General features: G+C 49.1%; 10 protein-coding genes, 2 long non-coding RNA genes, 2 other non-coding genes and 2 pseudogenes across 26 annotated transcripts; 8 read left to right on the top strand and 8 right to left on the bottom strand.

The window, feature by feature from the left end:
* The first annotated feature begins 3551 nt into the window (after window positions 1–3551).
* Window positions 3552–6763, top strand: NCR3 (natural cytotoxicity triggering receptor 3). Its single transcript, XM_045795689.2, has 4 exons — window positions 3552–4262; window positions 5458–5802; window positions 5939–6046; window positions 6163–6763. Exons 1-4 carry the CDS (start codon window positions 4220–4222, stop codon window positions 6213–6215), a joined length of 549 nt encoding a protein of 182 aa, XP_045651645.1. The 5' UTR covers window positions 3552–4219; the 3' UTR covers window positions 6216–6763.
* Window positions 6749–8311, bottom strand: LST1 (leukocyte specific transcript 1). 4 transcript variants are annotated; one of them, XM_045795691.2, is made up of 4 exons: window positions 8195–8311; window positions 7710–7811; window positions 7433–7455; window positions 6749–6961 (listed from the first exon to the last, which is right to left on the bottom strand). In XM_045795691.2, exons 1-4 carry the CDS (start codon window positions 8205–8207, stop codon window positions 6827–6829), a joined length of 273 nt encoding a protein of 90 aa, XP_045651647.2. In that variant the 5' UTR covers window positions 8208–8311; the 3' UTR covers window positions 6749–6826. The 4 variants fall into 4 exon arrangements, with proteins under 4 accessions (XP_045651647.2, XP_045651646.1, XP_087714085.1 ...); XM_045795690.2 differs by having other exon boundaries at window positions 6749–6905; XM_087857959.1 differs by having other exon boundaries at window positions 7710–7813; window positions 8200–8289.
* A 1756-nt stretch (window positions 8312–10067) lies between these two features.
* Window positions 10068–13233, bottom strand: LOC123791017 (uncharacterized). Of its 3 annotated transcripts, XR_006779260.2 has the most exons (4): window positions 13093–13233; window positions 12593–12714; window positions 12114–12398; window positions 10072–10864 (listed from the first exon to the last, which is right to left on the bottom strand). It is a non-coding gene; the product is annotated as an uncharacterized LOC123791017 (long non-coding RNA). The 3 variants fall into 3 exon arrangements; XR_006779261.2 differs by having other exon boundaries at window positions 10068–10846; window positions 12114–12714; XR_006779262.2 differs by having other exon boundaries at window positions 10069–10864; window positions 12114–12714.
* On the top strand, window positions 11482–13776 carry LTB (lymphotoxin beta). The gene is made up of 4 exons (XM_045795694.2): window positions 11482–12059; window positions 12469–12520; window positions 12704–12778; window positions 13171–13776. Exons 1-4 carry the CDS (start codon window positions 11895–11897, stop codon window positions 13623–13625), a joined length of 747 nt encoding a protein of 248 aa, XP_045651650.1. The 5' UTR covers window positions 11482–11894; the 3' UTR covers window positions 13626–13776.
* Window positions 13777–15735: 1959 nt separating this feature from the next.
* On the bottom strand, window positions 15736–18369 carry TNF (tumor necrosis factor). The gene is made up of 4 exons (XM_045795743.2): window positions 18012–18369; window positions 17471–17516; window positions 17231–17278; window positions 15736–16934 (listed from the first exon to the last, which is right to left on the bottom strand). The coding sequence occupies exons 1-4, from the start codon at window positions 18195–18197 to the stop codon at window positions 16513–16515; spliced, it is 702 nt and encodes a 233-aa protein (XP_045651699.1). The 5' UTR covers window positions 18198–18369; the 3' UTR covers window positions 15736–16512.
* Window positions 18370–20053: 1684 nt separating this feature from the next.
* LTA (lymphotoxin alpha) lies at window positions 20054–21265 on the bottom strand. The gene is made up of 3 exons (XM_045795744.2): window positions 21170–21265; window positions 20980–21085; window positions 20054–20745 (listed from the first exon to the last, which is right to left on the bottom strand). Exons 1-3 carry the CDS (start codon window positions 21263–21265, stop codon window positions 20333–20335), a joined length of 615 nt encoding a protein of 204 aa, XP_045651700.1. The 3' UTR covers window positions 20054–20332.
* A 12790-nt stretch (window positions 21266–34055) lies between these two features.
* On the bottom strand, window positions 34056–42943 carry NFKBIL1 (NFKB inhibitor like 1). 2 transcript variants are annotated; one of them, XM_045795696.2, is made up of 4 exons: window positions 42752–42943; window positions 42089–42365; window positions 35045–35266; window positions 34056–34865 (listed from the first exon to the last, which is right to left on the bottom strand). In XM_045795696.2, exons 1-4 carry the CDS (start codon window positions 42806–42808, stop codon window positions 34279–34281), a joined length of 1143 nt encoding a protein of 380 aa, XP_045651652.1. In that variant the 5' UTR covers window positions 42809–42943; the 3' UTR covers window positions 34056–34278. The 2 variants fall into 2 exon arrangements, with proteins under 2 accessions (XP_045651652.1, XP_045651653.1); XM_045795697.2 differs by lacking the exon at window positions 42752–42943 and adding an exon at window positions 42478–42729.
* ATP6V1G2 (ATPase H+ transporting V1 subunit G2) lies at window positions 36061–46016 on the top strand. 3 transcript variants are annotated; one of them, XM_045795700.2, is made up of 3 exons: window positions 36061–36169; window positions 44279–44379; window positions 44883–46016. In XM_045795700.2, the coding sequence occupies exons 1-3, from the start codon at window positions 36073–36075 to the stop codon at window positions 45054–45056; spliced, it is 372 nt and encodes a 123-aa protein (XP_045651656.2). In that variant the 5' UTR covers window positions 36061–36072; the 3' UTR covers window positions 45057–46016. The 3 variants fall into 3 exon arrangements, with proteins under 3 accessions (XP_045651656.2, XP_045651655.2, XP_045651657.2); XM_045795699.2 differs by lacking the exon at window positions 36061–36169 and adding an exon at window positions 43135–43804; XM_045795701.2 differs by lacking the exon at window positions 36061–36169 and adding an exon at window positions 43847–44008.
* A 1604-nt stretch (window positions 46017–47620) lies between these two features.
* On the top strand, window positions 47621–59582 carry DDX39B (DExD-box helicase 39B). Its single transcript, XM_045795704.2, has 11 exons — window positions 47621–47773; window positions 49007–49352; window positions 50379–50506; window positions 50799–50891; window positions 53855–54038; window positions 55108–55226; window positions 57491–57622; window positions 58365–58474; window positions 58573–58717; window positions 58886–59033; window positions 59364–59582. Exons 2-11 carry the CDS (start codon window positions 49142–49144, stop codon window positions 59378–59380), a joined length of 1287 nt encoding a protein of 428 aa, XP_045651660.1. The 5' UTR covers window positions 47621–47773; window positions 49007–49141; the 3' UTR covers window positions 59381–59582.
* LOC123791083 (small nucleolar RNA SNORD83) lies at window positions 48525–48601 on the top strand. Its single transcript, XR_006779276.1, has one exon. It is a non-coding gene; the product is annotated as a small nucleolar RNA SNORD83 (small nucleolar RNA).
* LOC123791084 (small nucleolar RNA SNORD83) lies at window positions 54089–54165 on the top strand. Its single transcript, XR_006779277.1, has one exon. It is a non-coding gene; the product is annotated as a small nucleolar RNA SNORD83 (small nucleolar RNA).
* An 8-nt stretch (window positions 59583–59590) lies between the features above and the next one.
* MCCD1 (mitochondrial coiled-coil domain 1) lies at window positions 59591–60856 on the bottom strand. The gene is made up of 2 exons (XM_045795706.2): window positions 60613–60856; window positions 59591–60094 (listed from the first exon to the last, which is right to left on the bottom strand). Exons 1-2 carry the CDS (start codon window positions 60778–60780, stop codon window positions 59909–59911), a joined length of 354 nt encoding a protein of 117 aa, XP_045651662.1. The 5' UTR covers window positions 60781–60856; the 3' UTR covers window positions 59591–59908.
* A 25656-nt stretch (window positions 60857–86512) lies between these two features.
* LOC123791023 (patr class I histocompatibility antigen, A-2 alpha chain-like) lies at window positions 86513–91943 on the top strand (annotated as a pseudogene). Its single transcript, XR_015722540.1, has 4 exons — window positions 86513–86710; window positions 86967–87236; window positions 87435–87710; window positions 91566–91943. The product of XR_015722540.1 is annotated as a patr class I histocompatibility antigen, A-2 alpha chain-like (transcript).
* Window positions 91944–100071: 8128 nt separating this feature from the next.
* Window positions 100072–101269, bottom strand: LOC123791063 (twinfilin-1 pseudogene; annotated as a pseudogene).
* Window positions 101270–111246: 9977 nt separating this feature from the next.
* LOC123791025 (DLA class I histocompatibility antigen, A9/A9 alpha chain-like) lies at window positions 111247–114757 on the bottom strand. The gene is made up of 8 exons (XM_045795709.2): window positions 114598–114757; window positions 114047–114316; window positions 113574–113849; window positions 112696–112971; window positions 112461–112574; window positions 111987–112019; window positions 111802–111849; window positions 111247–111673 (listed from the first exon to the last, which is right to left on the bottom strand). Exons 1-8 carry the CDS (start codon window positions 114668–114670, stop codon window positions 111669–111671), a joined length of 1095 nt encoding a protein of 364 aa, XP_045651665.2. The 5' UTR covers window positions 114671–114757; the 3' UTR covers window positions 111247–111668.
* Window positions 114758–114858: 101 nt separating this feature from the next.
* LOC123791028 (uncharacterized) lies at window positions 114859–121622 on the top strand. 4 transcript variants are annotated; one of them, XR_006779265.2, is made up of 3 exons: window positions 114859–115029; window positions 120714–120910; window positions 121026–121622. It is a non-coding gene; the product is annotated as an uncharacterized LOC123791028 (long non-coding RNA). The 4 variants fall into 4 exon arrangements; XR_015722547.1 differs by adding an exon at window positions 118413–118770 and having other exon boundaries at window positions 120714–121622; XR_015722546.1 differs by adding an exon at window positions 118413–119291 and having other exon boundaries at window positions 120714–121622.
* Window positions 121623–121896: the final 274 nt, after the last annotated feature.

The following is a 121896-nucleotide window of genomic DNA, read 5'->3' as shown; positions in this document are numbered from 1 at the left end:
AATATAAATCCCAGGTTTTTGCCTTAACTGATGGGTGGATTGTGCTTCCATGCACTGAGATGGGGACTAGGAGGCTGAAGCTGATGATTTTGAAATGCCTGTGGAACACTCTGGAGGAGATGTCTAGAGGACAGCCAGATAGTCCAGACTTGGACCCCAAGAAAGAGGCCTCAGGTGAAGGTGTAGATGGACATGGAGATATAGACTGCAGTCTGGACAGAGAATAAGCAGTAGTTAAAACTGGCTACAACACGATTGCCTAGGTAAGCCCATGGTAGATGTTCGCATTTGTTGAATGAAAGTGAGAGAGAAAGAACCCAAAAGTCTGCCAACAGCCGAATCATGTGAAAGCACATGTACAGGGTACAGGAGTCTGGAGGGACTCAGGCCCAGTTGCTTTTATTTCTCTGGGAAAGGGGCGGTAAGGTTCCAAAGTGGAGCAACTTCCGTGGTGACATGGCCTAAGGTTTAGGCCATGTGGAAGCAAGGTGATGGTTGAAGTAGACCAGGTAAAGCAACTGTGAAATCAGTGTATTGAACAATCATTTATTGGGGCACTTGGGTGGCTCAGTCGGTTGAGCATCTGACTCTTGATTTCGGCTCAGACCATGATCTCAGGGTCGTGGGATCGAGTCCTGAGCTGGGCTCTGTGCTCAGCACGGAGTCTGCTGAAGATTCTCTCCCTCTGCCCCTCCCCACCCCTCGCACACACTCTCTCTCTAAAAAAAAAAAAGAAAGAAAGAAAGAAAGAAAGAAAGAAAGAAAGAAAGAAAGAAAGAAAGAAAGAAAGAAAAAAGAAAAATCATTTGTAAGGTGTGTACGAGAACGTTCATGCAACCCACTTGTACATCAGCCGGTGAGTGGATAAACTGTGGTACCTCCATTTTATGGAATACCACTCAGCAAAAAAAAAAAAAAAAAGAAAAAAAGGAACAAGCTACTGATACACACAACAAGAGATGAGTCTCACAGACGTTACACAGAATGAAAGAAGCCGGATACAAGACTGTATACTATGTGATTACAAGTTCAAGAGTAGAGGTATAATACAGGGTATGCATTTATAGGCTATAAATCAGTGGTTGCTTCTGGGAGGGGAAAGGGACTGACCAAAAAGAGGCATGGGGGAATTTTCTAGAGTGATAGAAATGATCTGTATCTCACTTGTAGTGTTGTTTACAGGGGTGTGTAGATTTGCCAGAGAACATTGAACTGTGTATTTAAGATCTGTGCACTTAAAGACTTTTTAAAAAAAAAAGATCTGCATCTTGCTGTATATAATTATATTTCAGTGTTTAAAAATATCATTTATGCAGACATGAAGTCTCCCAGAGAGATGGCAGATGTTGAACTACAGAGGAAGCTGGAGAGTTAGCCGCCTGCTCTTGGTGAGTGTGAGGGAGATTAGACCGTGACGGCAAGGGGGCGGAAGGTGGTGAGGTCCGATGCGTGAGCCTCAGAGGAGAAGCTGTGGTTAGAGACTGAAAGTGGAACGTGGGGGCCCCTAATTCGTTGAAAATGTTTATAAGGACTTGGCCAGAGGAGAAGTCACCCACATCTCACCACTAACAACACAGGAGGAAACCCCTGATAAGATGGGACCACTGGGCTGGGATTCCAGAGTTCCTTCTGGGCCTTCTTCGCCTCTTTTCCTGCTCTGAGCTCTGACCACCCTCAAGGCATCCCACGGTGAGGTGTTGAAGAAGTTAGACCAGAGGGGTACCTGGCCCGCTCAGTGGTGGAGCAGGTGAGTCTTGATCTCGGGGTTGTGAGTTCAAGCCCCATGTTGGGTGTAAAGATTAATTAAAAATAAAATCTTTAAAAAAATAAAAAGTTGGTTTCAAAATAAATAAATAAAGAAGTTAGACCCAAGACGGGTGCACAGTCACTTCACAACTTCTTTATTTGTTGCCCTTCCTCTTGAGTCCCCGGTAAAAATTTCTTTTGAAAAAGTCCATCCTTGGGCTGATTAGTGCAGCAGTTCCCATCCTGCAGGTTAAAGTTCCCCAGAGTCTCAGAGCTATTGAAAACGGTCCCTGAACCTACAGATATGCCAGGATTTATTCTAGATGGACTTTTTTTTTAAGGTTTTATTTATTTATTTGACAGAGAGAAAGAGCACAAGCAGGGAGAGCAACAGGCAGAGGGAGAGGGAAGAGCAGGCTCACTGAGCAGGCAGCCTGATGCGGGGCTCGATCCCAGGACCCGGGGATCATGACCTGAGACGAAGGCAGACTCTTAACGACTGACCCACCCAAGCACCCCTCTTCTAGATGGACTTAAAAAAATCCAAGTACAATCTTTGGAATCCACAACATTTTTGGATATTGGAAATCTTAGGTAGAGACAAGAGATGGAGAGAGCAAGGAATCCCTGAGTTCAGGCACAGCTCTAACAATTGCCATCCTGGCCCCGGACTGGGGAGGCACTGGGGGCTAACACACACTGAACATCCAGTACAGTGAAGTCTGGAAATTGACAGATGTTGTTCTCATCTCACAGATGTGTGAGTAGTGGAACCAGGACTCCAACTTAGGCTGACTTCACTGCTGAGACACATTGTCCTGGGGCGTGGAGCAGCGTCCTGTGTGTGTACTGTGAGAGTAAAGAGCTTTATCTTCAGGCCAGTTCAGCCCTACACCCCACTCCACTGGTGATGATCTCTACTCCCTCCTCAAACTTTGGGCTTCTCATAGTTGAGTAGAAGAGACAGTTACCTCCACATTGACTCTTTGGGATGGACATGGGCTGTTGATCGGACGATGCGAGGTGAGGGACTAGGCAGAGGCTGGAATGAAGGCCCATTCGGGGAAAAACCACCCATCGGGGTCTCAGGTCGCCCTGTGCTGCGTTGACCACCAGGGGGCAGCCCTTGCCTCGCCATGGCACGTCCGTTCCACACCCTCGGGTCAGAGGATGGAGGCCGGCTGAGTCAGTCCTCCCCAGATGATGCGGTGCGTGTGCTTGTGTAGGTGGTTCGGAGAGGTTAAATAATTTGTTCAAGATCTCACAACTAGTTTGTGAAGGAGCTGGCATTCTTAACCATGACATTGCTGCTTGTCCAAAGCAAAACTTTAGATCACTGCAGTGAAGAATGGGAATTTCACACTGTGAGACAGAGCTAGAAACAGGGACACACAGGGAAAAAGATGCAGTAATATAAAAGGAGCCAGAGAGAACTGTGCGGTGAGGGCTGGCCGCATGCCTCCCCTGGCATTGTTCGTGTAATCCTCCCCTTCTGTGTGCTGTGCTGTCTCGTGCAGGTGTGGCGCATGTACAGGAATGGGGGGCGTATTCTTGTACCAATCCCTGTATAGCCGTGGAGTCACGAACTCAAAGTCTTTCCTTTGTGTCCGTAAGAATATTTTTCATGGAAGGGGCACTTGGTAGTTTCTCAAGAAATGCTAGCTAAACAGTGAATAAAATAATAGATGAGTGGGTTTACCAGTGGGCGACAAGTACTTGCAGAACACAATGAGTAGAGCAGACCTCAGCGAGAGGTATATTCCTTTAATGGAGATCTGAATATGAATGAGTCCAGACCCCTCCAGCCGTTGCTTTCGCTCGGCCAAACCACCCAAGTCAAAGCGATCTAAGTAAAATAGGTCGATTGCTATGCAAATGAGCTTCCAAACAAAGTCCCTAGCAACCGCCTGCTACCACCACCAGTCAGCTTGCTTCTCCTAATCCCCTCCATGACAGAATTTCTAGAGCAGTCCTGGGGGCGGGCCAGCCTAAAGGCAAGGCAACAGATGGGGTGGGCCTGGGCACTGCTGAGCCAAGAGAGGGGGGAGTCGGTTAGCTCTGGGCCCAGGAGGGCTCCTGGAGGCTAATTCTGGGTAAAGGGTTAGTCTTCTTGAACCTCAGGAGGTAGGGGAACCACATCCTGGTCTCACCCACCCGCCCTAGTGTGAGCTGTCATCTCAGCCCTACCCTCCCCCTCAAAAAACTTGGGCCACTTGACCATGTGTTGTCCCCGCCTCCTAATGACCCAGATACTGCCGTTAGCAGCATCCTCTCTCCTCAGGGAGGCATGCATGGGGTGCCTGAGGTCCCAGACAGCTGAGGTTCTCGATAAGTGATGTGTGAGTCCTGTGTGCCATAGGAAGCTCCGCACCTGCCTCTGGTGACCAAAGGCCTGGCCACAAGCAGTAGGTTGTTCTTTCTCCACCCAGACCTTACTTCTCAGGTCCCCTTGCCAACTGGAACAGCCTCTGACATGACCCGGATGCTGTTGCTCATCTTTACCATGGTCCATCCAGGTGAGAGGGCTTTCTCCCAGAACCCTGAGGGGTTGGGAAGAGTGAGGATGGGAGAGGCTGACATTGAAGCCTGAGGGGAGTGGCCAGGAAAGGAGAGTGGGCGCGGGTGGGGTCCTCTGGAAGCGAAAGCAACGTGGAAACCCCCAGTTCACAGTTCCCTCCATTTCTCCATGTTGCCCACTGGGAGGGTCACACCCCAACTTCCATCTCAGCGGTCCTTTCTTCTCAGCCACATCCCAGGAAGATAAAGTTGAAGAACCAGGGTAAAGGGCTTGAAGGGAGGAAGAGGTGAATTTTTTTGAACGGGTCATTTTTAATTTGATGAGCTTAATAAGCCTATTAAACAAGGCTTATTATCTCGGGTCTAGATGTAATTAGGAGTTTGAGAGACCTAATTAACTCAAATGGAAGCTTCTTAGTGAAACTGATTTTAACTAACCGAGAGACGTTAACTATCAGCCCTATCCATGAACTAAATGCAGTGCAGACTCCAGACCTGCAGCTTTAGCCTCAGCTGGGAACCTGGGGCAAATTCGCAGGCCCTACGCTAAACCCGCTGAGTAAAAAACTTGGGGGGGGGGGTCGGGCCCGGGAATCTGTTTTAATAGACACTCGGGTGATTCTGATGTGCTCTCAAGCTTGAGAACCACTGAAATGGAAGCACGGCGGGTAAATTTCACGAACTGGAGAATCTGATAGGAGATTTTACTAATTGCTTTAATTCATCAATTTGGTTGAGTTAAAGAAGGATTTCAATCAATTATTGCTATGTCTTCACCTTCATTAGTTAATGCTCTTTAACAGAAAACAAAGTAGCAAGGGTGGTGTACTGTGTGAAAATAATACCTGGAATAATAGACTTAATTATTAGGTACGAGGCAGCCACACTCATTAGCTCCAATTTCAATGGGACAGGTTAAGTTTCAGCAAGACACTACTAGTGAATGTAGCTGGAGAATGATGGGATGGGGTGAGGATGAGAGTTGGTATAGGAAAGGATTTGAAAAACTATTTAATAAGCAATGTTAAGAAATGAGGCTGGTGGAGAGGAAGGGGTTTCATGAGGTAGCAAAATGCTTGTTCCTCTGGGTTCTCCGTGGTGGGGGAGCTGGGATATTCTACTGCGAGCTCTCTTCTCCTTTCTCTATATTGTAACTGGGGAGGTGTTTCTCTGGCTCTTCTCTCTGCCTGCCAGGATCCTGTGCTCTCTGGGTGTTCCAGCCCCCTGAGATTCGTACCCAGGAGGGCACCTCTGCCTTCTTGCCCTGCTCCTTCAATGCCAGCCGAGGGAAATTGGCCATTGGCTCTGTCACGTGGTACCGGGACAAGGTGGCCCCAGGGAAGGAAGTGAGGAATGGGACCCCAGAGTTCAGGGGCCGCCTGGCCCCTCTTTCCTCTTCCCGTTTCCTCTGTGACCATCAGGCTGAGCTGCACATCTGGGACACCCAAGACTATGATGCTGGAGTCTACGTGTGCAGGGTGGAGGTGCTGGGCCTAGGTGTTGGGACAGGGAATGGGACTCTGCTGTTGGTAGAGAAAGGTGAGATGGGAGGCCCCACTCTTCCTGGAAGCTGGGAGTCTTTCCCTGAGGCCCCCTGCTCTCTGTCCCTCCCTGGGCCTGGGCCTGCTTCTTCCTTAGGCCCCCTTCCCCCCTTCCTTCTGCCACCCCCATGCAGGACCTCCTCGGCTAGGGGCCAGCACAGTCCTCCTCCTTCGGGCTGGACTCTATGCCTTCAGCTTTATCTGTGTGGCCATGGGCAGCACCGTCTATTACCAAGGCAAATGTAAGGAAGGGGGCCAGGGCAGCGGTGGAAGAGAGCTGGAGGAGGGGGAGACAGAGGGCAGCAAGAGGAGGGCTGCGGCGCCCAGCAACGAGCAACTCCTGTCGTCTCTCCTGCAGGCCACCGTCACCTGGAACACGCTGCCACTTCTCAGACGGCCTCTGATGAGTGATTCCAGACCCCAGGCATCCAACTCTCTTCAAGAGACCCCAATAAATCCTCCTCTGCCCTGCTGCTAATGCCTACTTAAGAGTCTCATGTACTTCCTTTTCCATTCTCCAGGTACTCCCAGTATGCCCATCTCCGGGGTCCCCCGACTCTTAACTCTCCCTTCTACCAAGCCGGGCCTGGAAGGGTCCAAGAAGCGAGCTTCCCAGTAACTGCGCCTGGAGTCCCCTCCCATCACCATCCCAGGGCTCAGCACCTCCACCTGTCTGGGGTGCAGGAGGACGAGGTGGATTCTGCTGAGAAATGGGGAGCATCACATCTGATGAGCCCTCCGTGTCAACTCCCCATTCCAGCCAGGCCCGTGTGTGTACTCTTTCTGGCCTTCAGGGGAGCTTGGGTTCCTCAACACCCTTCTTCACCTGAGAAATCACTACTCGACCCCAGAACGGGTGGGAAGATAAGTCGCTTAAGTTTTGACGGTGGCCCTGTTGAATGGGACAGAGTTGAGTTGGACTGAGAAGCTTGAGACATGGAAGGTGGTGAGACACGGTTTTTACTGGGTAGACCACAGGGTCCGCCTGGGTTCAGGGGGGCAACTGGGGGAGCGCCAGTGGCTTAGTTCTTGGCAATGCAGGCATAGTCGGTGCTGGGGTCCTCGTTGGCACCTTCCCTGCGGCTGAGGTAGGGCCTCTCGCTGCAGGGCAGGGGCAACAGAGATGCGTAGTGTTGCTCTTGCTCCGAGAGCTGGGCCTGGGGCCGGGGAGAAGGTGCTATTGGGAGGTCTCCAGGGGGTCCCCCTCCCCCGGTCCTTCCTGCGCACTGCTGCCCACCCCCCTGTACCTCACCGCCTTCTCAGCGCCCCCTGCCCTCTGTCTCCACCGGCCTGAGCCCCTGCACTCTTCTCTCGTTGCCTCTTCTCCCTGGGTCTCTGTTGCTCTTACTCTCCCTCTCTTTCTCTTACCCTGTGTCTCTCGAGCTCTCCGTTTCTCTCTCTCTGTCTCTCTAGTTTCTTCCTCTCTTTCTCCTGTCTTATTCCTTTTTCCTTTCTCTACACCATTTCTCTCAGCTCTTCTCATTCTTACTTCTCTCTTTCTGCCTCTTTTTTCTCCTCCTCTCCAGCTCTCTCATGCCCCAGCTTTCCCTTGCTTCTCTTGCCTCCACCCGCCTCAGCCCTCAGCCTCCTCTTGCCCCCATCACCTGTTTCCCAGCCCCCAGACTCACCCAGCTCCTCTCCAGCCTCCTCACTGGAAGAAAAGAATCAGTTCAGCAGACCCTGTCCTCGCACTGCCCCCACCCCAGAGTGGGTTTCCTCCCTTGCTGACATCTCTGTGGTTCCCACGGCACCCGGCCAAAGCCGCGGCCTCTCTGTTCGGACACTCTCCTCTCTCGCACCTTCCTCTCCCAGGGAGGGTGGGAACTGATGGGGACTTCCGGGAAAGCAGTAGGAAAGGGTGTGGGTGTGGTGACCCGGGGCATTGCTGTGGGCGATGGGGCTCACCTTTCCGATGGAGCCGACACAGACAGGCTGACACAATGACCACAGCCAGGAGCAGGAGCCCCCCCAGCCCCAAGCTCCCGCCATATAGGTAAGGGCATAGACCTGCAGGGAAAAGGGGTAGGTATCAGGGACCCATTTCCCCTTCGGCTTACCCCATCCTCCTGGTTGGCCATAGGCATCACAAGCCTGCTCTCCAGCAGTTTTAGAGGCAGAAAAACATACTCAGCTTCCTCACCCCAGATCAGGTTACCTGACCTCCTACGAGAGGTGCCCATCTCTCACCAGTTACTCACTCATACCCACGACCTCTCACCCCTCAGGGTCTTCCCACCGCCATCCCTGCTGTCTCTGGGTCTCCCCAGGAGGTCCCTTGCCCACCCACACCAGCTGTCCCCTGGCCATCTACTCAAGAATGCACATATACTGCTTTCTATCCTCTGTTCCCTGTACACCCCCCACCCTCCCTGTGCAGAGGGTTACCTTACCTCTACTTTCCATTCCTTACAAGCTGCCATTAGGTCGAGCACTGAAGACTGACCTGGAGGTCAGGAAACCTAGCCCTGCTCTGCGAGGCTAACTGGCCTGAGCCAAGTCACGTGCCTCCAGTTCCTCATCTGTAAAGTGCGGGGCCCTGTGTTACAACCGTTCCAGAGCTGAGGAGCCCCACTGATGTGCCAACTCTGCCCCGGGCACATTCCCTTCGTCATCGCTAATCCCCACAATGGAGGGTACTATGGTGCCCGTTTCCCTGGTGAGGACCCTGAGACTCAAGTCCAGACTCTTACAAGGAGGTCCAGCCTAGAAGTGGCAGAGCTGGCCTTGAACCCCAGAGCTCCTGAGCATACCCCCTTTCCTCTGCCCTAGGCTTTCTAGGTGGTTCATAGGGGCCTCTCCAGCACTGGGTAGTTCTAGGTTCTGGTGAGGGGCTGACGGAGGAGGAGGAACCAGGGTTTCCAGTGTGTGTGTGGACCAGTGAAACACAGGGAGGGTGGTGTCCAGTGCTACCTGGCAGCCGGGGCCCCTCCCTCAGCCCAGAGCCACTCTGGGAAGCAGGGCCCTGCTTGGCTGGTGTGGGGAGCTACTTCCCACGGACAGATACTGCTGGGGCCGAAGTGGGGCATGGAGGAGTTTCTGGGCCCCATAACTTCCCTTCAGGCACTTCCTGCCCTGCAACCACTGGTTCCTGTTTGAGGGCAACGAGGGGTGTCACCGACTTCACGCCACCAGAGCCAGCTGCACTGACCAGGGTCTGGAAACTGGGACCCTCCTGGGCTCAAGAGGAATGCTTGGGGTGTGTGTGTGGGTGGGTGGGGGAGCAGAAACACAGGCCGAGAGGAGGACCTGCGGTCGCCATGAGGGGAAGTGGGGGCAGAGTGGATTGTATTTAATTCTTTGGGGAGCAGAGACAGAGGCTGAACAGCAGATGCCTCCAAGGCTCAGGGAACCCCAAAACCATTCTCTCTCCATCATCTCAGCTTCCCCTCACTGTGGGGTGTGACTGCCCCTCCCCACCCCGTTTTCCCCACCAGGGTTCTTGCTCTCTCCCAGCTTATCCAGAGCCCGTGGCCTGCGGACAGACAGACTCCAGACTGCCTGGAGCTGCCTGGGTGGAGAGGTGTTGCCACTTCAAACATTCTTGCCCCTCCTCTGGCTTTAACGTCTCCCCCAGTCTGGATGCTTCCCTAGCTTTGTCAGGAGAGGAAGTTAGGCTTTGAAGGTTAGGGTTACACCATCTTTCGTCTCAGACTCGTAGGACTGTGAGGAAGCCTATAACCCTCAGCTCCAGCCACCCTATTGATGGTGCAAGCAGTCGGTGAATGCGCACCTCCTCGAGTACCTTCCCTGCCTGACTTCTCCCCAACTGCCCTTCGCCCTGCATCCGCCGAGAGCTCACGACCCCAGTGCGTATGTGTAGACACACACCCAGGCCCCCGCGTCAGACTGGGGGCTCTGGTAGATTTGGGGTAACTTGCCTGCTGTTCTGGGGCCGTACCTAGCAGGGCACGTGACTGATTAACCAGCAGAGTCAGCGGCGGCTAGACTAGATAGATGCACAGGAGTACATGAGTACTGCTGATGGTCCAGGACAGAAAGCTGGTGACAAGTTGGTGTTGGGAAAGGAAGTGAGGGCAATTTAGGTGGACTTCCTGTAGGAGGCAGCATTCTGATGTTGAGCACAAAAGTAAGGACAGTGATCTGAGAACTTCTGGATGGAGACCTGGATGATGGCCTCTTAGTGGCACCGAGATAGGGAGTTGGGTGCTGGAGGACTGCACATCCAGTCCTTAAGGAGGATGACGACTGGGGGGCTCATGTGGAGGCAGGAGGTAAGGAGGATAATCTGTGCCTTGGTCCATGTGCATTTGCATTTCCTTCTTCAAATTCAGAAACTTTCTGGCATTTCTTTCCTCTCTCCCCGTCCACAATGTTCCCCATGTTGGACAGCAGGACAATATTCACGTTTTTTTTTCTTCACACATTTTATTATTAAAATATTCGAGCAGAACAAAATTGAAATAATTTTACAGTGAACATATCCCTACCACCTACATTCTAAAATGGACAGTTTTCTGTATTTGCTTTATCACGTACCTATCAATCTATCTCATTTTTTGGATACCTTTCAAAGTTGCAAACAGCAGTACACATTTTACCCCTAAACCTCTTACCATGCTTATCGGTGACTCGAGTCCAGCTTTTGTTTCCCCATTTCTTTTTTGGGGGGCTGAGGAAGGCAAGATTTACATACATTAAAATGCACAAATCTGAAGTCAGCACTCAGGGGTTTTTTTTTGTTTTGTTTTTTTAAACTGTCTTGTGGTCAAGGCTCTGGAGCCAGACTGCCTGGGTTCAAATCCTGACTCTGCCACTACTGTGTGGCCTTCTATAAGTTCCTTAACTTCTCTGTGCCTCCGTTTCTTCTTAGAGTTTTGTCGGGATTAAAAGAATTATTATATATAAAGTGTGTAGATCAGGGGCGCCTGGGTGGCTCAGTCGCTAAGCATCCGCCTTCCTTCGGCTCAGGTCATGATCCCAGGGTCCTGGGATTGAGTCCCACATTAGACTCCTTGCTCGGCGGGGAGCCTGCTTCTCCCTCTCCCTCTGCCTACCGCTCTCGCTGCTTGTGCTTGCTCTCTCTGTTAAATAAATAAAATCTTAAAAAACAAAATTAAAAAAAAAGTGTGTCGATTGGTGGCAAGTACTTGCTAAGTGCTATTTGTATAATAGCTATATATTATTATTATTATTATTATTATTACCTAATTGCAGAGATGTCACCAAGAAGGGGACGTGATCTGAGACCACCTCCAACTTCCTTGGACCTGGTCTTTCCTCCCACTGCACTGTCTACCATACCATTCGTTGCTGCTCTGTTTTGCTTCCTCATTCATTCATTTTTCCTTCATTTGTTCATAAACATGTAGTCAGCACCTGCTAAATGGATGGGGCTCACTCTAGACAGCAAGCTCTTTGAGGGTTGGGGCCGTGCCCTATTGCTCTCCCATCTACACTCTGTGCAGCAAGGGACGTAATGTAATGCTCATTTCCATCCCTCCTCAGTGAGTCAATAGTCAGTGGGGAGGCCGAGGCCCCTTTCAGCTGCTATTTCTGTGGATTGGCTTAACTCTGCTTCTCACCAAGCTCTGGGGGTTAGGGGTGAGCGAGGGAATGGAAGGAGGAGATTGGTCTAGTGCGGGCATAAGTTCTTCTAAGGGACTCGGATATCCATCCCTCAAGACCTCAGTTTTTGTCCTCCTATCCCAGCCCTTGACCTCAGGGAAGAGGACACAGCCCTCCTTCCGGCACCCACCACTGGGGTATAGAAGAATGCAGACCGCCCTGGAAATCTGGAGTGCGGTGCTCTCCTCGCAAAGCCGTGCTGCCTGACTTTCTGTAAGCTACCTTCCCTACCTAGGCCTCAGTTTCCCTCCCTGCTGAACCAGAAGATCTCTAAGGCCCCCTCCAGCTCTACCCTGCAAGCCTGTCTCCTCACCCCAACTCCTTCCCCAGTTCAGAGAACCCGGGCATCCAGCTGCCCCACCCCAGCTCTGGGTAAACAGGAAGCTGGGTGAGGGGAGCAGGGGTGTGTGGAAAGTCCCAGCCAGGTGTGTAGGTCTATGGGGAGGGGGTGGCCCCACCCCTGAGGTATGAAAGCCCCCCTGCCCTGGCTCTGGCTCAGTCTCAATGGGGGCACTGGGGCTAGAGGGCCGGGGTAGGAGGCCCCAGGGGAAGGGCTGCCTCCTGCTGGCTGTGGCAGGAGCCACTTCCCTGGTGACCCTGCTGCTGGCTGTGCCTGTCACTGTCCTGGCTGTGCTGGCCTTGGGGCCCCAGGACCGGGGAGGAGGACTGGTGAGTAGCTGCAATAAGCCCTGGAGGGGCTGGACAGTGCTGAGGCTCACTTACCTCTAGCTATGCCTGGGGCTCTCTGGTCTCATCCTGCTCAGTCTGTCCCCGGTGGGGATGCTTTGTCTGCCTCTTCTGGTCATCTTTCCAAGTTCCTGTGATGCTGTTGTGTCCTGAGAGCTCCAAGCTCCTTCGTATTCTCTGGCTGTCTCCTCTCCTCTTCCCCAAGACATACTCAGGCCTCCGTCTCTGCCCAAGCACATATGCCTTGCTTGCTCTCCCTCCCAGGGAGATGTGTGTTGGGGATGGGACTGGTAGGAAAAACCACAGGCCTGGAGCTTGGGTCTACGTTGGGAGGGGTGGGGTTGGCATCAGCTAACATTGAACTCTGGGCACTGTGACCCCACCCACCCAGGTAACAGGGACCGCTGACCCGGGGACCCAGGCCCAGGCCCAGCAGCGATTGGGTAAGAGCAGACCATCTCCTCCCCCCACCCTTCAGCCCTTCAGGGATGCCCAGCTCCATCCATCTGCATCACCTCATGCACTCTTCCTCCCCGGAAACCTGCCCTGGCGCCCTGTCTTCTTGGGGGGGGCCAAGCATGGAAGGCTGCCCTAGCCCGCAATCGTGGACTCTTCCCCCCTTCCAGGGTCACAGGAGCTGCCAGAGGAGAAGGAGGCAGAAACAGATTTCAGTTCCAGGCTCCCAGCCGCCCACCTCATAGGTAACTGCTGCCCACAGTTAGAGTCCCTTTGCTCCTTTATTGCAGGGCTCGGTTTCCGACCTGCCTCACCACCCCTGGTCCCTAAAGTGCCCACCTTCCGCTCCTCCCGCATTCCATCTTCTTGCTTTCCTCCTGGAGCTGTCAAAACCCCGCCTGGATCTCTCCCCCCGCCCCACCGCGCTCCGCACCCCACACTCGGGTGCCCTTGGTCCCCTCCCCCAAATCACTGCAGAGGTGGCGCCGCACGCCCTCGCCCCGCTCCCCGGCTCGGTTCCTGCAGGGGGTTAAAAGCCCTCTGTCTCCCTCCTGCTCACCCTCCCAGAAGTCCCGGGCCTGGGGCCTTCCTCCAGGATCGGGGTCCCGAGCGCCGACAGGCCCCCGTTTCTCCACAGGCGCTTGGACGAAGGGGCAGGGGCTCGGCTGGGAGGCGAAGAAAGAAGAGGCGTTTCTGAGGAGCGGGACGCAGTTCTCGGGCGCCGAGGGGCTGGCGCTCCCACAGGACGGCCTCTATTACCTCTACTGTCACGTCGGCTACCGGGGCCGGGCGCCCCCTGCCGGCGGGGGCCCGCTGGACCCCTCGGTCACGCTGCGCAGCCGGCTGTACCGGGCGGGGGGCGCCTATGGGCCGGGGACCCCCGAGCTGCTGCTCGAGGGCGCTGAGACCGTCACCCCGGTCTCGGACCCGGCCCGGACGCGCGAGTACGGGCCCCTGTGGTACACGAGTGTGGGCTTCGGCGGCCTGGTGCAGCTCCGGAGGGGCGAGAGGGTGTACGTCAACATCAGTCACCCCGATATGGTGGACTACAGGAGAGGGAAGACCTTCTTTGGGGCGGTGATGGTGGGGTGAGGGCGGGGGAAGCCACTGCCTGGTAGGGACGCGTGACTCAGCCCAGATATTGGGGACCCAGACTCCAGGACCCCGTGGCGGTGGGGAAAATGCAGGACACTGTCTGGAAACTGATCGCGAGCCTGAAGAAAATAAAGAATGTAAAGCGTTAGTGCTGCCGGGCGCGGGTGCCCAGGTCTCACCTGTCTTGACTCAGCGTGGGTACGCAGGGGGCAGTTACATAGTCTCTTCTGGTTGCTCGAGACAATTCACATCACTTCCTATGGCCTCTGCCCCCTGAGAAGGCCATCTGCTGGTTTCCCACCCACCTGTCTCTGAATGAACTTGCCCCCACATTAGCCCAGTGGGAAAGTGGAAGAAGGGGATCTCCTCAAACCCCAAAGCATTTCCAAGCTTCCTTCTCAGATCCTCGGAGTCCTCACTGACTCCACCTGCATTCTTTTCTCTTGGGTTCCTTCCATCAGTGAGAAGGATCCTGACTGGGGAAGGCCAGCCCTGCTCCGAGAAATCAGGCTGGGGAGGAGGAACGAAGCCGAGGGCCTAGCGCTTCCTCCCTGCGGCCTGCCTGGCTGCCTGCAGGCCCTTTTAGCCACTACCCCACAGTCAACTGTCCGCCAAGGAAAAACCCACAGCTCATTGGGTGTGAGGGAGGAGGCCGAGGGATAGGGCCTGGGACACCAGTGCCATGCTGGGGAGGAGAGGGAGGAAGAAAATCTGGGGCCATCGGCCCTGTCCAGGGTGAAATGGAAAGTCCTCACCCTTGTTCACACCTCAGGTCCGCTTTCCATACGTCGGCAAGTGTGGGGGCCCCAGGGTGAGTAACAGCAGCCCCCTCACCCCAAGCACCCCATGACCGACTTTCAGCTCCAGGCTGAGGGAGGCAGAGAGGGACCCAAGGCCCTATCTAGGTCACCCCAGTGGGTCATCCCATCCCTGCGGCATACCACACAAGTTTCCCCTGCCCAGCAGCCTGGCAGGAAGGAAAGCCCAATTTCCGAACCCAGTGGGGACTCCATATTTGTGTGTGACTCTGTGTCCAGAAGAACTTTCCTGAGGAGAGAGGGTGCTTTTCTCTTTCCAGCCCATCACCTCATGACCCTCCCCTCATCATTCACCAAGAACATCTGTGAGAGCTGGCCTGTGAGTCCTTCACCCGCATCCCATTCCTGTTTTTAAATTTTCTTTCGTCTCTTCAATTCCACTCACTGAGAGATGGAAGCAGATAGAACGGCTGGCGCCTGGACAAAGAAGAAAGTCAGAATTCACTGAATGCTTACTATGCCAAGGGCTATGCTGGGTGCTCTCACGTAGCTTAGGCCTGCTATTCTCGATGGGCCGCGTATGCGGAAGGTGTTCCTGTCTTCATGGGGAGATGAGGCCCAGTAACTGATTCAGGGTGTAGAGTTAGGGCTGCTGGGGGAGCCTGGGATCAGGCGATTTGGAGCCCTGATGCCGGAAGGTCTGGAAGTCCTTGGCTGTGATTCAGGCGCGTGAGAATGTGGCCCTTTCCAGACTCTGCAGGCTGCAACAGCAGGAAATCTCACCTGAGCGCTTAAGGTGCAGGACTTCCCCGTCGGAATTCCCGGAGTCGGAAATTCCCACGCCCCGAGGGAGAGGTGATTAGGCTCAGGCTCCAGTCTCCGGGGGGAGGGGCCTATGTGCCGGGCCTTTGTTACAGGCAGGGTCTCCCGAGCGCCCGCAGGCTCCTGAACCGCACGGTGTTAGGAATCTTTTTTTTTTTTTTTTAACTTTTATTTATATTTATTTTATGGGTTCAGGGGTCTTTTTTTTTTTCTCTAAGATTTATTCATCTCTTTGAGAGAGAGAGAGAGAACGGTGGACGTGCTTGTGAGCAGAGGGAGGGGCAGAGAGAGAGAGAGGGAGAGAAGCAGACTCCCTGCTGAGACGCGGGGCTCCATCCCCCCAGCCTGAGGTCGTACCTGAGCCAAAATCAAGAACTGGACGCCCAACCCACTGAGCCACCCAGGTGGCCCAGGTTCAGGGATCTTAAGGCTTGCAGAGAGAGGACTTCGGGGAGTGGCCTTCCACCCCCAAGGAGAGGAAGATGCAGAAGTAATTCCAAGAAAGAGACCGTGTTTCTTTTCTAAGCACATTTTATTTCTCGCCACTGACCAGTAGGGCGGTTACAGACACAACTCCCCTGGGGAGCAGAGGTTCAGCGCTGTAGCGACAGTCAGTCACCAAATCAGCATTATTTAGATAACTCGATCAGATAAATATTTTTGAAAAACATAAGCAAAAGGAGGCACAGAGGCCAGGAGGCCCGGTGGGAACAGCCTCGAGTTCAGCTCCGTTTTCACAGAAAACATGTCTGAGCCAAGGCAGCCCCTACATTCGGTCTCCCAGGACACCCCAACCTCCCAAATAAATACATCCATCAGTAAATAAATAAATAATAAATAAATAATAAATAATCACAAGTGCAAACATAAATAGAGAGAGCTGGCCCCATGTAGGAGGGACTGCGCTTTCCTTCTCAGGAAGAGTCTGGAAACATTCGAAGAAAGGGAGGCCTGAGGTCCGTTCATGTCAGGTTCTAGGTGAGATCTTCTCAAGGGATGTTCTGAAGTGTTCCAGCCAGAACTAAAGGTTCCCTGACCCCCACATTCCAAGTGTTTCAAGTTGTATTCGGCGATCCAAACCTGAGGTCTCCAGCGAGTGCTGGAAGCCCCAGTTTACATTCTTGGTGGTGGCCAGTGCTCCATTGTCTGGGTCGCACATCCCTGGATCTTAGGTTTCTAAGTGTTGTTGCTTGGGGCCCAGCCCTGAGCCCCTAATTCTCTTTCTAAGCCAGAAGGGGATGAGGGGGTCAGAGAGAGTGGATAATAAAGGGGTTGAGGTGGGTAAGGATGAACGTCCCGCCCCCTCACAGGGCAATGATTCCAAAGTAGACCTGCCCAGACTCGGCAAAGTCGAGGTAGTCAGGCAGGTTGATCTCAGCGCTGAGTCGATCACCCTTCTCCAGTTGGAAGACCCCTCCCAGGTAGATGGGCTCGTACCAGGGCTTGGCCTCAGTCCCCTCTGGGGTCTCCCTTTGGCAAGGGCTCTTGATGGCAGAGAGGAGGTTGACCTTGGTCTGGTAAGAGACAGCGAAGCGGCTGATGGTGTGGGTGAGGAGCACATGGGTGGAAGGGCATCCTTGGCCCTTGAAGAGGACCTGGGAGTAGATGAGGTACAGCCCGTCTGATGGCACTATTAGCTGGTTGTCTGTCAGCTCCACACCATTGGCCAGGAGGGCATTGGCACGCCGGCTCAGCCACTGGAGTTGCCCCTCAGCTTCGGGGTTTGCTGGAGGGAAGGAGAGAAGGAGGGAGGGGTGAGTCAGTGTGACCCTGTCAGTTCCACTCTCCACATCCTGGCCCTCAAGTTCTGCCCACCCCCCACATCCGGTTCCTGTCCCCTCTGTCTGTCTTCCCACATCCCATCTGGCCATGAGGTGCTGAGTATCCCCCTCAAGGCCAGTGAGTCCTTCTTATACCATCTCCAAGGTCTGTCTACCCTCAGCCTGAGTACAGCCCCCAAATCATGTGCCTCCACATCCTATCTGCTTCACCATCCCCCAGCTGAATCCTCAGAGCTCTTACCTACAACATGAGCTACAGGCTTGTCACTTGGAGTTCGAGAAGATGATTCTGAGGAGGAAAGAAGAAAGAAAAGGTGAGACCCTTAAGCTTCCCAGAAAAGATCCCCCTACTTTGACCTCCATGCCTCCTCCCCTCAAACCAAAACCCTGAATTTCCCCCACTGCTGCTATCCCAGGACCAACCCCCACCCCCTCCCCCACCCAAGCCCAGAATCAGGAGAGGGGCTTTGGAGACACTTACTGACTGTCTGGGCCAGAGGGTTGATTAGTTGGAGTCCATCTGGGAGCTGTTGGAGAGAAGAAGGAGGTTTAGCAACAGAGCAAGTCACCCCTAAATGAGAAACAGCCAGGCTGCGTTATGTAGCTCGTACCCTAGTTTTCTCTCACCATTCTTCCATTCCACAATACTTTCACTGAGTGTCCTCCACGAACCAGACACCCTATCTTCATCTTTCCTTATCTCTTTCCTCACATCTCCCCTTATCTCTCTCTCATATTGTCTACATCTCTCTGTCTCACCATCTTTATTCCTATCACTTGTTCTGTTCCCATCTCTCTCCCCCACGTCTCTCTTTACGGAAGTCTGCAGGCTCATTCATTCATTCAAGAAGCATTCAGTGAGCACCTTCTGTGAGCTCCTCCCTCTCTCTCTTCCCCCATCTCTCTCCATGTCTCTTTCTGCCTCCCCGTTTTCTCTCTCACCGGTCCCCATCAGCACACCTCTGCCCCCACCCTGTCTCTCTCTGGGTGGGAGAATGAGCCGAGTCTGGTGAGGCACTCACCTCTTCCCTCTGGGGGCCGATCACGCCGAAGTGCAGCAGGCAGAAGAGCGTGGTGGCTCCTGCGACGAGGAGGAAGGAGAAGAGGCTGAGGCACAAGCACCTTCTGGAGCCCTGGGGGCCCCCTGCCTTCTTGGGGAGTGCCTCCTCGGCCAGCTCCACGTCCCGGATCATGCTTTCAGTGCTCATGGCGTTCTTGGCAGAGGGGCTCAAGTCCAGCTGGGAGATGGTAGAGCCCTGGGGCAGTGTGTATTAGAGGGAGAGAATTGCCTGGCTGCTTGTCCCAGGGGGGTGTGTCGTCTGAGAGGTTATTTCCAGGGGGGTCTGGAGTTGCTTCTCTCTCTCCTGGCTGGTGCCCTGGTGTCCTCGCTGAGGGAGCTTCTGCTGGCTGGGTGTGCAAACAGCTGCATTTATATGCCCGTGGGGCGAGAAGAGGGCGGGGAAAGGCTCTCGTTCAACCAGCGGAAAACTTCCTTGGTGGAGAAACCCATGAGCTCATCTGGAGGAAGCGGTAGTGGGCCCTACACCTTCTGTCTCGGTTTCTTCTCCATCGCGGGGGTGGGGGTTTGGAAAGTTGGGGACACCCAGGCATCAAGGATACTTCCTACCCCACTTGGATTCTGAGGGAGGTTGGCTGGGCCAGTCACTGCAGTGTATGTAGGACCCTGGAGGCTGCACCCCAGTTTCCCTCTGCCCCCAATTTCCATTTCCTCCTTTTTTTTTTTTTTTTTGAGGTTCAGGTCTGTGGCCTGTTTTCCTCTGATTTCCAGACTGGACTTAAGTGGGTGTAGAGCTAGACATGGGAGGGGCTTCAGAAAGCCAAGCATTTGATGGGGAGAAAACTTGGGGGGAAAGCTATGCTGGGTCCTGAGACATGTGTTTGGGTCCCTGGGGAAAAAGGAGCTTGAGAGAAGGGAGCTTGAGGTGGGGGATGTAGATGGGGTCTCTGAAAGGGCTGGGGAGGGGTTGGTAAATGGCAGGGACACTCCTGGGACAACCCCAGTGGGAGCGAAAGCAACCCTGGGAATTCACGAACCCCGTGAAGGCAGACCTTCTCCTTTCATTCTGACCAGGGACTCAGCAGTACTGGTTTCAGTCTTGGCTTCCAAGGGAATCTGAGGGCCTGATTTTTGCATGAAACCCCCATCCATTGGAGCCCCTGTGTGTGGCCATGTATCCCAAAGAACTCCAGCACCCTCCAGATTTCTGGAGATAGCCCTAGCTCTCAGAGCTCCTCTGCATGACCATGTCTTCTGAAATGTCTCCTGTATTCCTTGTCCCCCCAGCCTTGGGGGTCTCCCACTCCATTCTTCCAGAGGGTCCCGATGTCCACCCCCATAGTCCTGAACACCCTTTGGTGTGGTCACTTCTCCCCAGAGGACTCCTGTAACCCTCATTCCTCAGAGCCTCTACACATGGCCATATCTGCCAGTAGTCCCCTGACCTCTATTCCTCCAGACCTTGGACCCCCACTTTTCCTTTTTCTTCCCAGCTTATCCTGTGGCTTCCCTGCTGCAGTCTGGCTGCCTCACCCTGTGATTCCACCACATTTCCCCAGAGCTCCTAAGGCCCCTTCATCTCCTTGTAGTCCACAGTTCCTGTCTCTTCTGAGGCCCCTGTCCTCCTTCCTTTTCTTCGGGACCTGGGAAATTCTCCCCTCCCAGACAGACAGACATAGTCAGACAGCATTTCAGAGAAAAGAGGTTTATTGGGCTTCATTGAAAGTGCAGATGTCTCCTCATGGGATGTTCAGTCAAGCAGTGGCTGGATCTGAAGAATCTTTTGCTTCCCTCTGGAGTTCCCCGGTGTCTCAGCCACGCTTGTCTCCTCTTCAATGGTGTTATCCTTATGCCGATGTTCCCTCTCTCTCATCATCCCTTGGGCGTATTTCTCTCTCTCTCTTCTGGTGGCCCTCTATTATTCCCTTCCCTCCATCCTCCATAAATAAATAATTTAATTTTTTCCCTTCATAAATAATTCCCCCTCCCATGCCCCCCGTCATCCACCCAAGCTCCTCCTGGAGTCTGCCCCCTCCATGTCCAGGGCTAGGTCATCCTTGACTGGCAGGACAGATGAAGAGCTCTGGGCAGGAATTTCTAGGCAGACTTGAAATCCTCAGCCTAGCATTGGGGTTTGCTGAAGGGAAGTATGGTCCCCTGGGGTGCCTAGAATTCCTTCTTTGGAAGCTCCAGGTAACACGAGCAGGGGAGACTTGAGGCTATTGGAAGGGTCAAAAGAGAGGTTTAGTGACCCTTGAAGTGGTTGGAATGGAGGCTAAATGGCGAGAAGTTCTTAAAACAAATTATTTTTCTTTCTGGATTTTTCTACAGAGCAAAGGCTCCAAAGAAGACACTACTGGGGCTGAGGAGTAGGTGGGAGACACCATCCGTGTGAGTGGAGAGCTGATCTCCCTGGGTGAGCAGGAACACCGCTCCCTGGTACACAGAGCGCACCCAAGGTCCCTGTGGCCCTGGGCACACAGACTTCTGAGCACTGAGGAGAGGCACGTGGAAGGGGTACTGGGAGGAGAAGAGCTGGACCTCATGGGCCAGGTAGAGAGGGGTGGGGGTGGCCTTGGGGAAGCAGCCTTCTCCAGAGAAGACCACCTGGGAGTAGACAAAGTAGAGGCCACTGGTGGGAACCAGGAGGGAATTGTTGCTCAAAGAGAAGCCATGTCGGAGGAAGGCACGATCCGTGTTTGCTCTCCAGCGCAGTGAGCTCTGGGTGCTGGGGTCTCCTAGGAAGAGCCAGAGGGGATGCGAGAGGTCAAGAACCTGGGGGTCAGCAGTCTTAATCCCTGAGGAAGTAGGTGCTGGGCCGAGGTCCTGGGGAATGGCTGGGAGCCCAGATGGCAGTGGGATACCTCTGTTCTGGGAGGTGGGGGAAGCTGGGTCCCTTGAAGGCAGGCCCTTGAATGGGGTGTAGGAGGAGAGCTGGGGGCGACATGTCCGGGGGGCCAGGTGATGTTTACCAATAAGATGAGCAGCTGGTTTGAGGGTGCCTGGTGCGAAGTGCTTCTGAGGGTGCTGGTAGGCAGTCCGGGCAGCTGAGGGTGAGACGCCGACCCCAGGAAGCCCCTACGGGACAAGAGATTGGAGGGTGGCTCTAGGGCCCAAAGTTTGGCGGGCCACCCCGCAGACCCCATTCTCCTGCTGCCTCACCTGGGCCTCAGGCGGCAGGGCCAGCAGCAGCCCCAGGAGGAGGAGGGGGGGGGCGCTGCACACCCTCAGGAGGTAGAGCCGTCCAGGAGGTGTCATGGGGAGAGCCTGCAGGGAGAGAGACGGTGAGCGGGGCGGGGCGCGGGCTGCACGACGGCCTCTGCCGGGCAGACAGCCAAGGGAGAGCCAGGGCAACAGAGGAGAGAAGGGGACCAGATGCAGGCAGGAAAACCCCCGCGGGAGCAGGGGGGCACGAGAAGGGAACAGAGAGGGATCGTGGCAGAAACAGAGAACGTGTGACAGAGACAGAGAGAAAAAAGACTGACTGATGAAGAGTCGGAGCGAGGGGAACAAAGCACACGGAACCCACCGAGGCCCAGCCCAGGCAGGAGGCACCGGAGGCGCCGGGGCGCAGGCGGAGGGGCAGAGCACCCAGGGGAGTCTGCCGCCCGGGCGGCCCAAGGAGATGGGGCGGGAGAGTCTCACCTGCTATGCGGGGCCCCTGGGCCTGGACGCCTGGGTCCCTTTATAGAGGAAGCGGCGGCGGCAGCGTGGCAGCGTGGCAGGCGGCGGGCGGGTTCTAGGCCCCGGGCTGGGCCCGGGGAAGCCCCCAGGGCTTAGAAGATGCTGCCGTTTCAGTCGAAGGCAGGAAAGGCTGAGGCCTAGGAGTGAACCACAGGCTGGGGGCTCAGATGACTGAGTTCTGGGAAAGGGAGCGGGGTCAGGAGAACTGTGGGCTGGGGGGCCAGGGAGCGGGGTCAGGCTTAGGAGTTCCAGAGAAGGGACAGTCAATTCGGGGAGGAGGGGGAGCAGCTGGGGCGTGGGCTGGAGGCCCGGTTCCCTGAAGAGCTATTATACATAACACCTCTGCACCCTTGGGTGATTACAGGCTACTCTCGGCGCCCATTTCCTCCTCTGCTACCCCCGTCCTTGTCCCAAATGGTTCAAGTCACACGCGTCCCAGTATGTGTACTTTCCTGATCGTCTGGCAGGTTTTCTACCAAGAAGTTGCATTATATACCCCTTTGCCCGGGATGTTCTGGTTTATGCCTGCTGTCCTGGTGAAAATGTTCATGGATCTCCCTTTTGCTCTCACAAGTGTCCTGGTTTGGAAGAGAAATGTCACGGCTCTCCTACCGAGAGATGTTGCCATGCGCTCATGCATGATGAGGTCCCACCTCACTCCTGGAGGATGTCCTCCACCTTGCCCCACCTTAGGCGGCCTCTACAGATCGGATTTATATTTTTTAATATTTTATTTATTTATTTATTTATTCGAGAGAGAGAGCATGAGCAGGGAGGAGGGGCAGAGGGAGAGGGAGGAGTAGACTTCCGACTGAGCAGGGAGACCAGCTTGGGGGCTTGATCCCAGGACTCTGGGATCATGACCTGAGCCAAAGGCGGACGCTTCACCGACTGAGCCACCCAGGCGTCCCAGATCAGATTTATATAAATTTATTTTTTGAAAAGATTTTTATTTATTTATTTCAGATAGAGAGCCAGCAAGAGAGAGCACGAGCATGAGCGGGGAGGAGGGGAAGAGGGAGAGGGAGAAGCAGACTCCCTGTTGAGCAGGGAGCCTGATGTGGGACTTGATCCCAGGACCCTGGGATCATGACCTGAGCCAAAGGCAGACGCTTCACCAACTGAGACACCCAGGTGCCCCAGATCAGATTTATATAACCCCAAACAAACACACACTCTGGGATTGAGGAGTGTAGCAACTTCCAAAGTTCTCTATAGGGAAGGCTTTGGAATTCCACACTGGATGGGGCTTGAGGGTGGTGAGCTAGGGTAGGGTGGGGACAACCAAAGGACTTGTCCAGAAGCTGCATTTGCAGAGCCAGGGATACTATTCAAGATTTCTCCCTTTTAACTGGGGTACAGTAAGGCATACGTTTTTTTATGTTTCCGGCCTGATGAGTTTTTCCATCTGTTTATAGCCATGTACCCACCACCCAGTTCAACATATTTTCAGGTCCCCAGAAGTTTCTCTCATGCCCCTCTCCCAGTTGACACCCTCCAAAGATAACCAACCGCTTTCTTTTTTTTTTTTAATTTTATTTATTTATTTGACAGAGATAGAGACAGCCAGTGAGAGAGGGAACACAAGCAGGGGGGGGGAGTGGGAGAGGAAGAAGCAGGCTCATAGCGGAGGAACCTGATGTGGGGCTCTATCCTATAACGCCGGGATCACGCCCTGAGCCGAAGGCAGACGCTTAACCGCTGTGCCACCCAGGCGCCCCAACCAACCACTTTCTGACGTCTATCACCATAGATAAGTTGTTCCTGCTTTTGAATGTCATAAAAATGAAGCCACACAGAATGTACTTGTTGGGTTTGGCTTCTTCCCCTCAACATGATGTTTCTGAGATTCATCCATATGGTTGCATTTATCAGTATGGGTTTTATTTTTCATTATGATGTAATAATTTTTGTGTGAATATACTCTAACTTTTAATTTACCCATTCTTCTGTTGATGGACATTTGGTTTGTTTCTAGTTTTTGGCTACTATGAAAGATGTTGATATGAACATTCTTATACATGAGCCAGTTTTCACTTAATTTGTAAGTAAAAAAAAAGCAAGGTTTCTAAAGACGATTTTATCCATGTTTCAGAAGATTGAGAAAATAATAACTGGCTATCTCAAATATCATGATTATTTTTATTGATGTTAATATGCTTTCATTTTGAGGGTTTTGAATGGCTAAAGCCCCCCCCCCCCCGGCATTGGGCATATTGCTGTTCTCTCAACGTTCCTGAGTGGTCTTGGTGTCCTGTGGCACATAAACATTCAGGGTGTGTATGAGCCATTTCTCCTGCTTTCCTCCCCCTTCTTGAGGCCCTTTGCCTTTCATGCCTTCCTAGTTCGATAATACTATTATTTCTTTTCATTTTCCTTCCACCTCTTTAGCTTTCTCTCTATTTCACAAACTTTTATTGAGCACCTTGTACAGGCATTGAGAAGTCCGTATGACTTCTGGGAGCTCAAAAACCAGTGTGGAAGATAAGAAAATTAGCAGATAATTACAATAAAGTGTGACTGTGGGCTTATGGCAGTCCATAGAAAAGCCTTGGGCTTGACCTTGGCCTGGGGAGGGGTGTCAGACATTAAGTGTTGAGATAGAGTCCGAGCAGTGTGGGAGGGAGAGGGAGAGAGAGTCTTAAGCAGGCTCCATGCCCAGAGTAGAGCCCAATGTGGGGCTTGATCTCAGAACCCTGAAATCATGACCTGAGCCCAAATCAAGAGTCAGGTGCTTAACCGACTGAGCCACCCAGGCAGCCCTTCACTAGCACTTTAGAATCACTTGGCGTTCTACCAAGATGACCTTGAAAAACTTGATTTGGGTAAACTCAATTGTCTCATTCTCGGAGCTTTCTCCTGGGTTGCCACACATTGCAGGAGAGTCATGTCACCAGAAGAGGCCTTCTGCTCATCCTGGCCATCTAACATGAGAGGTATTTCTCAATCTTTCTTTCTTGATTCCCTGTTATACTCCTGCAGGTGATGTTCTAAATCTCTGTGCCTCTTACACCTCAACTTTACCTCTTTACTCTCAGTTGGTGAAGCTGTCGTCTATCTCATTGAGCTTAAGACCATCCAAGCTGATCTCTTCACTTCCTTCTTTTTTCTTCATTTTACTTACATTTCATCTTTTTTTAAATTTTAATTTTAATTTTATTTTATCTTTTTTTAAAGATTTTATTTATTTATTTGACAGAGACAGAGATAGCCAGCGAGAGAGGGAACACAAGCAGGGGGAGTGGGAGAGGAAGAAGCAGGCTCCCAGCAGAGGAGCCCGATATGGGGCTCGATCCAGGACGCTGTGATCACGCCCTGAGCCGAAGGCAGACGCTTAACGACTGAGCCACCCAGGCGCCCCTCATTTTTTTTTTTAAAGAAATTTGAATACAACTTGTATTTTATTAATTTTTTAAAAAGATTTTACTTATTTATTTGAGGGAGAGGGTGAGAGAGAGAGAGAGCGAGGACAAGCAGGGGCAGTGGCAGGCAGAGGGAGAGGGAGAAGCCCCACTGGGCAGGGAGCCCAATGTGGGGCTTGATTCCAGAATCCCAGGATCATGACCTGAGCGCCACCATTCTGAAGGGTTTAAAACCAAGAAAAAAAGTTTAGATTTCATTCTAATTATGATGGGGAGTCACCAAAATTTTTAAGTGAGAGAGGTACTCATGCAGATTGGTACATCAGAAAAATGAGTCTGGAAGCTGCATGAAGAACGGATTGGGGTACGGGAGTTGAGGGGCTGGAGAGAAAAGCAGAAGGTGGAGACCAGTTAGGAAAGTTGTGCAATAACCCAGCAAGGAGATGACAAGAGCTTACATTTACACTGAGGCAGCAGCAGGAGGATAGAAAGGATGATAGAGTTTCTAGGCAAAATCTACAGGTGTGGGGGCTGAGTAGATATGATGGAGGAAGAGTAGCCACAGATGCCCCTTTTAAATATCTTGGTCTAGTGGCACCTGGGTGGCTCAGTCAGTTAAGCATCCAACTCTTGGTTTCGGCTCAGGTCATGATCTCAGGGTTGTGATATTGAGCCCCAAGCCCCACGTTGAGCTCTATGCTCAGTGGGGAGTCTGCTTGAGATTCTCTCTCTCCCTCTCTCTCTGTCCCTCCCTCAAGCTCTTGCATGTGCTCTCTCTCTCTAATTAATAAATAAATATTTTTTAAAGATTTAGTTTATTTATTTGAGATAGAGAGTGAGAGAGAGAGAGATCACGAGCAGGGGGAGGGGTAGAGGGAGAAGCAGACTCCCCGCCAAGCAGGGAGCCCAATGTGGGGCTTGATCCTAGGACCCTGGGATCATGACCTGAACAGAAGGCAGATGCTTAACTGACTGAACCACCGAGGCGCCCCTAAATAAATAAATCTTAAAAAAAAAAAATCTTGGTCTATAGCTTGTCTTCTTATTCTTTTAACCTACTGTCTTTTATGTCACTGTTGGTTTCCCTCTTGGTCCCTGATTCTTTCCTTTTCTCTGTGTCTCTCTTTCTCTGGGGTTCCTTTTCCTTCCTGTTGTCTCTTTCTGCCTCTCTAATGGTAGGAGCTGATTGACTAAGAGACCTCAGTTATATTAAAATATAAAACAGTGTTGCAATTGACGATGAGAAATCGAGGAAGGGAGAAACTTAGGTCAGAGAGGAAGACATTGAGGGACAAAAAGGGGAAGGTGAGAAAGAGTGATGGGGAGACATGAGAGAGAGGAAGGGCGGGCAAGAACTGGGCTGAGGCTCAGTGTCACAGGCGTTTGTGATGTGCTGGAGGACACTTCTTGAGATGGGCCAATCTTGGTTTCAATCTCAGTTTCGGAGGTTGTGTGAAATTCAGTTTCTTTCTTGGAGAGGCCAGCAGTTGGTTTGGGGCTTTCCCCGGGTGGGAGGGGTAATGACTAGAGTCTTGTGTCCCAAACTCAGGGAAATACAGTCTCTATAGTGGGGTCTATGGAGAAACTAGTGAAATCTCTGAGGCCTCTAAATGAGGTTGAAATGACATTAGCTTCAAACTTGAACTTAGCCTCAAAACCTATATTGGGATTTAATACTAACTTTTACCCTAACCAAAATTTTAACCTCAACCCAAATCGCAACTTGAACTACTCAACCCTAGCCTCAAATCTAAACACATTCCAATAAGTAAACCTGAAAATAAACTTATCCTCTAACCCAATCTTGTTTCCTACAGCTAATTTTGAAATCAACTCATCCCCACGCCCAACCCTATAGTTAAACCTGACTCTAAAGGTAAGTCCAGTCTAAGCCACAAACCTAAAGACGAGCTTTCTCCTGTTTTATCCCATTATTCACCCATCTCTTCGCTTAAGAAGATTTTTTTTGTTTGCCCCCATTTAAGAAGTTTTTATTGAGTGCCTACTATGTGCTGGGCACTGTTCTAGGCAATAGGAATATAGAGGCAAATAAATCAGACATCCTAGTAAGGCAAGGCAGAAAGGAAATAAACAGAAGAAGTAAGTAGTGCTATGAGGAAACAATACAGGGCACGTGAGGAGTGGCAGAGAACTACTTTAGACACAGTGGTCAGGAAGTACTCTCTAAGTGGCATTTAAGCTGAGACCCAAATGACAAGTAAGAGTGACCAGGTGAAGGTTTGGGGGAGAAGCATTCCAGGCAAAGGGAACAGTTACTGCAAAGGCTAGAAGTAGAAATGAGCTGGGGGTGTTGAGGAAGAGAAAGGAAGCTGGTGTGGCTGGAACAGAGAGAGAGCGGGAGTGGGGTGGGGGATGAGGTCAGAGAGAGGAGGCAGGAGCCAGATCACGCAGGACCATTCAAAGAGAAATAAAGCATCTGGCTTTTATTCAACCACGGGAAGCCTTTGGAGGGTGTCAGTGTGTGTGTGTGTGTGTGTGTGTGTGTGTGTGTGTGTATAAGGGGGGAAGGGAGGAGAAGGGTGTGAGGAGGAGGAGGAGGACAGAGAGGAATGAGGCAGAGGTGATTGGATTTATATTTTTAAAAGATCCTGTGTCTAGGGCACCTGGGTGGCTCAGTCAGTTAAGCATCTGTCTTCGGCTCAGGTCATGATCCCAGGGTCCTGGGATCGAGTCCGCATCGGGCTCTCTGCTCACTGGGGAGCCTGCTCCTCCCTCTGCCCACCGCTCCCCTGCTCATGCTCTCTTTCTCTCGCTCACTCTCTCTCTCAAATAAATAAATAAAATCTTAAAAAAAAAAAGATCTTGTCTAGGCTGAATTGTAGGAGGAAAGAATGAAAGCAGGGACATCAGTTAGGAGGCAATGGCAGTGATAGCAGGAGAGAAGACATGGCAGCCGTGAAAATGGAGAGAAGTACACAAATGTGGGATATATTTCAGGGGTAGAATGGACAGGATGTGATGATAGATTGAATGGATTTTGGGGGGGCGTTGGAAGATAGGGAGACTGGGAGGGATGTGGATTCTGATGAGGTGGGAGAACCAAAAGGTCAATTTTGAATATGTTAAGTCTAAATCCTTCGGGCAGACATCCAAGTGGAGATAACACCTGGCAGTGGATAGGAGACTGGCTTTCAGAAGCAAGGTCAGAGCTAGAGAGACAACGTTGGGAGTCATAAGCATGAAGATGGCATCGAAAGCCGTGGAACTGGAAGACATGCTTTGTCTCGAGCGTCCCCCTAAGACCTCCTTCCAGGTATTTATGTTTTTTTCTGGCATAATAAATGCTATGTACCTTCCATTCTAAATTCCAGAAGCAGCAACCTCCTGTTTCCAGAGGCAAAACCCTCCAGGCTTTTTCTTCTTCTCCTGAACTCTCACTGGGATCTAACCTCCATGGATTAGACTCCTTTACCTCACAGGACACTTCTACCAATCCATTTCACAATATGCTGTGGAACTCCTCATATATTCAAATTCTTTGTCTCATTTTTGAAAGAGTCTTCCTCTGGCACTACGAAACCCGGATTTACCCTAATGTTTCTCCTTTTCTCTTTGGTGAAGGCTGCTATTCCTTTTACCCAATCATGAGGGTCAGGGGGCAGAGAAGAGACCACTATTCAGCACCATTGGTACCCTCCTTTTCTTCTCTTGAAGCCCGTGCCTTTTGCAATTGCCATGCTCTTCCTATCTGCCCAGCAATCTTCTCCACCAACATCTTTATCACACTTTTTTTTTATAAAGATTTTATTTATTTATTTGACAGAGACAGAGACAGCCAGCGAGAGAGGGAACACAAGCAGGGGGAGTGGGAGAGGAAGAAGCAGGCTCATAGCAGAGGAGCCTGATGTGGGGCTCGATCCCATAACGCTGGGATCACGCCCTGAGCTGAAGGCTGACGCTTAACCGCTGTGCCACCCAGGCGCCCCTCTTTATCACACTCTTAAGAACTTTATATCTAGCTCAGTTTTTCTTCATATCTCATCCCCACCAACATCTTTAGAGACTTCAAAACCACACAGAATGGTCTCACACTGTCCTCTCAGTGCTTCAACTTTCTCGGTTACAATAGCTTCACAGCCCCTTCCCCTGCTCCCCTTCAGGCACCCCGAGCAAGGTCCGATGTCAGACCTTGGCACCACTTGGAAGGTCTACAGCTTTGCGATCTTGAACTCTGAATTTCCCTCTCACAATCACCACTCACTTTTCACACCCCCCACTCTTCCCTCCCATCAAATTAGTTCTCCATTCTCACCAAGATTTCCAACCCCTCTTCTTTTCTTGTTTTCCTTGTCCATCTGGTTTAACTTGCACTGCATAGTCAAAAATTTCAACTACTTTCACTAACGCTTTATTTATTTTATTTATTTGAGAGAGAGCATGAGCCAGGGGCAGGGACAAAGGGAGACTGAGAATCTTAAGCAGGCTCCACGCCCAGAGCAGAGCGCAATGTGGGGCTTGATCTCAGAACCCTGAAATCATGACCTGAGCCCAAATCAAGAGTCAGGTGCTTAACCGACTGAGCCACCCAGGCAGCCCTTCACTAGCACTTTAGAATCACTTGGCGTTCTACCAAGATGACCTTGAAAAACTTGATTTGGGTAAACTCAATTGTCTCATTCTTGGGGCTTTCTCCTGGGTTGCCACACATTGTGGGAGTCATGTCGCCAGAAGAGACCTTCTGCTCATCCTGGCCATCTAACCTGAGAGGTATTTCTCAATCTTTTTTTCTTGATTCCCTGTTATACTCCTGCAGGTGATGTTCTAAATCTCTGTGCCTCTTACACCTCAGGTTTACCTCTTTTACTCTCAGTTGGTGAAGCTGTCGTCTATCTCATTGAGCTTAAGGCCATCCAAGCTGATCTCTTCACTTCCTTCTTTTTCCTTCATTTTATTTACATTTTGTCTTTTTTAAAAAAGAAATTTGAATACAACTTGTATTTTATTTTTTAAAAAAGATTTTATTTATTTGAGAGAGAGAGAGTAAGAGAGAGAGAGTGAGCACAAGCAGGGGGAGCGGCAGGCAGAGGGAGAGGGAGAAGCAGACTCCGCACTGAGCAGGGAGCCCAACGCAGGGCTAGATCCAGGACCCCGAGGTCATGACCGGATCCAAAGGCAGATGCTTAACCAGCTGAGCCACCCAGGTGGCTCATCTTTCTTTTCTTTTGACTCCGAGGACTCTTACTCCTGCCCAAGGCTGGTCCTCTGTGCTCCATATTCCACTTCCTGTGTCTTTATTATATTCCTTCCCCCCTCATATATTCAGTATCTTTCTCTCTCTGTGCGCCTTGCTTTCACTTTACAAACATATTCAATTTTATTTCTTGAAAATAAAAAAATCCTTCCCTGGACTCTGTTTTCCCCTCTGCCATTTCATCTCTCACCTTCCTTTTCTGTGTGATGTCTCAAGAGACTAGCCTCTTTAACTACCCACTTTTTTTGGGAACTGGTAACATTTTCCTCATCTGTAAAATTTGTGGGTTGAACTAGAGATGATTCTTAATTTTCTTCCATATTCACCATTCTATGACTTTATACCTACCACCTCCCTTTCCTCACCTCCCACTCATTCCTCAACCTATGTAAAGTGATTCTGTCCCTCTGGTAAGTGGAAACTTGTTTTCTCAAAATTTGTAATTGTCTAGTTCCTGAACCCAAAGATCTTTCAACCTTACCCTACTAGACCTCTTTGAAGCATTAGATGTGGCTGCCCTGTCTCTGCTTGGCACACCCCTCCCTTGCCCTACTTCTCCGACCGCTTCCCCACCTCCCTCCCTTATTGATTCCTCTTGCTTCGACCATCTTTCAGGGGCTTTTCTGGTCACCCTCGCTCGGGGATCCTGTGCAGAGGCTCAATCTCCATTAGGAAGGGAATGATGCCCAATCTACCCCTCGAACTCACACTTTTCTCTTGAGCTCGGGACCTGCTTGCCGGAAATCTCCACCTGACTGTTATGTTAGCACGTCAAACTCAGCAGGCCTTCTTTGAACACTTTATTACTCCAAACAGGTGCACCTCCCGTTATTACCTGTAGTTGTTACTTATGTATGGTTTATCTCATTAGACTGCAAGTTCTACGAGGGCAGTGACTTTATATTTCATTTAAACCTTTTGTCTAGCAGAGTGCCCTGCCCCTATCAGGTGCTTAGTCAAAATGTATTGCTTCAATGTCTGAAGCTGAATTCCTTATCTTTCCCCTCAGCTGGGTGTCTCCTTCTACGCTTAGGGCATCATGTTTCTAATCCCCTAGGCTCAAAATTCAGAGTCATCTAAAATTCCTCTTCTTCTAAGATTCCTCCCACTGCCCCATCAGTTGTCTTGTGCTAATGACTTTTCCTCTCAAAGTTTTTAAGATCTGTTCCCTCCTTTAATGCTATTTGGAGTTACTCGGACCTAAGTGAAAGCACACAAGTTTTGGAGTAAGATGCGCTTAGCGCTGATCTACTTTTTACCTGTGTGACCTTAAGCAAGTTCAGTATGTTTATGAGCCCCGGTCTCCTCTTTATAATGGAGATCCACCCCCCCCCCCCTTCTGAACAGTTGTTGGCAGGATTTCTCCTGTTAGGAAAGGGCTTGACATGGCAGGTTCTCTGTGGCCCCTGCAGCGCTCTCCTGTTCTCTCCCCCTCTTCTGCACGGCCACCACTAGCGCCGAGGCACACAGGGTGAGGTCCCAGACCCTTTGCCTTGGCCTCCTGCAGGCCTCTCTTCAACACCTGTGCTTCAGCTACCTCAGGACATTCATCTTTTCCTCAGTATACTGTTTTCTGAGTCCTGGTCTCCGCTGAAACCATCTCATTTGTCTACGGAGCCTTTCCATCCACCTCCACCCACAGAAGTTCTGCCCATTCATCAGCACCAGTCAAATGCCCTCTCCTGGCTCAGCGCCCCCCTTCTCTGTACCCACTATGTCTTACTCTCTAACATTTACTCAGCAACGTGCCCTGAACGACAACTAGGCATGGGTCTTGGCTCCCCTGCTAGGCTGCTTTGGATTTACCTTTGGGCTACTTGTTGCTCACCCAAACTATACTGAATAGAGTCCTTCCCAGATCCTTTCCCCAACTTAACTCAAACCAGCCCCAAGCCCAATCCCCCAACTGACCCTCTTTGATCTCACTAGTCTTGTTCCCTAATCCTGTTTTTCTAACTGAACCCCAACGCATCATCCTTCACCGAGAACGGATTCCTCGTTCCAGCTCTAGAGAGCAGATACACACATTCACACCTCCCCAGTGTTTCACGGTAGGCACTGAGTCATCCCTTGGGGATCCCTGGGCCCCCCACCCTGCCCCCAGCACGGTGGACAGGATGCCTGCTGCCTGGCCCTGGGGGGTCAGAGGAAGCCAGGGCCTCTAGGGCTCAGTATTTTTATCAGCCTAGGAAACAAGAGACACAGAAGCGGAAACCCTGTGGTCAGAGAAAGTGAACAGCCCTCATCTCAGGGGAACCCCCAAAAGGGCTGGGGGCCAGACACCAGGGAGGGACGTTGAAAAGAGGGAGCTTTGGGGGCCAGGTATCAGGGCTTATTTTGCTTTGGTTTTATGTAACTCTTGCAGAGGGGAAATGATGTGCTCCAAAACCAGAGAAAAATCTCCTGGATGGAGGAACGAATTTGGACGCCAAGGGTTTCTATTGCTTACCTCTCAACCCCCAGCTTAGGGATCCTAACCCCAACTCCCCCCAACTCCAACCTGGGCTCTTTGCATGCCACTTCCGAAATCTCCGGCCTGTGAGAGGAACCGGACGCCTGGGTTGCTCACAGCTCGCAGGCTCTTCTCTGAATCACAGCAGCTTCCTCTCACAGGATCTTTCTCCGCAGCCCTTCCTCCTCCGGACCCTGAACAGCTGCCTGGTCCCTGGGAGGCCTTGGGTCTCTTGGCTCTCTGTCTCCTCCCAGGGTCTCATGCCCACCCTGTTCCCTGCTTCTGTGGGCTTCCCTCCCTATCCTCTACTGCCCTCAGGATTCTCTTGAGTAGACCAGGGCTCCAAACCTAAAAAATTCATTTCTGATTCTTAAGACTCTCTGATGTAGACACATGTAGACTGCACAGGCCAGTGCATACCTGTAACTCTCTTTTCTTTTCGTGGAGTTCCCTGTTGTGTCCTGGGGATGGCAGGGGGGTTTGGTACTGTCTACAACTTCTTCTCCTAGTTCTGGGGAACTTGAGTGGAGACTGAGAACGGAACAGTGAAAGGGACGGCGCCAGACCCTCTCCCTCCGCCCCTCAGGGCCTTTTCCTCAACTTCCGGAAAAGATGTCTATCTGGAAGGCCAAGTCTAGACTGCCCAGAGATGAAGCCCAGTGTGGGATGGGGGCAGAAGCTGGAGAGGACCGGGGCCCGGAGGAGGAGACATAGGACTGAGGAGCTAGAGGGGAGATAGCCTTGGGTGTGGATCCCTGGTTGCCCAAGAACAGACAACCCAGGTTACATAATTTGGCTCTTTCCACCTCCTTCCCCTGCGCCTAATTTTAGCAACCGAAATTCCACTCCCCCACAGGGCTCTTCCTCTGTCCATTCTGCTTCTATCCCGTCCTCCCACAACCTCCTCATGGCCCCCAGCTCCAGCTGCCCCCAACTCAGATCATTCAGTGACTCAGCAAAGGGAAAGCCCTGTGTTGGGGGAGGGGTGTTAAGTGGGGAGGAGGATGTGGTTCTGGCTGGGGAACTGGGGAGAGGAGGGAAACTGGTTTTGTTCCCTTTTTCGTCTCTGTTCACATCTATTTCTCCAGTCACTGACAGCACAGTGGAGGAGCCCAGCGCAGGGAGTGCAGTGAGACTGGTGGGCAAAGCGGGTCTTCTCAGGGCTGCCTGGGTGGGGGGGCAAGCAGGGCCTTCCTGGCTCCAGCTGAGAGCCCGTCTTGGTGTGTGCGTGCGTGCTGCAGGTGTGTAGGAGCTGCGGGTTTTGGCAGGCGGGGTGGGAAAGATGTCACGTATGATGAAAACCACAGCAACGGAAAAAGGCAGAGGAGACAGCGGGAGTGAGATGTGGAACCAGGTCTTATTAGGAACTGGAGGAGTCAAGGAGCAGTGGTGGTGGCCCATATCCTCCCCACTCCCACTTGTTACAAGTTTCGCTCCCACCCCATATCCTTCCCCCTGGAGCATCAGCCTCTTCCTCGTCACCCCCATCCCTGACCTTCCCCTCACTACTGCCTTGCCTCTAAGGCTGCATTCCCTGCAGTTTCTCACTCCTTCCCTGGGGTCACTTGAGGGCCTCTGCGTGGCGATTCAGGGCTTGAGAAAGCGCCGTCACGGCCCCCATCACGCGGCCCAGCTCCCAGGTCTCAATCTGGCTTCGGAATCGCTGCAGGAAGCGGTCAGGGTGCCAGCGGACCTGCTGGACCCTCAAGTACCTCCTCAGGGCCCCCTGCTCCTCCAAGGGGGGACCCCTGGCCACCAGGGCTGCGGCCATGGCCTCCGGGTCCCCTCCCCCAGGGCAGGGCCAGGGCACATCGCCAAAGCGCCAGAGGCTGCCCCTCCCCGCTCCTCTTGGGTGCTCTGCCCTGGGCCCAGCCCTGGCTGGCTCCGGCCCTCGGTCCCCACGAGCCTCCTGCGCCCTCTTGGCTCGGCTCTCACGCAGTTCTTCCTCCTTGGCCCGGGCTCGCTCTCGGAAGAGCCGCTGCTCCTCCTCCTGCCGTTGCCAGCTGTGACTGGAGCCCTCAGCCCGTGGGGGTCGGCAGGCTCCCTCTGCCTCATGCTGCTGCTGGTGCTTCTGGGCATGTTCCTGGGCCAGGCGATCTGACCAGGCTGAGAAGGACTCGGGCTCCTGGGTCTCATGGGAAGCATCATCTGTTTGGGAGGGCAGGATGGGGGTGGCCAGGGAAATGCTGTGAGAAGGGGATAGGCAAGAGGGGAGGGCAGTATAGACGAAGGGGGTACAGGAGGCCAGCGGAAGCATTCATGCAGTGGGTACAGGAAAAGAGGTCAAGGGGAAGAAGGGCAGCTATGGATGGGAACGGATTCCTCACCTTCAAATCTCCCAATGACCTCCTGCCACTCATCCTCCAGCTCTCCCTGCAGCTTCTGCCTCCATTCCCGCTCCTTAGAGGCCTCGTCTTCTTCCTCCTCTTCAGCAGAATCCCAGGGGGGTCCCCAGCCCAGAATTTGCCCAGGGGTCTCCCCATCCTTATTCTTTATTCCCATAGCAGAAGGGCAGCGACTCAGCAGTGGCAGGAAGAAGTCCGTGTAGGCTGTTGGTGGGAGAGCAGTGAGCAGAAATTAGCTGGGACTCCCACTCCTTGGCACGGCTACCATCTTGATTCCCGCTGGTCACTCACTCCCTTGGACTTAGAGCAATGAAAAGGGTTGCCCACACAGAAGCCTCCTGGGTATGAGGAAATCAACGTCACTGACAAATATTTACTGATAGTTTACCACATGCGTGAGAAGCATGGTAGTTTAAAATGTTCTGATCTGTGTCCCCACAAACTATTTTAGTGTCCTAGGAGTTCTACTATGTTAAATGACATTTTGCAGCCTGCCTCCAGCCACCCTGGGCAATGTCAAAAACCTCTATGTATTTCATTTTTGGTTTGAAAACATTGTCACTTTATAACTCTTGGTGTGTTTCTGACCCAAAGTATACTTCAGACTGGTAAAATACCTGAACATTTTACTCTGCACCATTATAAATAAACAAATAAATAACAGGAACCTTTTCACATCGCTTTTCAATAAACTGAGTAAAATAAATGTTTTCAGGGAGGGGAATTTCTCTCAGGCAACCTCATACAGGGCATACCGGGAAGGGGGTGGGGAGGTAGAGGGTCCAGACCAGCAATGAGTTTAAGCCATAGAAATGTTCCCAGCAGCAAAGCAAGCTCTTTCCAAATTGACTACTGACCTAGGACAGGAGAAAGGGGCTGAGATAGAGGGTTCCACCCAGGGACTGGCTCACAGGAGACTGGGGGTAAACAGAAGAGGGACTAATGTTTCTGAACTCCCCTTTGCCTAAGCCCTGACCTCACTGCATCCACTCTAGCATCAGCTGGAGGCCATGCTGCCCAACTTACTGCCAACCCAGCACTCTACCCCTCGCCAAGCCCACCCACTATGGCCACCAAGCATCTCTTTCACTCCTGGGACAGAGGAAGGTGAGTGAGGCACCCTCTCTTCCTGTGGACCTATTTTCTCTCTGTAGGGCAGGAGAAAATGGGCCGCCAGTTCTTACATCTTTACTTTGTGGTGCTGCCAAGTACTGGCCACCTGGCAAAAGGATGGGACAAGGGAGGGGTTGTCCTGTCACTGCCAGGAAGGTAGGAAGACATAATGGGCCCACCTTGGCTAGAAGGCCCATCGCCCCCCCCCCCCATCGTCTCTGTGTACACTTGAGTGCTGCCCAGCTCAAACCACATCAGGATGAGAGGAGGAGGGGGCACTTCTCTTTATCACTGATGTGACCTGCCACTGGCCCTCCCCACCTGTCCCACTCAGCGAATACCTAGTCCTGTCTTTCAACTGCTTATTCCCCACCAAGGTTCACAGCAGGTACGAGGGTGGGTGGGTGTTCAGGCTTGCATAGGAGGTTTTTAAATTCATGGGCTTTAAGGTGTAAGGCCTCTGACTATAAAACATAGTAAGTAAAATATGGTACAGAATATTCAATAGCCACTAAAAATGATGTTTGTGTGTGGAAAAAGCTGGCTACGAAACTACACATAGGATCCAATCATAATGGTGTAAAGAAGAGGCCAAATCCTATGGTTGAAAAAAAAGAGACTAGGGGCGCCTGGGTGGCGCAGTCGTTAAGCGTCTGCCTTCGGCTCAGGGTGTGATCCCAGCGTTCTGGGATCGAGCCCCACATCAGGCTCTTCCGCTATGAGCCTGCTTCTTCCTCTCCCCCTCCCCCTGCTTGTGTTCCCTCTCTCGCTGGCTGTCTCTCTCTGTCAAATAAATAAATAAAATCTTTAAAAAAAAAGAGAGGAAAAAAAAAAGACTAGAAGGAAATATGTAAAAATCCTAGTCTCTGGGTGGTAGGACTATGGGTGGCTGTCCTCCAATCTTATTTGGTTAATATTTTATTTTATTTAAAAAAAAAGATTTTATTGATCTATCTGACAGAGAGAGAGACAGCGAGAGAGGGAACACAAGCAGGGGGAGTGGGAGAGGGAGAAGCAGGTTTCCCACTGAGCAGGGAGCCTGATGCAGGGCTTGATCCCAGGACCCTGAGATCATGACCTGAGGCGAAGGCAGTCACTTAACGACTGAGCCACCCAGGCGCCCCTCATTAATATTTTAATGTGAAAGGGACATAACTAATCTGAAAATTTTTTTTCTTGTTAAAGAACAAAGAATACATTTAATCACTGAACAGTTTGCTATGGTCCCTTCCAGTCCTGTCTGGCTGTGTATTAAATGCATACACAGGATGACTTTTTTTCAGAGACATGTAATCATGATATATGTTTTGTCCAGTAACTTGCTTTTTTCACCCCGCGTCTTTTGTACTTTTCCACAGGAGCGTACATAGTCTACCTCATTCTTTTTTATGACTGTGTAGCGTTCCACTATGTGTATGAAACAAACATCTCCCCACGCCCAGTCAACAGACTGTTTCCAAAAATGTTCGGCCTCCTACATATGCCTTTGTAGGCTCCTTACAGTATTTCTGTGGGGTAGATTCTCAGAAGTGGAATTTCTGAGTCAAAGAACATGTGCGATTTTACCGAACTGCTCTCAAGTTTGTGCCAACATACACTCCTACAGAGAATGTAAGAGCGCCTTGTCGTCCTTTACCAAGACCGAATATCACCAACCAACCTTTTTAACTCTGCTCATCTGATAGAGGAAAAAAATGCTTTCATTAATGACATTTTCTTTGTTTTATATGTGTTTTTTTTTTTGCCTTTTCTTTTTTTTAAGGTTTTATTTATTTATTTATTTTAAAGGTTTTATTTATTTATTTGACAGAGAGAGACAGCGAGAGAGGGAATGCAAGCAAGGGGAGTGTGAGAGGGAGAAGCAGGCTTCCCACTGAGCAGGGAGCCTGACGCGGGGCTCGATCCCAGGACCCTGGGACCATGACCTGAGCCGAAGGCAGACGCTTAATGGCTGAGCCACCCAGGCGCCCCTTAAGTTTTTATTTTTAAGTAATCTCTACTCACGACCCTGAGGTCAAGAGTCACAAGCTCTGCTGGCTGAGCCACCCAGGCACCCCTGGCTCTTTCTTTCTTTTGTGAATGACCTATTCATACTGTCTACTTTTCTCCTGGAAATTATATATGGAGACACAAGAACTCTTTATATATTATAGATATCAACCCCTTGTGTCAAGGATTTATAAATATTTTCTCCCATCTTTGAAAAGTTTTTATGTAGTTAAATCTATATCAATACTTTCTTTTATAGCTTTTGGCTTTATTTCATCCTTAGAAAGGCTTTCTCCACTCAAAGATTATAAAAATACCCTCATGTTTTTTCCTACTATTTTTAAATTTATCTAAAAAAATGTAGGGGTGCCTGGGTGGCTCAGTCGGTTAAGTGTCTACCTTACGTGGTCCCAGGGTCGAGCCCTGTGTCAGGCTCCCCACTCAAAGCAGGCTCCCCCCTGCTTCTCCCTCTCCCTCTGCCAGCTGTTCCCCCTGCTAATGCTCTCTCTCTCAGATAAATAAAATCTTAAAAAAAAATTGTAAAAAGTATAGTACAATAAGCACCCCTATTCCTCCCACAAAGTATGTTACTGTTCTATAATTTTTGCAACATTATTTTGTCTCAAAGAAATAAACTATCATAGATAAAGCTAAAGCTTTCTTTGATGTTGCCTTCCAAATTTGATTCCCCTCCCCAGAGGAAACTCCTCCCATGAATTTGGTATGCACCCTTTCTGTCATGTTTAGGCATTTAAGCAGAGGTAATTTACTTTTGAGTCAGGTGTGAGGTAGGACTCTTCCCCAGATGAACCAAATGCTTCAATATTGTTTATTAAATAGCTCACTGCCCTCTGGTGATTTGAAATGCCACTTTTATCATCAGTTTAGCAGTACAGATCAAATTCCCAGTGTTCTTTAATTAGTATGTTGTACTTTTTATATTAGGAAAAATCTGTATGACAAAAACTTGAAGTAAACATGTACTTTGTCTTAGTGACAGAAGCACTGTTCTTCCCCTCTCCATAATGAGACATGATTTCTATCTTAAAGGGATGTTCACACTAACTGGCATGACACATTTTTTAAAAACACCAATACTGGAAGCTTATATTGAGTGATGACCGACTGAGGCACAGAGGAAGAAAAGGTAAAAGTGGGCGGGGGGTCAGACAGGGCTTCAAGGAGGAGGTGGGGCTTATGTTGGGCTGGGAAGGGAGGATAACTTAGCAAAGTGAAAATCAGGGGGATGGGAAGGCAGTCTTGTGAAGGCAGTAAGAGACAGGCAGTCTTGTGAAAAACACCTTTGGGGTCACTGAAGACAGAGCTATGAAGCTGGAGCTACAGGTTTGTGGTTGTGCTATGGTAGGAAAGGCTGGAAAGGCAAATGGAACATAAACGAGACGGCTCAGCTGTCTGCAAAACAGGGCCACAGCTTACTCTTACTGTGCAGTTCAAAGTGAGTAGTGGATGGCGGATGTCTGCTCCTGTGCTGGCACAGAGCAGAAGCGCAGTGAATGTTACACAACGACAACAACAACACCCCAAACCAGGCTGGCTTTGGACTTTCTTCTTTTTGCAAAGACTGTGAGAAGATGACCTGTTGTTTCTTAGTGTTCACTAATTCTTGTGTGTAGAGAATGGTTATTGTCTGACTAAGGTATGTTTGTATGGCGGCCTTTGACAGTTAAGAGCCCTTCCCCATGAGGTGATGGGTCCCAAAAGGAAGTGACCATAAGCCATTCACTGGCATCTCATTGGTTGTGACCACATACCCCAGTCAATCCAGCACGAACTGCCTCAGCCCTCGTATCTAACTTGGGAATGGGGGACAACTTCCCCTTCCTCAGGGGATCCTGGGTCATTTCATCTGTTCAAAGAAAATATTTGCATTTTAAGACCTAATGGTCTCTAAGGCAGCTCGAAGCTGAATGAGATGGGCCATTCTACCGAAGAGCCAGAAGGCCACCTGGTGGCAGCGTTGTCAGGGGAACAGGAGGATATAAGGCCTGAGAGGATACCAGGGCTTGGGAAGGACCTGAGGGCAGGCCCTTCTAGGAAGACAACAACCTGTTGACTATGAGATTTCAGGAAGTTCCTGAATCTTCTGGACCCTAATTTCCTCATCTGTAATAGGATAATAGTATGGATCTCATATGCTTCTTAAATGTCAATATAATAAAAAAAATCCTACTATACTATGAGAGGTTTTTATTACTCAAAAACCCATAATTGGGTAACAGAAGAATAAAAATAACAATACTTTTCATCTGGTGGGTGCCAGACCTGTACCAAGTGCTTGCCTCATTTACTTGTCACAACTTCCATTTCAGAGAGGCAAGTTAAAAAATAAGAAATAATAATTAAAAAAAGAGAGGCAAATTAGGCTCATGGAAGTTAAGTTGCATGTCCCTGGTACACAGCCTGTAGGTGGTAGAGCTTGAACCTGGAGGAGGTCTGAGATCTGCCGCAGGGTTCGCTGCTCTCTTGCCATGTGTAATGTCAGCTGTCAAATTAGATGCCTATGTTTTGCAAACCTCCTCTTTTTAAGTTTTTTTTTTTTTTAAATCTGAATATGCCAGCCCATTTCACTATATTAAGGGGAATTAAAGAAAAGGGTCTTTATTTTTTCCCCTACATGGGGGAAGTTTTTGGGGTGAGAGGGGTTTCTGTTGGGGAGCTGGAAGATGGTAATAGCAGCAATCAAACTGAGTTAAGGTTGTACATCCCAACCCAGGAATTTTCCGCTAGTGTTCTTACTCTAGAAGAAAAATTTCTAGCAGGGGAGAATCACTAGAGGGTTTTAGTTTCCGAAGCGTTATTATCTCTACGGAGCTGCCCTCACTGTCCATAGGTCCCCATCTGAAACCCTCGGTGTCAGAGGTTTTTCAGAACTCAGATGTTTTTGGGATTTGGCAGGGCTGATCTGAAGGTACATACACTGTATGTTAAGTAGCTGGGGAGGGCTTGGGCAGCTCCAGTAACCAAACACATGAATGTTTCTGCAGGGAAACGTATGAACATTGACATCTGTAGGATAAAAACGATTCACAGATAGTCTCGCTTTAGTTCAGGTTGAGGTTTTCTCACCAAACGAGTCTGGTGAAAAAGGTTTGGCTCTTAGTGTTTTTGAGTTGCAGAGCTGCGGGTAAGGGCGTATGGATATGTTGGTAACAGGAACACTACTGGCCAACATCTACTGTGTGCTAATCGCATGCCAGGTGCTCTAATTACATATTGTGTCGGTTGATGCTCAAAATATATGTGACAGCAAGGGTGCTTTGAACATGGGTGCTATCACTGTATAATTCTATAATGTATCACATAGGATAACACAGTCGTTAAGAGTACAGACGGTCTAGCTAGGCCGCCTGGGGTCTAATCCCTGCTCTACCACTTTGTAGCTGGGTGACTTTGGCAAGTTAACTTCTCCGTGCTCTTTCCTCATCTGAGAAATAGGGGATGATATTAGTACTTACTGTTGTGAGGATTAAATGGGCTGTTTTGTGAGCAGTGCCGGGACACAGCAAGAGTTGTTCTTATTTAATTTTGTACGAGGGCACTAAGTCTCCAGGAAGTTTAGTAAATTGCCCGAGAATACACAGCTGTTAAGTGGGATTTGAACCCAGGCAATCAAACTGCAGAACCCACCCTCTATCTTACTTTTCACACTGCAGGCAAACAACCAGTCAAGAGACAAAGTAGCTACTAATCTAGAAAGATGGGAAATTTGAAGTCGCTGTTTTGAGAATATTGGGTTCTTCAGACAATGGTAGCTCAGTAATGTAAAGTCACAAATGACTGCCACATGCCAACGTGGTCAACTACCTTCCCAGGTATAACTAGCTTATTTTTCAATTGTTGGCCTTCATCTCATTCCTGGTCAGTTAGTGGCTCACGACCTTGTTCCCCACCAGGCAAACTCACCATCAGGGCCCTGGCGGGCAGCAGCGTGCAGCGCCGTGTCCCCATGGCGGTCCTGGTGGGCAGGGTCAGCCCCAAGCCGAAGCAGCAGGCACAGGGCGGGGGCATCGTGGCGGGCACAGGCCCGGTGCAGTGGTGGGGGTTGCCCAGCGTCTACGTCAAGGCCTGGGTGTCGCTGGAGGAGGGCCTGGGCCCGGACCAGGCGTCCTGCAGACAAGTAACGACGGAAGCGACGCTCTCGGCGTTGGCGGCGGGCAGCGGAGGCCATGGAAGTCTTGGGCTGAGGAAGAAGGACAAAAAGGCAGCGGTCAGGGCCCCAGCCTTGCCCGGTCCCTCCCCCCCCATCCCTGACATTCCCTCTTGTTCCTCCCTTCGGTCCCCCTTCTTCTTACATCTTCAGCAAGAGATGAGGCCTCTCCTCTCATCCCTTAGCCAGATGATAGGTTTGAAAAAAATTTTGAAGGGGGCTTGGGTCACAGATTTTTTCATGTAAAATTTGAGAAAAGGATAAATAATTGCTTTGAGGCTCATTAGCCCAGATAATTTTTAATAAGAGACTCTGAACAAGACAAATAAAGCATGATGGGGAAAATTTTTATCAGCAGCAATCTGAATTTAAGTCACAGATAATTTCAAATAATGATTTAGAAATGGAATATGATGTACCCGGCAGACAGATGTGGAGGCTTCTCCCTCTGGGACCTGGGGGGAGGGGTTACTCATCAGACCTGCCCCCCGCCCCCCTAAGTACCCCCAGAGCTGTAGGCCCGAGGCCTGTGTTTAAGACGCTCCGAGGAAGGGAGGCGGGAAGGGCGGAGACACTCTAGGCTGGCGGAAATGGCGCAAGCCGAGACGCAGGTAAAGGGCGGAAATGAACGCGTTGCCGGATGTCATCTCTTTCCGAGGGGGCGGGGTGTGTGTGGGTGTGTGTGTGTTTCATCAGTCTGGCCTCGGGCGGGGGGACTTGAAAACTTAGGATAAAGGGCCCGCCTGAAACCGGAAGACTGGACGATAAACGAGGAAAAGGAGCCGAGCATGGGAGGGTAAAAACGGAGATCTAGAGATTTATCCTCTCCTCTCCCAACCGGGAAGAGAGAGGAGATGGTCCAGAGATAGAAGATGAGAAGAGAGAGAACACAGGGGAGATAAAGAGGATTAAAAATCATAGTGAAAATGGAAAACCAAAACTAAAACCACAACGAGGCCGAGAACAGGGCCAGTTCAAAAGACATGTGTGAAAGACCTCAAGAAACAACTGTAGGAGAAGGCAAATAAATGAATGCAGAAATTTAGACCTGGGAAAAATAAAAAGAGGGAGATGGAAACGGGAGGGAAAGAAAAAAAAGGGGGAAGAGAAGTAGGAAGAATTCAGAGAAACCTAGCATCCTCTTCTCCCAATACAGGACACATGTTGACTTCCTTACCTTCTCACACCATTTTCAACCCCTCTATGCCTCCTTCTCACTCCTCTCTGCCCCTGCCCCCACTCTTGCACCTGCTATGGTGGTAGCAGGCAGCTTTGGGCCTGGTCTCTGCTGCTCCCACGTGGTCCTTCTGGGTACTGCCAGTGTAGATGTGAGAGAAGAGACCAGCCATCAATGGGAGGATCAGTTTGGGGGAGACACCTGGTGCAGGAGGCTGTGCGGAAAAGGGGAGCACTAAGACCCAGGGGTAGTGGAGGACTGCAGCAAGGAGCTGGTGGAAGAGGAGAAGTAGGCGGTGTGTGTGTGTGTGTGTGTGTGTGTGTGTGTGTGTGTGTGTGTGTTGGGGGTGGGGTGGTGGGGGGAGAGCCATCTGGTACCTTGGTAGCATCGGAAACAGCATCAGCCATAACGATAGAAATGGCCAGCCAGTCCCAGGGTATCCAGCAGCTCTTGCAAGCTGAGAAGCGGGCAGCTGAGAAGGTGGCAGATGCCAGAAAGAGTGAGTCTCCTCTTCTCTCCCTTAAGAGTCTAGAAAGAAAATTGGGGTGGGGGGACAGCAAACATTTGAGTCCCTGGGAAAATCCAAGGCTGGTGGGGAGAAAGCTGGGGCTGGGATGGCTGATTAGGAGGGAAGAAATGGGTGGGTGTTAGAATCTAACACCTGGTTGGCTGAGAGAAGGCAGAAAAACTTTCTGGAAAGGAATGACCATTACTATCACATTTTGTGAGGGAGTCTACCCCCAACCCCTGTCCTTTCTTCTGCTTCCAGGGAAGGCCCGGCGTCTGAAGCAGGCAAAGGAGGAGGCACAGATGGAGGTGGAGCAGTACCGTAGAGAGCGAGAGCAGGAATTCCAGAGCAAGCAGCAGGCGGTGAGTTGTGGGAGAGTTGAGATGGGACCCTAGGGTGCAAGTTGGTGGGTGTATCTGATAAGGTGCGGACAGGGTGACTATGAATATAAGGTGATAAAGGGCTGAAGGGGACCCTCAGCAGGGACCACATTACGGATAAAGATGTGTGATAAGGAAGAGAATCTGAGAGTTTGAAAGACTTGTACAGGTTGTGAGGGGATTGCCACTGTCTACATGGAGTATGATGTCATTTGGGGTGGAAGGCAGAGCTTTATGGTTATGTGTAGTGAGGTAGTGGGGATTTTACAGTCTGTTTTAGGATGAAGTTGCATGTCAAGTCTCAAAGGAAAGGGAATTGTATTGCTTTCTTTGGTGTCTGGATATTTCCATGGAATGGGGGTTGTTTGGCAAGGGCTTTTCATCCTGGCCTTGCTCCAGGATCTTTCTCTCTACCTGCCTGGACACTTCTTTCTCTATTTCTGCTTTTGCCTTTCTCTCTTCCGTCCCTTTCCCAATCCCCCCAGGCCATGGGCTCCCAGGGGAACCTGTCGGCTGAGGTGGAACAGGCTACAAGACGCCAAGTGCAGGGCATGCAGAGCTCCCAGCAGAGAAACCGAGAACGTGTCCTGGCCCAACTTCTTGGCATGGTCTGCGACGTCAGGCCCCAGGTCCACCCCAACTACCGGATTGCTGTCTAGGATCCACCGTAGGGCATGCCTGTTCCCTTCCAGTTCCCTTCCTCAAAGAAATCCCCTAATCAAAATTACCTCCCCCCATCTTCGCTGCTTCTTTCCCACTTGCTGTCCATTCCCTGGAAATTCTAGGGGCAAGATCCAATAATTCTGTGAAATTTAAAAGTTATCCTGCTCAGATATGAATCTCCTTATTGTTCTTTCACCTTCACCGGGACCTTATAAACTCCCAAGTCACCCTCACCCAACCCCTCTTTGAAATTTGTAGCATGGAGAAGTAGGGATGTGGAAAACACTTTGGTTTCAGAGCCTGGCAGGCTTTGGTCCCTTTCCCAACCCTGCCACATGCTGGGTCAGGACAAACTATTTAACCTGTAGTCCAATGTCCTCATCTACAGGACTGAAATGATGATGACGATGACGATGATGATGATACCTACGTTATAGAGTTGCTGCAGTGATTCGGAATCACTCTGTAAAGAGCCTAGCGTGGTTTCTGGTATGTAGTAGCTGTGATTCCATAAATGGCAGCTTTATGGTATTATTACCACTCCCTACCCACCTGCCAAAACCTAAACACAGCTGTTTCCTCACATTTGTCAACAGTTCTCTAATTCTACTCATTCTGTGAACCTAGTAATTCTCTGAAGAATTGGTTCTTCCCACCTCTCTTTCCCCAGAGGTTTATGATACCTGAAAAATAATGAAGACCTCATTTAGCCTCTCTACTGTGATTCCAGGAAGATGTTAAATTTCTTAGTCTTTTTGTCTCTAAGTTGGTCTTTCTCTTTATTGGATTCCCCTTTTTCCGATTTCCCCCAAAGACCCCTCAGATGCTCACTGCTTCCTGAGATATAAAATGATGCTATGTTCCCTTGTATGCATGGCTTTCCTTTCTACATCCTCAACACCTTTCCCTTTGTAACAATGAAAAAGTGTCAATAAAAAAAACTATGGGCAAATCAACTGGTGTGTGGAAGCAGCTTCCTTTTGCTTCATCATTTCTCATTTTCAGTCACTCTCTTGTTCCTTATTTACGTATTCCCCAAACACCCAAAAGGGCTGTTCTTTGAAACTTGTTGGAAAAACAGAAGGAATTAGTGTGTTATTATTTCTCTAAAGTGAGGAAGTTATTATTTCTCTAAAGTGAGAAACATATGGTTACTCGTTGGGAACCTGAGAACTATAGACGGCAACTATAGAGAAAAGCTATAGTGTGGGGACAAGCACTCTTTGTCCCTTATCTTGCTTTCTTTTTCATTCATTTTTTAAAAAGATTATTTATTTGAGAGAGAGAGCAGAGTGAGCTTGAACTTGCATGGGGGGAGGGGCAGAAAGAGAAGCAGGCTCTCCAGTGAGGAGGGAGCCCGAAGAGGCACTTGATCCCAAGACCTTGGGATCATGACCTGAGCTGGAGGCAGATGCTTAACAGACTGAGCTACCCAGGTGCCCCAAAGTTTAGGATACTTAGGGTCGGAAAAACAGCCCTTCTATGAACACCATCCTTGGATCACTGTTATTTCTGTTGGCCACAGAAAGCGGTGCCTACTTCACCAAACCAAAGACTTAAACCAATGAGGTAATCCACAGTGTGTTGTTAGACAGACTCTTTAAGCAGGGAGGCAGGATACAATAGAGAAATAAAAGTATTTGTATCCAGGCTCTGTCACTTTATTATTTTTGTTACTTTGGACATGTTGTTTTGTTTGCTTGTTCTAGAATGAGAATGATACCTATTCCTTGGTGTTAAACGGTTAACTGTGGTAACAGGTAAAGAGCCAAACGTTTGCTGTCATTTTTGTTGACATCACATCTGACTTCTGAGGCATATCAAAGACTGGGGTATCAAAGGTTTCATTCAGGAAAAAATTCAAGCTTAACAATGGGGCTGCTTGCTGGAAGCGGCGCTAAGGACATTCTGGTCGAATTAATATTTATGGGATGCCGTGTAACCCTCAAGCTCTACCATTTATCTTTAACACTTGAGGCAGAATCCAGACCTACCATTTATCTTTAACACTTGAGGCAGAATCTAGACCCCCGTCCCCCACTCAGTGGATTCAGAACACTTCCTGCCTCGAATTTCCTGACCATCAGCCTCAGGGTCCTTGGGGCATCAACCACACCGGCCAACATTATTTCGGGCAAATGCCGCCCACCGTCTCCACCGCTGGGGAGAGGGTAGGGAGAAGACCCGTGTACGCGCCCCAGGTTCATTCCTTCCCTTCAGCAGGGGTCAGACTAGCTCCAGCGCTGACGCACCCGGGTCACCTTGACTACTGGGCCAAGGACCCCGTGGGAACTCTCAGCCCCCGCCATCCTGTTCCACCGAGTGAGGCGCCCACGGACGGGTGCCCAGAGAGAAGACCTGCTCGGCAAGAACCTAAAGAAAGAGGTGAGGGACGTGGAGTAGACGAGGACAAGAGAAAAAAGATGACAGTGGGAGATGATGCTAGTTTCCTTTATGCCTTTTGTTACCTGCAGTAGAGGAGGAGTTAGAAGTGGCTTAAAAACAAAAAATTCACACAGGCATTTTCTAAAGGCAACCCCAGCGCGCGCGGAGCTATTGAATCTGGAAGGATCTTCTTCCGGTCTCTTGCGCCTGCGCGCTGGCAGGCGAGAGGGCGGGAGGCCCGGGTAAGAGGGAAGCTGAGAACCGGAAGTGAAGGCAGATTCCCTCCTTCGTCGCTGTTGCCGCCGCCATATGCGCTCGCCTTGCTCAGGTAAGCTTTGGCCTTCGGTATCATCCGCCTCCATCTGCGTTTCTTTGCGGTCATCCTGTCCCATGGACTCCTGATACCCTTTCCACAGGCTATAGTCTGGTCCCTGGGGCCTAGTTGGGTCATTATTTCTATTGCTTGCATTCCTTTTCAGAGTTCTGAGGCTTTCGGGGCGGGGGGGGGGAGAGGTAGGGATGCTAGGGGGCCCAATCCAAGATGGTGGCCCCGGCGCCATTGTGTTCCTTTTGCTCCCTGCGCCTTCGCTACGCTCCTCGTTTATCGGAGGCCCTAGCGATGGTGAGAGGCGGCGCTAGGCGTCCTCCAGTCCTGGGCATTTGCGGAGGGCGGGGCTCTTTTCACCTTCCCTGTCCTCTCTGGGTCCTCTTAATGGCCCAAGGTGGGACTAGGAGGAGGAGCTGGCTTCTGGGCCTAGTTGGACTTTTCTCATCTGGACTTACCAACTTTTATTTGGAACAATCTCCAAATGTTTATGCATGATGTCATTGTGTGATTAGCGGAAGGGAGTCTCACGCGAGGAGTAATGCAAGGGTGATGTGAGACCCTTTGCTAAAGTTTCTGTTAAAGCTGGAGCGAGTGTATCTCTCAAATAAACCTTCTTTTCCTTATTGTATGGGGAAGAGATGAATACTTTTCTGACCCAGCCATTTCTCTTACACCCCCCACCCCCCATCAATTACACAGGGATTTCTTAAGCATCAGAAGGAGATTACTGAGGAGTGGGAGGTGGATGGCAGCCACATGATGTTTTATTTTGAGAAGTGAGCGCTTTGCACAGTGATGACCTTAATCTATCACCCTTGACTGATGGCTGCTTGTTAGGGAGATTTAGGGAAAGCATAGCGTTACTTTGAGGATTTTTCAGGCCTCGTCTTTAGCTCATCTCCATTCTCCAGTTCCTTGTCATATTTTGCTTTTTGTTTTCTTCATTATTGTTAACTTACAGGTCAGGAATTCGTATGCTGGGTCTTCCCTTCCTACTTTCTGGTTTATGCTACCCTGATCCTAATCGTATTGGGAATTTGTGTCTTAACCATATCACCTGGGACCCCTGTGTTATGTTTGTTCTTGCTTTTATGTTTTGTGATCCTGTTAGTTTTTTTTCCAGGTAAAGGTGTTATAGTTTAGGGAAGTAGGGAAGAGTGTGGAAATGGAAAAGAGGTGGTGAAAGCTCTGCTCGTGACTAATAAGTTTTTCATCTGTTTTTTTTTTTCCTAGCTCTTCTATCACACACTAGGGTGTGTTTTTTTTTTTTTTTAACTTGTTCAAGCCCCCACTCTCCTTCCTTGTTTTCACTTATTCTGCGTGAACCCATCCGGAGACCCCTCCCCTTCTCCCCCTGTCGGCCCAGTTATGGCAGAGAATGATGTGGACAATGAGCTCTTGGACTATGAAGAAGATGAGGTGGAGACAGCAGCTGGGGGAGATGGGGCTGAGGCCCCTGCCAAGAAGGATGTCAAGGGCTCCTATGTCTCCATCCACAGCTCTGGCTTTCGTGACTTCCTGCTGAAGCCAGAGTTGCTCCGGGCCATTGTTGACTGTGGCTTTGAGCATCCATCAGAAGGTAAATTTCTGCCTGGCATAGAGTATTCATTAGGCTTTCTAAGGATACAAGAAACATGTGTGTTAAACAGTCCGTCAGGTGATACATACTTATTTAGGCTAGATCAGGCAATAAAGGGTCAAAAACTGTTGTAGCAGTAGGAGAGATTTATACAGATTGGTTTTTCCTACATGATAACATGAAAAAGCTAGTGACTTGAAAAGCAACTTAGAGGTCTGCCATTTGTTCTTGTGACTGGTTTTTGTTCTTGTTTATTCTTACTTTTGTCATTTAGGTTTCTAATTTTGAATTTCCGGAGAGGAGCCCATTGGACCTTTAGTCCCTCTCTGTTGAGCCAGGCCAGCTCTGGTCTCTCGAAACCTTAATGGCTGATCTAAAGTGGGTGGCTTCTGGGTCAGCTACCAAGCCCTTCAGAGTTGCAGGGTTACATGACCTAAAGCGTGGCAAGCTAAGTAGGAGAAATGACCTGGGCAGTCATTCACATGTCATGGATCGTTACAGATTAAGGAAAATAGGGACAGAGTCAGGAGCACCAAAGGTGAGCTGTTGGTAGTGCAAGAGGGTTTTTATTTTTTTAATTTTAATTTTTTTTTAAAGATTTTATTTATCTGACAGAGAGACAGCCAGCGAGAGAGGGAACACAAGCAGGGGGAGTGGGAGAGGAAGAAGCAGGCTCCCAGTGGAGCAGGGAGCCTGATGGGGGGCTCGATCCCAGGACCCTGGGATCACGCCCTGAGCCTAAGGCAGACGCCCAACGACTGAGCCACCCAGGCGCTTCTGCAAGAGGGTTTTTATAGCAGGATGGAGGAGTGGGCACTGGAGTCAGAGGGTAAAGCAAGAAGGAACTAGGAGGGTTGTCTTTTGGGATGAATTCGATTGAGGGAGTAGAGAGGTAGAAAGGATCTGGAAATTGATAACCACTTATGAATTGAATGGTGAGAAATGGGTTTGGCATGGTTGAAAAAAGGTGGTGGAGTTATCTGGAGACTGAAGTCTAATTCATCTTTTCTCTCCCTCCACTTCTAGTCCAGCATGAGTGCATCCCTCAGGCCATTCTGGGAATGGATGTCCTATGCCAAGCCAAGTCAGGCATGGGGAAGACAGCAGTGTTTGTGCTGGCCACACTGCAACAGCTGGAGCCAGTTACTGGACAGGTACACTTGGGGGAGTGCTGTGGAAGACAGTTTGGTTAGAAATATTTGAGAAGGGTGTTTGTCTTAGCTCTGTGATGCATTCGGAGCCATGAGTGTTTGTTGCTAAGATGACCTCTGTCACCTTTGATGGCCATGGGGGATATTACGTAGTAATCGTGGGGTTAATGGTTTAGATCTCAGAGTTGAAGTCACTTATGATCTGCCAGATGTGCTTTTGTGACAGTTTGCTTCCCCAGAGGGGATAGTAATGGGATATACCGTTTGTCTCCATCTACTCCCCCCCGCCCCCCAGGTGTCTGTGCTGGTGATGTGTCACACTCGGGAGTTAGCTTTTCAGATCAGCAAGGAGTATGAGCGCTTCTCTAAATACATGCCCAACGTCAAGGTAAGCCAGGGTGAAGAGACCTGGGAGGGTGAGGGTGTGTGGGGCGTTGAAGGCATTGAAGACTTGTAGACCAGCAGTCTTCGTGTCCACAGTTGTTAAATTACCTTTATATGAAGGTCATTTACACGTAATAGCTGCTAAGTTTGTGCAAACTTTGGTGTGCAAGAGATTTACATTATAAGGTTCATTTGAATACATATTGTAACTTTGGAGATGTTTGCTCTATTCTAATTTTGGAGAAGCTTTAGTTTGCCTTGGTTTTTAACACACTGTGTTCATAAAGCTGTGCAGCAGGAGACTGCGTGAATGGTCTGTGGAGGATGCTTCCCACAATACCGCACTTTTATTTACTAGTTTATACTGACTTTGAGTGATTTCACTGTGCTGTGTTTGACAGTTTGAGAATTTTAGGGTGTGTGGCAAAAGAAGGCTGGAAGCTCCAAAATATCTCTAGTGTGGTGTGTGAATTTTGAGGATTCTTTAAAACGGCAGAAAATTGGAAGGTGTTTGGCGCCACAACAGAATAGGCTTGCGTTTTTCCATATATAACCTTGATTTTTGGAGTGGAAATCATTTGGAAGCCTGATGGAAATGCAGATTATGTGGGTAGCACCCCAGACCTACTGAGTATGAATATGCAGTCTAACAGGATCTCCAGGTAGCACTGATGTGTATAACTTCCTACCCTCCTGCCTAGGATGTGGTGAAGAACAGTACTTTCGTTTAGATTATTGCGCTTTTCTCCTGTTACTCATTGCTTTATGTGTTGAGTTGTAGCCTTAAGCTATTTTCTTAAGAGATTTTATTTATTTATTTGAGAGAGCGAGCACGCATGAGCTGGGGTAGGGCAGAGGGAGAGGGAGAAGCAGACTCCCCTCTGAGCAGGGAGCCCCACTTGGGGCTCCATCCCAGGACCCCAAGATCATGACCTGAGCAGAGGTCAGATGCTTAACTGACTAAGCTAACCTAAAGTAGTCTTCAACTGAAATTGAAAGTAGTCTTAAAAACCGAAGTGGTAATAGCAGTATCTGTGTGGGGTAAACATGCTGGAGTAATTTAGAAGGCTTCATAATGAAAAGATTTGTGTTCTCCTATCTCTAATCGCACTTCACAGAAGGTAATCATTAGTTAACCTGTTTTTCCTTTTTTCCCTAATGGTTCTGTGGCGTCAAATATTAGGCACTGTTCTCTCATTTTATCAAATTCCAGGTGTTTTGATTTCTTTCCATGAAAGATCAGTTGGTTTACGTTATTTTGTTATATGAAAATTAATTTTAATTCTTTAAAAATAATTTAAATGCCACATATGCGTGTGTTTGTGTTTTGCGTCTCTCGTTTCTTAACGACGTCAGTGTCACTGGCATTTCCTTTCTGTCCTTCCATCGAGTGGTCTTGCTGCTGGTTGATTCTGAAAAGTTGAAAACCAGAAACAGTTGCCTTTGTTACGATTATTGAAACATTTATTGTTGGGCTCATTAGTGAGTGAGGATTGCACTTCCTCCTCTGTAGGGCCAATTCACCAGTTTATGCTGCTCAAAGGGGAATTTTTTTTAAAGTTTGTATATTTTTTAGTAATCTCTACACCCAGGTTGGGGCTCAAACCCACAATCTCAAGATCAAGAGTTGCATGCTCTTCCAGCTGAGTCAGCCAGGTGCCCCAAACAGAATATTCTTGGTGTTAAGATCAAATACAAACTGTCGTGACGTTTTCTTTTGTTTAAAATTGTGTTAAAGTGACTTGTTTGAGGTTGGGCTGGTTCTACAGAGTATCCTACCTCTGGATTTGTCTGGTTACTCCCTTAACGGTGGTGTTTTAAGGTTTTTTTTTCCCCCCCGTATTTCCTTTAACTGAAATATATATTTGAAACCTCAACTAATTGAAGTTAGACATTTTTGGCAAGAATTCTTGAGTTGATATGCTGTGTATCTCCTGTTCTGTTACAAACTTGGTTGTCCCATAATTAGTGATTTTAGTTTTATTGTGACAGTCTGATCCTGTGACTGATCTTCCTCTCTTTGAAACTAGAAAGCAGTTTCTGGTATCATTTGATATTGTACTAAGGCTTAGATCCTCAACAAATTATTTCCCTAATGTTTTTAGTATGGAATAATATGTTTATCTTGAATCACTAATTTCATAGGGTTTGTTCAAAAAGACGTTTAAAGATCTGAGTTCGGAGGCACCTGGGTGGCTCAGTCAGTTGAGCATCTGACTCTTGATCTTGGTTCAGGTCTTGATTTCTGGGTCGTGAGTTCACACCCTGCATTGGACTCCACAATGGGCATGGAGCCTACTGTAAGAAAGAAAGAAAGAAAGAGAGAGAGAGAGAAAGAAAGAAAGAAAGAAAAAGAAGGGAGGGAAGGAGGAAAAGAGAGAGGGAGAGAGAAAGAAAGAAAGAAAGGAAAAGAGAGAGGGAGAGAGAAAGAAAGAAAAAAGAAAGAAGGAAAGAAAGAAGGAAAGAAAGAAAGAAAAGAAAGAAAAAAATCAGAGTTTAGCTAGGAAAACTTGATATTCCATGAGCGTTTTGTGGTGCTTTGCACTCTGGTGATTTCTTGCTGTCCTTTTGTTTGTTTGTTTATAACTGCACCCAACATGGGGCTCAGACTCACAACACTGAGATCCAGAGTCACGGGCTCTGCTGATGGAGCCAGCCAGGCACCCCTTGCTATCCTCATTCTTAGAATGAGGTCTGGCCATAGCACCAGGGGAAGGAAGATGATTAAGTCAGAAGAAAATGCTAGTCCTGACTGTCCTGATTAGCCACATAACTTTGGGCAAGTCACTTTTGTTTCTTAGCTTCAGCGTTTGGGGAACATAATAATTTTAGATTGGGTGACCTTTGATGTTACTTCTAACTTTGAAACGTTCTAAGAATTCGTTCAGATGAAATTGAAAGGATGGGAACTGTGGGGAGATTGGACTCTTTCCTTGTGAGACACTGTTTTCTCCCGGGTTACTACAGGTCGCGGTGTTTTTTGGTGGTCTGTCTATCAAGAAGGATGAAGAGGTGCTGAAGAAGAACTGCCCGCATATTGTTGTGGGGACCCCTGGCCGCATCCTCGCCCTGGCTCGGAATAAGAGCCTCAATCTCAAACACATTAAACACTTTATCTTGGATGAATGTGATAAGATGCTTGAACAGCTCGGTGAGTGGTGGTGCTGGCAGGGGCTAGTGACCTGGGAGTTGCCCTTCGGAGCCAAATGATGTTTATTTGATACAGGAGCACTTCAGTGCCAGGACGACTCTTAATCTATCACCCATGACTGATGGCTCTGGCTCCCCTCTTGGTTTTATTAGGCTTTTTGAGTGACCTTGGTGATCGGGGGGAATGGTGTTTTGTTCTTCCTTTCTGTGATGGAGGGTTCCTTTTCTATGAGAGGAGTGACTTTGCAGATCTTAGACATCAGTCACACCACTGTTCTTTCCTGTATAGCTTTTTATGCTGGGTGTCCGGGGAGGTAATAAACTGAAGGAGGAAGACCATTTACTCTCTGGCGTCCTCCGCGTAGCACATATCAGAATTTATAGCTGAATAGACCTGAGGATTAATGTGGAGAGTTTATGGGATTTTCTGTAATCCAGTATGCCACAAGAAAGGAAAACTGTAAGAACTCATATTTAATAAATGAGAGAGTGGGGATGGACATAGTCCCAGGGATAAGTCGTTCCAAATGATCTTCGGCTATTATAGATGATGAGCCATAGGTGGGCTTCAGGTAGGGAGATCTCAGTTACCTGGCGGATAGAAAGTGTGATCCAGAGGAAGCAGGGAATGGACTCTGGCAGCTAGATGTAATTAGGTGTGCAGTATTTGTGGGCAGCTGGGGCGTGGGGAGAAGGTAGGGAGAAGGGCCTTGTAAAGCATTTCTCAAGGGTTTTAGGCTTGCAAGCCTCTGCAGTGGGCTTCATCTCCATATTATAATTGTGAGATTTGGGATTTTGTCGTCATCTTGCCTAGTGAAAACACAAAGCTGGAATCTGTATCCCAAGTCTTTATTTCAAATTCCATTGTGTTACTTCCATTGTGTTAACTGCAGTGGATGTGGTCTTCTGGTGGTTCGAGTGAATAGAGTACCTGAGACCAATCTTGATCTGTGAAATGAATCTTGCTTACCTATCTCCAGCAATCTTGACCTCATTGGGGAGGCAGTCTCCGCTCTCTGTCTATGACATATGCTTCTTTTCTCCTATGATTCTTTTCCTTTTTCTTGTAGACATGCGTCGGGATGTCCAGGAAATTTTTCGCATGACCCCCCATGAGAAGCAGGTCATGATGTTCAGTGCTACCTTGAGCAAAGAGATCCGTCCTGTCTGCCGCAAGTTCATGCAAGACGTAAATACCCTTCTACCTTCTCTCCCTCCACTCCCCGCCCACTGCCTCCTCCCCTTCCGCGCCCTCTTCCTCCAGACTCCCTTGTCCTTCAAATGCCAAGAAGGGGGCACGTGCCCATCTGGGAGTGATGACTCCTTGAAGAGACACACAGAGGCAGAGACAGCTAGTGTTAGGGTCTGCGCGGGCGCCAGGGAAACTCCGGAAGACTTGGTCGGGTTAACTTGAGAGCGGGTAGTGTTCGACCTTTTTTTTTTTCCATCACAGCATTTTTGAACCTCTTCTTCCTTTTTGGGGGAGGGCAAAATTTTCTGCCCTACCACCCACTCATCGTCTCCTACATACCCCTTTACAGCCACGCACCCTCAAGGTGGCATCGAGCAGACAGTTGGAGCCTTCTGCTCCCCAAAACTCATAACCTCCCGGTGGTAGGAGAGCAAGAGAGGGACAGACAGATGGCAGGGCATGTCCAAAAGAAGAGCAAACAGCACAAATGAATCCGCTCCCTCCCCACCTCCAGGGGTGGGGGCCTTTGGCACCTCAGTCCCCGATCCCTTACTCCTTCCCATCCATACCTCCTCGCACCCATCCGGAATCTCGGTTGATGTGAGCCGGCAGCGGAGAAGCACCGTGGAGCGGCGGGGGAAATGCGGACGGCACCCAGCGGTGGATGGCGGCAGCGGAGGCCGCGGGGAAACCTGACCAGGAAGCTGAGGACCAAACCAGCCTCTTTTTCCGTTCCCGGTTTTTTTCCTGAATCCAAGGCGTGCCGTGCTCCCCATCCCCCCCATATGTGTTGGGGGGAGGGGTGTCCTGAAAGGGGGGGTAGATTTTTTTTTTCTTTTTTAAAACAATTTTTTAATATTCAAAGGAGAGGGATGTGGGAAAGGTAAAGTGAGGACCTCCACTTGGATGTAACCAGGTGGGTGTTAGGGTTTGGGGCTAGACGGGGCCTGTTGTATGAACAGTGCAGTGTGTTCTCTCCCCATCCTGTACTGCTCCTTCCCATGGGGTGTTAACTAGCTATATTTGGGGCTAGGATTAGATTTGAAGAGGCCATGGAACTTCTTGAAAAGCCTGCCTTTGCTAGCCTACTTTCTGGGATCGGGCTTCTGGTTTTCTCCTGGGCCACACATCCTTTCCTGAAATCTTGGACCCTGGGTGTTCATGCTAATTATGTCCCCAGGTTAGTGAAGAGTGCTAGGAAATTTGGACTCAGGAGTTGAGTCTTGTGTCCATTTATATATTTTATGCTACCTTCCTCCCCTTCAAGGGTTTTGTGTGTGTGCGTGTGTGTGGTAGTGGTGTGTTTTTGTTTTTTTTAAGATGAACGTGTATCTGCTGCTCTGAATTTGTTCCTCACACCATTTACTGGTACCATCCCTGTAACACTAGAGTTGGTTTGACTCTTATTTCAGAGACCAGTGCCATCTAAACTGTCCCTTGTGGTCTGAGGGCAAGTTGTTACTCATCTTGAGTAACTTTTGCTTCTCTTCTGTGGCATTTTTGAGACCGTCCATTGTAGCATTCTGATCTTAACAGATATCCACCCTCCTGATGTGGGTCTGATTCTCTTAGTAGTTTTGTGTTGTTTTTTAGAGATTGATTGACTGATTTGAGAGAGCGCGCGCATAATCAGGTGGAGGGGCAGAGGGCGAGGGAGAGACAGACTCCCCCTGAAGAAGGAGCCTGATATGGGGCTTTATCCAAGGACCCTGAGATCATCACCTGAGCCGAAGGGAGACCCACTGAGCCACCCAGGCACCCCCTGACACTCTCAGTTGAGAGAATACTCAAATGGAGCAATCCCTGTCTTCCCGCCTGTATTTTTACAACCAGCTCTGGTGGAGTTACTCTGACCTTGGGTCACCCTGTCCTACCAATTCCCAGGCGTATGGATCACATTCTCCCTTTGGGGATCATCTCCCACTGTTTTCTTTCCTCTGCCACCTCCCTTTGAGGTAATGGCATCTTGCCATTGGGTGGTCTCACTGTTCCTTTTCCTCCCTGCAAAGTTCCCTTCCTGTGACAGTTTGAGGTTGGGCAGTCTTAAAACTCATCTGATAGGAAAGAAATTAGAGCTAATGTGGAAGAGCCCATATTAAGATGGGGGTATTTTTGGGTGTGTGGTGGGGTTTTCAGTCTTCTCTTCTCCCCATCCCCCCATGGGGTGTATTGGAGATCAAGTTCCTCCACCCCCCCAGGTTTAACCCCCCCACTCTGCCCTCCTCCCGTTCCCCACCCCCTACTCCCCCCTCCCCCCCCAGCCAATGGAGATCTTCGTGGATGATGAGACGAAGCTGACGCTGCACGGGTTGCAGCAGTACTACGTGAAACTGAAGGACAACGAGAAGAACCGGAAGCTCTTTGACCTTCTCGATGTCCTTGAGTTCAATCAGGTCAGTTGTTCAAGGTCCAGTAGGGGGACGACCACGTCTCCAACTGTAGCAGAAACCTGGTTAAGTACCCTTTTATTGAGGATAGTACATACGTGATGTGAGAAGAATGGTGGAGAAATTTTCTTTAAATGAGATCCTTTTAAATGAGAATTTAAATATAAGTGAGAGCTGCATTTCTGTTCTGTGGCTGTCACAGCCAGGTATTCAGTAAAGAAAAAGCTCAATAAAGAAAATCCTTGAGGGGATTTCATAAGCTTGTGGAAGTTCCAAAATATCTTGGGTTGGTTAGGTTCTTTAAATTTGTTTCTTCTCGTGCTATTTACCGAGAAGAAATGTTCCATCACCTTACCTGTTGTGTGGTTTATTTGCACCAAAAACTTTCTAAAATTAAGGTAGGTTGCTTATGTTTATTTCTGATGAGCAGAAAATACTGGTCGCGATCTTTCCAGACTTCAGTTTTACTTTTTATCACTTTCTCATTTTTACTGTTAGCCTCGTTCTTGTCTCCCAGCATACCTGGTAGTTTTGGTTTCTGTGCTCTGCGCCTTCTCTGCGGCATGTCTGCTCGGGAAGAACCAGAGCTGAGTAAGAAAGGCTAAGTTGTATTTAGAACAGAAGAGGAATATGTGATGGCGATTTGAAGGAATTTGTTAAGAAGAGTGTAGTTACTGAGAACTCTTCTCGCACATGATCTCTCACACATCCCACATGGACCCACATCACCTAACTGTCACACACCCAGGTGGTGATCTTTGTGAAGTCTGTGCAGCGTTGCATTGCCCTGGCCCAGCTCCTGGTGGAGCAGAACTTCCCAGCCATTGCCATCCACCGAGGGATGCCCCAGGAGGAGAGGTGAGTCAGAGATGGAAGGATGTTCTGTGTTCTTGGGAAGGAAAAGAGACCGTTGAGAGAAGGGACTCAACATTTTTCTAATTTCCTTTCTCACAAAGGCTTTCTCGGTATCAGCAGTTTAAAGATTTTCAACGACGAATTCTTGTGGCTACCAACCTATTTGGCCGAGGCATGGATATTGAGCGGGTGAACATTGCCTTCAACTATGACATGCCTGAGGATTCCGACACCTACCTGCATCGGGTAAGCTCCACACCCACACGGGTATCCCAGTGTTCCCTCCTGCTCCCTGATTTTCTGTGTCTTCATACCCGACATTCTCACCCCTCCTTTTGGGTGTCTTCCTACTTGGGAATCTTCCCAGTGCTACCCTCTCTCTCTCTCTCTCTCTCTCTCTCTCTCTCTCTCCAGGTGGCCCGAGCAGGTCGGTTTGGCACTAAGGGCTTGGCCATCACGTTTGTGTCAGATGAAAATGATGCCAAGATCCTCAACGATGTGCAGGATCGCTTTGAAGTCAATATTAGTGAGCTGCCCGATGAGATAGACATTTCCTCCTACAGTGAGTATGGATCTCAGGAAACTGGCTCCTCAACTCTTCAGAGTCTCCTTGTTCCCTAGTGTGTTTGTCTTAAATCTCATTATGTACGTAAGGTTTTCTGGTGCCTAACAGGCACTTGAGGAGTTCGTGTCCCCTGATCTTGATGCCCCTGTTGGGATGTTTAGTTGACCTGTAGGTTTCTTTCTCTTGACGAACTTTATCTTTCCCCACCCCCAGCCTATCCTCTGCACCCACAGACTGCAGACCTTTGCACGCATGGGGGCGGGTGGTGGTTCTGCCAGCCCTGCCTTTTCCGTGTCTTGTCCTAATTGTGCCATGTTTTCTCTCCAGTTGAACAGACGCGGTAGAGGACTCACCCACCCATTTTGGAATGTGACAGTCTGTCCCTCTTCAGGAGATGACAGCAGGCATGGGGTGAAGGAGACACTACTGCCACCTGCCCCTGACATCCCCCACCCCCACCCCATGGCGTCCCCCTTTTGCATCACCACCACTCCTAAACCCCTATTTCCTGAATTGTCTGAATTTTTTTAACAAAACTAAAAAACACATGTGTCTGTAGTGTCTGTAAGTGCTTCATCCCTTTATTGAATTTGGGGTGAGGTTAGGCCACGATTGAGTGTATATTCCTATAAGGACTGTGTGCCCTGCCGTGATGTCCAGGTCAATGCGGAGGGGTCAGGGGGGAGGGCGATGTGACCAAGAATGCAGAGGCCATGGCTCCTTGCTACTTCCAATTTCTGCCCTTTGTGGAGGTGTCTTCCCTTTTCCCTAGTGGCCTGGGAGGGGTTGGGATTTTTCTGGCCCAGAGGCCCAGTGTGGGTGGTGTGTAGCGTTTCCAGTGTTGGAAGGTAACGTGGGAACTGGTGGAAAGCTTAGGCATCTCCTAGGCTCTCTCGGTGTCTCCTCATCTGTTCCTTCAGCTTCTGGATCTTGAGCACCAGGGCCTGGGCTTCCCAAGCCCCTTCTTGCCCTTCCAGTAGGGCCTGGTACAGCTCCAGCTGCTGCTCCAGCAACTCCTCGGCTTGGGCCAGCTCAGCTGTGGGGCGGGGCCTGGGACCCTGAGTGAGGCGGGCAGAGGGGAGGGAGCATCAGCCTGGGCTGGGGGGGGGGGGCTGAGGCCCGCTGGAGGTCAGTTCTGCCTCTCACCTTTCAACTCCATTATATTAAGGTCATCTGTACCGTGAAGCCAAGGTAGCTTCTGGTCTTAGGCATAAGCCTCTGGGGGGCAGTTTGCTGCTCAGGGGTTATAACTGGACTTGTACAAGGAAGGATATGGAGAGGAGATGACTGGCTCTCCCTCCCCCCACTAAGAAATAATTAACTGTTAAGTGAGGGGAAATTCCTGTCCAAGGACTTCATGGACTCTGCAGTGAGGGAGGGCTGTGGGGAGAGGGAGCCCTGAGGTCTAGAGAGGGGTGGGGGTGGGGAAGGTGCTGGGGATCTGGGAGTTGGAACTAGGCCAAGAGCTCTGGGGGTGGGGGTGGTATCTACTTGGAGCAGGTCCGTGACACAAGATTGAAGGGATTCCTTCACCCTCTTCCCCCCACCCTCTGCCCCAACTCGTGGTGCCACTTACCCTTGGAGATGACCTTATCTTCCCGCTGCATGTGGAGCTGGTCTGCTCTTCTGTGCTTGCCTTCGGGCTCTGGGAGCAGCACCTCCAGGAGCCCTGGGGAGCCAGGGGCCAGGAAGGCAGGAGGAAGCGACGGCAGCAGCATGAGAGCCAGGGCAGAGGGAGTACCATGGCTGGTGTAGCAGGGAACGGTCTGAACTGCCCAACAGCCACCAGGAACTGGCTCCTTCTCTCCAGGCCTTGGCCTCGCTTCAGTAACTGGCCCTGCCCAGGGCACTGCCCCTACCTTTACCTCCCTCCCAACCTGGCCCCAGACAGAGTCTTCCTTATGTGAAAAAATTCCTGCCAGTTGAGGCAGAACTTGCTTTATTTATTTTAAAAGATTTTATTTATTTATTGAAGTGAGCAGAGGGGAGAGGGAGAACCAGGCTCCCCGCTGAGCAGGGATCCTGGGATCATGACCTGAGCTGAAGTCAGATGCTTAACCAACTGAGGCACCCAGGCACCCCAGGCAGAACTTGCTTTAGGACACTGGTGCCCAGCCTAAGTCTTGTCTTTTTCTTAGCACTATGCCTTCTCATTTGTCTCAAATATGCAAGGTACAAGTTACATTGCTGGTGTGCAGGAAACTGGCTCAGAAGGGTTTCATTCAGGACTCGGTCCGCAGCTGGTTTGTGAAAAAGCCTGGAGGATTCATGCCCAGCTGACTTGAAAGTTCATAGCTGTTGACCTGGCTCAAGTATTGATCACCCCTTTATTTCCACTTTTTCCTTCTTGGTGGCCCAGAATGACATTCCTTCTTGTCTGCATTGCATGTTGTAGGGTTTTGCGTTCTCTGGTAGTTGAGGGCAGTGTTGTGTCATTGTACCCTTGGCTCCTGAAAAGACTGTGACACTGGTAACAGGTTTCAAGCTTTGTTGAACTCACGAGCCCTCACTTTAATCTGTAGTAGAACAAAAGCTCTGTTCACTCACGGTGTGTGTGTGTTGTGAACCTCCTGTGTGGGCGTTGGCCTTGCCACAGCATGTTCTGAACCGTCCTGTGGCTGGAGCACCGCTGCATCCCTGTGGGTGGAGGTGGCTCAGAAGGGAGTGAGTGGTCCCAGTTTTGATCATCTGGGAGAAAGGTAGCCCCTCAGACAGAAAAAAGTATCTCAGAAAACAAGATGGCTGGAGAGCGGGCAGTTGCTAACCGGCTCACTATCTTTGTGACATCATGCTGAATGTGGAGGGAAGAGGGCCTCTGCCATAGCATGGGGATCCAGGAACCAGGGAGGGTGATCTCCCTGGAGGTCAGTGGCTCTCAAACTTGGCGGGGGTGCTGCTGAAGCACCTTTAGATGGGGCGAAACACCCCACATTCCCCATTAGCTGACATGTTCTCACTTTTCAGTGGAAAAAGAACCAAGAACTTCAGTAGGATTTTGGGGGAAGAGAAGCTTTCTCATGTTTCTTAGCGATAGGGTATGCATGATTTATATGTGATTTGCAGTATATGCATGGCTTAAAGTCTTAATTATTGGAACATAAGAGGCCCAAACTAATGTTGTTACGGTTGTGGGGAACGATCCAGTATAAGGTTAAACAGTTTACAGGCAACTAATATTGAAGCTAAACTCACCACATCGATGAATTAAAATCAAGATTTGTAGCCGTTAAGAAAATACAGCAAATGACACTTCTGTAAGGCAATCTAAATGAGGCACTAATGAAGTATCCTTCCCGAAAACTAGGCATTTCTACCATCTGAGTTTCTGTTGTAGGTTATGAACTCCAAAACGGACTAGCCTCCCAATAATTCACAGTAGGTAGTCCTAAAGCACAAGTTAAAGTAGTCTGTGGATTGAGGTTTGGTTCGTCTGTGAGAATTGATACAAAGGGAAGGCTGCTGTTTGAGTCAGTTCTAATGCACTGGATGAGGTTTGGATCTCATAATCACGGAAGTGAAGGAGTGAAGATAAACATATAAGCCAGACACTTAACTTCATGTTACTGTATGTTTTTGTTATTCCTAGGTATTTTGTGTCTTTTAAAAAGAATTTTTTTTATTCATTTGAGAGAGAGCACATGTGAGAGAGCATGAGGTGAGGGGAGGGGCAGAAGGAGGGGGAGGGGCAGAGGGAGAAGGAGAAGCTGACTCCCTGATGCAAGGCTCATCCCAGGACCCTGAGATCATGACCTGAGCTGAAGACAGACACTTAACTGACTGAGCCACCCAGGCACCCCTCTCACAGTGTCTTACTAGAGTCTCCCGCCTCCTTTAAGAAAAGGGTTTATGTCTAATAGACACTTAATCAAATGAGAGTTGGGCCTGGTTTCTTCAGGAGAAGCCTGGTTTTCAGCCAGAGACAAACAGGATTATGGGAAACACCATCCACAAGGTCAAAGGGCTGCAGAGCTTCCTGAGGCCAATATGCTGATCCTGCATCCAACCCAGTGGGTTGGCAGGACTGAGGTGACTGACATAAATTACTGTACCTTCATATGACACTCTTGTGGAGCTGGGTCCTTAGAAATACTGAAGTCCACTGAACCTGCCGGGCAATTTTTGTTCTTGTTGTAGGTGACCCTTACGGTAACCTTTCAAGAGAGCTTTCTCATTTCACTTTTTTTTTCCATGTGGATGTCCACTTGTTCCAGCACTGTTTGTTGAAAGACTACCTTTTCTCCATTATATGGCCTTTGCTTCCATGTAAAAAATCAGCTGACTATATTTATGTGGGTCTATTTCTGGGTTTTCTATTCTGTTCTATTAGTCTACTTGTTTTTTCACCAGTACTGTATACACTGTTTTTAATTTTTTTTTCATTTTATTTATTCATTTGAGAGAGAGACAGTGACAGTGACATCGAGCACGAGCGAGCACAAGCTGGTAGAAGAGGGAGAAGCAGGCTCCCCACTGAGCAGGGAGCCCAACACGGGGCTCAATTCCAGGACCCTGGGATCATCACCTGAGCCAAAGGCAGACACTTAACTGACTTAGCCACCCAGGTGCCCTACACTGTCTTGATTACTATAGCTTTATAATGAGTCTTGAAGTCATGTAGTATCAATCCTCTAGCTCTGTGTCCTTATGGTAGACTGGCTATTCTGGCTCTTTTGCCTCTCCATATAAACTTTAGAATCACCTTGTCAATATCTACAAAATAACTTGCTGAGATTTTGAATGGGATTGAGTTAAATTTAAAGATCAAGTTGGGAAGAACTGATGTCTTGACAATATCAGGTCTTCCTATCCATGAATATAGAATATCTTCTCATTTATTTAGTTCTTTGATTTCGTTGTTTTTTTTAAATTTTTGATTTTTATTTAAATTCAATTAATTAACATATAGCTTATTATTAGTTTCAGAGGTAGAGGTCAGTGATTCATCAGTCTTACATAATACCCAGTGCTCATAACATCAAGTGCCCTCCTTAATGTCCATCCCCCAGTGGCCCCATCCCTTCACCCCTTCCCCTCCAGCAACCCTTAGTTTGTTTCCTGTGATTAAGAGTCTCTTACGGTTTGTCTCCCTCTCTGATTTCATCTTGTTTTATTTTTCCTCTTCCCTATGATCCTGTTCCACAAATGAATGAAATTATATGATAATTATCTTTCTCTGATCGACTTATTTCACTTAGCACAATATCCTCTAGTTCCATCCATGTCATTGCAAATGGCAAGATTTCATTTTTTTGGTGGCTGAGAAATATTCCATTGTGTGTGTGTGTGTGTGTGTGTGTATACATACACACCACATCTTTTTTTTTTTTTTTAAGATTTTATTTATTTATTCGACAGAGATAGAGACAGCCAGCGAGAGAGGGAACACAAGCAGGGGGAGTGGGAGAGGAAGAAGCAGGCTCATAGTGGAGGAGCCTGATGTGGGGCTCGATCCCAGAACACCGGGATCACGCCCTGAGCCGAAGGCAGACGCTTAACCACTGTGCCACCCAGGCGCCCCCACACCACATCTTCTTTATCCATTCCTCTGTTGATGGACATCTCTGCTCTTTCCACGGTTTGGCTGTTGTGGACATTGCTGCTATAAACATTGGGGTGCAGGTGCCCCTCCGCATCACTACATTTGTATTTTTGGGGCAAATACCTAGTAGTACAACTGCTGGGTTGTAGGGTAGCTCTATTTTCAATTTTTTGAGGAACCTCCATACTGTTTTCCAGAGTGGCTGTACCAGCTTGCACTCCTACCAACAGTGTAAGAGAGTTCCCCTTTCTTCACATCCTAGTCAACATCTGTTGTTTCCTGACTTGTTAATTTTAGCCATTCTGACTGGTGTGAGGTGGTATCTTATTGTGGTTTTGATTTGTATTTCCCTGATGCCAAGTGATGTTGCATTTTTTTATGTGTCTGTTGACCATTTCTATATTTTCCTCGGAGAAATATTTGTTCATGTCTTCTGCCCATTTCTTAATTGGTTTTTGTTCTTTGGGTGTTGAGTTTGGTAAGTTCTTTATAGATCTTGGATACTAGCCCTTTATCTGATAAGACATTTGCAAATATCTTCTGCCAATTTGTCAGTTGTCTTTTGGTTTTGTCGACTGCTTCCTTTGCTGTGCAAAAGTTTTTTGCCTTTGGTTCCCTTGCCTTTGGAGATGTGTCTAGTAAGAAGTTACTGCAGCTGAGGTCACAGAGGTTGCTGGCTGTGTTGTCCTCTAGGATTTTGATGGATTCCTGTCTCACATTTGGGTCCTTCATCCATTTTGTGTCTATTTTTGTGTATGGTGTAAGGAAATGGTCCAGTTTCATTTTTCTGCGTGTGGCTCTCCAATTTTCCCAACACCATTTGTTGAGGAGACTGTCTTTTTTCCATTGGATATTCTTTCCTGCTTTGTTGAAGATTAGTTGACCATAGAGTTAAGGGTCCATTTCTGGGTTCTCAATTCTATTCCATTGATCTATGTGTCTGTTTTTGTGCCAGTACCATACTGTCTTGATGATTACAGCCTTGTAATAGAGCTTGAAGTCTGGAATTGTGGTGCCACAGCTTTGTTTTTCTTTTTCGACATTCCTTAAGCTATTCAGGTTCTTTTCTGGTTCCATACAAGTTTTAGGAGTATTTGTTCCATTTCTGTGAAAAAAGTTAATGGTATTTTGATAGGGATTGCATTGAATATATGGATTGTTCTAAGTAACATAGACATCTAACAATATTTGTTCTTCCAATCCATGAGCATGGAACATTTTTCCATTTCTTTGTGTCTTCCTCAATCTCTTTCATGAGTGTTCTATAGTTTTCTGAGTACAGATCCTTTGCCTCTTTGGTTCGGTTCTTTGATTTCTTTCATCAGAGTTTTGTCAACTTCCACTTGTTCATTGCTAGTATGCAGATGGTCCCTGACTTACTATGGTTTGATTTCCAATTTTTTTACTTTAACACATTCAGTAGAAAGCATAATTCAAATTTTGAATTTTGATCTTTTCCCAGGCTAGTGATGTAGTAAATACTCTCTTGTGATTCCGGGCAGCAACAGTGAGCCACAGCTCTCAGACGTGTAATTGTGAGGGTAAACAACCAATACACTTACAACCATTCTGTACCCATACAACTATCCTGTTTTTTGCTTTCAGTATAGTATTCAAGAAGTTACATATTTTATTTAACACTTTTTAAAAAGTTTTTATTTACGTAAGTAATCTCTACACCCAACATGGGGTTCAAACTCATGACCCTGAGATCAAGAGTCACATGCTCTTCTGACTGAGCCCCTCAAACTTTATTATGCCCCTCAACACTTTATTATAAATTTGTCCCAGTGTGAGATAATTTTGCCCAAGTGTAGGCTAATGGAAGTGTTCTGAGTATGCTTAAGGTAGGCTAGACTTAGCTATTGTGTTTGGTAGGTTACGTGTGTTAAATGAATTTTTTATCAAAACCACAATGAGGGGATGCCTGAGTGGCTCAGTTGGTTAAGCGTCTGCCTTTGGCTCAGGTCATGATCCCAGGATCCTGGGATTGAGTCCCTGCACCCTGCATTGGGCTCCTTGCTCAACAGGGAGCCTGCTTCTCCCTCTGCCTGCTCTGCCTGCTGCTCCCCCTGCCTGTGTGCTCTCTCTCTCTCTCTTTCTGACAAATAAATAAATAAAATCTTAAAAAACCCCACAATGAGATACCACCTCACACCAGTCAGAATGGCTAAAATTAGTAAGTCAGGGAACAGCATATGTTGGAGAGGATGTAGAGAGAGGGCACTGTTGGTGGGAATGCAAGCTGGTACAGCCACTCTGGAAAACAGTATGGAGGTTCCTCAAAAAATTGAAAATAGAGCTACCCTAGACCCAGGCAGTTGCACGACTAGGTATCTGCCCCAAAGGTACAAATGTAGTGATCCGGAGGGGCACCTGCACCCCAATGTTTATAGCAGCAATGTCCACAACAGCCAAACCGTGGAAAGAGCAGAGATGTCCATCAACAGAGGAATGGATAAAGAAGATGTGGTATATATATACAATGGGATATTAGCCGTCAAAAAAATGAAATCTTGCCATTTGTAATACGTGGATGGAACTAGAGGGTATTGCGCTAACTGAAATAAGTCCGTCAGAGAAAGATAATTATCATATGATTTCACTCATATGTGGAACTTTAGAAACAAAACAGGATCATAGAGGAAGAGAAGAATAAATAAAACAAGGCGAAGTCAGAGAGGGAGACAAACCGTAAGAGACTCTTAATCATAGGAAACAAACAGGGTTGCTGGAGGGGAGGGGGGTACAGGGATGGGGTCACTGGGGGACGGACATTGAAAAAAAGACTTAAAAAAAAAAGCCAAAAAAAAAGGCATTTTTGACTTAACAGTATTTTCAAATTATGGGCTTACTGAGACATAATCCTGTTGTAAGCTGAGGATCTACAGAGGAAAGTGATTGGCTTATATATTAACCTCATATCCTACAACCTTGCTATAATCGCTTGTTGTTAGTTCCAGGAATTTTTATTGTTGTTGATTCTTTGGATTTTCTGCATAGAGGATCATGCCATCTTTTTTTTTTTTTTAAGGTTTTATTTATTTATATGGCAGAGAGAGAGACAGCCAGTGAGAGAAGGAACACAAGCAGGGGGAGTGGGAGAGGAAGAAGTAGGCTCTCCCAGCAGAGGAGCCCAATGTGGGGCTCGATCCCAGGACCCCAGGATCACACCCCAAGCCGAAGGCAGACGCTTAATGACTGAGCCACCCAGGCGCCCCGAGGATCATGCCATCTGTCAACAAACCCAGTTTTATTTCTCCCTTCCCAATCTGTATACCATTTATTTCCTTTCCTGCCTTACTGCATTAGCTTGGACTTCTAGTAGGATGTCGAAAAGTGGTGAGAGGGGACATCCTTGCCTTGATCCTGATCTTAGCAAGAAAGCTTCTAGCTTCTCACTGTCAAGTATGATGTTAGATGTGGGCTTTTTTGTAGATGTTCTTTATCAAGTTGAAGTTCTCTGTTCCTTGTTCACTAAGAGGAGATTACTCCTCGTTCACTAAGATTTTTTTTAAATCATGAATGGGTGTTGGGATTTTGTCAAATACTTTCTCTGCATCTATTGATATGATCATGTGGTTTTTCCTTTCTAGCCTGTTGATATGATGGGTTATGTTAATTGATTTAAAAATGTTGGACTAGCCTTGTGTGCCTGGGATAAATCCCACTTAGTTGCAGTGTATTGTTCTTTTGTACATTGTGGATTTGATTTGCTAATATTTTGTTGAGGATTTTTACATGTGTGTTTCATGATAGATAATGATCTGTAGTTTTCTTTCTTGTAATATTTGTTTGGTTTCAGTGTTAGGGTAATACTGGCCTCATCGAATGAGTTAGAAGTATTCTTCTGCACCTATCTTCTGGAAGAGATTGTAGAGAATTGTTATAACTTCTTACGTAAATGTTTGGTAGAATGCACCACTGAATCTATCTGGGCCTGGTGCTTTCTGTTTTGCAATGGATCATTATACTGGAAGTATCTAATAGCCCAGGGCATCTTAATGCATTAAGTTATGTCTCCCTAGTCTCCTCTAATCTGTTGAGTTTCTTAGTTTTTACCTATTTTCATGATCTTGAGAGTTTTGAAGACTACTGGACAGATAATTTGTAGAATGTCGCTCAGTGTGGATTTGTCTAATGTTTTCTCATGACTACATTGGGTAATAGATTTTAAGGAAAAATACCATAGAGGTAGAGTGCCCTTCTCATCACATCATATCAGGGGGTGCATGATATCAACATGAACTTTAACACTTGATTAAGCTTATTTCTGCCATGTTTCTGTACTATAAAGTAGTAACTTTGCAATTAGTAGTAATTTTTTCTTTTCCACATTCTATTCTTTGGAAGTGAGTCACCAAGTCCAACCCACATTCAAGGGGAGGGCAATCAAGCTCCACTTCCTGGAAAGGGAATTCTCTTCATATTACTTGAAATTATTCTGTAAGGAAGATTTGTTCCTTCTCTCCCCATTTTCAAATTTATCAATCATTTATATATTCCTGTATGAACTCAATATTTAAAAAAAATATTTTGGGTTATAATCCAAACTGTGGTTATTTTGCTGCTCATACTGTTGCAGCCCTATTCACAGGGAGCTCTTTCAGGTTGGCTCCTGTGTCTCTTTGACATGCCCCCCTTTTGGGGGAGGTACACTTCCTTTCTGGCATTGCAAGATATTCCAGGCTCATCCTGTATTTTTTTCTGTCTTGGACATAGAATGAGCTTTTTTTCTAAGGAACTCTGGTTCCTTTTATCGGAGAATGACATTTAGAGACCAAGATCTGGGTATTGGGTGCTCATTTCACTTTTCTAAAGAGGACACAGAGGTCCAAGAGCTGCTCCAGCTCACACAGGCAAGTAAGCGGCTCCCATTTCAGCGCCGCGTTGGAGTTTGTTCTGTGCAGCTTTTAGCGCCCGATGTTTGGTGGCCAGTTCTCCATACATGTCTTTATTTGCTAAAGCTGCTGTGTTTTCAGTCTGTAGGGCTTAGACCTAACAATTTAATTCCCTAATATTTGGAGACTTTACTAAAAGAAAAAAAAATCAAGTTTCTGAAGAAGTTTCATTTACAAAATTGGCCAGAATGGGCAAAAGGAAAAAGAGAGCAGAGAGGGGAATCACTTATATTTTTCCTTCATGTGGAATAGTTCTCTGTTTCTGCTGCTCTTTCCATGTCCCTGGGCCTGGGAGAAAGATGGCTTTCCCAGATTATGAGAGAAAAATGATATGGAAACATCTTCATCACCTCCCCCAGCCCTTCAGCTTCTGCTCTGGTTGTTCCCATTCTCCCTCCCAGACTCCTGGCCCTTAAGCCTTTCCTTCCTCCAACCTCAGCTAGAGCCCAGCTTCTCCCCTAGAGCTTGCTCCTCAGCGGGAAAGGAGCCCTTGCTACCCCTGGAGGGCAGAAAAGGAGAGAGAGAGAGAGAGAGAGGTCAGAGCCTGAGGCTATGATGGAAGAAACAGCAGAGATGAAGGAGGTTGGAGCAAGAAGGACTTTTGAATGAGGGTGAGATCAGAGGGCTACCGAGGACATTCCCAGAGTCTCCATTTAGGGGGGGGTAGCAATGGGCCTTGGGTACAGGGGCAGAGGGCATGGGCTGGGGCTGGATGAGATTCACCCCCACCCTTACCCCGTCGTGATACTACCTCGCCCCGGTCACATGGGCAGCTCCTTCAGACTCAGGTGCTCCACAGGCAGGTGTATCTTGGCTCCTCTCCATGGAGGATCTCTACAGCTGCCCAGCCCTAGTGTGTCTTGTTCCCCCCAAGCTGAATCCCCCTGAGTCCACAGTCAGCTCTTTCCCTTTCTGCAGCTGGGTCAGCATGTTGGGAGGTGAGAAGCAAATTCTCGGCTTTTCCGTGTGATTGTCCTCAAGGTCTTTCCTGTCAGTCACCACAAGCCTGGGAGGACTCTGAATGTAGGAGAGATACAGCAGACAGAGGAATGGGCTTCCCATCCCTGCTCCCTCCCTCCTCTCCTATTCTTCCTCCACACGCCAGTGCCTTCTTTCTCTCCCAGCTCCAGGATTCCTACAAGCCAGAGTAGGAAAGGGAGGACTCCAGAACTCTATGTCAGACGTCTGTCTGTCCATAAGTGTGCGCACCTCCATTCCCATTGCAGTTTTAGTGCCTGCCCGGTGCAGAGCCTGGGTATGTACAGAGCTTGATTCGGAATTGTTCTCCCTTCAAATACCTCCGTGACTCAGTTTCTCACCTACTTCAAGTCTGCTCAAATGTTACTTCATTGAGGCCCATGCTGATCACCTTATCTATCTTATTCTGTACTGATTTCCCTTGCTTTTTTTTCCCTTTTAATTCCAGTATGGTTAACATACAGTGTTACATTAGTTTCAGGTGTACAACACAGTGATTCAACAACTCTGTATATTACTAGTGCTCATGATGGTAAGTGTACTCCTTAATTCCCATCACCTATTTGACCCATCCCGCCCCCTCTGGTAAACATCAGTTTGTTCTCAATAGTTCAGAGTCTGTTTCTTGGCTTCTCTCTCTCTGCTTTTTCCCTTTGCTCATTTGTTTTGTTTCTTAAATTCCACATATGTTGTTTTCCCCTTTGCTTAGCATTATATGCTCTAGTTCATCCATGTTGTTTCAAATGGCAAGTTTTCATTATTTTTTTATGGCTGAGTATTCCATTGTGTAATATAATGAGTATATTCCATTGTGTGTATATATATACACACACACACCCCCACAACACATCTTGATCCATTCATCTATTGATGGACACTCTTGGACTGCTTCCATAATTTGGCCATTGTAAATAATGCTGCAATAAACATAGCGGTATCCTTTTGAATTAGTGTTTTCGTATCCTTTGGGTAAATACTGAGTAGTGTGATTACTGGATCATAAGTGGGTCCATTTTTAATTTTTTTGAGGAACCTCCATACTGTTTTCCATAGCGGCGACACCAGCTTGCATTCCCACTAACAGTGCACGAGGGTTTCTTTTTCTTCACATCTTTGCCAACTACTTGTTGTTTCTTGTGTTTTTGATTTTAGCCATTCTGACAGGTGATATCTCATTGTGGTTCTGATTTGCATTTCCCTGATGGTGAGTGATATTGAGTATCTTTTCATGTGTCTGTTGGCCATTTGTATGTCTTCTTTGGAGAAATGTCTGTTCTTTTGTTCATTTTTTAATTGGCTTGTTTTTTGGGTGTCGAGCTGTTCCTTATATATTTTGGGTACTAACCTTTATCAGATCTGTCATTTGCCAGTAGCTTCTCCCATTGAGCAGGTGGCCTTTTAGTTTCGTTGATTGTTTCCTTTGCTGGGCAGCAGCTTTTTATTTTGATCAAGTCTCAGTAGTTTATTTTTCCTTTTGTCTCCCTTGCCTCAGGAGACATAACTAGAAAAATGTTGCTACGACCGATGTCAGAGGAATTATTGCCTATGCTCTCTTCTAGGAATTTTATGGTTTCATGTTTCACATCTAGGTCTTTAATCCATTTTGAGTTTATTTTTGTGTACGATGTAAGAAAGTGGTCCAGGGGCGCCTGGGTGGCACAGCGGTTAAGCGTCTGCCTTCGGCTCAGGGCGTGATCCCGGCGTTATGGGATCGAGCCCCACATCAGGCTCCTCCACTATGAGCCTGCTTCTTCCTCTCCCACTCCCCCTGCTTGTGTTCCCTCTCTCGCTGGCTGTCTCTATCTCTGTCGAATAAATAAATAAAATCTTTAAAAAAAAAAAAAAAGAAAAGAAAGTGGTCCAGTTTCATTGTTTTGCACGTAGCAAAAGAAAAAAAAACTGGTCAGTTTTCCCAACACCATTTTTTGAAGAGACTGTCTTTCCCCATTGCATAGTTATTACCCTCTTTGTCAAAGATTAATTGGCTCTATAATTGTTGAGTTTCATTCTGGGCTCTCAGTCTTGTTCCATTGATCTATGTGTCTATTTTTGTGCCAGTCCCATGCTGTTTTTTTTAAAATACTGTTTTGATTACTATAGCTTTGTAATATAACTTAAAATCTGGCATTGTGATACCTCCAGCTTTATTTTTCTTTTTTAAGATTGCTTTGGCTATTCAGGGTCTTTTGTGGTTCCATACAAATTTTAAGATTGTTTGTTCTAGCTCTGTGAAAAATACTGTTGGTATTTTGATAGGGACTGCATTAAAGCTGTAGATTGTTTTGGGTAGAATGGACTTTTAAACAGTATTTGTTCTTCCAATACACGAACAGGGAGTGTCTTTCCATTTGTTTGTATCATCTTCAATTTCTTTCATCAGCGTTTTATGCTTTTCAGAATACAGGTCTTTCACTTCCTTGGTTAAGTTTATTCCTAGGTATTTTATTATTTTTGGTGCAGTTGTAAGTGGGATTGTTTTCTCTATTTCTCTTTCCGTTGCTTCATTGCTAATGTGTAGAAACGCGGCAGTCTCTGTATTACCACCCTATCTAATAGCGCCGCTTCTCCCACCGCCTTGCACTGATCGTCAACTTCTTTTCCTCTACGTCTCCAATCACTATCTAACAGACTCTGAAGGGTTCGTTTTCAAAGATGGCCTCAACAACATTTTCCACCCCTCATGCTCTTTTGCAATGTGACCTCACCATCTGTCTAAAGGTGGGGCCTAATCCCCTCTTCTTTAGTCCGTGACTAGTTTTGATTACTAGAACATGAGAAGGTGACGCTGCTTGACTTCAGAGGTTCTGACATAAGATGCCTTGTGATTTTTTTTTTAAAGATTTTATGTATTTATTTGAGAGGGTGGGGAGGGGCAGAGGGAGAGACTCTCAAGCAGACTTCTTACTGAGTGGGGAGCCTGACGTGGGGCTCTATCTCATGACCCTAAAATCATGACCTAAGCTGAAATCAAGAGTCCATCTCTTTTTTTTTTAAAGATTTTTATTTATTTATTTGACAGAGATAGAGACAGCCAGCGAGAGAGGGAACACAGGCAGGGGGAGTGGGAGAGGAAGAAGCAGGCTCATAGCAGAGGAGCCTGATGTGGGGCTCGATCCCATAACGCCGGGATCACGCCCTGAGCCGAAGGCAGACGCTCAACCGCTGTGCCACCCAGGCGCCCCAAGAGTCCATCTCTTAACCGACTGAGCCAACCAGGTGCCCAGATGCCTCGTGATTTCTGACTTGGCTGCTTGAAATACTCCCTCCTGGAACCCAGGTGCTGAGCTGGGAACAACCATGCCATGTGGAGAAGCAGGTGGAAGAGAACCTAGATCACCCTGCCAGTAGCCCTGGCAAGCTCCCGGCTCTTGACAGTACTGCCTGCAGCCTCATGAGAGAACCCTCTTTTTCCTTTTTTTTTAAAGGTTTTGTTTATTTATTTGAGAGAGAGAGCATGAGTGGGGTGAGGGGCAGCGGGAGAAGCAGGGAGCCCATGTGGTGCTCGATCCAGGGACTCCGGGATCTTGACCTGAGCCAAAGGTAGATGCTTAACTGACTGAGCCACCCAGGTGCCCCATGAGAGAACCGTCTTGAATGTTCTGGACCAGATGGGCCTCCAGATGACTACAGCCCTGACCATGTCACATGGAGCAGAAGAGCTGCCTGCCGAGCCCAGTCAATGCATACAATGAGAGCTAATAAAAAGGTAGCTTTATTTGGGGATTGTTAACCAGCAATCGATAACAGGAACACATGCTATATAATACCATAATAATGCTGTTGTTACGTTTTTATTTATTGTCTGTCTTTCCCATCAGACTGTAAGCATCAGGAGAGCAGGGTTTTGTCTGTTTTGATTAAATGATTACCAGGCCTAGAATCATGCCTGGCACAGAGGCATTCACTAAATATTTGTGAATAAATGAATACACGCTGTGACCAGATTCCTAAAAGTGGGTCTGAGCCTGAAAGAGCTTGGTGGTGTTTGGTTTTGGAGGTTGTCTCAGTCTGTTTGGGTGTTCATTGCAGAACACCACAGATTGGGGGGCTTACGCAACATACTCTCTGGAGTCTCTTTCCTAAGGACTTGAATCCCATTCATGAGGGCTCTACCCTCATGATCTAATCACCTCCGAGAGGCCCCAGCTTCTAATACCATCATACTGGGGACCAGATTTCAACATATGAATCTGGGGGGGTGGTGCACGTCCAGTCTATAGCACCGCGGTAGCGGTGGGTCAGTGGTCAGGGTAGAAATGAGATTTGGGACTGGGGGTGCAGCATGAGTGTCTATGTGCAGGGGTTAGGAGTAGCAGAGACCAGGGCCTGGGGGTGCAGTCTCAGGGTCCGGGTGCTTGGGGCAAGGAAAGATGCAGGACCAGACTCCTCGGCAGTGAGTTATGGAAGGGGTAGGACTGCTACTGGGAAATGGGCGGTCAGGACCCCGGGTCCCATTGCTGAGGTCCTTGTAGCCCACACTGGTGTCCGGCCTACACTGCATGTTCAGCACACAGTCCTCAGGGGCTCCTTAGCTTGTCATAGAGGAGGAAGGGACAGCTGAAGGCCATGACAACTGGCTGGCTCTGGTCTGGCCTCAGCCATGGTCATGAGGTACTAACACAGGGAGTGGGACCCTGAAACCCCAGGGTTGGTCCCTCCAGGGCTGGCACTGCATCTACCCTTCACTCTCTAGTACCCAGTCCAGTACCCAGAGAGCCCTCTCCGAAAACAAACAGGTGTTCCTTAGGCTAGCCCTTTCCATGCCACTCTTCTCCCTGACTCCTTCTTCCTTCCTTGGAACCTCTTCCCCTCTGATGTCCTTATGTACACCCCAGCCTCACTTCCCCAGGAGCATCCTCTCCTTTCTAGACCCAGTGCACTGTGGGCTTCTGCCCCTCATCCTTCATGCCATGTCTTGAGACTTACGAACTGAGTCCAGCCCCAGAGGCAGCAGCAGAAATAAGTGACAGGGACTTAGGAGTCCTGGGTCCTATCTTTGGAGACAGGGCACTCAGTTTCTTTGTGGGGTCCACCCCAGACCCGGGAACCAGCTGTTATTGCCTGGAGACCTTGCTGTATCCTAAGAGCAGAATCAAGGGTCACGCAAGGGAAACATCTATGGAAACATCGATATTATTTTGGATTTTGGGAAACATTTTGCACCCCAACCTGACAAAGACAAAAGCCTTGCTCTCGTGTTGGGAGTAGAGGGAGATCCTGGGAGGTCCTTGCTGAGCAAAAGAAAGGGGAGCTGGGTCTTCCAACCTCATCCCTGTGACCACACGAGGGCGCTGCTGCGCTGCTCCTGAATTCTGACTGAGCAGCCTGGGAAGGTCTGGGCTGTAAGTGGCTGGGGGAGGCTGACCTGGAGGCTGGCATCAATAGGGGTACGAAGAAGCTTCTGAGCAGCCCTGGACTCCACAGGTGTCAAGGTCAGGAATGGGGCAAGGACTGAAGGAGAGGAAAGCTCAGGTGAGCCATCTATGAGGTTTCTGCCTCTCCACTGTGACCTCTCTCTCCAGCAACTTGATGACAACACCCAGGAAAACCGGAAAGAAACATTTGCTTTTCCTATTTCTTTCCAGTACTGCTACTACTACTACTACGACTATTACTACTACTACTACGACTATTACTACTACTACTACGACTATTACTACAACTACGACTATTACTGCTACTACTACTACTACTACGACTATTACTACTACTACTACGACTATTACTACTACTACTACGACTATTACTACTACTACTACGACTATTACTACTACTACTACTACGACTATTACTACTACTACTACGACTATTACTACTACAACTACGACTATTACTACTACTACTACTACGACTATTACTACTACTACTACGACTATTACTACTACTACTACGACTATTACTACTACTACTACTACGACTATTACTACTACTACTACGACTATTACTACTACAACTACGACTATTACTACTACTACTACGACTATTACTACTACTACTACTACGACTATTACTACTACTACTACGACTATTACTACTACAACTACGACTATTACTACTACTACTACGACTATTACTACTACTACTACGACTATTACTACTACTACTACGACTATTACTACTACTACGACTATTACTACTACTACTACTACGACTATTACTACTACTACTACGACTATTACTACTACTACTACTACGACTATTACTACTACTTCTTCTTCTCCTCCTCCCCCTCCTTCTTCCTCTTCCTCTTCCTCTTCTTCTTCTTCTTCATCAGGCTCCATGCCCAGCGTGGAGCCCAACTCAGGGCTTGAACTCACGATCCTGAGATCAAGACCTAAGCCGAGGTCAAGAGTTGGATACTTAACTCACTGAGCCACCCAGGCACCCCTCCAGTACTCCTTCTTGGTGTCAACAATAGCATCTGAATAAATTTTTCTCGGGAAGGATACATGAGGAGTTGGTAATGTGCATCTCTGGCAGGGTCCTGGGTGCCTGGGGTCTTGGAAGGGAGGAAAATTTCCTACAGCAAGCCCTTTGGAATGTCTTGAATGATCTCTTTAAAATATTTTACATTAAAAAAATCTTTCATCTGCATGACCTTTGCCAGTTAACATCCAGTTTACACAGCTGTGTCTGTGGGATGGGCCCAGATCTAGGCCCTCCACTGCCTGGTTCCTCCAGCACGCCCAGGGTGTTCACACCTCAGGGCCTTCAGTGCTGTTCCAGGCCGGAAAACCCATCGGAGGCAGCACTTCCTTCCCTGACATTCTCTTCCACTGTCCTCTTTGAGAGGCCCTCCCTGCACCACCCACTGCTTGTGGAATCTCGCCTCCCTCTCACCTCTGCCCTGCCCTGCTTTTGTTCAGACCCTGCTCACTGACACACATTAAAAAAAAATTATTTGAGAGAGAGTGAGAGTGAGCACGAGTGGGGGCAGAGAGAGAGAGAGGGACAAGCAGACTACCCGCTGAGCGGGGAGCCCCACACAGGGCTTGATCCCAGGACCCTGATATCATGACCCGAGTCAGAGGCAGATGCTTTACGGACTGAGCCACCCAGGTGCCCTGACGCACATTTTAAAGTATATTTAGTTGCTTATTGTCCGTCCCTCCTTGAGAATATAAGTTTATGAAGACAAGGATAGAGGTTTGATTGTTCACAGATGTATTTCCATGGTCTTGAAAGTGCCTGGTTGTTGATTTTAAAACATCCGTTGAGTGAATGAACTAGTGAATGCACGTTCAGACTGACACACTCACAGACATACACACTGCTACATACCAACACACGTAAACCATCACCCACACCCACACTCACACACACAGCCGGTCTCAAGGGTTAGCACACACCTTATTTGCTGACCTAAGGCCCTTGATCTGTAACAGAATTAATTTACTCTCTTTGAGATTTGCAGACCACTGGCCTTGAGGAGTGAAGGACCAGAACTTTCCCAGGCTGCAGTGTGTTGGAAGCTGCCTTGGCTTTCTGATTAGCCTAGCAGTTCTTTTAGCAAAATGTTTTTCTTTCATTTAGGTCACACGGATGATTTTACTGACCTCCCTCCCAGAAAGAACAGAGTCCCCGGGACATCATGAGACAAGCACCAGCCCCCCTCACCCGACCTCCTCTCCTCACACAGAGACCGTCTCAAGTCCGCACGTGATCAAGAAATGCTGCAGGCCACTGCACTCCCTTTGCTGACTAACCGTCCCAACCCCTTAGAAACCCCTGGGCCGGGCAGAAACCTCAGAGCTGGCTTTTGGACGAGAGCCCTTCTGCCAGGTGGCCGGCCTCCTGGATAAAGCTCAAATTCCTTTCCAGTCAGAACTCCCGTCTTGAGTAAAGATCTTTCAGGCTACGAGCAGCTGAACTTGGGTCCAGACACATACATACACATAAGCATCCTGATAGCACTTTCTTACACACATGCACGTGAAGCCTAATTTTCATTCAGCATTATGCTGTGAACATGTCCCATGTCGTTACGCATTATTTTAAAAAGTTTCTCCAAATTGTTGTAAAAATTTCGAAGATACCTGAAGTTTGAAAGAATAGTACCCAGCACTCTAGATATATCAATTTAGTATTTCCCTTATATACGTAATAAATTATATTTCTGTAATTTTTGCAGAAATTTTTGAAAATTACTTGCTGACATCATGACCCTCATCCCTAAATACTTCGTTTTCATCTCTTAGAAACTTTTTTCCACACAATATTGTTATACTGAAGGGAATAAGTGTAATTCCCTAATATAAAATGTCAAAGTAATATAAAATTCTCTTAATTATCCGCTGAGAGTCTTCTACTTGGAGGAGAGGGGAGCTCAGGGTCACTAGGGCCCATGCTGAGGTTTCCGTTGCCTCCAGGCAGCCGTCTCTCTAGGCCCTTGCTGGTAACAGCAGGAAAACTGAAAAGTAGAAGCATTTTCTTCTATTCCCTACTTCTCAGTTTTTTGAAACTCAGTTTTTTAAAAAACAAAACCGTCTCTTTTTGGGAACAGATGCTCACCGTCTATACCTATTCCACAGTGTGGATGTGCAGGGTTACAGGACTAAGATCCCAGCTCCTCCAGGCCTCCTGACCCTGGGGAAGGCATTAGAGGGGTCCCTGTGCTGGGCTTACACCCGGCCCCAGAAGTTTCTCTCCCAAAGCCGGTGGCAGGCAGAGCTGACATCCTGTGTGAGTGCACTCCTGTCCCACAAGGGTCAAGAGTGGACCCATGGACTTCGCTTGACCCCAGGGATTGCCCCCCATAATCTGGGGGTGGAGAAAAGCTCCACATAATAGAACAAAGACCCAGCCACCCAAACCTCCTCGTCCCGTTGAACAGAGCCCAAGTGGGCACCCTAAGCCCCGGCTCCTCCCCATCACCTCTCACATACTCACCACCACCATCTGCCTGGAGACCACCAGGACTCATGTCATTATGTCCTTTCCTCACCTGTGTCAGTCACCCCTGGTCCCCCAGATATCCTGCACTCTCACTCTACAAGGCTCTGCACACTCCTGTCCTGCCTCCTCTCACGCCCCCTCCCCAGTTCCTGAAACTTCCATTGCATCCTGTGGAATGCTCAGCCATGATCAGCAAATGTCCAGAGTCCTCTCAGGATGGTCCCTTTACCTCGCAGCTCTGACAGAACCCAGGTCCCCCCCAGGACCCGGCTTGCTGTGCAGTCCTCTCCCACGGGGTGTCCCCTCTCCCATGGACCTGGCACCCCTGGGCTGAGAGGTGTGCCCTCAGGACATCCAACCCCCTTCTCCATTCTTCGTTCTGCTAATGATCTTGTTTCTACGTCACCGAGCTCACTGACCATGTTAGAGGACAAACGTACAGATTTCTCCCACCATCTACTCATGTCCCAGCATCTGTCCCTGTGTGATGAGCCTTCCAGTTCTTTAGCACAGGTGACCCATCCGTGCTGGCGCCAGTCAGAGCCTGTCCCTCCGCTGCTCCCCTAACCTCATGCCTTCTTGCCTACTTACAGGTACTGGTCCGTCAATTCTTCCCCTGTTCTCTTTTTCATCATCACTGTTTGTTCTCAACTAGATTATTGTGGGGGCCATGAGAAGACACATCCTGACCCTCAGCTTGAGGGAGTGTGACTGATCCGCGGCCCCAGCTGTGTGCTCTCAAATCTGATGCCATGTTTGCTCTGAGACGACCCTTCCTGTGGAATTCCTCCGGCCAGTGCTTGAGAACAGAGGAAACTGAGGCAGGGCTCTTCCTCTTCTGCAGGCTGACTGAGGCTCCGGGGCTCCCTGACACCCTGACGAACTTGCCTCACTCTGCACTGGGTCTAGGACGCTTCCAGCCAACCTTCCCTCTCTGTCTCCTTCCCTCAGATTCAGACTTGCATCAAGATTTGCTGTTCTCCCAGCCTTTCTGGCTCCTTCCCCATGTCTTCTCACAAGGGTCTCTCCTAACAAATTCCTGGCATTATCATGCCGTAGTGGTGTGTGCTCCTCCCAGGACGCTGAAACACAAGTGGCACGAGGAATGACCCAAGAATGTAGGCACAAAGATGGGGATTGGGGACGAGCTCACTCACTGCCTGGAGGCCACCGTCCAGGCTCCAAAGGGAGGCTGAGCTGCTGCAGGGGTTGCTGGAGGTGAGCTGAGAAACTGTCCTGGTCTGGGGGAAAGCTGTGGCAGGTGGGATGCTAGAAGCCAGTGGAAAATAATGGGGTGGGGGGGGCTGTAGAATCAGTGGAGGGGTGATGCCTCATAGAAAGATCACGGGAATCTGAGGGCTCTTAACAAAGCTTTGCTGCTAGTGTGACAGCCTCTGGCTTTTTTTTTTTCTGTGGCTTTTTAAATTTTTGATTTTTGATTTTTTTTTTTTTTAGCAGTGCAAGCAGCAAAGGTGATTAGAGTGCAAGAACGCTCTGGAGACGTGAGAGCCGGCTGGCTCAAGGGACAGCTGCCAGAGAGGCCTCTGTCTCCTGTGGAGGAAGGTCAGATAGAGTTGGGTGGGAGCCGAAGACAGAATGTGAGGATCAGAGCTCTAGAGATATTTAGACACCCAGCCAAGGCCAACCTACTGTGTGAAAGTCAGGGGAAAACCCAAGATTCTGTGAACTGGAGCAAAGTTATCCTGGACGCTCTGGGCATACATAGAGGCTCCCCCTTCTCTAGTAATGGCCAGCTTTTTCACTATGCTGGAAGGTGGTGCAGAAGGGTTACCTCTGTGAGGCAATGTGTATCTTTGCAAGAACTAGCCAGCTGATACCTGTAAGAGCCTAAGAAGTACTCCTTGGACTGGATTTTGAGGTGTTGAACCAGGGCGAGAATGTCAGGCTGGACAAACAAAAATTCATCGGCTTGGAGGTACTTTCTCAGGACATGGGTTTATCAAGGACCCCAGGGCGCGGGGCAAACTTATGGCTGGGGCGGCTCTTCATAGCCCGGAAACAATGATGTCCAACTCTCAGTGAGGTAAACGTGATTTGGTTGCCCTGCAGAGGGTAGAGTGTGGGATAGAGTCTGAAGGACTGGAGGAATTGTGTGAAGCCAGAAGACCCACCAGAGGATATGTACCACAAGAGGACCCAGAGGCTCACCTTTCACAGAAGCCAGCCATCGGGGAGGCGATCGTACGAGGGCTTGCATCACTAGGGAGTTTGGGGTGTTGTGTCTTCTGCAGGCTGGGATGACAGTAGGAGAGGGGGGTCCTAAAGTTGACTCATTAATGTCCACGGGGAGGGTATGGCCCTGGAGAGAGAGAGGCTAAGCGGTGACAGTTAACCTGTGAAGCCAGAGGCCACAATGACTGTAATAACTCCAAGGGGGCAGAGACCTCCGTGTGGTGCTGTGCTCCCAACAGGAAGAGTAAGCGCGTCCAGGGCCAAGGGGTGTGGCTCCTGAATTCCTGTCACTGGGGGATCAGCCGCTGAAGGGTTTTGCACTTTCTGTCACCACAATTCTGGAGTCTGTAAAGTGAGAGGTCCGGGTTCCCAAAAGGGAGACGTTCTTACAAGGGGACATGATGAGGGTCCCATGGTCCTATACAGTACGGTTGTCTCCAGGGCACTTCGGACTCCATGCGCCCGGACCAGCAGAGGAGAGGAGTCCCCTCCTGTTGAGGTTGGAGTTATTGACCCTCGTGTGCATGATGGGGAGGGGCTGTTGTCCCGCAATGGGGGCAGGAGGAATTTTTTTTTTAAGATTTTATTTATTTATTGGACAGAGAGAGAGAGAGCACAAGCAGGGGGAGCAGGAGAGGGAGAAGCAGGCTCCCCGCTGAGCAACAGGCCCAATGCGGGACTCGCTCCTGGAACCCTGGGATCATGACCTGAGCCGAAGGCAGCCGCTTCACTGACTGAGCCACCCAGGCGCCCATGGGGACAGGAGGAATATGTGTGGAATCCTGAAAGACTTGGGTGTCTCCTGGTTCCCCCTTGCTCCACTGCAACTGTGAACGGACACACAGAACAACCAAACAGAGAAGGGTTTGATTTCTAGTGGCCCGGATTCCTTAGGCGTAAGGTTTAGGTCATATTCCCCAAGTCAGCCACAAGGACACTCCCTCCTGTGCCCGGAAATCTCCAAAGCATTTGTGCAGAGGCCCTGCATCCATGGGCTCTTTCCAGCCAGTGACTGGTCACAGAGGGAAACTAAGGCAGGCTTACTTCTGGGACACAGGGGCTGCTCTGATGGATGACTGTGCTTGAGGACTCCCGCTGCGTACCAGGAACAGGTTTATTTCTTAGGAATGCAACAGACAGAAATAGCCCAAAGTCCCTGTGCTCACGTGCCTTACATTCTAGAGGCTTCTCAAGAGTGAGATGGAGCCCTTGGAGCATTTTCAGTGAAGACATGACCTGACCTGACTCACATGAGCAGAATCACTGCCCCCTGTGGGGAGAAGGGCCCTGGGTGGCAGGTGATGGTAGGCACCAGGGCCCCAATTCAGGACTGAGAGGTGGTGGAGACTGAGGGGAGGAGAGGGCCTGAGGGATGAGAGAGACACAGAAAGGGCTGGAGATGCAGGATGAGGAAGCGAAGCAAAGGGAACGAATTCTAAGGTGTAATTCTCAGTTTTAAATATGTTGTTATATAGATTTTTTATTAAATCTATATCTACAGTTCTTAGCAAGATATTCTTTGCATTTAGTATTTACTATGTTCTGTGGGGCTGCCTGAAAACCAATTGCCTCCCTATGTTAATCAGTTTAACACATGTCTAGATAAAATATAAAATCTATCTAGATAAAATATGTGTTTAGATAAAATATGCACACTTCTCAGGCATGAATAATGCATACCAATGGCAATGCAGCAGCCCTGGTGAACATGGAACATGGCAACTTCGAGGTGCTTCCAGTTTGTACATACTCCCGGCTGAGATATATAGTATCAATCTGTGCTTCCCTGTGCCTCAATGTGTTGAGAATATGAGAGGAACTCACACAAATTTAGGGCTATGGAATGAAGATTGTTTTAAGAAACAAAACAGGATAATAGGGGGAGGGAAGGAAAAATAAAATAAGATGGAATCAGAGAGAAAAACCAACCATAAGAGGCTCTGAACTCTAGGAAACAAACTGAGGGCTGCTGGAGGGGCGGTAGGTGGGGGGATGGGGTAACTGGGGTGATGGGCATTAAGGAGGGCACGAGATGCAATGAGCACTGGGTGTTACATAAGACTGATGAATCACTGAACTCTACCTGAAACTAGTAATACACTATATGTTAATTAATTGAATATAAATAAAACAATAATAATTAAAGAAAAGAAAAGAAAATAGCTTTACCTGCTGGTGCTTACCAGCACTTGTGAGGAGTCAGAGCTAAATTATCTCAGCTCTGTGAGACAAAAACTCAGAGCTTTGTGGGAAATAGAAAACAAGTACCTACAAAGCTTTACTAGGCGGTGAGAAGGGGCCTGGGAGCTCGGAGGGATTCCTTCCAGCTGGAAGTACCATTGGGAATGAACCTTGAAGAAGAGTAGAACTGGGGTGTGTGGATGAGGGGACTGGGTTGGGGGATGAGCTGAGTGGAGAAGCAGACATACGGAACTCCCAAGAAAATCCAATTATTAAGCCAGTGTGTGCAGACAGCTTGAGGAAGGTAAGATGTGAAAGGGAATTTGGGGTCTGTTTGTAGGGAGTTAGGAATATGAAACTAAAAAGTTTGGGCTTTAATTGGAGCCATGAGAGTTGTGTTGTTTTTGATTTTGTTTTGTTTTTTTTTGCAAGTGTTTTATTTTTTTAAAGATTTTATTTATTTATTTGATAGAGAGCACAAGCAGGGGAGTGGCAGGTGGAGGGAGAAGCAGACTCTCTGCTGAACAGGAAGCCTGATGCAGGACTTGATCCCAGGACCCTGGGATCATGACCTGAGCCAAAGGCAGACGCCTAATGACTGAGCCATCCAGGTGCTCTGTAAGTGTTTTTTAAAATTAATGTTTTTTACTTTGAGCTAATTGAAGACTTCCATGCAATTATAAGAAATAATAGAGATCCTGAGTAACTTTTACTCAATGGTAATACCTTGCAAAACTGTCGTCAGTATTACAACCAGGATACTAACACTGGAACCATCCACTGCTCATATTCGGATTTCCCCAGTGTTACCTGTACTCATCTGGGTATGTGTTTGATTCTATGGAATCTTATCGTATATGTAGGTTTGTCTATCTATAACCGCTGTCAAGATATATCCCAAAGATTTGTCTTTTTTTCTAATAATTAAAAAAAATGTTTTATTTATTTGAGAGAGACAGAGAACAAGCTGTGGGGAGGTGCAGAGGGAGAGAGAGAGAGAAAAGCAGACTCCCCGTTGAGCAGGATGCCCAACACTGGGCTCCATCCCAGGACCCAGAGATCACTACCTGAGTCGAAAGCAGACGCTTAACCAACTGACCCATCCAGACACCACTTTTCTAACAATTTTATACTTTTAAATGTTACATAAGTTCCATTATACGTTTTAAATTAATTTTATAAAGTGAGAGATTTAGCCTTGAGGGTTTTTTTTTTTTTGTTTGCTTATGTGTTTTTGTCTATGGATGTCCAATTGCTCTAGCACCATTTATTGAAAAGACTATCCTTTTGCATTGAATTGCCTTTGTGCCTTTGTCAAAAATCAGCTGAGCATATGTGTGGGCCTATTCCTGGGTTCTCTATTCTGTTCCATTGATTTATATGTCTATTTCTCTCCCAATATTACACTGTCTTAATTACTGTAGCTAAATCATAAGTCTTAATACCAAATAGAGTGATTCTTTTCACTTTATCTCTCCTTTTTGAGTGTGTTAGCTATTCTAGGTACTATGCCTTTCCATATAAAGTTTAGAATAAGCTTGTCTATGTCTACAAAAAACCTTACTGGGATTTTGGCAAGAATTGCATTAAACCTATAGATCAATTTGGAGGGAATGACATCTTTACCAAGTTGAATCTTTTTATACATGAACATATTATGGCTCTACTTAATTTGATTTCTTTTATTAGCATTTTGTAATTTTCAGCATTCAGATCCTTTATGTGTTTTGTTAAGTGTATACACAGTATTTCTTTGTAACAACTGTAAATAACATTGTGTTTTTAATTTTGGTTTCCATGTAACCTGTGTTACTATATAAAAACATCCATTTATTTTCATTTTTTTTTTAAAATTTTATTTATTTATTCAACAGAGATAGAGACAGCCAGCGAGAGAGGGAACACAAGCAGGGGGAGTGGGAGAGGAAGAAGCAGGCTCATAGCGGAAGAGCCTGATGTGGGGCTCGATCCCAGAACGCACAGAACGCCGGGACCACGCCCTGAGCCGAAGGCAGACGCTTAACCGCTGTGCCACCCAGGCGCCCCAACATCCATTTATTTTCAACCTACCTGTGTCATTAAATGTGAAGTGAGTTTCTTCTCACTTCAAACACCAAACCGAAACAAAACAAAACAACAGTTTGGAGTCACAGTAACGCTGTCTGACAAAGTACAATTTAGGAGCTTTGTGAGTCTTGATTGCAATGTTGTTTAGACATTTCCGCACGAAGGGGCAAAACCACTTTACCAATTAGATTCTGATGTTCAGGGCTTATCAAGATTGTGCTACCACTGTCGTTAATTAACAAAAAGGAAACTGATCTCTATGAGAATCTCTACCTGGGGCTTTCAATCATCGTAACTTCAGGCTTAAAAGAGAAAATCCCTGTCCCTTCATCTCCATTCCCAAGGCAAGCTCACTCTCTGGCATCCAATTTCTTGGGGGTGACTTTTCTTTTAGAAGGGTCCGGAGGAGAATTAAGGAGGAGGAGTTCAGCTCAAGTGGAGGGATTCCAGGAACCGAAAGGGACAAAAAGGAGCTGATCTCAGCCTGGTGTCTCTCCCAGAAAGACAATGGGCCAGGCCTCAGGGAGACGGTGAGACAAAAAGCACTCTGTGCAGGTGGAGAGGAATCAGGACAAAGTCCCGGGTCTCCTGGAAGTCCTGGCTCTGAAAGTCCCAGGTCTGAGAGCCTGGGGTGTTTGGGGGACGGAAGCCGAGTCCCTTACTCCGCGCATTTCGCTTCCCGCTCTCACAACCTGTGTCAGGTCTTTCTGCCTGGATACTCATGACGAAGCCTCAGCGCGCACTCCCATTGCGTGTCCGTTTCTAGAGAAGCCAATCAGCGTCACCGCGGTTCCCGGCCTGTCAGTACCACCGACCTGCCGGGACTTACATTCTCCAGACCCCAGGGATGCGAGTCGTAATGCCCCGAACCCTCCTCCTGCTGCTGTCAGGGGCCCTGGCGGTGACCGAGACCTGGGCGGGTGAGTGCGGGGGCGGGAGGATGTGTCTCTGGGGCGGGAACGAGGGGACTGCCGGGCGGGGATCCGGGACCCCCGGGGAGGTGCCTCTCCGCTGCCCCCGCCCCCGCCCCCGGCCCCGCCCCGTCCCTCCCCGCCTCCGCCCTGCTCTCCCCCACTCGGTGCCCCCTCCCCCTGCCCTCCAGTCAGCCTCCACCTGCGCCCCGGGCCCGGGGCGGGAGGAGGGTCGGGCGGGGTCTCAGCTCCTCCGCGCCCGCAGGCTCCCACTCCCTGAGGTATTTCGGCACCTCCGTGTCCCGGCCCGGCCGCGGGGAGCCCCGGTACGTGGAAGTCGGCTACGTGGACGACACGCAGTTCGCGCGGTTCGACAGCGACTCTGTCAGTCGGAGGATGTAGCCGCGGGCGCCGTGGGTGGAGCAGGAGGGGCCGGAGTTTTGGGACCAGGAGACGCGGGGCGCCAAGGACACCGCACAGACTTTCCGAGGGGACCTGCAGACACTGCGGGGCTACTACAACCAGAGCGAGGCCGGTGAGCGACGCGGGCCCCAGTCCCCACGGACGGGGCTGCGGGACCAGCCCGTCTTCCTACCCATGAAGAGCCCGCGGGTACTTTTACCCGCCGTTCAGTTTTGGCTCTAAGCCCTGGGGTTCGAAGGCCCGGGCTTCGGGGCGGAGCTGGCCGCGGGGGCGGGGCATGGGGCGGAGCTGACCGCGGGGGCGGGGCCAGGGTCTCACACCATCCAGTGGACTTCTGCTTGCGACGTGGGGCCGGACTGGCGCCTCCTCCGCGGGTACTGGCAGTTGGCCTACGACGGCGCCGATTACATCGCCCTGAACGAGGACCTGCGCTCCTGGACCGCGGCGGACACGGCGGCGCAGATCACCCGGCGCAAGTGGGAGGTGGCCGGTGCAGCGGAGCAGCAGAGGGACGAGCTGGAGGTCACGTGCGTGGAATGGCTCCGGAGGTACCTGGAGATGGGGAATAAGACGCTGCTGCGCACAGGTACCAGGGGCCGCGGGGCCTCCCACCATTTCCCCTCAGGCTGAGGCCTCCTAAGAGGATAGGAAGAAGTGGGATCCACACCAGTATATGGCCCTCCCGTGGGTTGAGTCTGGAGACTAACTCTGCCTGTGTTTTCAGACCCGGTACCAGGGAGTGGCCCTAAGGGTCTGCCTTTGAGGGTTACAGGCTCTCCAGGAACGGAGGAGGAGACCATTTCTGGAATAACTGATGAGCGTTTCCCTTTGACTCACAGTGCCTTTGGGAACTTTGGGGGATTTTCTTAGGCTTTGTTCTCCGCCCCATACCCCATGTGTTTGGGGTCCGGCTTTACCTATTCTGAATCACTTGGCCTCCAGCCAGGCCAGGACCAGAAATTCCTTTTCTCCTCACAGAATCCTGCCTTCTACACTGGGCCATCTCAACCTAATTCTAGAACTTAACAAGTAAGAAGAGATTATGTGTTCAGACTGCTGTCTGGGTCATTGCTCTCTTTCCCCACCCCAGTTTTCCTGTTCATTGTCAAGATGGCCACATGTCAGTGGACCAAGACGGTTGTAATAGGTAAAGCCAGACCCCGTTATCCATCTGGGCTCTTTCTGTAGTTTGGCTGTTGTGGAAGTTGCTGCTCTAAATATTGGGGTGCATTTGCCCCTTCGAATCACTGTGTTGGTATCCTTTGGATAAATACCTAGTAGTGCAATTGCTGGGTTGTAGAGTAGCTCTATTTCTACCTTTCTGAGGAACTTCCATACTGTTTTCCAGAGTGGCTGTACCAGTTTGTATTCACACCAACAGTACAAGAGGGTTCCCTTTTCTCCGCATCCTAGCCAACATCTGTTTTTTCCTGAATAGTTAATTTTGGCCATTCTAACCGGTGTGAGGTGGTTATCTCATTGTGGTTTTGATTTGTATTTCCCCGACGCCAGTGATGTTGAGCATTTTTTCTTTCATATATGACTTTTATGATATTTAGGTATCTCCTTCAATCCCTACATGGTGGAGAATTTTTATCAAGAAAGGACACTGTAGTTTGTCAAGTGGTTTTTCTGCATCTTTTGAGAGGATCCTATGGCTCTTGTCCTTTCTTTTATTAATGTGGTGTATCACACTGATTGATTTGTGGATGTTGAACTACCCCTGCAGTCCAGGAATAAATCCTTTTAATGTACAGTTGGATCCTATTAGGTAGTATCTTGGTGATAATTTTTGCATCCATGTTCATCAGGGATATTGGTCTGTAATTCTCCTTTAAAATGTAATTCTCCTTTATAATTCTATATAGATAGAATATATATAGAATATATCTGTGAAGTCCATCTGGTCCAGTGTATCATTCAAAGCGCTTGTTTCCTTGTTGATCTTCTGCTTAGATGATCTGTCCATTGCTGTGAGTGGGGTTTAAAGTCCCCTAGTATTATTGTATTATTATCAATGAGTTTCTTTAATTTTGTTATTAATTGGTTTATATATTTGGCTGCTCCCAAGTTAGGGGCATAAATATTTACAATTATTAGATCTTTTTGTTGGATAGACACTTTTATTATGATATAGTGTCCTTCATCTCTCATTAGTTTTTGGTTTAAAACCTGGTTTGTTCGATATAAGGATGCCTACTCCAGCTTTCTTTGGATGTCCGTTGGCATGATAAATGGTTCTCTACCCCCTCACTTTCAATCTGGAGGTGTTTTTGGGTCTAAAATGAGTCTTTTGTAAACAGCATATCAATGGGTCTTGTTATTTTATCCGCTCTGATACCCTGTGTCTTTTGATTGGAGCATTTAGTTCATTTACATTCAGAGTAATTAGTGAAAGATAAGAATTTAGTGCCATTGTATTATCTATAAAGTCACTGTTCCTGTAGATTGTCTCTGTTCCTTTCTGGTCTTTGTTACTTTTCAGCTCTGTCTCTGCTCAAAGGATCCCCTTTAATATCTCTTGCAATGGCTGATTTAGTGTTCACAAATTCCTCTAGTTTTTGTCCTGGAAACTCTATCGCTGCTTCCATTCTGAATGACAGCCTTGCTGGATAAAGTATTCTTGGCTGCATATTTTTCCCATTTAGCACCTTGAATATATCATGTAGTCCTTTCTGGCCTGCCAGGTCTCTGTAGACAGGTCTGCTGCCAGCCTTATGTGTCTACCCTTGTAGGTTAAGGACCTCTAGTTCTGCGGTGCTTTCAGGATTTTCTCTTTATCTTTGAAATTTGCAGGCTTCACTATTATATGTCAAGGTGTTGAACTATTTTTATTGATTTTGAGGGGGATTCTCTGTGCCTCCTGGACTTGAATGCTATTTCCTCCCCCAGATTAGGGAAGTTCTCAGGTGTAATTTGTTCAAATAAAACTTCTGCCCCTTTCTTCCACTCCTCATCTTCTGGGACTCTTATGATATGCATATTATTTCACTTTATGGAATCACTGTGTTCTCTAAGTCTCCCTTTGTGATCTAATAATTTCTTTTCTTTCTTCTTTTCAGCTTCCTTATTTTCCATCATTTTATCTTCTATATCACTGGCTCACTCTTCTGCCTTGTTCATTCTCATTTTTATTGCTTCCATTTGGGGCTGCATCTCAGTAATAGCATTTTTAATGCCTGGCTAGATTTTAGTTCTTTTATTTCTACAGTAAGGGTTTCTCTAGTGTCTTTTATGCTTTTTTCAAACCCAGCTAGAATCTTGATAATCGTTTTAAATTCTAGTTCAAATATCTTACTTATATCTGTATTGATAAACTCCCTGTCAGTGAGTACTGCCTCCTGTTCCTTCTTTTGGGGCAAATTTCTCTATCTCATCATTTTGTCCAGAAAAGAATAGAAGAATGAGAGAAAATAACAACAATAACGACAACAGAAAAAAACAAAACAAACCAGAAAAAAACAAAAACAAAACAAGAAATAAAAAAAGAAAATAAAACAAAAACTAGATCTTGATGTGTTTTGGTCTGCTTATTAAAAGATACTAGATCCCAAAATAAGAAAGAAAAACTTATATATATACAAAAATAAAATAAAATTCAACGAAAGGGAACGATTTAAAAAATATATAATGTATATATGAAAATTAAAAAAGAATAAAAAAGTATTGAAAAATAAGAAAATAACTGAAAAAATAATACTGAAAGACTAGAGAATAAAGAAACAATGCTATATACTGTTTTCCCCAAGGGCCGAAGCTTTGCAGCCCCCAAGGTCAGTAAACTTGGTGGCAGCAAGTTGTCTCTGCCGGTCTTCTGTGGGAGGGGCCTGTTGCTGGGATTCTCAGGTGGACTTTGCCCTGGTGGAACTGGGCCTCCCTTGCACAGAGGCCGGGCTCAGTATAAGCAGCTCTGGGTCCACTAGGTGGTGCTGTTTTGCTGTCTGAAGGCTTTGAGCTCTGTTGACTGGGATGAATATGGCTACATCCCGCCCTCTAGCCTGGACCTGGAAATTCACAGCCCCCACTCTTCAGTGAGCTGGCACAGAAAAGCAATCACTCACTCGGGTCTCCCCGGTTTCCCTGGGAACTCTGTGTTCACCCAGCCTGTGATCAAGCGATTTTATGTCAGGCACGAGACTGAGTTTCAAAACTCCAAACTTGATGGACTCCTGCAGTGTGGACCTGTGCAGTTCCTCCTGGGGGAGGGGAGGAGGGGGCTCGCCCTCTGCCTCTGCCGCTTGCTGGGCCGCTGCTTGGAGAGCGGTTCACCTGACTGTGCAGTGGTTCCCAGTTTGCGGCAACACCCAGCAGAAAGCTGGGGCCTGGACTCGCTGATTGCAGCGGCTTCCCTGCTCCAATGCCTGGGAGCTCTGCTGCACTCGGGCAGCCCCACTCCTTCTGTAACCCCGGGGCTCCTGAGTTTTCTGACCCTTCTCTTTAGATCCCCCGAAGACACATGTCACCTACCAACTCCTCACTGACCATAAGGTCACCCTGAGGTGTTGGGCCCTGGGCTTCTACCCTGCGGAGATCACCCTGACCTGGCAGCAGGATGGGGAGGACCTGACCCAGGACACAGAGCTTGTGGAAACCAGGCCTGCAGGGGATGGGACCTTCCAGAAGTGGGTGGCTGTGGTGGTGCCTTCTGGAGAGGAGCAGAGATACACGTGCCATGTGCAGCATGGGGGACTGCCCGAGCCCCTCACACTGAGATGGGGTAAGGAGGGAAACCTGGGCACAGAGCCTCCTCTCAGGGACATGAGGAGCTGCTGGGGAGAACTTCAGGAGGGTTGGGGCTGAGACCTGGGGGTCAAGGCCCTCACCTTATCCTCTCTTCCCAGAGTCCCCTCCTCGGCCCCCCATTCCCATCGTGGGCATCGTGGCTGGTCTGGTTGTGGTCACTGGCGCTGTGCTGGTTGGAGCTGTCATGTGGAGGAAGTAGAGCTCAGGTAGGGAAGGGGGGTGCTCTGAGTTTTCTTATCCTTCTGCAGTGTTTCAAGTCCAGGTGGAAGTCTGTCCTGCCTTGTTGATGGGCAGTGCCGTCTGCACACGTGTGCTTGTCCACCGTGCGGCTCGTTGCTACAGTCACTGTAGTCAAGCACAGGTGAGAGTGAAGGACAGATTAATCACCCCAGTGAATGTGGTGACGGCCCCGATTCCCAGCAGTCACAGGTCAGAGAGCAGGTCCTTGCTGAGGACAGACTCCAGGAGGACGTTTGGTCTCACCTTGCCATGTCTTTTGTTCCTGTCCCCAGTCCTGCCCTAGGTCTGTAGTGACAGTCCTGGAAACTTCCCTGTGGTCCAGGCTATCTGTTTCATCTAGGATCTCGGGCTGCGTCTCCTCCATGGCGTCTCATGGGATGTTTTCTTTCCCCAGGTGGAAGAGGAAGGAGTTACGCTCAGGCTGCAAGTAAGTATGGAGGGGGTGATCCCTGAGACCCTGAGACAGTGTAGAAGGACGTCGTGGGGAGCTCACCCACCCACAGCTGTCCTTTAGTTTCATCTCCTGTGGCTCTGACCACATTCTGTGTGTTGTGCCCCAGGCAGGGACAGTCCTCAGGGCTCTCTTTGCTTCTAAAGCTGAGACCCTGGAGGGCCTGACATGGGGAGAGGAGGGGGGAAAGGGGCCATGACTGGGTAGTGGGGATTCTTTGCGTAGGATACTTCGACCACAGGGAGGGCTCTTGGGAAATTCCACATGTATGTGACTGACCTGTATCTGTTCGTGATTATTTTCTGTCACAGTGTGAGCCAGCTGCCTTGTGGGGGACTGAGCGATGCAAGATGTGTTCACTTGCCCACCTTGTAACATCAACACCCCTGATTTCTCTTTCTGCAAAGGGCGTCGGAATGTGTCCGTGTTCCTATTAACATAATGTGAGGAGGTGGGGAGACTGGCCCCCCACCGCACACAACCCCCCCCCCCCCCACTCTCCCCGCCCTGACCGCCCTGTGTTCTCCTTCCTCATCTGCTTTCGTGTTCTGGCCGAGGGAGGGTGGGCCATCTCCATCCCTGTCTTTACTTCATGTTACACTGAGCTATGACTTCTTACTTCCTGATGACAAGAGGACTCTGGTTGGGAACTGGTTTTTTTCCTGTTGTCATGAGGAGTGGATCAGTTAGTGAAAGGAGAGGATTCCTGAAGTTTGAGAGAGGAAATAAATGGAAGCACTGAGAACCTTCCGGAATCTGCGAGTTTGGTGTGCTGGGTCTCCTCTGGGTGGGGACAGGCGAAGGCTGTGAGGAGCGTCGGGAGGAGGAGCGTCATGCCCAGTGGGTGCTCAGTTCAGCGTGGGTGTGACATGGCCCCTGCTCAGCCGGGGAGTCTCTCTGCTCTTTCGTCCTTGTCCCTCCAGTAGCACCTGTCCTTCCAGGACCTGGGATCACAGAGACTCGGACATCACCCAGACCTCGTCCTGCCTCCGGGACCGACCGTGGGCAGCAACGTCGTGGGGCCGGGTCAGCCTGGGCTCAGACCTGGGTTGGGCCCTCAGCCCATCTTTGGGGGTTTACTTGTCATTTCTCTGTTTTTGTACAGGATTAGCCTGTTTTCATGTTCGGGGAGGAGTTCTGGTCTCATTCAGCTTCGAGTGCCTCCTGTCTGAAGGCAGCAGGAGGTAGTCGGCCCATCGGTGTCTCCACAAGGCCCACGAATCCGGAGCATCCAGAGGTTATTTTCAGACTCATGGAGGTCTTGCCCTCCTTCTGGGGCTCGGCTGTTCCCTCGTCTCTTCCGCCGTCTTCTCAGAGGAGCAGATTGTGGACTAGCAGACAGGAGGCTGGCCCTCATTTTTCATTCTGAATTAGTTCCCGTCAGTTTCCGTCCTCTGCTTGCCCACCCTCTGCCCTAGTGATCTTGTGCTGGCTCCAGTCCGAAGTCGAGGACTGGGGGGGCAGAGTCTCCTTCCATTGCTGCTCAGTTGGGAAATAGCATCTGTGCGTCAAGGATGGCGGTTTGTTGAAAATGGAATGTACTTGGCGTGCAGGGGAGGCGCTGTGAGCGTGGGGTGGGGGGGGGGCGGCGCGGTGAGGAAGGACAGGGCACTGGGGGCAGCGGGAGGGCCGTCTGTGCTGGAGACCCACAGAGCAGCGGTGGTCTGAGGCTGCATTAGTAAAGGTGCTGCCTCCAGAACAGGGAGGTGCTCCGCACTGATCGCTCCTTCACGGCGCACGTCGCCGCCAGACCCGGGACACGCGGTTTGCATCTGGGAAATCCGGCTGGTGTGTCTGTGTTTACAAGGTGCAGCCCCGGCTGGTCGTCGCATCACCCGTTCAGCAGCAGGAGAGTAGCTTAGGGGGCGCCTGGGTGGCGCGGCGGTTAAGCGTCTGCCTTCGGCTCAGGGCGTGATCCCAGCGTTATGGGATCGAGCCCCACATCAGGCTCCTCCGCTATGAGCCTGCTTCTTCCTCTCCCACTCCCCCTGCTTGTGTTCCCTCTCTCGCTGGCTGTCTCTGTCTCTGTCGAATAAATAAATAAAATCTTAAAAAAAAAAAAAAAAAAAAAGGAGAGTAGCTTAGGATTCCCCGTGGCCGTGCCGCAGCCCCGCTTCTAGGGCTTGTTAAACAGGAGAGTCCTTGACCCTGTGCCGGGTCCTCGGAGTCTGTGGGTCTGGGGACAGGCCGATCTGCAGCCGCTGAGCTCGGTGAGGAGCGGAGGCCGGGGTGGCAGGGGCATTAACATCGCATTCACGTCTGTTTCCTTCCCTGGTGAAGAGAAGGGAGGACGTCTGTTGTCCGTGGGCGGTGTGATGTGTGACACACACGTCATTGGTTCGTCGTGGGCGTCGTCGGGGAGGATCAGGGAGCAGTTCACGGCGGGGGGACGAACGTCTCTGAATGCGCGCTCTGCGCCGCGGTTCCTCTGAGCAAACACGGGAATTCGGCCCTGCTCCGACTTAGACGGAAGGTAGTGCGCGCGCGCGCACATGCACACACGCACACACTCACACAAATACACACTCACACGTGCGCACGCGCAGCTGCTGTGTCTGTAACGTGTGAGCGCGGGACGGTCACGGAGCAGCTTCGGCCGGGAAGCCAGGAGCACAGTGGCAGGTGCACGTCGGGCTGTGTGTCATACGGGAACCCCGGCCTCTGCCGCGTGCACGGATGTCGCTGCTCGCACTGCGGCCTCGGGTGAGGCGGGACACTGGATGCTGTGGCCAGCCCGGCCATTGCTGCTGCTCCTGGGGCTGGGGGACACACTGCTGCGGGCACCACCTGTCCCACGCATCCTGCACAGTGGCGGCCTCTCTCTCTCACCAGGTCGCCAGGCGGGTCCAGCCTGTGCTCCGGGGTCTGGTACAGCCTCAGGCCGGGGCCCCCTGGAAGGATGTGGGGAAAACAAGTGTTGCTCTTCTGTGGAGAGAGGCGGTCTCTGGCCAAGACCCTGAGGGTGGAATTGTCCTCAGGTAGGAAGGCCGCTGGGGTGCAGGGGGCCAGGGGTGGAGAAAGAACAGCTCATCGCCCTTCTTGGAGCACAGACCCGAGGCTGCAGCTTGATTGGGAGCTTGGCCCAGGTTTGGTGAAGGAACGAGTGGCTGATAGATGACAGCTCTCCTGTCGTTGCCCCGATGCTGTGAGACTAGACCCAGCTGTTGTTCGCAGCAGTTTCCACTCACAAGTTCCTGTGGAGGCCAGGTGGGCTGAAGGCATGACCACTCAGGCATATTAGCCCTGTCCTTGGCTCCTGCAAGGACGAGAACCCAGGTCTGTATGATGTGCGTGGGTCTGTGTGCCGTCGTGTCCTGTGAATGTTTCTATTTCCCTGTGCCTGGCAATATTTTGGGCAGGGAATCTCCAGCCTCTGCCGGCTCCTAGGGGACCGCTGCCAAGCATGAGAAACCAACCAGTGAACGCACCACGGCACCGGCCTGGTTTTCTAGGGTAGCTGGATTGTCCCGCAAAGTCGGCACGGTTCACGCACAGCAGCTCAACTGAGAACACGGAAGGTCAGTTTATCCAGCAGTCGTGACTCCGACAGCCGCCAGCCAGCAGAGAGCAAGGAGCCTCTTCCAGCTGCAGGAAGGGAAGGGTTTTCAAGGCAGAGGGGAGTGGGAACCAGGAAACTATGAGTAAACAGGGCCTTGTTGTGAGCGAGGGGGCCCTGCTAAGGGGGAAGGAAGTGATTCTCCGGGGGCTTCCGTCCAGCGGGGGGCAGGACCTCTTGGGGGCCGATGGCAGGTCACATTTCTGGGACAAGCTGAAGCTGCAGTAGGTTCAGTATGACGTTCTCGGTGGGGTGTAGCATCGGTGACTCCATTTGGGGCCTGCTGACTCCTTTTCCAACAGGACGGTGAACAGCAGGGGCAGATGGAGGGACGTGATAGACACACTTCAGCTCTGCTTATCCTTTGCTCCTGGACGAGACGAGGTGCGGGGTTACTTGCTTGCTCTTACTCTCAGTCTCTCTCTGCGGATCAGGGAGGGTTTCTCCCCCCCCCCCCGCCCCGGCTCTCTGATTCTCTGTCACCACCTGGGAGTCCTCCAACTCCCGGATTTCACGTCTGACACTGTCGACCTGAGTGAGCCTGCGACGCACAAGGGGACGGACTCATCCTGCGAGATGGCCCTCTGCCCATGGGCGAATCTCAGCTCTCAGGCTCCCATGTGCCCTGCACCGTTGTTCAAGTTGGCTGTGAAGTCGGGATACCCTGGACCTTCAGTAATTTGCCAGCACAGCTCCTAGATCTCAGGAGAATTCCACGCTTACTCATGGTTTATCACAAGGATACCCACGAGCAGACACATGAGGCGAAGGAGCGTAGCCGTAGGAAGTTCCCCGGGCAGGAGCCTCTGTTGCTGTAGACTTGGAATGTGCTGCCCTCAGAGCACGTGGATGTGCTGGCCATTTCTGAAGCTCTCTGAACCCCACTGTTGAGAAGTCTTCACAAAAGCTTCAGGACACAGGCACCCTTGATCCAGTCCCTGGCTGTTGGGGATGCAGGTCTGGGGGCCAGAGGTCGGGGCGTGAGGCCAATGCCTCCAACTCTGTAGTCATGGCTTGGTCCTCCTGGTCGCCAGCCCCCAACCTGAAGCTGTCCAGGACCCACAGCCAGGTCGTCTCATGAGCATACCGGGGATGCTGTTATCACTCAGGAGATCCCAAGGCTTGGGGAGCTCGGTGCCAGGAACCGGGACAAAGACCAGATATTTGTATTATCCCACAGGCCACGCCCTGGTCTTTGAGCACAGATCCCTCGTAGCAGTAGGAGCAGAACCGCAGAGACGCGACATGGTACTAGAGTCCCCTCCGGTCATTAACAGTTCACGCATCTGCCTGCTGGAGGACGGGGCCTCCCAGGGTCACTGCGGTCTGCTGGCTCCATCCAGTGTTGCCTGGTTCCAGGAGCAGGAATGTTCTCGCAGCCTATGGCTGTCTCTCTCAGGCGTCTGGGTAACTGAGCTAAGAGACAGGGCCATCTCTTGCTCACACTTCGGAGGCGTTAACGTACTATTGGATTTCCCTCATTACACAGCGAATTTATCCATTCCTTTACCCTCAGCTGTTTCTACTTCCCTGGATTTATACCCAACTCTCTGCCTTTGGCAGGGACATTATGGGTGGCTGCTGAGTGGGTCTAGACTGTGGGCAGCAACACCGGTCTGGCAAGGCCCTCCCCGCTCAATCCATGCTCGGTCATAGAGGGGAGGGTCACACAGGGACAGGACTGGCGGGTAAGGCACCACCAGGCGATGTAGCTGTGCTGTGAGCCCCAGGTTTGCCGGCTGGGGTGCAGGTGGAGCCCTCCCCTTCGGGCCCATGGGAATTCCCACATCAGAGCTTAACGAAGTAGTTATGGTGTCTTGCGTGGGAATCCTTCCTGTTTCTGGCGCTCGCATCCGCGTCCTGAGCCTCTGCATCGGGTCGGAAGAGAGAACGTTGAGGGGAACCAGAGTCATACCGATGTCCTCGCCCTTGGGAAGGACTGTGGAGTCACAGTGGCACCTGTCCCTACCCCTCCTCCTCAGATCCCCCAGGAAAAGTGTGTAGTGGGGACCCTCCTGTAGCCCCACTCACGCTGGGTGGGAGCGCACACTTGTGAGGGTGTGTAAACTAGTACCTCATGCCTCCATGGCCCCAACACCCCGTTTTCAGTGTTTCCGTCGCCAGTTTCCATTCTCCACGAAGCTGTTACTCTGTCAGCGTGTCTGTTTGCCCATCGTGGGACATTATGGTTTGTCACGTTTTTTGGTGTGACGAAATGTGACTGAGCATTTGAAACCGGTGCAGTATGTTTTATTCCCCACATGTGCCCCAAGAGGCATGTATCAGAATGTTCTAGGAGCAGAATGTTTGCCCCCAATGGGAAACAACATACCTGCATAGGACAGGAAATACATACATAAATTTAGCGCATCCGCACAATGGAGTAGCTGCAGCCCCGAAACAGCCTGGGCTGTGGCTGCGCCCCACCGCGTGCGTGAATCTCACGGACACGGCACCGAGTGAAAGGAGCCACACACGCAAGAGTGTGACTCTGTATGTGACGTGGACGATCAGGACTAACGTATAACGTCAGAAGTCAGAGCGGTTGCCTTCTGTGGTGACGTAACGACGGGGAGTCTCTGTGACGCTCAGCGCGCCCGCATCGTGCTCTGGGGCAGGACGTGGAGCTGCGCACGTGTCAGATGTCGCTGAGCTGTCCTCACAGGACCCGTCCTCTCGTGTGCTTTGGTTTTTAAAATTTCTTTTTTTTTTTTTTTAAAGATTTTATTTATTTATGTGACAGAGAGACAGCCAGCGAGAGAGGGAACACAGCAGGGGGAGTGGGAGAGGAAGAAGCAGGCTCCCAGCAGAGGAGCCCGATGTGGGACTCGATCCCGGAACGCCGGGATCACGCCCTGAGCCGAAGGCAGACGCTTTAACGACTGCGCTACCCAGGCGCCCCTGGTTTTTAAAATTTCTAATTGAAGTATAGCTGTGTGCTGTGTTCTGTTTTTGTTTTTTAATAGCATTCTGACCGTTCGCATCCACCACTGAGCGAGCAAAGCCCAATCCAGAACACGTGTTCCTGTCAAGGCCCATTTGTCACCCTCGGGGTCACCGGTACTGCTCTGACTTGCCAGGTGCGTTCGAGGCTTTCCTGCCAGGGAATCGGCCTCCTAGCTGTCTGTAGTGTCCGGTTGGCAGCCAGAACGGTTCTTTTTGGTATTTTGGGCCTCAGAGGATGCAAGTGGATATAGAGTTTCAGCCTTTCTCTGCGTTGCCACAGCCCCCACTGTCCCCTTGTTTCACTGCCCTGGGCGGCCACCTCAAGAGAGGACACCAGGATACCCACTCATCCGTTCCAATCGACTTCCAAACTCGGAGGTGGTTCTTGTGATGGGCATCAACATGTCCTCCTTTCATGCACCCCTCAAACTCCCATAGTGAGCGAGGGCCCAGCCCCCATGTGGTTATTCCTGTAATAGACCTTGTTTCCATAGCCCTGCCGTCCCACCATGTGGCCTGGCTGTCAGCCACTGCCCATGAGCTGGTAAGTTCAAAACACAGGAGCTTTTCTCGTTGTTCAATTTTTTCCCTACTATGTATCAACCTAAACATTAAAACTACCCTATGACTGAAAGACAAAATAATCCTGAGCCTGATGTAGGCTGTAATCTTGGATGATGTTGGAGAAACACTCTAATGGAGAGGACAATGCCCGGAAGAATTCCATTAAAAGGTGGTAACAGTTAGAAAATACTTTTACACACTTCTAAAAAACAGTATGACACAATTAATAATAGCACGTCGTACATAGTCTTCTATAACCTTGATTTTAAAAACACAGAAGTGACTAACATAATATAATAAAAAATCATTAAAAAAAAATAAAAAAAAAATAAAAACACAGAAGTGAAAAGCTCGGTGAGCTGACCTGCATGCAGCGATGGAACAGTTCTCCTGTACTAAAAGCTGGACTTTTAAAAAACTGGACTTGTAAGGCCTAATATAACGATTTCAATCAGCAGTGGCTTCCCTTTCAAGCCGGACCCCTAATTAGTCTTCGAATTCCTCTCTTTCCTGCAGGACCTTCCGGTTTTGCAAAACTTTGCTTCTGTGCATGCTGCTTTCGGCTACTTCTTCATAAGAGGGGGTCTGCTGTCAGCTCATCCCGTTGTCTCTGTCGATCTTTCCAATGCCACCCATTTGTAGGGGCCTTTCTACAATGTCTAGCAGAGGGCTCCTGCAGCTGGAATGCGGCATCCGTTCTCTTTACTGCGTGTGTATCCAGGCGCTGAAGAAATAAAAACTATGGATTCCAAATCGTGTCCTTCACGGGAATGTTTATACAGTGTGTGTAGTGTGCTGAATCCTTGGGCATCCTCCTTGGCAAATCTTTTAGTTCTGTGTTTGTTGGGTTGTCCGAAATTGTAATTTCATTTTTCATATCTATTTCTAATTGCACAGAGTTGAGCTTCTGTTACTTAATTTTTCCAAAGCCTGAAAAGCCTCTCGAGGAGTAGGAAATGCTACTCCTTGTAGTGTTGATGCTTCGCGTCCACACCCACGTCAGTTTGTACCTCGTTAACTTCAATCTGCCGTGACTCTTCCTCAGCTGGAGTCAGCGGGGCAGGAGAAGATGTGACAGCACGTGTTTTCATGTCCATGTAATGACGCATCTTCCTTTACTGTCCAAACACTTCATCTTCAACGTGCCGCCTCCGAACTCCTTTTTCACAGTCGCTCTCGTTGCTGCACACAGCATTATTTGACGAACACGAGAGTGTTCCGGAGACCAGACAACGACTATGCATTCCTATCCCTGGGCATTCTGAGAGTCTAACCTGAGTACTATCCAGCTCGGTTGTCTGCCCTCCAGGAGGGGTAAACCAAGGGAATCGCAGTCCTTACCCAGCATCTGAAGGCTGACTACAGGATCCAGTCCTAAGGTTCTCATTTTCAATAGAGACTTGTAGAGGTCGGAATTTCCATTGCTTGCTCTGGCAAAGGCATCTTTAACACCCTCACTGCATGGACACGGGTCTGGGGGGACAGGCCGGCGGCCGCGGGCTCCCGGCTCCGGCGCTGAGTCTGTGCAGAGACGTTGTGGCCTGAGTGGCCTGAGTGGCAGTTGTGTCATCCAGGTGCCGGGAGCAGCAGAGACAGCAGCTCTGACCAAGGGCCAGGCGTCCAGCATCAGAGGCGTCAGTGCCATCTGCACCCTCCACTGGAAACGTCCCCAGTTTGTTGTTCAGGGAGACACTGCTTTGGGCAATAGGCCCGGTGTCCTCCTGCACTTGTAAGTAAAACCCTTCCTTCTCCTATTCTTCGGCTTGCCTTTGTCTGTTGCCTTGAACCCACCAAGAGGGGAGCCCAGTTTGGAGTAACACGACTGCCAACCTGACAACCTCACCTGGCATTTCTTTTTTTTTTTTTTTTAATATTTTATGTATTTATTTGAGAGAGAGCACAGGGAGGGGAGCGCAGGCAGAGGGAGAGGGAGAAGCAGACTCCCCATGGAGCAGGGAGCTGGATGCGGGCTCCATCCCAGGACCCCGGGGTCATGATGCTGGGATCAGGACCTGAGTCGCAGGCAGACGCTTCGCTGACTGAGCCACCAGGCGTCTCCAGCTCGATGTGTGACAGACGTGGTGAGAGCACACAGCCTTTTCATGTCGCTGATCTTAGGAGGAAAACAAGCAGTCGTTCACCAGTAAGATTTTATCTTAAGGGGTTTCATAAATGCCTTTTATCAGATTGAGGAAATTCCCTCTGTTAATAGTCTGTTGAGTTTTTATCATGAAGGGTGTCCGATTTTGTCAAATGATTCTTGTGCATCTGTTGAGATAAGCACGTGGCTGTTGTTTTCTAGAATATTAATATGGTGCTTTACATTGATTGGTATGGATGTTGAACCAACTGTGCATTCCCGGAATAAACTTCATCAGGCTTGCATTGAACTCTTTATATGTTGCTAGATTTGATTTGCTACAATTTATTGAAATCTTTTGTGTGTGTATCTACATTCATAAGAGATATTGGGCTGTAGTTTCCTTGTCTTGTGATATCTTTGTCTGATTTTGGTATCTGAATAATCCTAGCCTCGTAGAGTGAGTGGGATTCCCTCCTCTCCTTTTTGGAAGGGTTTGTATAGAATCGTTATTAATTCTTTCAGCATTTGGTATAATTCACAGGGGAAGCCATTTGGAACTGGGCTTATGTGGAATAGTTGTTGACAATTGACTATCTTCTACCTCGTTGTGGGTGTATGTAGATGGTCTATTTCTTCTTCAGTCAGCTTTAGTCGTTCTTGACTTTCTGTGTTTTTGTGTATTTTATGCAAGTAAGTTAATTTTTTGGCATATAATTGTTCATCATAATCTCATAGTTCTCTTTATTTTGTGTGGTCAGTCCTAACATCTCCTCTGTCATTGCTGATCTCAGTAATTTGGGTCATTTCTCTCTCTTTCTTTTTAGTGAGTTTAGTTGAAGATTCGTCTGTTTGGTTCATCTTTCGAAGGATCACATTTGATTTAATTTTCTACATTGTTATTTTTATTCTCTTTATTTCTTTAACTTCCACTCTAATCTTTACTTTTTCCTTCCTTTTGCTTGCTTTTGGTTTCGTTTGCTCCTCTTTCTTCTTCGACTTAATGTGGGAGTTTAGCTGATGGACTGGAGGTGTTGCTTTTCCATGTGGGCATTGACAGCTGTGTATTTCCCTCTCAGCACTGCTTTAGCAGGACCCCCTCGGTTTTGGTGTGCTCTGTCTTCATTCCTATAGATCTCAATGTATTTCTTGATTTCCATTTTGATATCTTTGACCCTTTGATTATGTAGAAGTGTGTTGTTTAATTCTGCATAGTTGGGAGTTCCCTGAATTTATTCCAGTTATTGATTTATTGATTTCTGGTGTCATGCGACTGTGAGAAGAGAACATATTTGTATTATTTTTGCCCCTTTAAATTCACTGAGTTTTTTTTTTTTATGGCCTCGCATATGACTTATCCTCAAGAAAGCTCCACTTGCATTTGAAATGGATGTATATTCTGTTCATGGCTGGAATGTTCTATAATTGTCAGGCTTACACTGTTGTTTTATAGTATGATTTAAGTCTTTATCTTTATTGATCTCTGCATAGTTGTTCTATCCATTATTGAAAGTGATATATTGAAGTTTAAGTATTATTGTCATATTGTCTATTTCTCTGTCAATTTCTGTCAGTTTTGCTTACATATATTTGGGTGTTCAGTTATTAGGTGAATATATGTTTAGAATCGTTTCATCTTTCTGATGACTTGACCATTTTATCATTCTAAAATGATCAAGTTTATCTTACTAGCATTTTTAATAATAATTTTCTATTATGTTATGTTAGTCACCATGCAGTACATCCTTAGTTTTTGATGTAGTGTTCCATGATTCATTATTTGCGTATAACACCCAGTGCTCCATGCAATATATGCCCTCCTTACTACCCATCAACGGCCTATCCCAGTTTCCCACCCCCTCCCCTCTGAAGCCCTCAGTTTGTTTCCCAGACTCCGTAGTCTCTAGTGGTTCATTCCCCCTTCTGTTTACCCCCGCTTCGTTCTTCCCTTCCTTCTCCTATTGATCTCTCTGCTATTTCTTATGTTCCATAAATCAGTGAAACCATATGATAATTGTCTTTCTCTGCTGGACTTATTTCACTTAGCATAATCTCCTCCAGTCCCGTCCATGTTGCTGCAAATGTGGAGTAATCGTTCTTTCTGACAGCTGAGTAATATTCCATTGTATATATGGACCACATCTTCTTTATCCATTCATCCATTGAAGGGCATCTTGGCTCCTTCCACAATTTAGCTATTGTGGACAATGCTGCTATAAACATTGGGGTGCATATGGCCCTTCTCTTCACTACGCCTGTATCTTTGGGGTAAATACCCAGTAGTGCAATTGCTGGGTCATAGGGTAACTCTATTTTTAACTTTTTAAGGGACCTCCACATTGTTTTCCAAAGTGGCTGTACCAACTTGCACTCCCACCAACAGTGTAAGAGGGATCCGCTTTCTCCACATCCTCTCCAACATTTGTTGTGTCTTGTCTTGTCAGTTTTCACCATTCTAACTGGCGTAAGGTGGTATCTCAATGTGGTTTTGATTTGAATTTCCCTGATGGCTAATGATTTTGAGCATTTTTTCATGTGTGTGTTAGCCATTTGTATGTCTTCATTGGAAAAGTGTCTGTTCATATCTTCTGCCCATTTTTTGATTTGATTATTTGTTTCTCGTGTATTGAGTTTGAGAAGTTCTTTGTAGATCTTGGATACCAGTCTTTTATCTGTAGTGTCATTTGCAAATATCTTCTCCCATTCCGTGGGCTGCCTCTTAGTTTTTTTGACTGTTTCCTTGGCTGTACAAAAGTTTTTTATCTTGATGAAGTCCCAGAAGTTCATTTTTTCTTTTGTTTCTCTTGCCTTTGGAGATGTGTCATGAAAAAAGTTGCTGTGGCCGATGTCGTAGAGGTTGCTGCCTATGTTCTCCTCTAGGATTTTGATGGATTCCTGTCTCACATCGAGGTCTTTTGTCCATTTGGAGTTTATCTTTGTGTGTGGTGTGAGAGAGTGGTCAAGTTTCATTCTTTTGCATATAGCGAACGTGATAACCACTACACTACAGCATTTTTAACAAACTCTTACTAGCATTTTTAAAGTCCCTCTTGGCCAATGAGTGTATCCACTCCAGCTTTCGTATGGTTGTTTGCCTGAGATAACTTTTCCATCCCTCTGATTTCAGTCTATCTGTAATTGATATCAAGTGCGTCTGCTGCAGACAGCACAGGTGGATCTTGTTTTGTGTTCAGTCTAACAATCTGCACTTCGACGGACTTGTTTGAGCCACTTACTTGTAATGTTAATATTGACACTGTTGGGTTTATGACGCCATTTTACTTTTTGCTTTTTGTTTTCCATGCCTCACCCATTTCTCTCTCTCTCTTTTTTAAAGATTTTATTTATTTAAGAGAGATGGGGAGAGAGAGAGAAAGAGAGAGCGCAAAGCAGGGGAGCAGCAGAGGGATGGGGGAGGGAGAAGCAGGCTCCCCTCTGAGCAGGGAGCCAGATGCAGGGCTTCATCCCAGGACCCTGAGACCGTGACCTGAACAGAAGGCAGACGCTTAACTGCTGAGCCATCCAGGCGCCGCTCCACTCATTCCTCTTTTACTGATAACTTCTTATTCAGTGAATAAACTGAAGTATTTTCATTATTTAATTAATAATCATTCTATTTTGTAGTTATTTTCTTAAGAGTTGCTTTTGCCATTTTTCCTACCTTTTAAATTTTGTGATTTTTTCTTTATTCCATAATATATATTCAAGTAACGTATGTTTATATATTTATATCCTATCCTGGTCATGTTGTATGTTATCTTATGATTCCAATATGAAGTTTCATGAGCTTTTTACTACTCACTCTCTCTAAAGTTGCTTAATCACAGTCTTTTTTCCCATTTAAACTTTGCATTTCTTGCTAAGAGTTGCTTTTTTTCTCTGTGCAATTATGTGTGTAAATTTTTTGACATGTAGGTTAAATAGAGAATCTCTAGACAAATTTGTTTCTTTACAATTTTTGGGTCATCACCAATTCAGGACAATTATAAACTAATGATATGAGTTATTTTGGCCCAATGGCCGATGGTAAAGGAAATTGGACTACAAATCACAGACGGGTTAGTCCGTGTCTGCAAATTTTTGAAATAGTTGTTTGCTCAGTTTTCCCGACTCAAAGACAAACGTCCTTGGAATGTCCTTGTACTTGAAGATAGAACAGATTTGATTAGTGTCACCCTGTTCTGAGGATATGAATCTTAGGTTCCCAGGTGTTCAGGGAGGGGATGTTTCTCAGCTCCTCACATGTCGAAGCTCTGGGCATTACCTCCTCTCTGTGAAGCTCATGAGTCTGAGGAGCCAAGAACGGTTTTCTAGATCTGAAAAATACTCTAAGGATCAGAACAACTATTCTGTCTGGCTTATGGCCCATATTCAAATTTTGGGCTAATTGATTATTCTCTTGTTTGTTCTACGATACTTTTGGATGATTTTATGTTTTTTCTACCATTTTTAGTTGTTTGGGAGAAGAGGCAGTCTTATTTTTTTAAATTTTATTTAAATTCAATTAGCCAACATATACACCATTAGTCCATCATTAGTTTCATCTGGAGAGTTCAATAATCCATCAGTTGCGTGTAACACCCAGTGCTCATCACCGGACGTGGAGAGGACGCAGCCGTAAACCTCAGTCTACTGTGTTACTGGACATGGAATCCTCATTAACTATGTTTCATTTCTGCTGTTTATTAGGCACCAGAGTAAGTGCTAGAGTGTAAGTCACCTAAACCAATGGTGATTTGTGTCTTCTGTGAGCCAGCGCTGCTCTGTGAACTGTTACTCAGCCCACAAAAAGATACACAGAGAAATTGAAAGTGAGCATAAGCCAGAAAGCTCTCCCTTCTCCTGTCTGAGGCTGGTCGTCGCCCAGACAAACTGAGCATGTATATATCACATCACTAGATCTGCTAAAACACTGAGATTATCAGCTGTTGGGGACCAGAGATGGAGTTGCACAGTGTCTACACTGGAATGGGTTTTCAGACTTTCATGGAGGCCTATACATAAAGCCTGATAAAATTATGGCTACTCGCCCCAGAAATACGTGCGTGTACAGAGAAACATAAAATGTCAGTGTATGTATGCGGATGATCTGAAGTGATACAGATCTGGGTTTTTATTTTTTTTAATTTTCTTTTAAATATTTTATTTATTTATTCGACAGAGATAGAGACAGCCAGTGAGAGAGGGAACACAGGCAGAGGGAGTGGGAGAGGAAGAAACAGGCTTCCAGCAGAGGAGCCTGACGTGAGGCTCGATCCCGGAACGCCGGAATCACGCTCTGAGCTGAAGGCAGACGCTTAACAACTGAGCCACCCAGGCGCCCCAGATCTGGGTTTTTAATCCCAGGAAGAGACAAAGGCTGGGAGGAGACATGCTGAGTGATCACTTCATCAGCCAACAATGCGACTCCACTCATGTGTGAGTAGGAAGTGGAGTGGACAAACCTGGACCCGTAACAACCACCAAGGGAATAAGTTGAAAGAGGCCATTTCTGAGTCACTCCTTCATCCAAGCAGACTTGAGTGCCTGCAGTGCCCAGATCCAGTTCTAGTCTCAGATCACGGCTCCAAATATGGAAATTTGTCATTCTTTTCCATTCCTGACCCCCAGTGTCCATTCCTAGAACTTGTACCTCTCTTCCCACGTACAGGAAGTCCACACATCCACATGTCTTGATGGAGACAGAGACATCTCCATCCATAGACAGGAGAACTCACTTTGCCAAACAGTCTCGCAGTTGGACATGACAGGAAGCATCAACAGTCACGTGACCATGTGCCACACTGACTCAGGACAGGTGACAGACACACTGGGACAGGTCCGTGCACTGGGCAGGGGTGGTCTGAGCGGTGTCACAGTAGCGTCATGCAGCTCTCAGGGGCAGCAGTGATCGCAGTCCTACCTCAGGGTTCAGCGTCCTGCCTCAGGGGAGTCAGCGGCGCGCACAGGGGCGGAACCCAGTAGCAGGCGCAGACTGTATACAGGCCTCCATCTCGGGTCAGCGTGGATTCTGTTCCTGGCTGTGTAGCCTCAAGCCTGTTTTGTGATTTTCCTTGAAACAAAACAAGGCCCCACATACTCTCCCTCTTCCCTAAGTCTGTGACTGTAGGAACATATCACAAGGAGTCAGAAACCCATGTAGGAGGAGTTTCCAAGAGCAAGATTTCAGACATTTCCCCAGCTTTATAGAGATGTGATTGACATACACCATTGTGTAAGCTTGGGGGTACAACCGGCTGATCGATACATTTCTACACTGCAACAGGGTAACAACCATAGCTTAGCTGACCCCTGCATCATGTCACACAGTTACCATTTCCTTCCGTGCGGTGCAGACATTCAAGATCTACACTCTCAGTAACTCAAGAGATTTTAGGTTGAGCTGAAAACTTCCTCAGTCCGCCACCTGGCTGTGCCCAGGGAGAGAAAATGTGTGTCTCTCAGCATGTCTTACAGTTTTCTTCCTACAGAAAACCATTTAAAGATTTTATTTATTTGAGAGAAAGAGAAAGAGAGAGAGTAAGAGAGAGAGAGAGAGAGAGAGAAAGAGAGAGCATGCTTGAGAGGGGCAGGGAGGGGTAGAGGGAGAGGGAGGACATTTCAAGCAGACTGTGCACTGGGGGCAGAGCCTGAGTCGGGACTTGATCTCATGACACTGTGATCATGACCTGGGCTGAAACCAAGAGTGGGACACCCTGGGGCCCCCAAATACCAATAAATGTGTCTGTAAGAACCCTTCCCTCAATGAGGGTTCTCCTCAATGACTTCAGTGCTTCCCTGTCTGGAGGAGCCCAGGATTGTCTATGGCTTTGTTACCAAACACTCAGGTCTCTCCCCAGACCTACCATCTTAGAATGTAGGCCGTGGGCCCAGGAGTCACTTGTGTAACAAGCCCTACAGGAGGGGCTGACACACGGCCATGTGGGGATCCTGCTCTCTGTGCCTGAGACTCCGTGTGGGACCTGAGACCAGCAGCAGCACCAGCCTCCTTATCAACCCAGACTCTCAGGCTCTGCTCCAGCCTGTCTAGATCTTCACAATCCAGGAAATTCCTGTGTGCACTGAAGGCTGGGCCTCCCTGGTCTACGTGCCTTCTAGACGCAGAACCAGACTGTGCGGTACGCTCTGGTGTGCGCTCTGATCAGCGTGCTTAGCCCTGAGGAGTCCAGGGTTCGCTCCTGTTCCTTTCCCTTCTATGGTCCTCACCCCCTTGGTGACCTCATCTCTGCTGAAGGCTCTAAACATCATGTATATGGTGTCACCTCCCAAATCTATGTCTCCCACCCAGATATGTCTCCTACCCTGCAGTCTGTATCCAACTGCCAACCTCACTGCATTTCCAGTAGACATCGCAGACTCCACGTGCCTAACCCAGATGCCTGTGATGCTGCTTCCCCCAGTGTCCCACTTCCGGAGTCTTCCCTGTTTCGACAGAAGGCACCTCACATTTCTACCTGCAGTCTGAAATCCTGGATGCCCTCCTGGATTCCTCCTTCTCACCACCCAGAATGAATCCTTTAGCAAATGCTGCAAAGTCCATCTGTAAATATCTCCAGCAGCCAATCACTTCCTCTATCTTCCCTCCTCACACCCCAGACGGACAGCCCACGCCCCCTCCTGGGACACTGCACTGGTTTCCTGCAGTTTCCCTGCTGGTCGCTCTCCCTGCACCTCTCGATTCTGCACAGCGGCGAACAGGTGCTGCTACAGAAAATCAATCCCATCGATCTGTCCATTCGTGTAACTCCACGCCTCACTCGGAGAAAACTCAAAAGCCTTCTCATATCCTCAGGCCTCCCTGACATGTCTGACATCGGGCCTCACCTCAGCTGCTCTCTGCTCCAGCCACAGTGGCCCCCGCACCCTTCCCTGAACACAGGACACGCTCCTGCCCTAGGGCGTGTGCACTGGAGCTTCCCCGCCTGCAAAGAGCTCCCCCCAGACCTCCTCTTACACAATTCCTTCGTGTCCTTCAAACCTCTCAGAGGTCACCTTCTCAGTGAGCCTCCCCTCATCCCTGGAGTAAAGCAGCCATCGTCCCCGTCCCGGCACAGGTGCCCTGGGTCACCTTCCTCACAGCTCCTGCCAACTTCCAATTTAAACACGTCCCTTCTTTGCTGCGCTGACACAATACACAGGTCACCTCGGAATGACACTGGTTTGCACATTGCGTGTGCACCTGTATGCAGACTTTTTGCAATAACTGCTGTCCACGCATTTTCTCTTCTTTGTGATTTCTTACTGAGTTTTGCAGCTTCATTCATTGTAAGAACATGGTAGATACTTCATACAACATACACATGTGTTAAGCGACTGTTCGTGTTACCAGTACGGCTTCCAGTCACCAGTAGGCTGTTAGCTGTTATGTTTTGAGGGGGTCAAAAGCTATCCTTGGATTTCTGACGGCACGAGGGGTCACTGCCCCAATCCCCACTTTGTTTGAGGGTCAAGTGGAGTCTGCCCCTCACGGCTGAACATACTCTCCACAACCAGCACATTTTCCCTCTTCCTCGTCTCACTGAGGTGTCCCAGGTGTAAACATGGTGTGTTCTGCGTGTGCACACGACCACTATCAGCTGAAGGAACGAGCAGCTAGAGGACCCCCTCTTCTAGACGTGCCTCAGGCACAGCTGTTCTGTGGCAGCTCCAGCCCCCCGTGTGCCCCCCTCGCCACCCCTGTTGCCTCTCTCCTCGCACAGGGCTGCCCTCCCCTCCCTCTCTGCTCAGCCCTCCCCACATCATGTCTCGTGCACAGCGCAGCACACGGAGTTCTCTCTTCAGAAACACTGTACGTAGGCTTTCTGGGTCCTTGTCTCCAACCACATAGGAATCGACCTCAGACTCTGCTTCATAAATCCATGAACCTGGATCAGAGCAGCACTGGGATCACTGGACTAAGGGCGGGGAGAGAGCACAGAGCAGCAGGGAACGCAGAAACTAACTGACGTTTAATAAGGACGAGAACCTGTCAGATTCCTCCTCTCTCTCTACCTCCAGAATCTAAAGGATAATCTAGAAAACACCTCTAGAGGGAGGGGAACACATGGATGAATCTGGAAGTTCATCTCTCCATACCACAGAGACTCCTGTGTGCAGGGGCGGACCCAGGCCTGTGGGATGTAGCCCAATGGACACCTGCTCTGTAACCGACCGGTCACCCAGGGGAGAAGGATAAGAACTCGTACACAGAGCAAGACAGGTCTGATGCTGTAGAGAAACAATGGGAAAAAGAACAACAACCCAAAATGGAGGCTATGACCTGATCCAGGCCTGAGATGAGGCTGACGCAGTCACAGGAAGCTGTTACTGCACAAGGTCCTGGTGACAGGTGACGTCCAAGTCACTGTGATCACAGGGCCTAGTGAGACAAGCTTCCACAGCAGAGGCAGGGACACAGAGCAGAGAGATGACCCAGCTGAGGGGTGATCACGTCACCCCCAGATGTACTGAGCCACGACTGGGCACAGACCCCGTCCCTGCTCAGCTCCTCACTGCCTTCTCCTGCCCCACCCGCAACACACTCAGCACAGCAAACACGGGGATACTGGAAGGTTCTCAGTGCTTCCATTTATTTTGTGTCTCAACTTTACAAGTCTCCTCTTTTATTATTTCATCGGCCCCACATACCAACAATTAGGAAACAAAAATATTTATCTGGATTTCATTTTCAATAGAGAAATAAGTCAGTGCTCAGCCCAACATGAAATAAAGACAGGCATGGAGACGGTCCAGCCCTGCCTCTGCTGGAACAGAGGGGCACATCAGAGAAGAGAATGCAGATCAGCATAGGGAGGGATCACAGGGGGCAGGGCAGGCAAATCTCCTCATGTTCTAACATTATGCTCACAGCAACACAGCCACATTCTGACACCTTTTTCAGAAAGAGAACTCAGGGGTTGTTGATGTCACCAAGTGGGAGTCTGAACATATCTTGCATCACTCAGTCTCCCTGAGGCAGCTGGTCTCACACTGTGAAAAAAAATCATGTACACATTTAGGTCAGTCACAGAAGTGCAGACATTCTCAGGAGCCCCACTCGTGCTCAGTGTCCCTAGTGCCCTAACCCTTCCCCCCCTTCAGGGTCTCCAGGGTCTCACCTTTAGGAACCGTAAGAGACACATCAGAGCCCTGGGCACTGTCATCGCCTAGGGGAGAACAGACAGGACGTGGTCAGAGCCCACAGGAGAGGAGAGTAAAGGAGGAGCTATGGGGTGGGTAAGCTCCCCATGTGGTCTTGTCTACACTACCCCAGGGTCTCAGGGATTATCCCCTCCATACTTACGTGCAGCGTGAGAGTAACTCGGTCCTTTTCCTCCTGTGGGAAGAAAATATCATGTCAGAGGCTTGGGACAGCGCTGGGCCATGAGATCCTAGGGGAAGCTCCTAGTCCCTGCCCTAAGCAAGTTTGCAGAATTGTGACTGGGGACCAGGACAGGATCAGGAAACAGGAAGAAAGAGGTGTGGGGTCACTGGGCCACCTGACTTGCTGGAGGTCTGTCCTCAGCAGGGACCTTCCTCTCCGTCCTGTGTCCTGTGACTGCTGGGAATCAGGTCCCCATCACCAGAATTACCAGGATGAAAATGTGTCGTTCATTTTCACAAGTGTTTGCTACACACGGAGTGTTAGTGATCAGCTCCAGAGTGTGCAAGGCCATGTGTGAGGACGGTACTTCCCAGTAACAAGGCAGTACAATCTCTACCTAGGAAACCCGCCAGAGGGACAAGAAAACTCAGATCCCCCCGCTCTGTTTCCTACCTGAGCGCTTCCTCCTCCAGATCACAGCTCCAATCGCCACAGTGACTGTAAGGAGAACCAGACCAGCGATGATCCACGTGATGGGGACGGTGATGGTGGGCTGAGGAGGCGGCTCTGGAAACGGAACGCAAGGTGAGGGGCCCAGAGCTCTGGCAAGAGTCCCAACCCTGCTGAAATTCTCCAGAAGGCCTTCTGCTTTCCCTGAGAAGAGGCTCTACTCCAATCCCCTCCTTACCCCATCTCAGTGTGAGGGGCTCGGGCAGCCCCTCATGCTGCACATGGCACGTGTATCTCTGCTCCTCTCCAGAAGGCACCACCACAGCCGCCCACTTTTGGAAGGTCCCATCTCCTGCAGGCCTGGTCTCCACAAGCTCTGTGTCCTGGGTCAGGTCCTCCCCATCGTGGTGCCAGGTCAGGGTGATCTCCGCAGGGTAGAAGCCCAGGGCCCAGCACCTCAGGGTGACTCTTTGGTCAGATATGGGATGGCGGGTCACATGTGTGTCGGGGGTTTCTGAAGAAGAATCAGAAAATCCACACTTTGGTTTACCTTTATGGGTCACTGAAATGGCATTCATGTGACCATCCTGACGTGGACAGGGCCCTTGGTTCGGATGGAATAAGCACAAAACTCAGTCACCAACCTAGCCTTTGGGATCTCCTAATGCTGGAAAATTCTAGAATCAGGGATCGACCCCAGGATAGGAGGCTGCAGGTCTAAGAGGGAGAGCACGCTCAGGGTCCTGACTGGGGTGGAAGGTGAAGGAGTCAGAAAACCCAGAGTCAGAACTGCAGTTATGTTCTCCTTGGAGAACAAGGCCTTGAGAGGGAAAGTCATGGTTCCCAAGGAGGCTGCCAGGGTCAAAGGGAACCGCTGATGGGTTGTTTCAGGGATGGTCTCTACCTGCCTCCCGGGAGAGGCTGAATTCCTCAACTGCCCTTTAGAGAAAAGCGGCCTCTGGGTGAGTCCCTCTCTCGTAGGAACAGGAACACCCAGGAGGTTCACAGTCCCCACCCGCGGGAGGGGCGGTGTTGTGACACTGAGTCCATTTTCCCTTCCTGGTGGGCAGCCAGCCCCAGGGGAGGGGAGATCGGGAGGCCCGCGGCCCCTGGTACCTGCGCGCTGCAGCGTCTCCTTCCCGTTCTCCAGGTACCTGCGGAGCCACTCCACGCACGTGCCCTCCAGGTAGTTCCTGTCGTGCTCTGCCGCACCGGCCGCCTCCCACTTGCGCCGGGTGATCTGCGCCGCCGTGTCCGCCGCGGTCCAGGAGCGCAGGTCCTCGTTCAGGGCGATGTAATCCGCGCCGTCGTAGGCGAACTGCTCATAACCGCGGAGGAGGCGCCCGTCGGGCCCCACGTCGCAGCCATACATGCTCTGGACGGTGTGAGAGCCTGGCCCCGCCCGACAGGAGGCGATTAAGTCCAAACAGAAAGTAAAACCGCCCAAAAGTTCCCGCGGGTTCGTCGCGGGTCGGGGGTCGGGCCGGGGGTTCCTCAGACTCGGGGTGTCGCTCGGACTCGGACACTCGGGGCACCCGGCCCGTCGGTGGGGTGGGGGTCGTGACCGGGACCCGGGCCGCGTCGCTCACCGGCCTCGCTCTGGTTGTAGTAGCCGCGCAGGGTCTGCAGGTCCACTCGGAAAGTCTGTGCGGTGTCCTTATAGATCCGCGTGTTCCGGTCCCAATACTCGGGCCCCTCCTGCTCCACCCACGGCGCCCGCGGCTCCTCCCTCGGATTCTCCGCGTCGCTGTCGAACCGCACGAACTGCGTGTCGTCCACGTAGCCGACGGAGATGAAGCGGGGCTCCCCGCGGCCGGGCCGGGACACCGCGGTGTAGAAATACCTCAGGGAGTGCGAGCCTGCGGGCGCGGAGGGGCTGAGACCCCGCCCGACCCTCCTCCCGCCGCGGGGCCCGGGGGCGCCGGTGGAGGCGGCTGGGAGGGCAGGGGGAGGGGCACCGAGTCGGGGAGAGCAGGGCGGAGGCGGGGAGGGACGGGGGAGCACAGGCCGGGGCGCGGCCGGGGGCGGCTGGGGGTCTGGGACTGCGGAGAGGCGCCTTCCCCGGGGGTCCCGCGTCCCCGCCCGGCGGTCCCCTCGCTCCAGCCCCGCAGAGGCCCTTTCCTCCCGCCGCCGAACTCACCCGCCCAGGTCTCGGTCACGGCCAGGGCCCCCGACAGCAGCAGGACGAGGGTTCGGGTCATCACGACCTGCATCTTCAGGGTCTGGGGAGACTCTGAGTTGCCACTGGGCCCCTGGCCGGTGCGGAGACTTTATAACCCGAAACCGGGGAGCTGCTGATTGGCTTCCCCAGAAACCCGACACCAATGCGAGTGCGAAGTGGGGCCGCGTCAGGAGTCTCCAGGCAGGAGGACCTGACACAGGTTGTGAGAGGGAGAAGTGAAACCCAATAGATGGGGACTCCCCAACATTTGCCTCCCCGCCCCAGACACCGCCCTGGGTCTGAGACCCTGAGAGGCAGGTCCAAGGACCTGGGACTTTGCCCCGACCCCTCCCCTACCGCACAGCGTGCTCTTTGTCGCACTGTCTTCCTGAGTCGTGGCCCAGGAGCTGGGTGAGTCACTGATTCTCAAACTTGGTCTCAGGGTATCTATACAGTCTCGCAGATACCGAGGATCCCAAGGATAATTTTGTGTCTGTGGGTTCTATCTCTCAGTATTTACCATAGTAGGAATAAAACAGGTTTAAAAATTCATTAGTTCATGTAGAATCATATTCATAACCCATGGCATGAAAAGAGAAATATTGTTTTTATGAAAAATAACTATTTCCGAAATAAACAGCACAGGGAGAAGAGTGATTTTGTTTCATTTTACATTTTGGCAAGTCTCTTTCTTGTCTGTCTCCTTAGAAGACCCCTGGATGTTCAGGTTTGCTTCTGCATTTACTGTGTTGTTTTGGTCGAAGTGTATGAAAAAATTTGCAACCTTGCAGAGACATGAGAGAATAGTATGTTTCACAACCTTCTCAGATAGTTGTGAATATTCATCTTAGGTGCTATATTCAGACTACAGAAGCTGTGCTTTCTCTAAGGTTATTGGCAAAGTGGAACCTGAAACAGTATCACTGTGTCCTTCTCTGTTACGTTAAAATCCATAGGCCCATCTTGCACACTGAATGGGTCTTGTACTAATGCGTGACTTTCTAAAAAGTAATATGTTGTTTCACTAAGTGATATACATGTTCCAGTGTTGATTAGACTGGAATTGAATTATTACCTCAGACCCCAACAGAAAAGTTTGTCAGTAGTAAGAAGCTGTCAAGTTTATTGGTGGATCACAAGTTCTCCAAAACTCTGATTTTCTCTTGAGAGCTGACATTTGATCAAGGCAACAAGTCCTCTCAGCTGTCATATGTGAGTTGATTTTCATGAAAGGGTAGGTTCCTGTTCATTTTCCAGAAACTGTCTGCCAAATCTCGTAGTCTAAATAAGCCAAGTTTCTGTGTCATTCATTCCTTCAGGTAAAAATAGCATTGTGTTAAAAAAAAAAAAGGCCAGTTAATTTCACACACATTATTTTCTTTGGGGCTTATGCATGTAGCAGAAGTGCTGTACATCACATGACATCACATGTGACATGCTTAAATGTGGATTTGAGAATAATTAATAATGATTTTAATGCTTTGATAAGGATGTTTTAAGGTGGGACTAGTTCTGTTTTGTCCTGTTTTTATTTTTGAGGCATTTTATTTGCACAAAGGTAAAACATCCCTAGAAAAAGAATCTCAGGATTTTCCCTCGTGTGTGTTTTCATCTTGCTTCTTCATGGTCCATGATATCAGCTGAGGTTGTCAGGACAATGAAACCAAATGGGAGGGATGCGAGCAGATTCTTCTGCCATTTTTCTAGATCTTTGAGTTGTACATCAAATCTGGGGCTGCTCACTCCACGGGTGTTTAACCTGCCCCTGGGGTTCCCGACAATGTTTTGTGATCAGCAGTGACTTCACACCCGCCAATGTAACCGAGCTTCGTCCTCAGAGTTAGAAACGGGACGATGACTTTGGAGCATGGCCTAATAAGACCTGCCTTTTGCCTCTCAGGCATTGTTCCTGCTCTTGAGAGCATCTCCCAAGATATTCATGTGACCATATGGTGGCTTGGAAAGATGGTGGAAAGCGTGTTTTTGTTTTCTATGGGAGTAAGTAGTGGTGAAGAATAATAGCTATTGCAGTTTGCACCCATCACCTCCATTCTTGCTCAGTTTTAACTCCGTTGAGAATGTCAACATGGTGAAAAGGCAAATAATGTCCCCGTAATGTTATGAAAATAGATTTAACCTCATGGATTCTGTGAGAGGGCCTCAGGGACGATGGGTGTTCCACGGACCACACTTTGAGAACGGCTGCTCTGAATCACCCTGGGAGAGTCTCCCATCTGGTCCTGCCCTGGCGCCCTCTTCACTCAGCAGAATCCCCTTCCTGAGCTGCACCTGCTGTCTCTGAAAACTCAGCTCTGACTCTAGCCCCTGAGTGAGTCTAGAGGAGAACTCACCTGGAAATGTGATGGCAGAGAGGGTCCCCAGTCTGGGAAGGGAGATGGAGGGACAGGGATTTCCCTTTTGTAATTGGGAACAGTTTGTGCTGACGGCACCAGACCCATGCATAAGCGACTTTGATGTTGGGCACTCAAGTTGGATCTATGACTTGTTGCAGTGAGAGAGGACACGCCACTTTGGGGGCCGGGGGGCATCTTAATATGAAGGTGTTGGAACCTATAAGGGCATGGGCTTTGGATGGGTGCTTTGGAGAAGATCTGTGGAGCTGGGGCGCACTCCCAACTGCGTGTTGTCAGGACGTGTGGTGATTCCATGGTTGAATCCCCTCTCTAGGCGGGGCCAGACCAGAGCGAGGGTAGAGCAGTCACGGTAAAGAAGCAGCGACACTCACACCGGCTGACACAGGAGATGTGTGTTGTGCTGTGGGTTGCACGGTGCCTTGTTTTGTCTGTACTGACACAGAGTGATGTCATCGTTTCCGAGTGTCCTTGTCTGATGCTGATGTTCTGTGAGATGCCTGGCTCTTGTCCCACAGGAGAACAACATGGCCGAGGGGTGGGCATTAGCCAGCTTCTGACCACACTGAGCTCAGCTGTCAGTGTCAGACCAGCTCCCGATGTTAGGGGCTTGTTGTTTGTTCTCTGTTAAATTCCATATTTAAAAAAAGCTGCAACCAATTAAAAACAGAATTATAGAATTGGTGTTTCCCTTTCCCTGGGGTAAATACCCAAGCGTGGAGTTGTTGGATTATATGGCGAATCACTGTGTTGTACACCTGAAAGGAGAGTGACAATGTGTGCCAAATGCACTCAAACAATAAAGAAAAATAAAGAAGAAAAGAAAGTCAAGCAGAGGAAGACAATCATCATATGGTTTCACTCATTTATGGAACGTAAGAAATAGCAGGAAGATCGGTAGGAGAAGGAAGGGAAGAATGAAGGGGGGGTAAACAGAAGGGGGAATGAACCATGAGAGACTATGGAGTCTGGGAAACAAACTGCGGGCTTCAGAGGGGAGGGGGATGGGGGATTGGGATAGGCCGGTGATGGGTAGTAAGGAGGGCACATATTGCATGGAGCACTGGGTGTTATACGCAAATAATGAATCATGGAACATTATATCAAAAACTAATGATTTGCTGTATGGTGACTAACATAATAAAAATTATTATTTAAAAAAAGAAAATTAAAAATATTAGAAAGGAATTTGGAGCAGAGGAAATGAAATGTCAAACAAATGTATTTGTAATAAGTAAACAAACAAATATGAGAATATGGAAGAAGTATTGGGAATAAAACTTAGGATCTATGAACTTAGAAAAGTAAGGGATGAGAGTGTCTGTCAGAGGGTTGGGAAAACACACCGTCATAAGGGTTGATGGGAGTGAACACTGGGATACAATTTTTTTTTTAAAGATTTTATTTATTTTTATTTGACAGAGATAGAGACAGCCAGCGAGAGAGGGAACACAAGCAGGGGGAGCGGGAGAGGAAGAAGCAGGCTCCTAGCGGAGGAGCCTGATGTGGGGCTCGATCCCATAACACCGGGATCACGCCCTGAGCCGAAGGCAGTCGCCCAACCGCTGTGCCACCCAGGCGCCCTGGGATACAATTTTTAAAGAGCGCTTTAGAAAAATGTCTCCACAAATGAAATGTGCTTATATTGTGACACAGACATTTTCTCGGAGGAGTTTATCCAATGAAGATATCACACATGTTCTCAAGGATGTTTCTTGGCGTGTGGTTTATAAAAACAAAGAACAGAAGTTATCTGAGCAATATAATCAATATGACGATGGTAAGTCTAAATAGTAGAACACTTAACATGTCTCAGGGTTTATCACCATGATATTACACAGAGGGTCAAAGGTAATCATGAAAGCAAACCCATGAGGCACCCCATAGGGGATCCCTTTGTACAGACAGGAAAAGGAAGACTGAGAGAAGAGAAGGAGGTGATGGAACCAGGATTCAACCAGGTTTGGTCTAAGAGGCCTTGTTGACTTATCTATCATTGTTCCCTGTCCATCCCTGGGTATGACCGTGCACTCCATCTAAGTGAGCTTTTGAAATGTTCCAGAATGTTCTACAATGGGAGGCTTCGAGGCACAGAGCCTAGGAGGACATTAGGGTGCAATGTGACTCTCCTGCTCAAATCAGACTGAAGTCCATCATCCAGTGGACATCTCGAGGCCTCCAGGAGCTCAGGATCAGCTGGACCCCGGAGACACAACACAGAGCCAGGGTGATATCCTGGTGACGAGTCACTGCCAGGGTCATGTGGGAGATGGACATGGAGCAGAAATGACAGAGGGAAACGTAAATGACTCCTGAGATGAATGCTCTGTGGAGAAAGGTCCTGACATCATGAGAGCAGAGACCAGGAGGCCTATCAGGTCCCCTACCCCTAGTACCAGTCATGTCTACAGGACGCAATAGGTGTGTGGATATGAAACACAACTACACACGTGCTGTACAATCATAGAACAGGAAGGAGCTCTGGGAAATTAATAATGTGACCATAGACATGAATAATTTAGTGGATACACTGGATGATTACAGTTGTCCTTCCCCGAAGTCATACAATCAGGAGGGTGAGGGCAGCAGGAGAGAAGACCTGCTTGTTTCTTTTCTTTTCCCTTTCCTTTCCTTTCCTTTCCTTTCCTTTCCTTTCCTTTCCTTTCCTTTCCTTTCCTTTCCTTTCCTTTCCTTTCCTTCTTTTCTCTTTTCTTTTATCTTCTTTCATATTTTATTTTCTCTTCTTTCCTATTTTTTTTCTTTTCTCTTTTCTCTTGTCTTCTCTTGTCTTGTAAGATTTCATTTATTTATTTGACAGAGAGAGAGAGAGCGCACAAGCATGGGGAGCAGCAGGGAGAGGGAGAAGCAGGCTCCCCACTGAGCAGGTAGCCCGACTCAGCGCTCAGTCCCAGGACCCTGAGATCTTGACCTGAGTCGAAGGCAGCCACTTAACCGACTGAGCCACTAGGTGCCCCAGAGAGAGGGTAGAAGAGAAGAGCCCCTGAAATCTCCAAGAGGCAACCGCACAGGCCTGGTGGCTGGAATACATGAGGCAAGGACCCCAAATCCCGAGGACAACTCCGTCCAGCACAGAGTCTCTGTCTCGTCACTGCGTGGCTCAGGGCGAGGGCAGCCTAAAGTCTCCTAAGATGCTCGAGTTTCTGGTCTACTTTCCATGTCCCCTTCCGCAGGACACCAGTAGGCAAAGTGGGAAAATGACGGAGAAAACCAAACAAGGGGAGCACATGGGATCCGGCCACAGGGAACCAGGAGGAGAGAGGCCAAGGGCCCCCAGGAGGAGCAGCAGGGGGTCTGGGTGTCAGCCCTGTCCCAATGGGGCAGGACTGAGGGCTGTGGGCCATCTTAGGGGATCCTGTGGGGGAAGGATGGGTTCTGTCTCGAAGAGGCACAGGGGCTTCTGCCTGGGGCCCTGGTAGAGGTCTCTGGTCTTCCCCTGAGGGTCGTCACACAGGGGTGAGCTCCGTCATTGGTCGGGGAAACTGTACTTACGTTCAGTCATTTTTCCACACTGACACTATGAACAGTTCAAACATTCCAGAAAGAAGGGGAAAGCAGAGAGAGGGGAGGTGATTAGGGGGTTTCCCCTCCTCCAGAGCAAGACCCCCTTATGCTGGGAGGCAGGTAATCAAGGGACTGAGAGGAGGGGGAGCAAGGCCCGCGCACCCTGAAAGGCCAGCCCTGGTTTCTGATTCTGGTTTCCAGATTCCCACTCCCTGGGCTACAGTTTCACAGCCGCCTGCCATCCACCCCTGTCTCACAGCCTCTACCACCTGGAAACCTTCTCTACTTGTGAAGACAGTGGAACCCCTGCTCCACAAAGAGCAGCCCCAGGGACTCTGACATGGAGGGCCCAGCAGCCTGAGCCACGGAGATGCGTTCCTGGAGCTCGGAGGCAGCAGGTGGGATGGAGGCTGGACTCTGCAGTGGTACACAGAGATCAGCCAGGAGTCAGGGCCCAGGCTTCTGCCTTGCATTTCCCCCAGGACCCCAATGTGTCCCCTCCCCTCTTCCCAGGGCTGCAAGACCCAGGCGTCGGAACACCATGCCCAAGATGGCCAAGGGGGGAGGCTCCTGTGCAGGGCCAGACCCCACCTTTTGGAACCTGGAGGGTGGCCTCCCTCCCCTGCCTGGAGAGCCCAGGACCCTGGCGTGCTGCCTCTTCTACCCCTTGCTGCCCCTGAGACACAGGGACCTGCTGTCTGCATCCCTCAGGCCTGGTTCCCGCCCCTGCAAACTGGGAAACGACAAACTCTGCTTCTGTTGCATCTACGGATCCCACATTCTCATTCTGTATGTGGTCGTGCGGGGAAGAGAAAGCTGCCGTCCCTGTGATTGCTTCTCCAAGTGATGAGGACCCATGGCTTTGACGTGTGTGACTGATATCCAAATATTTGGGGATTTTCCAGAGATCTGCATGTGATGGATTTCTAATCGTGGTCGCACAGTACAGGCTATAATTTCACTGCCTTTACATTTATTGAGATGTGTTTTAGGGCCGGTTCCTGGTCTGTTTGGGCTCACGGTATGGTTATTGTCCTCTAATCCTTATTTGCTCTATTGATGAGAGAGGAGTGTTGATCTCTAAATATATTTAATTGGTCTGTTTCTTTACAGTTCTGTTTTATTTGCTTCTCTCCAATCTCTGTTCTCTGTGATTTTTGGATTGGGTAATTTCTATGGATTTAGACTCAACCTCGTTCATTCTTTATTCTGCCTTCCCAGGCCTTCAGTGGAGTTTACCTATTGAACTTTTATTACATTTTTCCCTTTCCGTTCCAGAATTTCTATGTGGTCTTCTTTGTGCATTCCACTTCTTCATTCAGATTTCCTCTCTGTTCACCATTTAGTAACAAGATTTTCTTACGTTCCTTCAACCCATATTTAT

Source organism: Ursus americanus, chromosome 32 (assembly GCF_024610735.1).
Source record: "Ursus americanus isolate L20-20 chromosome 32, mUrsAme1.1.p, whole genome shotgun sequence".
NCBI lineage: Eukaryota > Metazoa > Chordata > Mammalia > Carnivora > Ursidae > Ursus > Ursus americanus.
The sequence above is the reverse complement of the archived record's forward strand: the minus strand, read 5'-3'. Positions and strand labels throughout refer to the sequence as shown.

Bases quoted from the DNA above. Each gene is read 5' to 3' on its own strand.
- MCCD1 (XM_045795706.2), bottom strand. From the start codon at position 60,780: ATGGTACTCCCTCTGCCCTGGCTCTCATGCTGCTGCCGTCGCTTCCTC. The intron at 60,095-60,612 runs GTAAGTGGCACC...CGCCTCACTCAG, and splicing joins AGATAAGGTCATCTCCAAGG to GGTCCCAGGCCCCGCCCCAC.
- LTA (XM_045795744.2), bottom strand. From the start codon at position 21,265: ATGACACCTCCTGGACGGCTCTACCTCCTGAGGGTGTGCAGCGCCCCC. The intron at 21,086-21,169 runs GTGAGGCAGCAG...CTTGTCCCGTAG, and splicing joins CCCTGCCGCCTGAGGCCCAG to GGGCTTCCTGGGGTCGGCGT. The intron at 20,746-20,979 runs GTAAACATCACC...GGCTCTTCCTAG, and splicing joins ACCAGCTGCTCATCTTATTG to GAGACCCCAGCACCCAGAGC.
- NCR3 (XM_045795689.2), top strand. From the start codon at position 4,220: ATGACCCGGATGCTGTTGCTCATCTTTACCATGGTCCATCCAG. The intron at 5,803-5,938 runs GTGAGATGGGAG...ACCCCCATGCAG, and splicing joins TCTGCTGTTGGTAGAGAAAG to GACCTCCTCGGCTAGGGGCC. The intron at 6,047-6,162 runs GTAAGGAAGGGG...TCTCTCCTGCAG, and splicing joins CGTCTATTACCAAGGCAAAT to GCCACCGTCACCTGGAACAC.
- ATP6V1G2 (XM_045795699.2), top strand. From the start codon at position 43,684: ATGGGAGGATCAGTTTGGGGGAGACACCTGGTGCAGGAGGCTGTGCGG. The intron at 43,805-44,278 runs GTGTGTGTGTGT...TTCTGCTTCCAG, and splicing joins TGGAAGAGGAGAAGTAGGCG to GGAAGGCCCGGCGTCTGAAG. The intron at 44,380-44,882 runs GTGAGTTGTGGG...CAATCCCCCCAG, and splicing joins TCCAGAGCAAGCAGCAGGCG to GCCATGGGCTCCCAGGGGAA.
- LOC123791025 (XM_045795709.2), bottom strand. From the start codon at position 114,670: ATGCAGGTCGTGATGACCCGAACCCTCGTCCTGCTGCTGTCGGGGGCC. The intron at 114,317-114,597 runs GTGAGTTCGGCG...CCGCGCCCGCAG, and splicing joins CGTGACCGAGACCTGGGCGG to GCTCGCACTCCCTGAGGTAT. The intron at 113,850-114,046 runs GTGAGCGACGCG...GGGCGGGGCCAG, and splicing joins CTACAACCAGAGCGAGGCCG to GCTCTCACACCGTCCAGAGC.
- LTB (XM_045795694.2), top strand. From the start codon at position 11,895: ATGGGGGCACTGGGGCTAGAGGGCCGGGGTAGGAGGCCCCAGGGGAAG. The intron at 12,521-12,703 runs GTAAGAGCAGAC...CCCCCCTTCCAG, and splicing joins CCAGGCCCAGCAGCGATTGG to GGTCACAGGAGCTGCCAGAG. The intron at 12,779-13,170 runs GTAACTGCTGCC...GTTTCTCCACAG, and splicing joins CCCAGCCGCCCACCTCATAG to GCGCTTGGACGAAGGGGCAG.
- TNF (XM_045795743.2), bottom strand. From the start codon at position 18,197: ATGAGCACTGAAAGCATGATCCGGGACGTGGAGCTGGCCGAGGAGGCA. The intron at 17,279-17,470 runs GTAAGTGTCTCC...TTTCCTCCTCAG, and splicing joins CCCTCTGGCCCAGACAGTCA to AATCATCTTCTCGAACTCCA. The intron at 16,935-17,230 runs GTAAGAGCTCTG...CCTTCCCTCCAG, and splicing joins GCCTGTAGCTCATGTTGTAG to CAAACCCCGAAGCTGAGGGG.
- NFKBIL1 (XM_045795696.2), bottom strand. From the start codon at position 42,808: ATGAGTAACCCCTCCCCCCAGGTCCCAGAGGGAGAAGCCTCCACATCT. The intron at 42,366-42,751 runs GTACATCATATT...CTTCTTCCTCAG, and splicing joins CCTCCACATCTGTCTGCCGG to CCCAAGACTTCCATGGCCTC. The intron at 35,267-42,088 runs GTGAGTTTGCCT...TCCCACCAACAG, and splicing joins TGCCCGCCAGGGCCCTGATG to CCTACACGGACTTCTTCCTG.
- LST1 (XM_045795690.2), bottom strand. The intron at 7,456-7,709 runs GTGAGCCCCATC...CTTTTCTTCCAG, and splicing joins GTGTCGGCTCCATCGGAAAG to TGAGGAGGCTGGAGAGGAGC. The intron at 6,906-7,432 runs GTGAGTCTGGGG...CCTGCCCTGCAG, and splicing joins GGAGGCTGGAGAGGAGCTGG to CGAGAGGCCCTACCTCAGCC.
- DDX39B (XM_045795704.2), top strand. From the start codon at position 49,142: ATGGCAGAGAATGATGTGGACAATGAGCTCTTGGACTATGAAGAAGAT. The intron at 50,892-53,854 runs GTAAGCCAGGGT...GGGTTACTACAG, and splicing joins AATACATGCCCAACGTCAAG to GTCGCGGTGTTTTTTGGTGG. The intron at 54,039-55,107 runs GTGAGTGGTGGT...TTTTTCTTGTAG, and splicing joins TAAGATGCTTGAACAGCTCG to ACATGCGTCGGGATGTCCAG.